The sequence below is a fragment of the Struthio camelus genome, chromosome 2 (genome assembly GCF_040807025.1).
Source record: "Struthio camelus isolate bStrCam1 chromosome 2, bStrCam1.hap1, whole genome shotgun sequence".
Lineage (NCBI taxonomy): Eukaryota > Metazoa > Chordata > Aves > Struthioniformes > Struthionidae > Struthio > Struthio camelus.
This window is the reverse complement of record NC_090943.1, coordinates 80,691,146-80,835,324: the sequence shown is the minus strand read 5'-3', so window position 1 is coordinate 80,835,324 and position 144,179 is coordinate 80,691,146. Positions and strand designations below refer to the sequence as shown.

The following is a 144,179-nucleotide window of genomic DNA, read 5'->3' as shown; positions in this document are numbered from 1 at the left end:
GCAGACCCTCTGTTTAAATTTTCAGGAGCCGAATAAGAGGGAGTTTTCTGAAAACAAAAAAATATATAGGAACCAAGTGAAATGGTTACAGATTTTGCAAGGAGATTTTCGCGCCCCGCTTTACCATGCAGGAGCAGGATTTGCACAGGCGAATTGCTCCAGCACTCCCGCAGCATGGCGCAGCGCACAAGCTCACTGAAGCCTTGAGAATTTGCTTTGAGACTCAATTTTCCCTTTTTGTAAATAGGCATGTTTCGGTGAGGGTAGGGCATCTACAGCGTTTCCACTACTGCTATATTGCACAGAGAAATCAGCTCCAAGGGTTGACGGGAAAAATCTTTCCAGATTGCTCAGTGGCTGTATATGCTTGATGGGACCAATAGAGCAGAAGTGAGTGGGGTTCATTTTGCTTGACTTTAGGGAAGCAATTTAGATGCTTCAGCATAGGCTATATCTGCATTAAAAGGTATTGCACCACCATAGGAGGTGGTCAGTAATCTAAGTGGTGCTGAGTCCCCTGTATCCATGCTGTATGAAGCCTGGGCTTTTTACATCAGATAACATTTAGCCTAGTCCCCGAAACCAAGTGTGTCCACCATGCACACATTTCAGGACTTTCTGAAGGACCAGTCTTGGTTTGAACCTTTAAATCTCCAGGACAGATTAGCATGTAACTGATGCACCTGTGACCAGGAACTTCCAGTTTATTGTTTTCTGAAGGGGATCTAGTTCTCACACATGATAACCACTCTGCGAACGAATCAAAGAAGTGTAAGAGCGGGCGATGGTGAGGAGATTTGCTTCAAAACGGCACCTCCGCTCTGAAACTAAATGCTAAGGTAAACACAGCATCTACTGCCATTTTAGACTCCATTGGGTATCTGAGGTCTCCACGGGCAGCTAGCAGGCATGACACAGGGCCTACAGCACATCTGTACCTCTCTGGTACAGCAGCTGGAGGTCGGGTGGGTTTCTCTGCTCTGTCCACAATGGCACTAGCTACCTACATCTACCTCTGAGATAGTTACGTGGGCTCAGGCGCAGGCAGCGGAGTCTAGTGAGTGCAGTCAGTGGCGACGAGGTGTGACTGCCCTCCACTGACTGCATTAAGTGGATCCCCTGACTGGCACTGTGGGCACCCAAAATTAAGGAAGAAAAATCCTATCTAGGTTTCTAGCAGTTAGCTTGAGTATCACGGCTCTGCTGGTGCTGCAGAACTAATTGGCACAAAAGATAGAGAATTACATATATCCTGGGCAAATTATTCGGAGATCGCTGTTGGTCTGAACTGTGCAGGGTTCCTCTAAGGTCTGGGAAAAAAGGTGGGACAGAGTATGCGTGTGAACTGTGAAACAACCTGGTGTGACTGTTGTGAGTAAATATCTCCTGCAGGGGCACACGGGATTGAAAAAGCAAAACAATGAGTCAATTATTTAATCTTCTAGCAACCTTATCGTGAGAAATCCATCATTCCAATGCAAATAATTGGATTCTTGGCTCAGTGGCTGAATCAAGTACGAAATCACGAAAGGTTTTTTTGTTTTAGGGCAAAGGGTGGGAAGGACAAGAATACTTGCAAAATTATATGAAACTGCATTTGGTGGACTGCAGGAAATCTTTTCTCTAGTTCTGATGAGCTGCTGGACTTTGACTGCATACATCAGCAAGCAGTGGCATTTTCTTAATGTCATTAACGACATTTTGACCGAGAGGGTCTCAGCTAACTTTATTCACTACAGAATTGTACCTGGTATGTCCTGAGGGGAATTACTCCATCACTGTATTCGTTTAGCATCCCCAACAAGGGTAATTAGGTGTCCAATGAACCACAAACTTTCGTTACCGTCTTTCCCAGTGCTCAACTTGGGAATAATTCTCTGGGATATTTGCTACATATAGACTAAACAAGTTTTCTTCTCGATGTGGAAAATAAAGTTACCATTGTCAAACGGTGAATGATAAAAGACACAATTTACCCAAAGGCACTGTTTGTGGGGGATAAACAAGAGAAACTGGTCATTGATCTGATGTAGAGGTTATTATATGACAAACTTAGTAAGGACCATGCTATTCCAGGCTTTTACAGAATTATATCAGCAAAGGGGTCAGCTAGGAAAGTAAAATCTCTTTCCAGGAGAAAGAAGATTGCACCAAATATTTGAAAATAACTGTACAGTTTCTCAAGTGATGGTGATGGATTGAGTCAAGGTTAATATAACTTAAGCCATGGCTACTGATTTATATGGGAGGGAGCTCTGGTAACGCTACTAGCCACTATAGTGCACTCTGGAGAACAATAGGTGTATACTTACTATAACAACTGTACAACTTTATCATAACGTCTAGAAAGACTGAGTGCTTTTGGTGTTAGGATTCACTTGTGGTTTTGAGTTGTGAGTAAAAAGTGGTCCCACAGAGTATCCCACATTTTAAAAAAGTGTCTAAACCACTCTACAGAGCACACTTTTGTTGCACACTGTGCGCTTAGGCCACTTTAAGAGCTTTGTAAATATGCACCCAGAATATCTGGCCTCCTACCAGAAAGGTAGTTTGGTCATGACTCCCAGTGTGAGCAGAGTAAGGCCGATGCCATGATTTGAAATATCCTACCCTAATAGTTTCTTGCCAGTGAATGCATATTGCCCTTTTTTCCCCTGAAAAGGTCAGTCGAAACCTGGACGGAGGTGAACATTTTAGGGGGATCCTGCTATACAATGTGCTATGTCTTTTGGCAGATCATACTCCTGAGGACTTGACATCTTGTTTCTTCACTGCACAGGCTGTGTTAGGGCAAGGCTGTGTTAGTGCTAACATCCCATGGGTCTCAGAATAGTGCTATTAGAGGGGTCAGCATAGCAAAGTGCACTGAGGGCCAAGGGCTCTAAAAAATTAAGCACCTTGCAGCTGAGAAGGGCTTCCGTGCATAAGATCTGTGCTTTCTCTGCTCCAAGGAGGTTAATTATTTTTCAAACAAAAATATTGCCTCTGAACAGCATGTTCCCCCAGGAGGTTAAAACACTCTCCCGTTCAATTGGGTTACTAATTCCCTTACCATTAAGAAAAATTGCATCAGCTTTCCTTAGAGAATAAGGTAGTAGAGGAGGTGATGGAACAGCTCATTAGTCAGGGGACCATGACCCGTGACTCAGCTCCCATAGGCAGAAAAGGTAGAAGAGGTGGCAAAAATTATGGAAGTGCGGCAGGGGAAACTGGAGGGCAATACTTACTTTTCTTTCCAAATCATGGTGGTGGGCCAAGCCTTCATGTACACTCTGAGAGAAGTTGTTGCAACCAGAAAGAGATTAAACAAGTGACTCACGCTCCCCCCTTCCCCCCCCACCAGAAGACTCTTTATTTCCCTGACTTCTCTAGCATGCATGTCCCTGTGATATGGGACGAGTATCTCGCCTTGAGCAGTAAAAGGAGACATCAACCTCAGCAAATGCATGTCCTTTATTCCTTCCCAGGATCGCCTCTGTTTCAGCTGGGCAAACCTCTGTAAGGCTCTATTTTGAAAAGAGACTGGGAATGGTAACACTGCGACTTGGCATACCACACTGTCTCATGTATTGGTCTGACTCGGCAGCGTTTGCAAAAGACCTCAGATGAGCAGCAACCCATTGTCCTTTTGAATTATTGCTGTCCTCTCAAGCAATCTGAGCGGAACCCAAATGTGGAAAGTAAAAAACAACCTCCAAGATAGATGAGTCTTTTCCAGCGCTGAATAACAGTTGGCTAAATTAAGGCCTTTCACTGGGAGAAGCTTTGCATATTCTGTTTAACAGAGTAACAATTTCTACCCATGCTTCACAGCTCATGTTGAAGAGTCATTCGGGGCAGAAGTCCAGGTCAGAGCTGGCAGCCTGAAGCCCCCCAGAATTTCAGAGTTCCAACCAGAGCGGACTTGTATTTAGTGCCAAGAGGCATATTTCAGCTTCTGCAAGAGCTTGAGGCAGAACACAGTCCAAAATGCGTACCAAATTGTGGCAACCACATACAGGTTTCTGGGGTTTTTTTTGACAGTGCAGTTTATGGGAGCCCAAACTCATCAAGTCAATGTTACTACTTCTGAGGATTTCTCGGGAAGTAATATTAGCCTCACAAAACCTACTCTAAGTAGACGGAGAGTTGCTACCTTTAGGAGTAACGTCTGGAAGCAGGCAGAAACATTAGCTGAACTGTGCGGCAAATTGATCAGCCCGAGAATATGATTATCTCAGCTGCAGTCTGCCATTCATCCTACACATTATGTATGGAAAAGGTAACTGCTACGTCTTTACGGATGATCTTCAAGGTCTGGGCTTTTTTCCTGGTTGTCCTGCAGTCAGCAATGTTCCTGGTGACTGACTACAACCAAGTCCTTAAATCACAGTGAAAGAAATGCTTCTCCCTCGCATGGGGCAGCATCCCACTCTTGGTGTAGGACAAAATGCAATGTCAAACAAGCACAGAAATGGAACTAATGCAAATGTTTGGCTACTTGTCTTCCTTGCGATGAGACAGGATCATGGCTGATCAACTCAGAGGAATATTAGCTTTCCAGTGAATATCCCAAACCCCAGTTATTGAAGATTAGTGTAGCGGTAATTTATAGCTATGTCTGTTGGTCTTTTTGTCCATTCATTAATTGTATTTGATAAAGATTTTGCTGGAAATACATAATCGCAAACACTGAGACTGGTCAACTACAACTGAATACATTTGGCTTGTGAGATCTTTATTACTGGATGATTACTTTATTCAACCGGATGCAATTCTTTGGAAAGAGCTGTTTCCCAGTAAAAATGCAGGGTTTTTGGATGTCTTGCAGTAGTACAGCACATTTAACATGTCAGATGGGGGAAATCTACATGACTTTCATTATCTCACCAAAATATTTCCATAATGTTAAAAAGCTATTAGATGCAAAAGCAAGAAACATTTTTCTCTCACTTTGCCATTTTAATTTATTCCATTTTAATTTGTTCCATTTTAAAGTATATATGGCGTTCAAATATTGGAATGTATTATTGTCTATTAAATCATTATGCATTACATTGTAATGTATAAATTCAGAGTTGAAAAGGCCAGAATTCTGCTGTGGGACAGAAATTCTATTTTTTGAGCAGCTTAGTGATTGGACATCACAGACTGTGAAGATTATAGCTTGGGCTTTCAATTTTTGGAATAAGTTTTCAGGGCTGGCCGGAAGTGAGACCAGGAAATTTTCACAGACAAATGTCTGAAGGGTAAGAAAAGTGGCAGTAATGCTCTTTCTCCCCACATTATTTTTGGAATCGGATCATTTTTTTAAATTCACCTGCTATTTTCTTATAATATATTGAATTCCTGCCTTTTTTATTCCGTATTACATGAAAAGGAGACTTGAAATTTCTCCTGTTGCTATTTAAGAAAATTCTGGTTGTTTTGTTTTAGTTTCAGAAGACTTGTGTGAACTTCGGTCTAGAGTTCTTTGGGTTTTTCTGCAGACTTCAACATGAGGGAAACCTAAGTGATTTATACTGTGATTTCTAGTCTCACATTTTTCTTGAGAGGGCAGAGATTTTGAATCCTAACAATGATGGAATTTCTCCACGGTGTTCCTCATGCAGGCGAGTTAAGTAAGTGCAATAAAAATCAAACTCGGACTTGCATAAACAGTTTGGGTCTTTTTTTCATTTTCAAGAAAGGGCGTGACAATTCAGTATTAACCTGGTCATCGCAGTTTCCATGACTGAAAAGAGCTTAATTTCTGCTTTAACGAAGAAGCAAAAGAAGTTTTTTGTCCAATACCTATCAAACCACCTTGAAGTACCACAGAGAAGAAAAAAGCTATCCTTATGTTGCTGTGTTTAAACTCCTTACAGTCTGATCTCTTGCCTACCCAGCAGCGGAAAGGGGTCCTTTGGGTCCCCACTATAAAGAGAGTTTGAGCACGCTCTCAGGAAATACGTACTGCGCTAGGCACTGATGCATATCAGCTGAACTTACCAGAGAGGCCAATTAGGGCCTTAGACTCCTCACATCTCAAATAAAAAGGAGGCCTAAAAGAGATTTGGGAAGTATCTATCTATAAGGTATTTGAAGGTTATTCACACAGATTGAGTGCATACTTGAGTTAAGACCCTCAGAGCACACTAGGGTCTCTAAGAATAAGCACCTGGAGGTTTGAGTAAGATATTCCTCCTATGCCCTGCCACAGGGCTTCCTGATGGCAGGAGCAGAAATGCATTAAACTATAGTGCGGTATTTTACACTTTGATCTCATTTCAAAATTCTGTCTGTATCAGAAAAGGTAATTTGCTGAGTGTTACCTTGAGACAATATTCTGGTGAGAATACGCTCATTACAGATGGAGCTGTCTGAGCCCATTAGTTGTACAGCGGGGAGAGCGCTTGAAAAATAGTCCTTAGAGCATTTAAAACCCTTTGGCTAATTAAAACGTGAGCCGAGTGACTAAGACGGAAGTGTAGCCTCATCTGTAGTGTGCCAGCAGTGCTACACTGCATCAGATGGACGGACGCGCAGTAGTCGCAGTGTCTTGACCTCTGGTAGAGAAGTGAGAGACTCCATCTTAAGGTGTTATATTTGCAGTTTTAATGAACTCAGCAGCTGGAAGGGAGGTTTACCTTATGTGTGGCTAACTTATCATGCTGGCTGCACACGCTCATCCTCAAAATAGAGGTAGCCATGTTGTCAATAGCACAGTGGATTTACTTCAATGTGGGGCTGATGCATGGTCTCAACAGCAGGAAGGAGCGCCACACCAGGAAAATGTATCTCACCCCAGAAGCAAGATTACAAAATGTGTTTTGTTTTGAATTTAATTACACATTGTTATGCTTCAAAAAAAATTTCCGAAGAGAAAAGAAGTAGTACTTTGTTCTTATCTTCCATTGAAGATTTCTGTTGCTTACAGGTATTGATGAAATAGTCCCCACTGCAAAATAAGAGCAAAGGATGTATTAAATTTCTTTGAGGAAAGTGAAGTAACTAATAGCGTAATGAGTTCCCTCATACAATATATTTATATTTAGGAATATAGACCAGGCCTTTCCACTAGCTCCTTGAGAAAATAACATCAGCATTAGGAGCCAAAAAACTCTTCAGTGCGCATAAGCAAAGTTCACAGGGCAGAAGCAAGCAAACTTTGACTGCTGATAATAAGCAACCAGGGTGTCTCCCTTTCTCCTGATCTTTGCTATATTAAAACAATTGATATGCAATTTCTGATTAAAGTGACTATTCCAGTAAGGCATAGATCAGTCAAGTCCACTAGTCATTTACTAAGCTTGAACAAACGTTCCAGTCATCTGGCAGTTAACAACATCAGTATACTTTTACTTAAAATCAGTGAATAAGCCTTAACTCATGATTCCATTGAAAATGTTACTAGATAATTTAGAAATTCATCTTAAAACCTTAGCAGTAACAGTTTATTTTTAATGTTCACATATGATATTTCTTTTCTGGTGATGGATATTTAGAATGATCAGTAAAACACATGCAGTGCTAAGAAAAAAAATGTGAGTTATTACAACCATCAGCCTCCTCAAAATGGTCACAACCAGCAGGACGATAATCAAATTGGACTCTTTTGCTGAACTGGTGCAATAGTGCCATATTGCTAATGACCAATTTCCACAGCAGTGAGTTTTCTTATTGGTGCTGTTAATTTTTCCCTTGGTTCTCTCACAGGCCTCTAGTTGTCTTTCAGATATAATATTGTCTTGCTAGAGTATGCTTAACAGTCTGCAGTGGCCATTTCAAGCATTTTTCCTATTCCGTATATTTTACAGTCAGTTTAGGAGTAGAGTATAGTGCATTGGCTTAGAGCATCTGTTTATGCCCAGCTTAGGAAATAATTGGTTTTGGGGCCCCAATATTTATCTGTTTCAAACCACAGGCTTCATTTTCATTGGGAGTTCTTTGTCTAGTCTGTCTTTTTAGTCCTTTTGGACCGGAACGCCAACGTTCACAGGGCGAACAGTGCTCTTCCACTTGGAGTTGATCTAAAACTAGAAAAATGGTCTTTCCCAACAAAGTAAGTCACACGATAGGGATCTGCTAAGACTGATGAAGAAGCCTTATGGTAGAGAGGCCTGGGAAGGTGAAAGAAGGTGCTGCTCTAATTTGAGGATCTTTTTTAAGCATTTCAAAATAACAGCAGCTGCTACAGGTGTCTGCTTGGGATGCAGAGCTCCATTTCCATGAAGACAGTCCATGCCCCAGAAACATGCTCAGGGCTGTCCCTGTCTTCATGCTTTATTTGCCCATTTTGTTGACTCTTTGATCACTGTAGAGATGTGGCGGGCCTGTACTGTTTGGCGGGCAGTCCAGGCTCAGACGTCCACTGTAGGTAGGTTCCTGCAACATGCAGGCATATTTTCTTGGGCTTTCCTAGAAAGCAAGAACAGATGCAATCCCAAAGTGGCTGTGTGAGGGTTCCTGCATCTGTTACTATGCTCCATGACTGCAAGACTGCATCAGCGGGAAATTCTCATCCTCGTAATAAATCCATTTCTGCTAGGGACCCTACAGCCCTCTTGTCTGCGGGCCTTGGCTGTGTCACGTTCCTACAAGGGCTGCCGATGGTAGATCCAGGTGAGATGCATGCAGCCATACCTGTCTCTTTTCCCCCTTGCCACAGTTCAAAGGGTCATACTGCAGACTTGAGCTTTCGCCTCTGCTGTGCTTGAAGGAAAGATGAAATATATGCCTAAATCTTGCTTGTGTCCCACGTCTGGATGCCTGGGAAGATGAAGGCTCCATTGAGGGTTTGGGCCGTGCTTAAAATGCAGTATGTTCACACTTGAAGAAGCTAAAGGGAAGAATGCTGTAGTGTGCTCAGACCCACCGGCCACATCTGTGGTAGTCACCAAAACAGGTCAAGTCCTGTTTTCTGAGGCTAAGGGTCATGGTACAGCTTGCCTCCATACAGCTCTTCTCTCCTACCTCCCAAACCAGCGTGGTCACCTCCAGGCTGCCCACTAGGAGCGGTCCCTGCCTCACGTGGACTCCTGCGTTATGCCTGGGAGTTGTGTGGCAGATTGCCAGCTGGCACCACGAGGATCTGCCCCCAGAACTACACCAACAATGTCACAGTACAGGTGGCTGCAAGATAGTGCCCAGGCGGTTCAGATGATCGCCACAGCTGGAGGGCCAGGGAGACTACGAATGCACAGAGCCAGCAGTTTGGGAGCAAACACAGCAGCCTGGAGCAGCCGTCAACAGAAGTCTGACCAGACTGAGCAAAGTGGGTTGATGAGGAGAATTAAATGGCTTGTTAAATAATTAACCTCCCGCTAAGAAAGTGGCTTTTAATAGGGGAATGAAGAATGTCTACCTTTTCCCTTTTTATGGGGTTTTCACGTTCTATATTCATGCCGCAGATTAGGACAGTGAAGGAGAACTTTTTAGTGTCTTCTACCATCCATCTGCTTTCAGGAGAAATTCTGGCATAAAGCAAATTGTTAACAATACTGTAATAGGATCATCAGTAATAACGAGTAGACATAAATAGGCCATTATTATGCTAGGCATAGGGCTATTATCATGCATTGTACACAATCACAGCTAAAAGGGGTCTTCTGTCCTAAAAGATTTAAAGTCTAAGGCTCTAGTCCAGCAATTTACAATATCTAAGTGCATCTCTCCATCAGTATGCAACACGAAGGCAGCCAGCAGCAAAAGAGCAGTTAGTTACAGGATTATGGCCTTTCTAGAGCAGAACTGAAAATTGCCTGGGAGGAGCCAGTGCTGGGTTTTGGAATTTAGCTAATACGCTTTATCGTCTCGTAGCGCCAAGGCAGCCTTTGCTTTGGAAAGAGTAATGCAGTGCAGTGCAGGACAACTCCAATAATTCACTGGGATTGCCAGGTTAATACTATTGTGGTGAATCTCTGTAAATCCCAGAAGGTCTCCTGGACATACTGTGCCTCTCCCTTCATTTGGAAACAGTTATTTACAGTCAGAAGCAGCACTGAGACTGTGGAGAAACAAACAACTCTCCTACAGGGCCTGCAGTTTCTACGCTCTGATATAACAGACAAAAGCCCCCAGATCGCTGATCTTACTGGTAGTCTAAAAATTGCCATTAGTAAATAAATACCATCATTTGGTAATGCCAACTTTACCACGGGAGAAATGTCTAAGAGAACTCATGAATATTGTTCATTCATAGTGGCTAACATCAATGAAGGCACAGCACTTTGCACTCCTTTATGCTAACAGGTAAATGGTAGTAAAAGGAGGACTTTATCGTGTGTGATCTTACATTTTATTTGTTTATTTTTAATTTTACAGCCACCATCTTCCTGGCTGCCACCACAATTTGACACCAGTTGAATGAGGGTTCACTAGGAGGGGACAAGTGGAGACTCTTCTGAGCTAGGTGGGATGTCCCCTTCAGGCCTCTGAGCTTCAGCCAAAAAATAAAGCATTTGTTCAGCAGCAGTGTTTCTGGCTCAGCCTTGTGGTCCTCTTCCTGCAGACCAGGGCATTCCAGGGTTTTGCTGCCTGTGTAAAGATTGTACAGTCAAATCCCAAATGCGCTGTGACCACTTTATCGTATACTTTGGAATACAGAGAACAAATGCACCAAGAAACTCACCTATTTTCCAAGCTGCATAGTCAGACATTCCCTTAAGTAGAAGATCAGAATAAACTCTCTGCAGTGGCATTGCTGCAGATAGCATGAGTCAAGATAGCCCTTGGGAATCCCCATGTCTCATCACTCAAACATCCATGCCGATTTCTTGTTTTCTTAGACTTCTAAAACAGTGTGCTTGGACTTCCTTTCTTCCCCTCAAAAAGCTCGACTAGAGTAACTGGTATTTCCACTGTATTAAGCATTTGATGCAGCCATCATTCCAAAACCAAAAGAAAAATTAGCACTGTGGGTTTTTCCATTAGTTTTTAATGTCCAGAACTTAAGATTGAAGAAGAAAATAAAGTGTGGAGGGAAAATAGTTCATCGGAGATAGAACTGTTCTTTATCCATCATGTATCTTGTTTTTGCTGCTTTAAAGGTGGCTGAGATACCTTGTACAACGCTGACTATATCTCTTTTAACCCTGGCTATCAGATGACTTCATCAACAATGAATAGCTGCCAGCTGACCTAAATTGGGGCAGTGCTTTGAGGAAAGCAATTCCCCAGCAAGTGTGGGTGTAGCGTGTTGCAGGATGGCAGCTCTTCCCGTCTGTCCATCTGCCAGCTGCCTCAGCCTACAGTCTGCTACCTCCCCAACTGGGAAATAACTAGCTTCAAAACAAGAGAGCAGAGTAGTCAAACATAGCTGGCAATAGCAAACTCATCAAAACAACGTTTTAGAAAATGCTATCATATGAGCTATCACATAAAGCTTAACATGAACAGAAATCTTAGCACTAACCTTTGCCCTATGTGCAGGTACAATAATCAATTATTCTAAGAAAAGTTTACCTTTTGACACTAACGTTTCAATGTACATAAAGCAATATATATAGCAGCTTAAAACCACGAGCATTTAAAAGAAAAGGAACAAAGAGTTAAGAGGATAAACGGAAGAGCAGTTAAAGAGTCTGCCCCTTCATAGTCTTTTCAATGTAAGTATATGTATAAAACCCATCTCTGCGTTTCCTCTGAAAGTCTACCTAAGTGTATACTGCAGTCTAATTTGTACAACACGGTCATGTTTGTTTCTCAGATTCTTTCTATGCATGTATGCATATGTATACAAACATACCTTTTCCTGGTGCCAGCATTTAGAAATAATTTCTGAGACGCCTGAGATGAGACCTCAGACTACTACTCACATTTTGCAGTACAGGCTTATATTTTCCCCTCTGTCCACGTTCCTCCTTACACCCAGTCCAGCCCACTGTGCACAATAACGACGTTTCCTCATCCATGCTACTAAAATATCTCCTTTTTCAGTGTGAGATAGGGTAGAGTGCTGCTCAGCGTGTGGCTGCATGGGAGAAGCAGACATTAACAGCATTGTAACACACACATATATATAATGCAATGTAAAATACATACATATATATAAAATATAATGTAGAATCGGACTCATTTGCAAAAGTGATAAGAACATTGACTAGTGCTGAAGTGAGCAAATAATTAAAAATTCAAGTATGCTTTCTTTATGGACAGTTACAGTGTTTTGTATTCACAGTCACACTGGGAGATGCAATTCGTCTGCACCTAAGGTGATGCCCATCAGACGAATCCCGGGATGGGAAGCCTGACTTCTCCTCCTGGCCCTGCCATTGAGCCACATCACTGCCTTCAGCAAGCCCTTTATGTCTTTCTGGCTCCGTTCTCTATTTGTCAAGTGAGATTAATTGAAATTAGACTTTCCTACCTCCCAGTAAGATTAGAAGAATAAAGTAAAGCATGTCTGTAAGGGACTCAGGTGGCACGCTGTTAAGAAACTGTTTTGCTGGTTTTGTGGAAATCTCTCTTCAGCAACATGCGGTTTAGGCAGTAACGTCTTTGATCTCCCTGAACCCCATCAGCCAAGATCCTTCTCCATTAGGGAAGCCAAGAGTATAATCTCATTAGCTAATCCATATTACTGCACCTTTGCATTTGTCCAGCACAGTATTTTTTGGAGGGAGAATGAAATCTTTGCAACACGTGAAAGACCACTTGCATCAATGTCTTTGCAGAGAAGCTGCAAGGTTATCTTCCTTATTGTCTACAAATCATCACCTGTGAAATAGAGAAAGGAGAACTGACGGGGGCCTGCCATAGCATGCTTTTACTGTCTGAAGGGTTTCGGTGTATTAACACTGTAAAAAAGGTGCTGAGATGATTTAAGGTGTTACTTTCTTTTTCCGCACGATTCTTCTCTGCTGCTGCTGCCAGGTTTCTCCAGGGAACTAAGAGATCTCCGGCAACGATGCTTTTTCTCCCTCTCGTAGGATTTTTCTCTTGTAGTTAAGGGATTCTCTAACCCCCTTCAAATGGGCACAGCGATGCTAGTTACCTGGATATTGCTGTCTTCTGAAGTTTAAACACATTGGTACCGAAATAATGTGCTCTGACCAGTGGCTAAAAGCAAGGAGCTACATGTGAAGTCAGAGCGCGTGAAGCCTTTTCGTCCTGTCAATATGTATTTTATGGTTGGTCACCAGAGAGGTGACACGAACCCCAAGAGGTCACCTGCCCAAACATAGGAACAGACATCCTCATGCTGTCAGTTCAGTATTTAGCTAATCTGTTTTTACAGGCTTGCATCACTGGAGTTTCCACACACTCTCTGACTGCTTATTCCAGGTCTTTTCCCTTTTTGAAGCACAGCTCCTCCAACAGAGACGCCCTTCTGGAACTCAACAGAGCAGAAGAAATTCTTGTAGAATTACTCATAGGTCTTGCTGGCTGTGCTCCTGGTTATACCTATTTCACAGCGGTCTGTCATAGGCTTGCATTCAGTTTATGATCCTCTGTAATCCCTAGAGGCTTTTCTACAACACTTCCTAGCTATTTGGTCCCAATTTGTACTCATGAAATTGATTATTCCTGCCCAAGCGAAGTGCTTTGCACTCGCCTTTACAGAATTTCATCCTGATTTTTTGCAGTCTGTTTCTCCAATTTGTCAGCTTTAAACTCAGATCCTGTCCCCTGTGTATTTGGGGAGGGAGGCAGAGTAGAGATATATAGAATATGGTGACATTAACCTTACGTCCTTAGGAGAGAGGCAAAAAAGGCAACATAAAAAGAATTCAAGGCTTATCATGTTGCACTCACTTTGTAGTACATTTGCTCTATAAGGGAAAAACAACCACTCCAAAATTTGTTCAAAATCTGAAAGCTCAGCCTCTTGCAAAATTAAAATTAGCAAAATTCAGTTTCTGCCCTTGTGCAATCTGATGCTCTCCAAAAGAAGACCTACGCAGACCTCAGAAAATGCAGTTGGGCTGGTTGCATTCGGAAGTACTCAAATCCAGCAAAGCACGCAAACATGCACTGTCAGCACACGTCTGTTCCCATTGATTTGAAGTCACTGAAACTTTAAATCAAAGCCTGCTTGAACCTACACATGTTTTTTGTGCTTTGCTGGGTCAGGACTTTAATCAATCTCTAGCTGACGTGCGAGTACTAGAATAAAAAAGTTGCTTCCACAGCTGTATTGGGCTGATGTATGTTACAAAGTTTATTATTGGCATTTAAACAGACAGCAACACCCATTTTTAATAAAGGCACTCATGGTAAATATATAGAATAAGGAGGTTGAACTTTTGACAGGCTTATTTTTAGTAGAAACATTATTTCATCTATAGGAAAATTTGTATTTTTGATAATGCCAGTATTTAGCAATAGCTATTTTGGTCTATTTGGAAGCCTCTAATAGCTTAGTTTGGTTGAGCTCCTTTTTGAGAGCTTCCTTTAACTGTATGACCATCTGTTATCCTCCTCACTTTCTTTTCTTGCTCGGTTTCACATCAAAAGGCTCTTCAGTTCATTTTAAACGAGGGCTGTTCGGGGAAAATAATATTGTAGTCTTTGGTTGCTTTTACTACTAATTAAATAGAAAACGTCCCGTGAGAAAGTGTTACTGAATTTACTAGGCTTAGTGGAAAAAGGGTGTATGGGTAGGTTTTGTCAAAATCTGCAAAAGTCTACGGGTAAGCCTCTAAAACCTACAGAACATAGTAATGGTTATAATCCTTTACTGCCATCCTAGGTAACCTCCAGTAACTGTAAATTAGACTAAAAAGATCAAGAGATCAAGAGAGACCCACTTTCCTTACTAATACTTTACTCTCTCCTATATGTGTATGTGTTTGCATACACACGTACACAGTTGACCTTTTGCACATATATAAAAAAGATATCTATATAAATTTTAAATATATTTATATAATAAAAAAATCTGCCTCATTTCCTTGAGGATTTTCTCTTTAGTTAAAAAAACCCCTCTGGGTTCCAACTCATACGGGTCATGAGTGAGGTTGGAGAAGTACAGGGGAAAAGAAGAAATACTGGAAAATTCTTAGGATCCTCTTGAAAAATGTCTCCAGACAGAAGAACCTGGAGGCCTGCTTTGTTTCTGGAAGTTGTTTTCTTTTAATTTTGAACTCTGAGTGAGAGCTAGAGAATGCTAGATTGAAGAATGGCTACTGAGGGGAAGAGTTTTAAAAGCAGTAATTCTGAAATGCCAAGCTGAAGCAATCTTGCCTCATTTCCATCATCATTTTTTTTGTAACAGAGAGTCCTGAGAAATCCTTTGGGTTTTAACTAATTGGCATTTCAAACTCAAGGAAAAAAAAAAAGATCAAGGAATATCTGACAAGCTCTATTGATTTCCATGTTGGGTGAAACAGCATTGCAATAGGATAAACTATTGACAAGAGCGGAAGCCTCGTCAATTCATTTGAGATCTTAATTTTCAAAGCCAGAAAGTGCCCTCGTTGGAGGCAGGAGCCCTGTGCAACCTGCCTGGGTTTGGCACTTCTGCCTGGCCCGCTGCGCCCTCACTCTGCCTTTGGCATGAGCTCCTTCAGCAGAAATCTGCTCCTCTCTCTACTCCGTTACCCCGAGAAGAGTCCCACGTGGCGGCAGTGGGGGCATGCCAGAGGCTGAGGGACTCCCTGCTGCAGAGATTGAGTATTGGCTGCTAGCAAAGCCCCGCCGAACATCTCCCACGTTTCCGTGGGGCTCTAGCAAGTAACGTGCTGCTTCATCCCAAGAGCCTGTAAATGTAGTGTGTTTTAGTCATCTTACAACATATGTGTTAGGGAGGAATAATTTTTCTCTGCCAGCCCTTCATCCAAGCATGCAGCAGGCAGCACTGTGAGACAGAACAGCAAGAGTCAGAAGAAAATGTACTGGACATTTTGTTTGAGGAAAGGGATCGTGCCACCATGCTGTACAACCGCAGCAAAGCGTTGTCGGGGCTTTGCTCTAGCTTTACATAGCTCCACCTGGTGCCAGGCCATAGCCATGAAAGCATTTCCAGAGCTGTTCACATTTCTTACAGGAGCCAGAGACAGAGCTTTTCTCCTTTCTTCTCCTCCGTGTGCTTAGTGCAAACTGCTTTGCTGTGAACTGTTTCTGAAATACCTTCTAGGCTTGTGGGGGTAGCCCTGCAGGTACCATCTCTGTCACACGGGGAGTTTTGCAGATTTCCAAAAAAGGAGCAATCGACATTTGGCTCTTAAGCCAAGTACTGCTTATGGGGGTAAACTGATGGTGGCCTCCTTGTTCATCGGTGCGCTGAGGCTGCTCAAACACAAGCGGCATATACTCTGTCCCTGGGCAATCCCTTTAACGTGAGCAGCAGCCAGCCCTGGGTGCAACCTGAAGCGTGCTTCTGCACCCACGGGCCGCGAGGTATAAAATAGCACTGTGTTAGTTTTTGTTATTTTGACAACTGAGGGAAAACTCTTTAAAGAAATATACAACACTTGTTAGGCCTTCCACAAGTACTGTGGATATTTTACGTGGTGATTTATTTATACAATAAACCATCAGTTGGTATTTGAAAAGGAAACCACAGAAATGTTCTGTTTTTAGCTGCCTTGTATTCTGCTTTCTAGGTGTTGAGGAGAGAGGAGGTCGGCAAGGAGCTTCCTGCCTTCCACCCTGTGGCTCCTGCCTGACCGCTTTAATCAATCAGCAGCCCCCGGGCAACCCAGGGAAGAGCTGGGAGAGCCCCGGTAGCGGGGAATGGGATCGCGAATCTTCAGCACTGGGGTTTGGGTGCGCAACCAAAAAGCGCAGCCTGGCTTGCAGGATCTCACATGATTCAGTGGTACCCAGTAGCGGTTGCTTTTTCCAAAACCAAGTAAGGAGCTTTAACAGGGGCGAGACGAATGCTTGCGTGTGCTTTAAATCAGCTTTCCTACCTGCCTCTTCTTCTGGTTTCCTATGTAGCCACCTACAGCCTAGAAAAGGCAAGACTGAGTTTAAGGATCTTTACTTCAGCGCTGCTGGTATTACTAGAGGCTTCGCAACCCACGCTGCACCGTGCTACATCATCCTGTAAGACAGACAGCTATCAGCACTCTTTACCGAGAAGGAGCCACCAGCAGGTTTGCAAACAGAGGCACGGCTTGCAGTAGAGCAGCTCCAAATGCCCCCCGAGTAGTCACGGAGCTTTCCAGAGAGACGCCTCCCAACACTCTGCACTTGATTATCCTGTTTATGATCACAGCCGTAGCCATTAATACCCTGCTTCCAGAGCCAGGAATAGACTGCAGTAATCCGGGCGCCCAGCAGCCGCACGGAGAGCTGCGCAATTTGCAGCCCTGCGTGTGCCGTCTTTAATTAGCTCATCCTCTCTGGGAACTGCTCATACAACACGCAGCAGTACGATCTCCCACTCACCCGCTAACGCGCCGCTGCTCGCGGTGCGTGCCGCAGGTGAGCGCGGCTCAAGTACTCAGCTTGGCCCTTCGGCTATGAATCTGGCTTTTTATTTGAGTTTTCAGCTTAAATAGCGCAGCTTTAAAGCAGCTCTTTTAGCATAGCTTGTGATTGTGCACGTGTGTTACATGGGCCCTGGACAGTTTTCACTTATGTGATTGGAGATGTTGTCTTAAGGTATGCTTTATTAGTGTGTCTAAATTGCACTCCTGCTTTGGCGGGTGCGAGATGTGTCTGAGGCGAGGGGAGACACTTCACTGCAGAGCGTATTTGATGGACATAAAGAGCAGCACACCTGACGTGCTGCCCGAGTGTCTGGAAAGCGGAATAAACACCCAAATAGCCTTAATCTTCGTGCTGCAGCTTTAGCACACTTGCAGGGAAGCGCATGCCGGAGTGCTGTCTGTGCGGGCTGGAAGGGAAGATGGGGCCAACACCTTCAGTGAAGTGGGTGAGGGTGGTTGCTTCTTCTTTTACTACAGCCAGGCCACTGTTTCCTCTGCAAGTCTGTGACTTGGTGTGAGAGACAAAGCGTCTGTTAGGGGACACGCAGCGGTACGGCAGCATGGTTCAAGACTGCAGAAATAATGATGGGCTGAGCAAAACGGGCTGTTTTCCTTGGCTTGGGAACATTTCTTGTTTGGATGTAATGTTGTTACATCACAGTGGAGCAGTTCCTGATTTTCAGTGCCGGTTGCGAGTATCAGTAAGGAGAATCAGAAAGAGCTGGGAACACGCAGCTGCTGACATGATGGGCAGAGCGCAGAATTGACGGGGATGGCCACAAAAACGTAGGCCCAACTGGGGAGGAAATGAGGGGAAAGACTGTGAGGGAATAGAGGAGGAGGGAAACAGCCTGCAGTGAGAAACAGATGTATGCAGGGACCCCAACATGTGGGGGGTGAGCTCAGTTCTTTAACTGCAGACCAACTCCCATGCATATGTGTGCACAGTCGAGAGAAATTGGATGGGGCACGGAATTTGATAGTGTACTTCAAGCATGCACAAATGCCCAAGGGTCATTTCTGACCACAAGCAAGTAGGAGTCGTGTTTTATGTCTCATCTGAGAGGTTGTTCTTCTAAATGTGATGCAGCTGGTGGACCCTGGGGTGCAGTTTTTGTGGAGCCTGGTGCAACTCCATCACTGATGAACTCAGCAAATAGGGTGATCTTGAATTATGGGACCTTGGGAGAGCTAAAGCCTGTTGTGTTTTCCCCACCGGCAACTATTTAGAAGGACCTCTGTTCTCTCTTGCGCTTGATTTCTCCTTCACTTCCCCCATATGCCTGGAAAATTTGAGTTGGTGTGACCATCTGAGCATACGCCAGTCTCTTCAAAGGGCATCCGTAATTCACTGTGCTAATCCTCCTGCAAGGGGAAGGAGGCTTGTAGACAGCACTTGCGAATCCCCACCCATAGTATTAAGCTTGTTATAAAACCTGGCCAGTCATTGTGTCTGCTGACTCTTGTTTCCAAAGGAATTGCTGTGGGTGAGTGAGTTTCTCCTTCCTGAGGACTTCCTTTGAAATGTCGCTTCAGCTTAAAATAATATTGCTTGGTTCACACCTCCTTATGAAACGAAACGGCAACACCTAGAGACAGCTATCATTATTCACTGCACTAATAGTGCTGAGCACAACAGGACACGTTTTCAAAGCGACCTCTAAAGCTGTACAAGTCTGCAGATGTGGCAAAACTCTATCCAGCGTGTGTCCAGATACTGACTACGACGTACCGTTGGCTCCATGCAGGCAAGGATCCCCTGGAGGCTGCGGCAGACACACCATCCCCAGATTAGGAGCCTAAGTTCCCTGCATCCCCACAGAGCAGGGCACGTGGAGGACAGGCAGAGGCAAAGCGCTTTGGTGCTAGCTGAAACGTGCAGTTGACACATGGCTTCTTTGCTGCTCTAAGGCTTTGGCAGTGTTGCAGGGGCTGAGAGTGCACTCACGGCTGCGCCGTTTCGGCTCCCTATTGCCTTGCCCAGGGTGGCAGTTCATCCGCTGGACTGTGGAAGGGCTCCAGCTGGATGTAGCACAGTAATCTGAAGCTGGCTCACCCTGCAGAGTGAGCTGCTTCGGAGGCTACAGGCAGAGTGAGGGTGTCCCTCCCTGGAAAGCACTTTCGTGCGTCCCGTTACCAAAGGGTCGCGCGGTTAGCAAGGACTCTACACACCCCAGCTGATCTTTGGCAGCTGATCAGCTGGGCAAGTTCTCCATGTTGGGAAATAAAATCCTATTACTGCGCACCCGGCACAGACATCAGTGACCCAAGGACAAAGGTCTGGCATAAAGCTGTGACAGCAGCACATACAGCAGCGTTACTCTGTTGCTGTACTCTTAGATATATTCACACAGGGAGGACAATATTCTGAACTCTTCATTTGTGTAACCCCTTTCAGTCAGGTAACAAATTTACAAATATTTAATTCATTAGCTGTTGCTCTGAGGTGGGGAGCTGCTACTGGTAGGGAAAATGAAGCAGAGAGGCAGTAAAGCATACCTTTTCAGTCTATTTCAGCATATTATGAGTGCCTCTGCTGTCCTGTGCCCCACTAGATGCCCAGGGCCTGGGATCTGTACATGTTGAGCACCCACCATTCCCAAAGAAATAACACTCTTAAGTCACTACTTGTGATGAATACAGCCAGTATCTTAGTCAAAAATCGTGATTTATGACACTGACACCGAAGACTCCACTCTAGTCATTCTCACACCTCGCCCAAAACCCATTCCACCCACCCTAATGCTGATGTTTTTAGGGCTGTGTGTAATCCCGAGGAGCTGCGGGTACTGCCAGAAGAAATGGTCCTCTTCTCGTGCCCCCAGCTGCCCGTTTATACTGGATTATGCCTAACGTCAGGCTGCCTCTTCATCTGAGTCAGCTGGCTGACCCTGTGCGAGGGCTTTACTGCTGCAACGGGCACTGCTCAGCAGTGCTGCCGTGACACGCCGCCAGGGCTCTGCCACTCAGCCCACGCTCGCTAGTGGGGAGCCATCGACACAAACCACGGCAGAGCCTGAGCTTCTGGCTAAGATAAGGGTACAGAGCCTCACTGCAAGCCCCGAGCTGGAAAGCTTCCCCAAGAAGCCTGATGCGAGGAAATAGCAAGCAGAGGAATAAATTGCTGAGCTCCTGATCTCTTTGGAAACAGAAATCAAGTGGGCATCAACTGTGCGGTTTTAAAAGAAAACTTGGCGCTCTTCTATCCTCCCTAGCCAGGAGCACAGGCAGCCCAGCGCTAGAAATGCATCCACCCCTCGAGCGCGCAGGGCATCGGCACAAGCTGAGCAGGACGCCCAGGCTGAACCCCTGCCCAGAAGCTGCCGGCTTCCACAGTTACTGAGCCTCAGCCACATTTTGGTTTAGCTTGTTCCCGTCTCAGCACTATTTGTGACAAAAAAGTGTGAAACTGGCTCTCTTTTTTCACACTATCATTAATCACAACACATATCAAATAAATGAACGTGCTGAGAGCAGACCGCTAGGCCATGGTCTGCCAGGTCATTAGCAATCCAGGAGGCAAAGGTGGGTGAGGAATCTCAGCTCTGAGCAGCCAGTAGGGATTGCCCCATCGGAAAGCTCTGAACAGAGAAAGAACAGAGGGAGTAGACAGAGCCTCAAAGATCGCATAGAGCAGCTGTGAAGGCACTAGGGCTCAAGCAGAAAAATCCATGCAAGTTCAAAAACGCACATACTAAAACTTCATCATGTAAGAGGACACTGCATTTACTTTTGACTGTTTAACAGTGGATTCCCAGCTCTACCCAGTGAGACTGGTTTCCATCAATATTCCTGCAGTGATATTTCTTGTCACTACGTTTACGCACAGACTGTTATACAGGCTCCGCACAACTCTGACACGGCGCAACACCAAGAGATCAATTTATCTTTAAAGATATTGATCAGATAAATTGGTATCGTCACACCTCTGCGAGAGATCACAGAGCGAAGCAGAAAGAGGGTGCTAAAGAATCAGTGAGGCGTTAATAGAGGTGCTAGGGATGCCACCTGTGAATCAATTTAGACGTGTCTAGTGCAGTGCAGTTCGTAGAAATACCTTGGGCCATAACTATAAACTGGACTAAGCTAGCAAACAATAAGCATTAAGATGCAGGAGCCAAGGGCCGGCAGCAGGCTCTGAGCGGTACCAGGCGGAATGAACAAACGAGCTGTATTCCCTAAGCTGAGGAACAGGGGAGCTCTTAGAGCGACCTTCAACTTCTGTGGTTACCATTAGCACCTGTATTGCCCCAGAACCAGGGCTTTGGGATGACCTGAAAGGGCAACAAAACTAGAACCCAGAAAGCAAATGATGGAAATTGTGCTCTGGTAAAGGAATTTTGAAAAATCTGCCTATGCCATGAAGAATTTTTCTGTGATTTGATTCATGTGTGCGAGAGATTCATCTCATGTCCCTGTAGATAACATAGCTGATTCAGCTGAATCCGTACTACAGATTTTGAGTGTGGAGTCTTAGCTGAAGCCTAAGATAGCAGCGAGTAATAGCAGCAATGGAAAAAAATGAAATTTAAGTGCCTGGGTGCTTTATCTTTACAAAATCTCTCTCTAGTTCAGTAGCTTTTGCTGAGTGAAGCCTGTGCTGTCAGCCTGAGCTGTCAGCCTAGTTATCGTGTGTCCTCCCCTGGAGAAAAAGAGTTTGACATGTGAATTCTAGGGGCAAGGGAGAAGAGCCAGTATCACTATATAGGCAAACCAGCAGAGCTGCTCCAAGATGAGTACACCCACTCTTATCACTAAGGTGCCATGACCTCCAGCCTCCCTAGTCAACTCCCCCATTTCTGTAGTGCAACATGTGAGCACGCTGGGCGTTAAAACAAGTCGGAGCGTTTTAAGCCCGTCTAGGGATGAGGTGCTTTTTGCACTGCGTGTGCCCTGATAGAACAACTCTCTGCTTCGGGACAGAGATAGTTGCCTGCCAGGCAAAGGTTTCCTGCCCCGTGCTCTCTGCCAGGAGGGGCTCTGAGACCTCTAGTTGCACCTTTGCAAAATATTCTGGAGTGGGGTCCTGCAGAAATCTACTACAGTTGCAGGTCAAAACCTGTCTTTGTGAGTTGCCAAGTCTGCCCGGTTTTTCTGGGGCCTTGAACCAGGCTGTTCCCATTTTGGCTTCTGGACAGTCCCAATAAGTTTCTTTTTGTCCTTTGGCTGGCTTTCCCCTGCTGTCTTGCCCTTTCTCTGTCCAGAAAGGGGCATGTCCAACATGGTGAGGCATGAGAGAACTAGTATATCTTCCCTTTAGAGAAAAATTCATTTTATTCATGAAGTAAATACGCTTCTAAATCAAAATTCAAGTGGTTGCAGAAAGCCTGCAAGGTTTTATTATCAGCAAAAGAAAATGCAAGCCATGGGTGAGGGATGGCTCCTCCCAGCCTATAGTGTGCATATGATTATGCTGGGAAGGGTCCTGCCTCACAGAATGAGCCTCCCACTCCCAAATAAGAATCCTGGTGCATAATCATCAGCAATATTTGGCTTGTAAAAGCAGTGTGATTTCAGCATGAATTCAGCCTGGCACGCGGGGTGGGCATTGAGCAGCTTTGTTGGGTCGCGATTGCTGAACTCGTATTAAGGTACCTTCCTTGGGGCACAGTTCCAAACTGTGTGTGTGGCATTAGATGCACGAACAGCTAGATTATCTAGTGGTGGAAATTTGATCTGGAGGAGGCCTAAACAAGAGATTGTACATTTACTGAATTCCCCAGGAGCGCTGCAGTTTAAGATTGTTTAGCACTCCTTCCAGCAATACCCTGCAGTTTAGGATTGTCCTGTTGCATTGCTGGGAGATTTGTAGCTGGTTCCCACTGAGACTTCCCCTCCTTCTCCAGAGATTAATATTGCCCAGAAAAAGTTTCTAGGAAAGCACCACATCACCAGCATACTCAGCACTGCAAAGGGGCTCAGGATATTCACTTCCCCTGCTTCTGGAAAACTGCAAGCTAAGAGCAGCTCTACAAGAGGAAATGCAACTGCACAGAGTTTTCTCCTTCCCCTCTCAGAAGGGAGCACAGAGAGCGAGATGTGTTAAAGTTGACAGTATGTTGTTAACCGTGCTGTTTGATGACCAAGTCACAAAATTGTTGGCCTGCAATCAGCATGGTGCTATGCTGCAGAAAAAGTCTTGCTGGTGGTCAGAGGTTATGCTGCAAACTTGGGAGAATCACCTAGGAAAGATGATGCTATTGAAAGTCTGTAGTAAGCTCACCCTTTATTTGATGGGAAACCAACCTAAGTCTGCCACTGCTTGTAAGGAAATGAATTTTTGTAAGCTGACAGCCTCTGTCTCCTGCCAGTTAGTTTACTCCTGGAAAGTTTGCAGCTGGATCAGATGGTGGTGAAGCGGCTCATCGGAGGGCCTTACCTCCTTGTGCCCAGAAGTAACAAACACAGTAACAGCCATAGCAGACTTTCACAGCTGCCTTGAGGTCATCACTGGGATGCACCATGGTTGTGGCATCTTCTCGAGGCATCCATGAATCTGAGATCTTGTCATCTAGTCCTTAGGGGAGTCCTACTCCATCCTGCTGTGGTCCTCCCCTCCCAGGGTGTTGTCGTCATTTCAGCTGTCAAAGAGGGGAGGCGCTCTTGATGGGCAGCCTCTGGCACTGCCGCCGAAGATCTGTGTCACGGCTGCGTTCTGGCTGGTGATGTGGCGGAGCTGCTTCACAGTATGTCACTGTGCTAAAAGGTCTCGGTTCATCTGTTGTTGTCCTTGGTTCTTCCGCGAACTGATGTCAGCAGCTTTATCTTGGTCCCGTGCTGTTCCAGGGCCTGCTGAGGGGCATCCCCTACTCCCGCCGCGAGCCTGACCGCCTTGAATACTTCTCTCTGGGTCTCAAACAATGAACTACAAACTGCTGCGCGTCCGGCCTCCTTCTTTTGACTAGCCAGGGTGCCGCTCCACTGCGAAAATGTGGGCGAGCGGAACTGTTAAGGGGACGCTGGGGCGATGACCAGGCCTCTGAGCACTGGCTTCCTGAGGGCCGGATTTACCCTATCCCAGGGCTGAGACTCGGGTCTCCTTTTTCTCCCCGTACAAAAGCAAAGAAGAGGGGCCCTATCCTGGTACTGTTACGTGAGCCAAGGAACGTGTGTTTTTTGGAAAAAGAAAAAAAAACAGAGGGGGAGAGGGGGAGAGGGGGAGAGGGGGAGAGGGGCAGAGGGGGAGAGGGGCAGAGGGGGAGAGCTCATTTTGAGCCACTGGGAACGCCCGTTGCGGTTTTCGCCGCTGGGCGGTGCCCGCCGCCGCCGCCGCTGCCCGGCTCTATGGCGCCATGCCGCTGCCGGCGCTCTTGCCACGCCGCCGCTCTATGGTTCAGGGGCCCTCTTTGCCCCTGCGACGGGTGCCCCTGGCGGCTGCCTGTCTCAAGGCGGCCTTCGGCGCGGCCGTGCTGCGCTCTGGCTGCCGTCGATCAGCCTCAGCTCTTCTTTTGGTTTTTCTCGTCCTCCGGGGGGGGGGGGCTCCTCACCGCTAACAGAGCGAGCGGCGCTGCGGCCTGGAGCTCGCAGGCAGCGCCCGGACGCTTACAGAACATGGCGGCCGCGCAGAGCCAGACGGAGGCCGGGCAGCCCCCGAGGCAAGATGGCCGCCGCCGCCCCACGGCGCATCGCCGCGTCCGCCGGAGCACCCGCAGTAAACATGGCGGCGGCGGCGGCCTCTCCTTCCGCTTCCGGGGGCCTCGGCGGGCGCCTCGCCCTCAGCGGCCATGGCGGCTCCGTGCGCGCTGTGGTTCGGGGAGCAGGTAAGGCGCCGCCGGGCCGGTTGGGGGGCGGCGGTGGCGGCCGCCGGGTCCCGGCCGGCCCGCGCTGACCTGTGCCCTGCGGCAGGCGGAGCAAGTGGTCTGCCCCTACGACGCCCATCACCGTGTGCCGCCGGCGGCGCTGCAGCGGCACGCGGCGTCCTGCCGGCTGCGCCAGATGGGGTACTCCAAGGAGGAGGAGGTGAGTGCCGGCGGGGCGGCCCTGGCGGGTGTTTTCGCCCGGGCAGCTTTTCGTTTGGGCTGGAGGGGCAGAGGTGGGAGCGGCTGACAGCTTGTGGCGGCTCTGTCTTGCAGGAGGAAATGTACGACTCGAGGTTTTTCTACGAGAACCGGAAGGTGCCCAGCGTCACCGTGGGTAAGTGCGCAGGGGGCTGAGGGAGGCCTGGGCCTTTGCGCGGAGACCCCCGTCCTTGTCGCCGCGGGAGAGGAGCATACGAGTGCTGGCAGCGTCCAGCTGCTCGCCGTCGTGCAGCCTAACGCCATCCGTAAACTTCCCAAGGTTTCTTAGAGGAACTGAATGTTTCCATCACTTTGACTTGTTCCGTCTTGTCATGATACCTTGGCTTGGTTTATTGTCATCGCACGTCTGTCGTTGTGTCGTTCTCCTCTCTAGGTCGCTTGGCTGTTTTCATCTTCACATCCAAGGAGGGCCTTTTTTTTCTTATGTTATTGTATAGGTTCTTCCTGTGTCCTCCTTATATCAAGTGCAGAAAGCTTATTTGTGTTAAAAAAACACGCTTAGAAGGCAGAAAAACTGGCTTTAAAGTTTGGCTGTGTAGTAATGGTGCAGAATAAAGTTGCAGTGTATATAGGCTGCTTTTTCCTAAGTCTGTAACCCAGAAATCCTTCTTTTATGTCCCCTCAATTTAAATGGGGAATAGATTAAAATAACACTTTTAGTTCATGCTCTAACTATGCACAAATAAAACTACTAATGTTCAGCAAAATACCATAAGTCTCACAATAGAGGTTGGGGAATCAAGACTAATCCCTACCAGGTACTTATACAAAAGTTCTGTGATAATTTATTTTCTCTTTCTGCAGATAAAGATCTACAGTTTCACATTGTTCAGCAAGCTAGAGCTGAAAGTGCAAAAGAAGGTGTAGGCTACAGCCAAGGTAACTGGGATATAGATACTGAGACAACTTCTTCAGCTCATCTCTGGAGAGCTGCTCTTATCGCTTCCCGCCCAGCTTCCTTGATTCCACTTGTGAATTACTGTCAGGACTTTTTTTTTTTAATATATATATATTCCTTCCCTTGTATATTTTGGAGTATAACTACCTTCTCTACTCAGGACAACCAAATGAGGGAATTTGAGTCTTTTGTATTCAAACCCATAGTTCTCATCAGGACTGGAAAATCATCACTTCAAAATTCTGGCAAATTTCTCAAGCACACATCCCTTGCTTCCCATCCTACCTACGCTACCTGCGACTATCTTTTTGCCTGTATTTCCTGATATCATTTTCTGCCCTTTGGGGCTCCGATGCTTCTCAGGCTGCCTCCAGCCTTGTTCTTCGTGGAATGGCGGGGGAGGAAAGGAACAGGAAGGACTATGTGCTTTATTTAATTTAAGGACTCTTTGTTAGACGTGAGCTATATGTGCCTGTCTGCCTCTCCTCAGATCAAAACCAAAACAACGTATGTACTGTTCTTATGAAAGACCCTACTAAGAAGAGATGTAATAAATATGCTACTACCTCTGCAAATTTGACGCTGTCCTTTGCCACTGCTGTCAACTCGTTAGTTCCTCTGTGTCTCACTTTTCAGTGGGTTCTGTGACCAGCCTCAGGTATTTTGTGTATCAGTCTCAGGACTGATTTAGGCTTCTGTTTGACAGCTGAGAGCAAGACAGAGTGGAAAAGCATGGCTAATTATAAAAACCACCATGGATTTAGAAGTGACTGCAACACCTGGCAGATACAGTATTTAATGCCTGTTGACCTTCCTGCGCAGGAGGAAAAGTGCATTTGTTCTACTTCTCTGACTTGACAGTCAAATACAGCAGTATCTGTGGTCAGGCATAGGTTTTCACGTTATCTTTGTTTCACTGGCTTAGCAAACGGAACCTTAACAGTCAGTTGCTCGGGAAGAAGTTTTGTGTAATTGGCAGCATGTTTGGGGCATGTCAGGTGCGTTTTTTTCCTGGAGGGCGGTGGTAATTTGGCAATTTGACACAAGTACATTCAAGAAAAGAGGAAACAGATCAACCTTATACCAAGTGCATTGCAAAGATACATCTCTGAGCCACTAGATGCCAGTGTTTGCTATCCAGTTTTCACTGCAATCTTGCACGTATTTGAAGAGAGTGCTAATGTGGTATTGAATGGTTTCTTGGCCTACTTTTAAGATTTATTGACTTGGAATTATTTGCTTAATTTAAAGTCTTCAGCAACAAAAAGGGACAAATGGAAATGTTTATTCATTGAAAATTTCCTTGTGACTAGCTATATCAAAAGAAGTTTTTTTTCCTTCTTTTAAAAATTTTCTAACCATACTTAGAATAAATATATAACGGGACAGGAAGGCTGGTCTTGGTCTTAAGTTGTGGGATACTTGTAAAATCACAAACATATAGCTATTAGGGCACTTTCATAGGCTTTTGTGACCCTGGAAGAACAGTGGATTCTAAAAATAAAATTGTGGTATTCGTATTTAGTTAATTATTACATTTTTTTATTTAAGTGAAAAGTTCTGGTTTGAATTCCAAGTACAGTAATGAGAGGAAACAATATTTTAGGTTTGATTTTTCTAAATTAGAGTTGCTGTGGCTCATTCCTCCCCTCACCCTTTTTCTTTGCTGAATTTAGTTTGTTTCAAGCAGGATATGAAAGATTGCCCAGTTCCCGTTAAATAAGGCTTTGCATAATTTAGAGAAGCAGTAGCTTTGCTGTTGTGAAGATAAGTGTTGGCTCTTCTTTCTACTTGAAAACGTATGCGTCTGTGTGGCATTGCCTTAAGACTTGCTATGCCTTACGGGGACAAGGTTTGATTGTGGGGAGCGGGATTATGGGGCTCAGGTCAATGGCTGCTAGGAATTTGAATGTTCTCAAGTAAAATGCTTTTCTGCAGGCAATATCCTAGAATACTGTCTATTATATTTTCATTGAAGTCACTTTGCTGCTGTTGCAATGGACTGAGAGTGGATTTATTGCTCGCTTTGGAGGATAGATGTTTTAACCAGGGAATAGGAAGACAAAGTACCAGGCTAATCATTCAGGGAAAGAAGAGTTAGCAGGCTGTGAGGTTGTTCTAGTAACTTTAAGTTTAGATAACTGAACTAACTTGGAGCCTCTTGGAAATACCTTTGTAGCCTTTTTAGCTGTGACTGTCTGTGACACTCTATTTTAAAAGCTCTGAAGAGAAAATGACAGTGTGAGAGTGACTGATTTGCACAGACAACATTCAGTTATGTAGTCTCTTAGAAGCTTTGCCTCTTGTTGACTGAACCACCAATAATTTGCAGCTAGTTACTTCACAGAAAATTTTAGGACTAAAATTCACTCACAAGTTAGAGCTGCTTAGACAGCAGCTTCATGTGTCTTGTTTTCGCTTGTAAGCCAAAAGCTCAGATTGGTGGGACAATACACAGTTTAACTGGGAACATTGCTTATTTTAGGGGTTCTTACGTTTTGATCTGATCTAATATGTTCTCTTCAAAACATATGAAAACCCATACCTACAGTGTAAACAATGGAGAGAGGTTATAGAATCTGTCTGGGGCTGGGGGGAGGGGATTGGGGTTTTTTGTTTTCTTTAAGCAATTTTTATCCTTTCAAATGAAGATGGTACTCCATACAGTTGTATAGGGAAGGGATGAAAACAACATGGGTGTTTCCTGCATCGTTTGCTTGCTGAGTTTCTCAGTGCTTTCCTATATTATCGTACTATGCCATTAAAAACAGCTCTCTGGTCGACTTTCAGGATCTTATTCATCACTGCCTGTGGAAGTTCCTCAGAATCACAAGCGTTTCACCTGTGACCTGACTCAAGCGGATCGTCTTGCTCTTTATGATTATGTTGTTGATGAAACAAAGAAACAGAGATCTAGGTCGCAAATCACAGAAAATGACAGTGATCTCTTTGTGGATTTAGCAGCAAAGATCACCCAAGGTTTGAAAAACGGCCTGCTGTTGAATTTGTCACTCAGAACTTTCACTACATGAGCTTGTTTGAAGGCCAAACTGAATTTCTTATGCTATTTTTATTGTGAAAAACATACTGTTCTTAAAAGTCACAGTGAAGACCTGTCATCAGAAAACATCAGTTTTGTATTGCTTTCCCTCTGAGAAAGCCTCAGTGCTCTCTTTTTCTGCGCATGTATTGTGTGTGTATCAGTGCAAGGGAGGCACTTTTGTCTGTGCTGTAGCTGACTTCAGGTTCCTTAATAGTAACAACTTATTGTGAAGCTTGGAACAGTATTTGCTATAAGAAATGGTGAGATTAGAGATCATTGAAGAGTAAAAGCCTAACAAGAGAGGTTGGCAGTCATCTGACGGAGCTCTTGAGCAATATACAAATGAGTACATGAGATCAGGCTTCTTATCAGTGTTGAGTCATGCCGCTTTGTATTTATACCAACAGAAACATGTACGTGTGTTGTTCTGTGGGCCCTGTTATGCCTAGGAGGTAGGAGATTAGTGTTTGCCACCTACACGTGCAAATGTCTTACAAAATTTGTTCTTCTCAGTCTTTGTACTGTAATAATACTGGCTTTGAAAAAGGTGGTCTATATTTTGAGGACATTTGACCAAATTGCAAGCCAATATATTGATTTGGATCACTGTTAGAAGACTGAGATCACATAATAACATTTGCATGGCAGGTTTTTAGTGTTGTGTAAACATCTAGCAAGATGGTTGGAGAGGAAGCTTGTGCTAAACCTCGTTTCACGATAGTTTCTGGAGAAACTATTGGAGAAACTTCTATTCAAAAGTTACACAACACTTTGTGTTTCAAACTGTTATTTCTAAAGCAGCAGAATTCTATACCTGCAGGTGCTATCTGACCATTTTGTACTTCTAATCTTTTGTTAGATGATAGTCAGAAAGGTCCAAAGTCCCATCTTGAGATTCTGGCTGAAATGCGAGACTACAAAAGGCGGCGGCAGTCATACAGGGCTAAGAATGTTCATATAACGAAGAAGTCTTACACTGAGGTGAGTATCTGAAGAGGAAGCTATGAGGCTTTTTGCACGTAAGTACTTCCTTTTTCTCAGCATCAACAATGGTATGTCTGTCCAGACAAGGAAGATAGCTCTCTTTCTCGTGTTTGTGTCCTCCCTTATTAAGAGTTGCAAGCTATAGAGAAATCCTTTCCTTAGTCAAATCCAAAAAATGTTCATTGCACCAAGTTACAAATAACAGCAACGTTTCTGTCAGTGTTGAATTCTGTGAAATGAATGCGAATCGCCAACGAGATACAGCTAACTGTTATAAAATGGTGCTATTAAAGTTATGCTGGATTTCAATTTTTGCAAATATGACTTTCCATTTAAACATCTGATGTACAGCTTTTTCAAGCAGTATAACCTTCTCCCACGTAGTTGCTAGTTCTGACCGCTACCATGTCATGCTGCTTTTTTTTTTTTTTAATGCATCTTTTTCATAATCTTCAGGTGATTCGGGATGTGATTGGTGTGCATATGGAAGAACTTAGCAATCACTGGCAGGAGGAGAATAGGTTGGATAATGCAGAAATATGTGAAGGCGGGAAGTCAAAATCTTCGGGAAGGTATGTCACAGTTGGCAAATTCCTAATGAAAGCTAAAATGCTTTCTGTGGGACTGTTGGCACGCTGACAGCCTGTAATGCCATCCTATTATCTCTTTCTAATAGCACATACAAATCTTCTGACACACGCGCAGTTTATTTTATACTAGTTCTATTAAGCTCCTGCTTGAGAAGCTCTGTCTGCATGAAAGATGGGGAAAAATGAATTGTCAACTTTTTTCATGGGTAAGGAGCTGAGTTGTAAGTGATCCACGTGAATAGATCGTTTTGGTAGAGCTAGGTAATTAATATTGCTCCCTTGTGTCCAGATGCCTATCTGTATGATAGCCGGGGATGGGAGGACACTTGAAAATAAAAGTGCACAGTTTCTTCCCCTCCCTACCAAATGGCAGGAAATGCTTCGCTAATGGAAAGTGTTTTACATATGCATGTTTTGTCTGTTGAGCAACACTACACACTCTACCATGCATTTGTCGTGCAGATAATTCCGTTTTTGTTACCTGCTAAAAATCTATTTTGTGGCACCTCTTCTTCAAGAATGCTTTGAGAGGAAGATGTTAAAACAAACTAAAAGTAGTTTTTGTAGGTGTTTGTTTTTAGCATTAAAATAAAAGTAAATGAAAATAGGAGATGAGGCTTGCCAGGTTCTCCAACTGTTGGTAGTAGCTTAAAGCAGGCAGTTACAAAGTTAAGGATTTGAAGCTAGACTGAGTGAACCTCTTCAACAGTCTGCTGTTTCATGAGCAAAAGTGATTAGACTGCTTCTCGAGGCTGTTCCAGTACTTCTGTGGTTGTAGGGAATGAACAAGCGGATGAAAACTGGTGCACATAAGAGCACGGGCTTGGGCTCTCTTTTGGGAGGCGTTTATTGTATATTTGGGGGAGAGAGACAGGTTTTATAAGAGATATTCCCTCCCTCTTAAACCATTACTAGGTCATTATATTACAAAACGGTTATTGAAAACAATAGTGACTGTAAAACTTTCTTTATTGAATAAAACTAGTAACATTCTTCTTTTTCAGAAGGGAAGACAGGCGGTCAGCTTCAGCAGACTCACGACAGTCTGGTGGAAGCTGTAAGGATACGGATCGCACAAGACATAGGAGGGAGACCAGCAGGAGTCCAAGCAAACGAAAAAGGAGTCGTGAAAGAGGTAAAGACAGAGATTCTCGGCGAAAAAGAGAAAGGTGAGCCTAAATAGCGTCAAATGGCTTCTGCTTCTGAATTGAGCAGCAGTAGCCCTCAATGCGCATAAGAATTAAGTGCAAGGCATTATAATACTCAGTCCAAGTAAAAAGCTAGGATAATCTCATATACAGTATAACAAGCTAGAGGCATGAGGCTAGTAACACTATTAAAGCAGAATTTGCTGTGATATCATAAACCGTGATCCAAATCTCAGCATTTACTCTCACATCTGAAAGATGATACTTTTAACAGCATGCTGCAGCATTAGTTCTGTGCTCTCTCAGGCTATTTTTTCTTAATCAGTGCTACCATGGGGGACAGATGGTCCAATGAAGTGATGTGTGCTTGTCACATCTAATGCAGACTTCTGTTGAGATTTGCACTGGAACTTAACAGATTGGACTGTTGGTTTCGCTAATATGTATGTATACTCCCTTGACTAGCTTTTCCAAATTGGATGCTTCAAAACAATGCTGTTCTTTCTTTAGTATTTCTGGACATACATAGTTTTAGGCAGCATTACACGATCTGGCCTGTATTTCTTTGCTTCTGTCGACAAGGGCTCTCTTGCAGCTACAGAACTATACAGATCTGCAGGACTTCTGCTTGAACAAAGACTTAAGACTGCGGTGCTGGAAGAAACTGCATTGTCCCAAACATGTATGGAAGAAATAGTACAGATAACTGCATGGATAGGAACGACTGTGTGTCTCAAAACTGGTTTCGTTATGTAGTTTAGAATGTAGTGCATCACTAACAGCCACTGTGGAATTACATGACTTTGATTAAAACAGCACGCGAAATAAACTGCTTTCAGACTGTTCCCTTTTTTCTGGTTTAAAGGGGGATATGATTACATTTAACAAGAGCTTTCCATTTTCTGAAACTGACTGTTGTCCATTCTTCAGATTCTGCCAGCGTGAGCCTAACATGACACATGATGGTTGTTTGTTGTTTCAGGGAAGAAGACAAGTATCACAGCCATAAAAGAAGAAAATAGAAGCAAGAACACGATGGCGTTGTTTGTCGGCTATTTAAAAACTACTCCCACAGAAATGCTGTTACTACTGCTAGTGTGCTGAGGACAAATAATAATAGTGGCCTCGCAGCTGTGCTTGGATACAAAATGAAAGTCTTCATCCTGACAAGACTCGAAGGTGTAGGCATCAGACAGTGTGCAACACTAATTCATCTGATCAATAAGTTACATTGGTTTCTCATCCGCTGGAGCATAGGCTGACACCAGAAACAACAGGATGAGGAATGAGAGCTGAGAGAGGCTGTATTAGTTTACTCTCTGTGGGCCAGGAAAGCAGATATATCCAAAGGCTGGGTCTGGAACAGGGCAGTGCACATGTTCAGTATGCTAACCTCTGGAGACTAGGCTCAATTACAATTAAAAAGCATGACAACAGCTCCCCTCTCACCTGACCTTTTGTCGCCCCTCTGGGAACAGTGTTCCAGAAGGACTGAGAACAGTGGCTTAGAGCATGTGCCAGAGGGGAGAATGCAGATTTCAGAGTTCTCTAGCAGCCTAAAATATCTTCAGCTGCAGTTACTGCTTTTAGTAGTTGAAAAGTGATAAAAATGACAGTGGAAAAGTTACTGCTTCCAAGCTCATGTTTAAAGAAATTTAAGACCAAAGTAATGTGGCAAAGACATTGAGACTAAGTAACTGATCATCATAAAGCTTTCCAAAGAAACTAGCTGGAAGGTGCCAGGGACCGTCAGAATACTGCTGGTTGGCTTTTCAAATACTGAGCATATACCAGTTTCCTTCATAAATAGTCTGCAGGAAGGGAACTCTTCCTAGTTAACACAAAAGTACTATAAACCTCTATGTTTCTAACAGTAAGGCCTAGAGGACAAATACAATGCCTTTCCTTTTCAGAAAACAAGACATGGAAAAAGATACTTAAGTTTTCAAAAGGTCCTAATAATAAGGAGAAATAGACGGTACAGATGCAGTCCTTCCTGTAGTTGATGTTTTTTCCATCACCTCGACCACAGGGTTCATGATGAATAATGCTTGACAAAAAGTGCTTGTTTAATAGAGCTTATTCACGTAGATAAGGTGGTCAAAAGACATGCCTATATTTGTGTAAGAGTCAAAAGTCAGAGCTATGTGGAAGCATAATGAGAAATGCACTAAATTAACAGTCCAGACTTTTCTAAACATAATTTTTTATTTTCTTACAATTACAAAGTATAGTTAGGAGTTTTCACTCATTTGTTTTACTCAGCATAGTGTATTTTATTAAGGATCTTTCTAAAGTGTATCAGTATTTGAGAGGTGGGAGAAGTGTATAACCATGTATTCAGCTAATATCCAGTAAAGGCAAATTCAGGAGTGGGAAAAAGCAAGAAGAGGGAGTGCCAGAAAAGAGGATCTTTCTTTTCCTATTGTGATTTGTAAATATTGTTCCTTTGAGTCAAAGTGACTTCCACCTATTTATTCCATTCTTCTGCCTCATCTGGTGTTCAACAGTAGGCTTTTTATAAAGATAGTGTTGAAGGCTGGGTCAGAAAGTTTCTAAGCTGTACCATGCCAGCTTGCTGGTCACTGGAAAGGAATAAATCAAATAGTGTTTTAGAACACCACATTGATACCATAAACTCTCATGTGCTGGTAAGACATTAACCTTTTTAACAACTGGGCAGCATCAAGTCCTTCCCAAATAAGCATAGGTAGTCCTTGCAGGAGAGAGAGATGATAGAGCAAGTATTCCATTCTTTACTAGCCTTAAAGTTATCCCCACATACCACTTGCAGCAGAATGCCAGAACTCATTTAATAAAAAACAGAAAAGCATTTTTCTCAAGCTCTTTCAAGTGACCTTCTAGAACAGAATATAGTCCAAAGCTGAAATAGAAACTAAAAATACTTAAAAGCATAGATTCAGTATTGCTCCTACTCTAACATAGAAGATATGCTGAATACTTTGAAGCAAGTCCTAACCCCTCCTCTTTCTTTCACTTAGGAATATGGATCTGAGTAGAGCAGGCACAGGCCCAAATGTAGACCAAATACAACTGCATTACTGGAAAGCTCTTACTTGCGAGAGGGAAAAAAAAACAAATTTTTTTTTTTCCCCCAAGACAGTAAAGTGATAACTTTTATGGAATCTTTGAAATGATTTCTCTTCCTGAGCAGCTTCAGGCCCATCTTGCTGAATAGTCTACCTCAGTAATAGAGTATCCTGCAGTGACAATTTTGGCAAAATTAATTACACAGTACATTAAGAAGTTCTATTAAATTTAAATGCAAGAATGGGTTTCTTTACCACTAAGCAACTCTGGTTACACAAATAGTCCCTTCTGTTCTGCCTGCTCAGTTCAGCTATTTGGTTATGTGTAAAGACCTAAATGGCACAGGATCTGAGATCCGAGAGACAGTAAAGAGAAGCATCTGGAAAAAGGAAGAGTTATTTTAAAGGTGTCTGTTTTAACTGAAATAACTGAATTTAACTGAAAACTGAGTTTTTCTTCCAGGCTAGTGCCATTTAATTCCTGGCAAAGCTCTTACCATTCTTGTCTCAAAACTTTGTTGCTGGAATGAAGAGTGTAACCACACTTCTGTTACGCTCTCTTAACTATAGGTAAAGAACGGGGATTTTGTTTTACAATGCAATGGGCTGGATATATTTTGAAAAACTGTATGCATCTTCCCGTAATAAATTTTCCTTTTGAAAGAAAACCTATTTTTACCTTTGTACCATGGTTAGATATTCATTTGCTATGAGGCAGCAATAGCAGTCAATACAACTAAATCCTATAACAACATATTTTCAAACCATTTTTCTACTGGCTAGATTTTGTTTTATTTAAAATACAAAATGTAGATCTTGTCCTTTAAACTCAAGGGTACCGTATTTTCCGAAAAAAGATTAATCCAACAGGATGTCTTAAAGTTTACCATGTGACAACTATAGTCTTAAAAGCCCAAGAAAGAAGAGATACACAGCATCCTAAGGACAGTAAACGCAGAGTCATGTCTGAAACTCGTTCACAAGCTTTCAGGAACTGAAATTTAATTGGTATTATGAAAGTGTGGAGATTTCAGGATTGGTCTGGTAATAGATTGGGGGATGTGGGAGCACAGTGAGATTTCCTTTCACCTGCCACAGACAACAAAATAGCCCAGAGGTCACAGAAGCATAGAGCTCCTGTTCCGAATTTATCTGCCACTGGCAAGAGTAGTAGAATTGATCATCCTTGATGGATATCTAACTTAGTTTTAAAATGTTGCAGCAGGAGGTCTGTAACCTTCTTCATGCTTTCAATGAGAAGTGGAAGTATTTCCTGAAAAGATAACTCATCTTTTATCTTTTATAACCATAACATTGGAGAGGAAGGTGGAGACAAGTGAGATTAACAAAAAGATGAAATACTTTTTCTGATATGAGGGTTATATTAATAACAAGCAACAGAGCTATTATTAAAAAATTATTAAAAATTGCCAATGTGGTATCTGTAATGACAAAAAGAAGATTTGGTTCATTTGGTCCCTCTGCATTTCTGAGTTCCCATGTTCATGGAGCTGGTAGCAATCTAAGACAAAGAAACTAATTCCAGATAGATGGTAGGAAACAGCAGTAGAAAAACGGATACAATGAGTGGGAGTTTCACTAATAGCTAGGTTCAAGACATGATCAGTCTCATTCTCCTACAGCTGTGTCTAGCAGGAATATACACAGTTTCATGAATGGATCCTTGCCTCCATCTGCTCAAAAGTTAGAAATTTTGCCACTGACTCATGCGAGCACAAGAATTCAAACAACTAATCCAAGTGTTTTGGAGATGAGCTTTTCACCTACAGCGTTTAGCATGAATTAGGCCTAGTTAGCATAGCTGTTAACCTTGTCTTGATAGATGAGAGATCTACATCATTCACAGAGTTGCATCATCTCCTGATGAACTGCACTAGATGAAGTCAAGAGGCAAGAGCTAACTCCAGAGCAGCAGAAGGAGAAACTGTACAAACTGGCAATATACTCAGCCTCCCCAAACTGCTATGAATTACATCAAGAAAGGAAGAACTGTTTAGGTCAGATGATGTGCAGCCTTTGTCTTTTATACCCACTAAAGGCAATCAAGTACCAAGACCATTCCAGGAAGGACAATATACCATGGGTAATACTACAAAACTCAAAGAGCCTTAGCATTTAGTAATCTACACATTGAAATTCCATGTCTAAAATTTTACTTACGCTTGTTCTTTAATGGCGAGGAGGAAAACTTCAGTTTTCTCCTCTGGTATCTCTCCATCTATACTGGCCAAATATGAGTAAAGGAACGAGAAGGTTTCGAATGGAATGCGAGCTGGTCCACCATCTGGGTCAGCTGTTAAAATTTCACAGGCGTATTTCATCGAACTCAGTAAGGACTGTAAGGATTCCAGTCAAGAAATGAGAGGAACGGTGTCAGAACCACAAACATGCTTTATATACCACGGCAAAATACAGACTGTAAGCTACTCAAAATGAGTGTAAATGAAATTAAGGTTTTATCATTACGTGGCTTTCTAGCCAAAATTTACCCCCAAGCGTAGGTCCAGGGATGGAAACAATAACAAAGTGCTAGCAGAGATGAGGGTTTAAAAAAAAAAAAAGAAGAAGAAGAAAGCAGAATCCTGTGATATTTAAAGACTACAAGGGGTAGTCTAAGCCCTATCTCCAACACAGCCAAATTGCACTGCCATATTCCTACCATAACAGCTCAAGCCTAGGTATATCTATTGTTAGTATAATTGGTATGACATTTAGGATATTTATGATTTTTAGGATTGCTGGTATTCACCGTCTTCCCTACCTGCAATCAAGTTTCATTTTAACAGTTCATAGAAGAAGCACTACAGCAGCAGTTTTAGGCAGGAGGGAGGGTTGGAAAAAAAAAAAAAAGATCGAGAAACAGATAGTTTAAATGGAAAAAATGCAATTATTGCATTGCCAGGCTGGCCCCATATTTAGGGCTTCCAGATACTAAAATATTGTCAAAACAATATTTAACATATATTTTTGTCTCACTACTCCTTTTTTCCCCGCATTGTAGAAGTCGTGGAAAATGTTTTTTCACAAGAACATCAGCTTCATGTAGGACTATTTTAGAATCTCTCATTCTATTGTAAAATGCTCTCTTGCAACTTTATTACTGTCATTAAAAGAAGAAAATGTAGATTTAGTAACATTATTCCCATGAAAATTTAATCAGGTACCTAATCAATTAACAATTGATGTTTTCATTTCTCCCTCCAGCTCTTCTCCATAGGCATTTACACTGATGCCATAAGCATCACTCTATCATCCTCATCATGAAAGCCCAACTAACAGAAGCAGCCAACAGACACAGACTGCTGACCTGACCTGTAATCTAGAGAGGTTTGCTGCTTGGCAGGGGCTCGGATCCAGGACGTTGTGGAGAGACTGCCGAGGCTTGTCCGTCCCTCTGACCACATTGGTACCAGTGAATACTGCCAAGGGCAACTTGGGAAGTATTAAACGTGACTACAGAGGTCTGGGGGTAGTGGTCAGGGATACGGGGGCCCCGAGTGGTTTTCTCCTCAATCTTGCCAGTGACAGGGAAGGATGGGAGGAGGAGTGGATGGATACTGCAAGTCAGCAATTTACTGTGCAGCTGATGTTGGCAACAGGCTTTCTATGATCATGCGACCCGGTCTGAAGATTGACATCTACTTGGGGGAGACAGTATACACCTCACCAAGCGGAGCAAAAGCATCTTTGCCAACAGGCTAGCCAAAAGAGCTTTAAACTAGGAACAATGGGGGAAGGAGAGTGTTACAGCAAACAATCAATCAATAAAACAGGGCTTACGGAGGGGCACCTCAAGAATTTGCATGTAGGCAAGAAAGTGCCTACAAGACAACACTATGTGGAAACCTTTCAGACCCTTTCTGGGAAATCGGCATGCTTGGGTGCCGCTCTGAAGTGCCTGTACACACATACATGCAGGCAGCATGGGGAATAAACAGGAGGAATTAGAGACGCGTATGCAGTTGCAGGGCTATAAACTCATTGTGGTTACAGAGACATGGTGGGATAGCGCGCATGACTGGAATGCTGGATGGCTACAGGTGCTTCCTAAGGACCTTCCTTAGGTCATCCTTAGGTCCTTCCTAAGGATGGGCCAGGAAGGCGAAGAGGGAGAGTCGCCCTCTACGTGAGCGAGCAGCTGGAACGCTTGCAGCTCTGCCTAGGGGTGGATAATGGTCTGACTGAGGGCTGATGGGTAAGGATTAAGGGGCAGACTAACGTGGGTGATGCTGCTGTGGGTGTTTGCTACAGGCCCCCTGATCAGGAAGAAGCGGATGAGGCCTTCTACAGACCTCATCAGGAAGTAGCCTCATTTTTGCCGGCCCTGGTTCTCATGGGGCACTTTAACCACCCCAATATCTGCTGGCAGGACAACACAGCCAGGCACAAGCAATCCAGGAGGCTCCTGGAGAGCATCGATGACAACTTCCCGAGACAGGCGAGAGAGATGCCAATGAGGAGAGGTGCTCTGCTGGACCTCATACTTACAAACAAGGAAGGGCTGGTTGCGGATGCGAAGGTTGGCTGCAGTGACCATGAGATGGAGGAGTTCAGGATCCTGCAAGGAGGGAGCAGGGCAGAAAGCAGGATCACAGTCCTGCACTTCAAGAGACTGACTTTGGCCTGTTCAAGGACCCGCTTGGAAGAATCCCATGGGATAGGGCCCTAGAGGGAAGAGAGATCTAAAAGCTGGTTGACATTCGAGGATCACCTCCTCCAAGCTCAAGACGGGCGCACCCCAGTGAGCAAGAAGTCAAGCCAAGAGGGCAGGAGACCTGCATGGAAGAACAAGGAGCTCCTGGCAAAACTCAAATAGAAGAAGGAATTATACAGAAGGTGGTAGCAGGGACAGGTAACCTGGGAGGAACACAGGTACATTGTCCGAATATGCAGGGATGAGGCTAGGAAGGCTAAACTCACCTGGAGTTTAATCTGGTGAGAGATGTGAAGGACAACAAGAAGGGCTTCTTTAAATACATCAGCAACAAAAGGAAGACTAGGGGGAGCATGGGCCTGCTGCTGGACTGGTGACAAAGGACACAGAAAAGGCTGAGGTACTGAATGCCTTCTTAGCCTCAGTTTTTACTGGTAAGACTAGCCTTCAGAAATGCCAGGCCGCAGAGACCAATGAGGAAGTCTAGAGAAAGGAAGACTTTCCCTTGGTGGAGGAGGATTGGGTTGGAGACCACTAAAGCAAACTGGATGTACACAAGTCCATGGGCCCTGATGGCATGCACCCCCGAGTGCTTAGGGAGCTGGTGGATGTTATTGCAAGGTCACTCTCAATCTCTGAAAAACTATGGCAATTGGGAGAGGTATCTGAGAAATGGAAGAAAGCAAATGTCCCTCCAGGCTTCAAAAAGGGCAAGAAGGAGGACCCAGGGAACTGCAGGTCAGTCAGCCTCACTTCAGTCCCTGGAAAGATGATGGAGCAGCCCATCCTGGACACCATTTCCAGGCACAGGAAGGACAAGAAGGTGATCAAGAGTAATCAGCATGGATTCACCAAAGGGAAATCATGCTTAACCAACCTGAGAGCCTTCTCTGATGGAATGACTGGCTGGGTAGATGAGGGGAGAGCAGTGGATGTTGTCTCCCTTGACTTCAGGAAGGCTTTTGATACTATCTCCCAAAACATCCTCACAGGCAGGCTGAGGAAGTACCAGCTGGAAATAGCCCAGCAGAGAAGACCTGGGAGTCCTGGTGGACAACACGTTGATCATGAGTCAGCAACACACCCTTGTGGTCAAGAAGGCAAATAGCATCCTGGGCTGCATTAGGAAGAGTATTGCTAATAGGTCGAGGGGGGTGATCCTTCCCCTCTACTCAGTCCTGCTGAGGCCACGCCTGGAGGGCTGGGTCCAGTTCTGGGCTCCCCAGTACAAGACAGACATGGAGCTGGTAGAGGGAGTCCAGTAAAGGGCTACTAAGATGAAGGGCCTGGAGCATCTCTCATCCAAGGAAAGGCTGAGAGAGCTGGGAATGTTCAGCCTGGAGGAGAGAAGGCTCAGGGCAGATCTGATCAATGTGTATAAGTATCTGAAGGGAGGTTGTCAAGAGGATGGGGCTAGACTCTTCTCAGTGGTGCCCAGCGACAGAATGAGAGGCAGTGGGCACAAACTGAAACACAGAAAATTCCTTACCTGAACATAAGAAAAAATTTTTTTTTTCCTGTCAGGATGATTGAGCAGTAGAACAAGTCACCCAGAGAGGCTGTGCAGTCTCCATCCTTGGAGATATTCAAAAGCTGCCTGCACATGGTCTTGGGCAGCCTGCTCTAGGTGACCTTGCTTAAGCGGGGAGGTGCATTAGATCATCTCCAAAGGTCCTTCCAACCTCAACCATTCTGTTAGTCTGTGATCCTATTTCCCACAATCCCAGCTCCTTGTGGACATGCTTGCCATTCTACTGCCATAGTAGTAAACTGAGGCCAAAGTCCCCCTTTTCCAGTATGTGCTCCCCTGACTAAAAGCTGACTGGGAGCGTAAGTAAACATGCTACTTCGCCAGCTGTTGCTTGCAGACACAAAATGCAGACATAAAATTACAGACACGAAAGCACCACTATGCTATCTAACCCCAAAGTCCATTTGCATTAATTATTCTATGGTCTACGAAACATATGATCATTTACTTTTGTTTATGGAGGCTGCTGTTGTGAACATACCCCACTGAGCACACTACACCCAAGTGCCAGAATTTTCATCCATTCCACCTCTTCACCAAAGTTGTCCAACTGTAGAATAGCTTTCAGTTGTTCCTCTGGCAAGCACAAGTGTTTCCATTTTTCCTTGAGTTCTGCAACATTCACCATGCCTTTTGGAGCAAGCTTTAAACAAAATTATAGGACCACGTTCAGAACTCTGAGAACCAGAATGAAGCTAATAACACAGTCCCTCTCCAAAATACATCAAATATTTGACAGACAACCTCTAGGACCCAACTGTCTATGCTTTTTGTCTACGAAAAACACATTAGCATTCCTTAATAGCATTATCCATTTGATAAAGGCTGTTTGTACCTGTTTGTGCAAGATTTTAAGCAGTCCTGGGGTCAAACCAGTGTCTGTTTTCTGTGTTGCTATAGGCATTTCAAGCCTCTCCTTTACAGGAAGGGGCTCGCCTTTTGACAATGCTGAGAAATACCTAAGTAAACAGAAACACCAAAACATTTCAATGCTCACAATAATTACAAGCTACACAGAAGTATAAGCTCTTACAATTCTATAAACAAATCTACGTGCTCCTGAACAGAAGCAGCAGCAGCACTCGGTAAGATTTCTCGCATGCTAGAATTCCTACCTCCCTGTGCCCAGATTCCACGTTTCTTTTAAGTGGAAGCCACAATCTTTAAATTTTACATAGGCCTTTTTATGATACTTTAATAATTCTAACGGTATTTATTTCATGCATGATAAACTCAATCTTTCTTGGCAAAGGCAGAGGTGATTTATTAATATCGGAGCATGCTTGGAAAGGCAAAGCGCAAGCTTTTTGCAGGAGACTGGCTAGCACCTTAAGGCTGTTTTAACATTCCACCCACACACTACCTGAAAAGCACAACCAGCTATTTACACTGCAACACTCACGTAAGTATTTTTGTTATTCCTGTCCACTGTAAAATAAAATTTAATAACACAGCAGAACTGGAAGTGGATGCACATCCTTTTAATTATAAGGCTGCCAAAGCCTTAAGAGATCCATCTCTGGATCTCTACCATCTCTGCCATAGATGGCCAATAATCTAAAACGTGCAAGAAAAACTTAGTATTTATTCAACCAGTGGTAGGTCCGACTTAAGCGTTTCTCCTCGCTTCCTCCCTCCTCTGCCTTGGTCACTCAATCCCACTCCCAGGCTATCCCATTCTGTGCAAATACTTACAAAGATGCACAGCAAACAGCACTGCATAACCGACCCAGCTTAAGTATATAAAAAGAATTACATTATATGTATGTACTTGTAACACCTGGGCTATTTTTCAGCCCGACCAGTTTCCTGGTCTTGTTATTCACATGGACAAACATCACAGCATGAGACAAAACCAAGCTGCTTAAGCAACACTAGTACAGCACATGAAACCACAGCCTTATTCTGCTTTATTTGGTTCCCCAGTCCAGGCCTTAATCTATCTCAGATGCTCTTATATAAGAGCATATTTCAGAAAGAGGAGCGTAAAATGAGCAGTAGTCACCTACTGATCTGCTGAGACAGTGCTAGGAAGCTGCATTTCAGCAGGCCTACGTAAGCGGAAAGCAGCTGATTCTGACTACTTGATTTAGCAAGGTCCCTGCACTATACTCAATCCAAGAAGCTCATCCACCACACACCACGTGTATCATATTCCTGAAAACACCACACAGTTTTTATAAAGTTCCCACTGTTCTCCTCCTGACTCCACAGCTGTAGCGATTCAGCTGCGTTTGTTTTTTCTTAACTGGACTAGCCAGACTCAAAGGTAGATTAGTTATCAGCCTACCAATCTCCCCTCTCCCCACCTATACATGTTTTTCATTCCCCCCACCCCTCCAAATGAGGGCATCTTGCAACTACTGCTTGGAGCTTGGCTGCACAAACTGCAGAACTAGAAAAATTGAGTGCAAGTACTTGAGGCAAAAATACACACATAAAATAAAAGAAGCAGAAGTGTCTTAAAGAAAGCCACTGCATAATCTGCTGAGAGTTTTTTAAAACGTGGACTATCATCTAAAAGTCATAACTTTTCAGGCTCTTTTCCTATTTCATTAATGTTTAAAGCGGTTGTTCCAGGAAACAAAAAAAAAAAAAACTCTGAAGCAAGCTTAAGAATCAGAAAGCTATCTCATCTCCACATTTCATTTAAATTCTGCTAAGTCTCACATGGGGAAAAAAAAAAATGTTTGCTCTTCAGGACAGAGCAGTTTAAAAAAAAGTGGCAATTCCATGTCTAAACCTCTCTGTTAAAGTAAATCAAGTACAGCATCCTTAACTTGCTAACCGGCTGCCTTCATGCACAGAAGCACCTGCGCGGTATACAAATTGGTTAAACATCCGTGTCAGCTCCGTTGCACAACAGTTGGAGGCCGCAAGGTTTTTTACGTCCCTGCACGTGGCGCTACGCCATTACGGGAACGCGGTACTCACCCAGCCGACCACTGCAAAACATCACGAGGCTGAGTCCTAATGGCAGCTTTGGTAAACTGCTTCAAAATATCTGGTAGCTCTGGGGGAATTTTGATCTGCTGAGCACAAAACATGGTCTCTGGAAGAGGCATGGTCCTTGCCGGTCTGGCCACGAGAACCTGAAAGAAGTAATAACACCACAGCAGTGGACGGATGGAGAATAACGCAAATGAAACGAGGGGGTGAGGTGGGAATAAAGTTTGTACCAAAACTCGCTAGGCTCCTTCAGCTATTGGGGCCAGCAGACGCCTCGCTAACCGCAGGAGGACAAACGGACGAGCTCTTCCAGTCTCCAAGAGCCTTGAACTCGACGGGAACACCTGGAAAAACACTGACCTGGGGCTGGGACTCCAAGCGGAGCTCCGTACCAGGAGAACCACCCTGGTTTTAACCCCAGGCTGATCCCCAAACCCTGATCGGCTGTTCTCTCTGTAGGAAGACGACAGGTTAAAGCCAACCCCCCGTGATATGTAACGTTACAGGCATACGCCCCCAATAACAAAGCCATAGCAATGTCACACCTCAACAGCTACCTTTAGACAATTTAATGGACTTTCCCCCGCAAACCTATTGCAATGTATCCGTCTGTAGAAAGAGCAGCTCAGCCAAATCAGCCAGCAAACAGGGAAGCCAGCTACGCTGACAATCAGCTACTGCAAGGCAAGGAACATCTTGCCCTTTTTGTACCGAAACTCAAGTATGCAGCTTACCGAATTTCTACTGTCATCAGAACGATCAGAAGGGAAAGAAAAAGGCGCCAGGCTGACTGAAACCCGGCACGGTGCTGTTTGCGGCCCCCGGCCGCCCGTGACGGGGATGCCCCTGCCGCCGGCGCTCAACCCCGTCGCCGCCGGCCCAGGCGCCAGGCCGCACCGCGGACCCGCGGAAGGAGCTGCCGGCCCTCAGCGTCGCCGTCTCCCGGCAACGCGGCGGGCTGGCTGGTGGCGTCACGGCGGGGCGTCCGTCCCGCTGGCGGCCCTGTCCTTCCTCCTTGCCAAGGCCTGGGCGAGATTTGCCACAGCTGCAAAAGACACGGAGCGCAAGGTGCTGCCCGAAGCGGTTACTTTCCGTAGCTGCTTCTTGCAGCTCCTCAGGATGCCGGGAGGGACGGTCCGGGCAGGTTCGAGACGGCTGCTTGGGACGCGGTGGATGCGCTGGTGCCGTGCGCGTCCCCGCTGGGCTGCGGAGCACAGAGGGACCCAGGCTCCCCTCTCCACGGGGTCATCGCCGGGAGGCTTCGAGGCCTTCTTTCCACCGCAGCTCAGGACAGCGGCAGAGACTGCCCCAGCGCCGTCCCCTGGGAAGCAGCCAGGGGATCCACTACGCTGAGGACAGGGCGGTGCCCCCCTTGGCGCCTGTGACACGGGCTGAAAGCAGCCTGAGCGCTCAGATGAACTCGGTTAACGGGTTTATTCACGTCAGGACTGCCTTCCCGGGCCCTCGCCCCACAGAAATGCAGGGGCTGCGTGCCTGAAGCAGGCCAGGCAGGTTCTGAAGAACATCACCATCTTATCTGGGGCGGGGGGGACAGACGGACCCTTCCTGACCCACACTGTCCCCCCTCTGAAGGGGGCGTCAAGGCCAAACAGTGCAAAGATCAGTAATCAAGTGGTAGTCCCAAAACAAAGTAAACCCACACACTTTAAAAAAATCTTTTCATAAAACACAGTTCATAAATGTAACACACTGCCTCGACTATAGCCAAGTTTTGGGCCTCAAAATACTATGCAGATTCCTATAACTACATGAAAACAAACTTCTGGTCATCACAGAGCTATTTGTTAAACGGGTAGGTGCTTCCCAAACTGCACCAACTGATACCAGTACCAAACGTTATCCTGCTGGCGTTTACCAGTAAGAATGGAATTTAACCAACCTCACAATGCAGCCTTGCAAAGATGTCTCGGTATAACAGGCAAACAGCGAAAGTTTCATATCCTCTATCATCCTCAGTCCACAAAGAACCCAAAGATTCATAGAGAAGTTAATGGAAGTTAATTTCTGCAAAGGGAACGTTCCGGCAATACAAATCTCATGCCCTCAATTTTTCCAGCTACTGGGTCTGGTGCAGCGAAGTCATGCATAAAGCTGCCAGACCATGTTACAGGATACACTAGCATGTAAGGTGAAATGTTGCCTATGTATATTTCATTAAAAACTGTGTATTCTTAAAGCAGGTTCTTTTGGATGCACTGGAAAAGGGGGAGGGGGGGAAGGGGACAAAAAGCTAAAACTGTCATACTAGAGTGAAAAATAAATTAGAAAGGAGGAGACCGATTAATCACATGCTGCTCCACAACACTGCTTTATCTATAAAGGTGTCATTAAATTCATCTCTGTATAATTGACATTAAAAAATAAAATAAAACAAAACAAAAACCACGTACCACATCAAGTAATAAAAAAAAATTATCAGGGATGTTCTTGTTTGTTACTCTTTGCAGAAAGAAGTGTGTGGCCACTGCTCACTCTTCCCTGTATGACCCAGGTCAAGGATCGTGTTTAACTCATGGGGGACAGAAACAATCTAGATGTGCTACATGAGTTACGATCATCCTTACTTATTATGCAGTCTCCTGGTTTATAAGCAGGACCAGGTGTACTGGATATTTTCTATTGGTTTCTGCTGTTTGTTGCCTATGCCTGTGCATAATTACTCATGTTGTTTTAGGTTTGGCATCTTGGGATATTGCTGAGTCCTTTTTAAGAACATGCCATTTCTTTTTATACTTCAGGGCAGTGCATGCTTCAAAGAGTGTTTTAAGCTAAAAAGAAGAAACTTTTAACCTATAACAACATAAGGACATCTACCTAACAATGACTACAACTCATGGACATATAAAAGGAAGGGGAAGACAAAGACAGCATAACAAAGAATAAAGAGTGGAATAACTTTAGAGTCAGCCGGTGAGCAAAATTAATACCAGGAGGTAAGTGGGGGAGGGAGACTGCTCGGTTTCGAGGGTTGGTGCTATGCCAACAGTTGCTAATTATGCACAGGTTAATGGTAGGTTGTTTAAGGAAGCTCAGGATGACTCTGCACTATCTAGGTTCCAATACATAAATTGTATTGGATAGAATTCAAGAAACACTGAGCTTTGCACTGTTCTGTTTTTGGAAGCAACAAAGTCTGTTCCCTTTAGGTAAAGCTAGAGTCACTTTCCAGGAACAAAATCACTCCTTGAAAGCCAGGTAAACTAACATACATCACCTGATCGAGGCTTAGCCCCCTTCCACCTCCAATCTGATGTCAAACAACTCCAAATAGGTGAAATTTTCTCTTGCAGGGAGGAAAAAAAAAAAAAAAAAAAAAGCTTGCATAGCTTTATCATCGGCTGCTACTCAACAGGTAAGTAAGTGAGCATTTAACAGCAAGTAAGCATTTCAGCTGAGAAATAGATCTATAAAGTTGTGCAATAATCCTGTCACTGCTCCATCCCTCAATATTATATTGAATTTAAAACATTCAATTTAATCTGGACTAATATTGGACAGTGTGTTACGCTGAAAGCATCACCTTCTGAAAGTTTCAATTGTTAAGTAAACTTTGATTTCAGCATATTATTTCACAATTTATGGTAGCTTCTAAACATAGAATTTAAAACAGAAACATTGCTTATATTCAACTTATTGTTCCAGTGAATACAATTAAGCATTGCAGTATCAGAATAAAAGAGAACTCTTAACTTACCTCATCACTACAGAAAAGATCCAGTTTCTTCACCTGTTTCAGAGAGAGAGCTTCCTTTCTCGTTTCCTGAACTACATTACGCTATCAAGATTCAGTTGCCTGTCTAATTTTTCACTTGTATCATCGTTTCTGCTAGGAGCCCCAGTCATTGCTTAGACTGTACACTGCCTACTCATAGAGTAAGCAGAACAAAAACATTGACTCTACTGGAAAGCATCTACAGTCTTGACAAACGGATGCACTGATGGTGAAGTACAAGGAAACAAAACAATATTGACCAGCACACTAGGCAGTAGAATCAACAAACCACTGTGGGTTTTTTTGTGTTTTGTTTTGTTTTTTTTTTTTTGGCAGGTAAAGAACTTTTACAGTTGCTTGAAGAATATTACGGTTACTGTGCAGATTTTTTATGAGGACCTTTGCTCAAGCCTGGGGGAAAGCAAGGAAAGCAACAATGTGCTCAACTGGAAAATGATACTAATCATTCCAACACCGGAATCGTTGCTGGAGCTGGCACCTTACTATGGAAGGAAGCGTTAGAAAATAGTTATAGGTTCTGGACGGCCCTCAGAAATGAGAACAAATATCTTAGACTTTAACCAATGGAGAAGGGGGAGTCAGAGAAAGGATGCAGAATTTTAACTCTTTTTAATCAATATAAAATATTTTGTGTAAAAACAGTCAAAGCCATGCTGCAATTTACTCGTTTAGTATGCAAAAGGAACACAGACATCTGAGGGTTCTTGGATAAAGGCTTGTAGAGCTACTAACAGCATTAGACCAACTCAGCACCACAAAGGGGATACAATTAAGCCAGCACAGATCTCCAACCCCTCTATCCCAGATCTAAGGTTAATAGAAACGGTGGTAAAAGCCACACTGTGCATTTTTCCTATCCAAAGAGCAGTACGAGACCACTGCATGCTGTATTAGTCCAGCACAGATGGAAGCCACTGGTACAGAGCTTGTTAGCTGTCTTAATAGCAGAGTTATCTTAACACACTTACTGTCAAGTTTCTATCCCAGAGAACACACAGCACAACAACGCAGACTGACTGTTAAAGTTTAAAATAGTAAGAAAGTAGCGCTATTTAATTCTTGTTCTATACAACCTTCACCTTCTTTCCCAAGACAAGCTTAAACATAAGGAGATCAGGAGATGAGATTTTTTGAAAGTTTACAGTGGACAGTTTCAGCAACAAATTTCACTTCATCCAGATCTGTAAAGCAGTGCAAAAGCAAGTACAACAGTTTGATTTAAAGTCAGTTCTCATTAATAAAGAACAAGCATGAATTAATGTAATGTGAACTGTAGTAGTTTTAATGTAGCTTACGTGACTGACCCAAATCAGTTTTGTTCTATGTTATGATTTGTAAAATAACAGTAATAAGAAAGAGCACAAAGGCTTTTTCTTAACAAATTTTAATATTAAGACCACTTTTTCTGGATAAAAACACAAAGTTACAAGAAACTGCACTACTGCAAATTCTACAGGAAGCACAGTAGTTAGTGCTGGCAATATCTGAGCGGGAAGACTGTTTTGGAGTTGTTCACTAAAGATATGTAGAGGACAGAATCTTGGCATAAATAAGAATGTTTTATCAATGAACTCAACCTTGTGAAAAAATATTTGTCCCACAATATACACTGCTATAAATATTCAAATGCAAAATATACGCACATCAAATATATCCGGTGTTAATTTTCAATGTAGCCTTTAGTCAGCAACAGCAAGTTAGAGAGAAACGTTTGGGCTATTTTTCTATGATTTCATTTTACTGGAAATTTCCTAACAATTACTCCGAAGTGTAATATTTATAGTTCAAAACTGTCAGGAAAATAGTAATTCTGTAAAACATCAGTTTCTGGCCCTCTGATAGTGATAGCCCAATCCTCCTGCCACTGACTCATGCATTTGGCATGAGCTCATTACTTAAGAGCATAAAGAGTCTAGACACCAAAATGCACTACCGCCATCACAGCCATCACATGCCAGATTCTTGCATTATTAAACTACATGCACATACAGTTAAGTGTAGAATACCGAAGGAGAATGCATTAAGTAGCACGTTAATTGTTCTTTAGTTTTTCTGATTACTGTAATGGATACTCATATTTCCCCCATATAATCGTAGAAAAGGTACTGCATTCTAAGCGTGTGGGTTGATGCTACTTAAAAGCTTTGTGTTACTGGTATGTATTTTTTTAATATAACTACCTTAAAAAAAAAAAAAAAAGAAAAAGAAAAAGAAATCTATCTACCTACAGAAATACCACAATTCATTTAGCTTGATTTGGTGGCTCTTCTTTGACTGCATCCTTGCAAAGAATTCGGCTAACTTTGCCTTTCCTATTTAATAGCATATATAGGTTTATTTTCCCCTCTCCACAGGCAATGATTGCATGGTACGTGATGAATAACTTTTTCAGGGTTACTTCCCTATAAAAATTCACAGTGACCTATTTTAAAGAAATGAGATTTTGTTGTTGCTGTTGTTGTTTAACATAATTGCGTAATATAAAATTCATACTATAATTTGCAGCTTCGGTAGCTTACAGAAAAAAAAAAAAAAAAAAGACTTCAAGCTCTTTAGTTAAGAACCAGGTCACATGTTACTTACAATCTGCTCTCTTTCTTCCAGTGCAGACACATCAGATAGCTTCATCCTGTCCCTTGAGGTCTTCAAAAATTCTACTTTTGATAGGAAATTGGCTATAATTTAAGCTGTGAATCTGTCTTAACTTTCCTTGGTACCTTTAAATGCTTCTACCACCTAGCTTTAGTCAGATTTTACTTACTGCTTTAGTGCAGGAAATCCTGATTCCCAGAGCCACAAAACCCCCCAAACAAACAAAAAACCCAAATGAGCCTCAACAAGTAGTCTAAATTCTCAGAAGAGGAAATATTTCTTGATTTAACAGTAACTGTACAGTATTACAAACTCAGACACATGAAAAACAATCAGGCAATAGAAAATGTACAACAGCTTTGGTGTTATACAAAATAATAAAAAAGACTTGACAGCAAGATACATAGTTCATTATGTTCTCACCACAGCCACTTCACTGCTTACTCTAAGACAGTTATTTCCTTCTTTTTATATTCTCTCTGTGGCTTTCTACTCAAGAAAAATCATACTATATTACTGTAATAAGAATTGTTATGAACACCATAAAGTAATCTCCAAATTTTATAAAAACATCCTGCCTCCTTGCACTATTGCTTTGTGGCACATTGTCAACAGAACAGCAGTCCAAAATAAAGTGACAACTAGATTTAATAAATTAATATACTTTTTTAAAGATGTACAATGCACATTCTTTTTAATTCAAGGTTTTAGGGCATCAGGATACTTCTATTTACACATATACAGACCTCAGACAGCATTGATAACATCAGAAAATGCAGATAAAGGAACAGAGCCTTAACTGCTCTCTGGATGCTACAACAGAAGCCAAAAACACTGCTGAGAGTATTATTGGGAGAGATGTCCAAAGACCGAAGACAAGTCTATGAAAAAGGACGTGTAAAGGCAAAGGGAAGGTCAAGATGTTTAACACGACCATTCTATTCTTGTGAAGACGGAGGTGGAGTTGTTGATGTGCCTTGTTTACCAGATTTTCGCTCATAATTCACAAGTCGTTGCCCAACGAGATACCTGTGGTTATAATAAAAACACCGAGAAATTAACAAAGTTAGTACTACATAACTTTGTAACTTGTAACATAAAAATCACTCTATTCCCTTTACTGCTGGAGTCGCTTTTTCACTTCAATAAAACTTGCTATTCTACATATGAACACTTAAAATGGTTGCCTTCGACCATCTTCACTTTTTCTTTAAATTTTTCTCAACTTTCAGGCAGCTCAGAATGAAATACAGGCATTACGAGTTTGCGCCAGCAGCCTTAACTCCAGGGTCATGCAATTCAGATATGTGTAACCTGAATAAAGAAATGAAATATGAAAAGTGTGCGTTTGCATATTTATATTTCCAGCCCTATAACTGGGGAAATGTCTTACCACATCTTGAAGACTACAACATTAGCAATGACAGTATATGCATGCATACAAAAGCACCACCTTAAGCTAAGCTAAGCTGATTTTTAACGATGATAACAACATATGCATGCATGCAGAGTAAAGCAAGAAAAGATCAATTTAACTGCTTTTTCAAGTAAACCAAAGCACTTCTGTAGAAGCGTCAGATACTGCTATGAATTCTTCATCTGAAACCTACTATTTCCTTTAGAAAAGTCTTCACCACCACTCCTTTTCCCGCTTTACCATAACCAAACAACCGTTATATACTTTGGTACACTGTGAACGTCACAAAACTCGCATAAACTTTTGAGATCTGTTACAGGAAAGCACTAAGCATACTTTTTAGACTATAAATCTCCACTGGGTAGCATGTCTATGTTTACTTGCTCACTGCAATCTGACCATTAAGTTGTAACATACAAACTTCTTTTCTACAAGGATAAACATCCTTGTAGAGTTACAATACTCTCTTAAATAATAATTTCATTTAATATCAAAGTAATTTTCACTTACAGATATTTTTACAGCTTTGTGTTTATAGTTTACATGCCATAGTTCACATCAAAAGAATTGAAATATTAATGCAAGTTGCAATTCAAGCCACGTTCTACCTTACAGATACTAACATTTAGCTCAGAACCCACTTGCAAAAATAAACAACAGCCATGTTTACTACAGCACGCCAAATACTACAGAACATGTTACAAAGGCAGGTGAGGAACAGTATTTAAACTAACTGATAGAATAAAAGGTGATAAAACATCAATTGGGGCTGCTTAGGTTTTAATTTTAGTCATAACTCTTACTTCTAGATTCTACAAATTTCCGTATTTGCACCAAACACACCTTTTAATGCATCAATACCCTTCTAACATTGAAGGCAGGCACAAGGAAGAATCAAAGCAGTCAATTTTGGGCTTGAGATTGGACTCCTTTTAGGCAGTGAAAAGAAAAGCTGTTCTAGGGTAATTCAGGATATGAATATAACACAGAACCACTTATTCCTACGAATACTAGCAACTGGGGTCTAACACCAACGTTTCCAAATAAACCCCACAATAGTGGAACTGCACAACACACTAAGTAGGAAAGGGCATAAAAAGCAGTAATAAAAAGGTCCGATGAATATATTAGGAGAAATGTGATAGAAATCTTAGTTCCTGTACTTAACCGATTAAGCGAGCAAACAATATACGTTTGCTGAAAAATCTGAAACATCTAATGTCTTGTTGTCTTCAACTTCGGAAAAAATTTTTAAGATAATTAGGCGCATTAAAAAAACAAAGAATAAATACAGAGGCATAGAAGAGAGTAGTTTAAGACTTTTAAAAATGAATTTTCCCAGAAGAAGGGGAAAAAAGTTTTTTTGAATATTTTAAACAGATAGCTGCATTCAAATCTAAAAGATTCAGTCTTATGTACTCCAGCATCCTTTGGGACAAGGTGAAGCAGGATCAACTTCGAGAAGAAAAGGCATTGTTTTAAAGGACTAGGGAATATAGGTAATAAGAACAACAAAAAACAGCCTTAATCATCATAACCAGAAAAACACTGGGAAAATTAACACTTTTATCTGGAAGTTGATCTGAAAAATACAGATCAATAATTACAGAAAACAAACAAAAAAGAAGGTCAAGAATTTGGTGAAGACAAAATATATCCATTCAATTGAACTTTTTTTCTTTTCGCAATAGACTTAAAACAGTACCAAAAAAAAAAAAAAATCAGAAAACAATTATGCAGAAAAAGTTGAAGATATGGTTTTATAAGCAGCAGATCGATACAAAAGTTTACTTTCAAATGTGTAAAATGTTATTATATTCACTTGTCCTTCAAGGCTGCAGAAGGAGAGACAAAAGTGTAACCAGAGCCATTTGTGGTAGAGATTTCAGTCAGACATAATGAAAAGTCTTCCATTTATAAAGACAGTCTGTCCCTGTGCTTATCTACCTGAAAAACAGGCAAAACAAACATTTGCCATAGACAGTTCAGATCTGCCTCCAATAGTCATTTCTCTAGAAAACTTCTGATATCCCCTTCTAGTGCTAAGTTTCTAGAACATCTGGATTCACTCAACCTGACTCTGTTACCATGATTTACAGTGGAAAAATAATTTAAAAAAACATACTATATACTCACTTGTCATTTTTAATATGCTCATAAAGGCGCTTGAACTGGCGGACTTGGAAGGAAAGGATTCCCATCAAAACCACCACCATGAGCAGAAAAGGGTAAATCCGACGCTGAACTAGGTTTTGCATCTCAGCAGTAACGCCTGCAAAACAGGATAGGACCCTCATATAAGCTAACAACGCTGAAGATAACACATGCATTTCTGCTTCTACCCCTTCTTCCACTTTCTATTATACTGAAACTTCAGTAGCAGGGCAATAAGATCATATATTTATACATCTCAGATCTAACATGACAGCTGTTTTTTTTTCCTCTCTATCTTAAGCACTAAATTTCAAAGACTTCAAAGATTTCCATTAACACAGTGAAAATTCACAGTGCATATGAGCTCTGCTTGCTTATCGACTTCTCTATACCTCATGTCAGAAAAAGTGGATACTACAGAGTCTGCATTCAAGTGAGAGGTTAGAGAATAAAACAGAACTTACTGAACATCCTGTTAATATCAAAATATCAACAGTTTGCCTTTTGTTGATAACACAGCACACTTGTCCTGCTTCTGATAAAACTGCAATTAATACCAATTTTTATTTCATTCCATAATGAGGAGACAGGAAAATCTATAAAAGCTCTATGCTTACAATTCACATTTTATTTTAAATAGAATGGAAATATTTTAATACTGAATGAAAACCTCAAACCAAAACTAGTATTTTCACCTGTTCTAAGCTTCCTTTGAAGTTTGACAAGTCAAAAAAAAAAAATCCTCAGCTCAATATACCTCTTAAAGAAAGAAAAAAGTTAAAGGCTGAGTATCTGAAGAAACTAGCCAAACATCTCTTTCCCAAACTCTAATTAGATACCTACATTTCTGCTGCAAGATATTATTCTATCCCATAATTTCTTTTTTAATTCTGCACTTTAATTTATTAGACATCCAGTCAGAAGAATGTATTGTATTTCTCATCCCCAAACTTTAAGAAAAAACAGCAATAATTAAGCATTTAAATTGGTGGCAGAATAGTGTCTCTTTCTAATAACCTAGAACTTCAAGTTTGATTTACACAAATACATTTACATTACTTTACACCATGAGACAAGAAACAAGTATTCCAAATGTTTACATACCTAATAAAGGTACAACACCAGAGGCTATGATGTAAGGTACACACAGGGAAAGTAACAGAACAGAGATTACAGGTGCCGCCAGTTTACGAATTATGAAGTGTAAATCAATGTTACGAATCCCATTTGCATATACCTACGAAGAACAAGTTAGAAGTAGAAAGGATCAATCAAGAGGCATGCTTTGTGCTCACAGGAGTCCTTACAAGGTTTTACACAACTTTCCTCATCAGAGGCAAAGGGAACTCCTAACTTGATGAAAACCACAATGGCCACAGTCTGAGGAGGAAATTCTTTCTGTACTGTTCTATGTCATTAGGGTCCAGAAAATCATGTCAGTAGCGCTGAGGAGAACATAGTCTAGAACAGTGTTGGGATTTGGCAGCAGGAGTACAAGAGGGTCCCTGAAAGATCATTAAATAGAGCTGCGGATGACAGTTTTGTTGGTGACACGGGATTACGGTGTTCTGCTAAGCTGCTGAAGACTGGTTGAAAGAGGATTCTGCGGATGCTGGTAGAGTAAACCTATTTAATTTGGTAACACTTGCAAAAAATAGGAGGATCTAAAGTATTCTCACACACCCGTGGCTAGGCAGACCAGAGCTCCTCTATGCGGGTCTGTGGCTGAAGACAAAGACTCTACAATTCTTGAGTTTCTGCAACTGCTACCAGGAGCTGAGAGGTCTCAACATGTCTAGACTAATCACGGAAAAAAGACCGACTTGAAATGGCTGGCACATATAGCCGGAGAACGGTCTCTGTCCCACAGCTTGGCTGTACCCAGCTGTAAAGACGGCTCAGAATTTGAGGTTTATTTTTGTTCTACTGTTAAATGTAGCTTAATGGATTGGGTCATACAATTGAAAAGAATTTTCAGAGACTAGTTATGTTAATACTACAACAGAAATTCCATTTTCTATGAATGTTTTTTGAAAGCATTAGAAACGCTTTATACAGATAATTCACACGGATAATTTTTCTTACCTGTTCAATAACAGTTTTCAGCCACCACTGGGGACCCATCAGAGTTATGGCAGCAATTATTTTGGCATGCAGAACTCCAAGAGCCCAGTCCTAGTTTTGTAAAAACAGTTAATATTATCAACTTTTTACATATTTTGATAACAAACTTTTTAGAGCAATTTATTAGTTTTACTCAGAAATGAATAACGTAGGAAAGTAATTTTTCTATTTACAAGGGGAACTGTTCAAAAGAAGAGGCATCTTTAGGAAATTCTTAAAAAGAGAGGGTGCTCTCAAGCTTAACTGATATTCGTAAAGTACTCAGCTGCCTGGAACCATAAACACCAGCTAATAATATTAAACCAAAGGCAAAAATAAAACAAAAACATTACACTTACAGCAACAGACTAGTATTCTGCTACAAATTAACTAACATTGGTAACATGTAAGCAGAAATAAGCTATTTCAATTCCTAAAAGAACCAACCAACCAACCAAAAAAAAAAAACAATATGAAGATGCTCACACAAGTCAGAAAACAGGATTTTTTCTTGCCTTTTTTCCCTTTTACATTTTAAACTGTTCAAAAAAAAAATCTACCTGATGTCAGCACTGCTAAACAAAGCACGACAGTGCTGTTTACAGGAGGATGTCATACAATCCAGTGAAAAGTTTACTCTAACATATAGTGCAATCATTACAGCATGGGATTTTAAAAAAAAAGACAGAACAAGACATCTGTTGTTTAATCAACTTAATTACACTGCTGGGAAAGCATATTTTCTTTTAATTAAATTATTTTAAAAGACAGTCTTTGTTAATATCCATGCTCAAAAATTTAAACAATTATTACAAAAAAGGTGTTAATGTTGTTTCAAAGTACCTTGTATGTTTGCTAAAGCATGTAACCTTTCTAGAACTCAAGATTCCCTTTTGTGACAAATGGAAATTATTCTCCACTTCAATAACTCCCTTGTTAATTTAGAACAAACCTGAGCTCTAATCTGATATTTTTAGGAACCTCTACCACACGAAAATAAACCCCTCCATTCTATTTAATTTCAAACTTCTATAGAATTAACATGGACAAATTAAAATTTTGCAGGTAACCCCCGGCATTACAAATTTTTTCCAAAAAGATGTGAAAATCACTACCTTCCACCACCGCAGTGATACGATGTCCTGACTTACTAGTAATTTACTTAAGAACTAACACCTCTAAAGAATACACACATTAAGAATACACACATTAAGAAACTAATTAGTGGACAAATTTTTCTTTGTATAAGACCGTCACATATTCGAATACTTAAAGTAAATAAAAGCTTGTTCGTATACAGCTTAGAAATTGAGCGTTTTTGAACGTTTTCTTGTTATTTGGTAATATGCTTTCTAGGTCTTTTGAGTTCCCTCAATTAAAGTGCGAGTTAAAAGCTTTCAAGATTAAGAGTAGGATGAGACAAGCATCTGTCATTCAATCTGCACTACCTTCATTTCCTCCACCAAAACAGGGGGGGAAACACTTGCACTCCCTTAAATCTTAACCTTCGAGACTCTGTTAACAAGTAAAGCCAAATATTACTACCTCAAAATCTTGTATTAATGATTTGACATCTCAGCTTAAACCAGAATGATCCTAAAGCATATCAAACTTCATTCCTCGTGTGTATCATCTGGGAAAAAACAACAATCAAACCTGCTGCTGCCAAACTGTAGACAGAAAGATTTCCGGAGAAGCTATTCATGTGCATGCATGCATACATATAGCTACACTAACTTCTGTACATAATTTGAAAATTAAGCTACTGAAAACCCCTCTGTATCTGATTAGTGAAATACAAAGATCCTCTGAGGTTATGGGAGAGTTCAGCTCTTCACACGTAGATTATTAAGCATACCCTTTGGGTTTAATAATATCCACATCCAGATCGCCTTTACTACATGGAAACATACCTACAGGAAATGCTCTGAGGCCCTGAATCAACGAGAAACCATAACTCCTGCAACTGTCTTACTCCTATATAAAGGAATGCATCAACAGCAGAACAAGAGCATTGGAAAGCCTGACATACCAACCACTGAGCAACTGACCTGCCAAGGATAGAAGAGAGGTGTCTGATCCAGAGGAACTCTCAAAGGTGCAACGATTACCAGTTCAAATAGAAGACCAAGCAAAAGTGGAACCACACCAGCTAGCAGCACAGCCACTATCAGTGTCTTCATTATCTTCAAAAAACCCCAAGACACGTAATTAACATATTTATCAGACGATTTTTTTGTTTAAACTTAAAAATGCAAATTAAAGCATGCAAATACATATAGCTGGAAAAAAAAAAAACCTACCCAGATCTTCCACTCATATATCTACCCCTAAAAATAATTTTCATTACATACCAGCTTTGCAATCCAAGTTTTCAAGACTGGGTCCTATTCCACTCCCTGCCCCCAAAAGCATGACTTACCTAATTGAACCTTACACTGAATTTTTTTTCGTATGTTGCAAAATTACAGAAAAATCTTTCCAAAACTCCTTTTTTTTTTTCCCCCCCGAGTTAAACTCAAACCTTTTAAATCTACTCATTATGGAGTATTTCTGGCTTGAACAAAAGACTCAGTTAAGGTATTATGCCTGAATCCTGCTTCATTCTAGAATTCTTTTAGTTCGAATTCATTAACCAAAAATCTGATACAAAAGTAGTATAATCTAATAACATGACAGGGACAAAGGACAAGTATTATAATTAAGCTCTGCGTTTCCTCTAGGCAAGCTTAAGATTTCTAAAGTGAAAATGGAGAATGAGATATTCAGGAAAGAATAAAATATGGAATACATGCATACACTGCTCTTCTGTCTGTAATAGTCTCATAAAAAGCTATTGCAAGCATGTCCTTCACAAGGTACCATTTATGCTATGGATACTTAAAATTACTTTATTTAGCCAAAAAAAAAAAAAAAACAACCCACTATAGAAACCCTCAGAACCAAAACCTAGATAAAAGGGTGGGATAAATTTACTGTCATGGTGAAAATTTGAACTTATGATAATAAAAAAGATTTTTTTTCTTTAAAAACATTCGTTTGAACAACACAGATCTCACACATCACAAAGATCTTTTCAAAAACACGCAAACTACTTTTCAGAGACATTAAATTTATCACCATCTGTCAGCTTTATTAGTTTATTTGGTAATGTCAAGTTACTAACCAAATAACAGTTAAGTTTCCAGGTGTATATGAAAACGTCAATAGATTTGAGACCACATAATGTATGGGATAATAAAATGCAACATATTCACTTTTAAAGGAACAGAGAAAAACATTCATGTATATAAAAATATGCACACAAGCTTATTTACACTGATTGCTTAATATTCTGCTAAATGGTTTCCAAAAGAACAGTTAGTCTATGGAATAGAAACATATGTTGTTCAAACTTCAAGATGGGCTGAAAAGGAAAATGCAATATACATTACAGGATAAAATCTGAAAAGAAAAAGTAACAACCCGTCTTCTTAGTTTTTTTTGGATACTTTATTAAAAATCTCTCTCAAAACTCACCATGAGAGACCATTCTTTGACCTTCTGAAAAATCACCCTACGACCCTGTGGCATCCAGGCAACCAGCACTGTTACCGCTCGAATACTTAGCCAACAGACGTAAAGACCACAAGCAGCCGTGTACAACTCGTGGATTTTGGCGGTCCCCGTCCAAAATGACATTAACCATCGACCAGCAAATACTGAAAACACAAACACTGTTAAATAGAGTAATGGTTTTTGATGTATTAAGGAAGGATGCCCATAAAAACATTGATAAAATTTATCGTTGGTTATTAAGGTGCAAATAACACTCAACATAAAATAGCAATTTTGGTACTATGCCCATATAAGGCATGAATGCGTGAGGCTCTAAATAAAGTTATGCAAATAATGCCAATATGCATGTAGATTATTTCATTACACTACAATAATGTGATCTAAACTACAACAAAGCAAAACACTGATCGCTACACTATTTAGAGCCTAAACATTAATCTTCAAAACCTCAAAGGCAATCACAGATTAGCACATAAGTGCGAACTTAAATCTTAAGGGCTATGCTTGAGTAATTTCACTGCCTCATATAATGCTTTAAGACTTACTGATGGGGTTTCTGAAGCTCTCCTACTCACTTGCTGTATTTAATTTTTTAAATACAGTGTTCCTATTCAATAAAATTATTGTGCAATTATTTGTCTATAATATTAAAGCTATCACAAGGTTCAGAACTCAGACCTCAATACATTATTGACTTAAGGAGCGCTTTAAAAAAAAAAAAAAGTGATAAAAATGACCTGGTCCTACAGCTGCTAGATTTTAGGATTCCTCAGCCAACTGTGTTCGAACAAGTTGACATGCATTAATTTGTTGCCATTAATTGAAAAGCAATTACAAAGTGCTTTTGCTTCAGTTAAGGTACTGGGTCATGCATATGGGGAGACTGGCACGTATATCAACACTGTATCACACCTAAAGGCTATGCTAGAAAGGCTCTAGTGACCTGCTATGATGGACCATTTCAGAAGTAGTCAATTAAAGAAGATACAATGTAGAAGATCTGGTAATAACCTATGTATTTTCCGTCTTCAAACAGCAAAGCAGGTGCAAGATTACTAATTCTCTTTCTCTCAATACTGCTACAGAGATTGCTTCAAAACTTGGGGCCCTCCCCTTAAGGAAAAAAATCTACAACAAAACAAAGCAAATGTCAATTTCTTCTCTTCTGAGCTGTAATTTTGGTACAGGTATTATCTCCAGCTTTGATAAAGGTTCTCTCTCTCATTTACAGTTTAGGCTACTTTAGGCTACATTATGAAGCTGTTTCCTTAAACATGAAACACTACTTTTCCATATTTTCTTCTTAAAATACCAAGATAATACTTTAAACCACCTATTATTGTAGAGCATGTCTGTTCTTTTAATTATAGTTCTACAGTAACAGACTTACCTGGCAATGTAAGGCAGATAAGACTAGCAATCAGTAATGTTATGCACATGAAAACAATCAGAAGAAATATCTGAAAGAGGGAGGGGGGAAAAAAAAGAGGAACAGGACGGAGTTACTTAACCAAAGCCATAAGACATACAAAAAGATGTATCATCCTAGAAAGCAGAATACAAGGCAGCTAAAGACAGAACATTTGTATGGTTTTCTGCTCAAATACCAACTGGTGTTTCATTGTATACATAAATCACCACATAAGATAGCCACAGTACATGCGGAATGTCTAAAAAATGTTGTGGATTTCTTTTAAGAGTTTTCCCTCAGTTATCATAATAATAAAAACTAACATTTGAATCCAGAAAAAACAAAGTTCTTGGTTCCTTGACATTAAAAAATAATCTCTATCGCTGCACTGACCAACACAATGGCTTTCAATTAATCCTGAAATGGTTCTAATTCTGCAAGTCATATAAGAAATATAATGATTTTATAATAAGGAAAACCTTGCTGAGAAAGTTCTTACATTTGCCCTCAGGTCTATGTGACCAGCAGCTGAGCTTAAACTTGATGGCTCCTTGGTCAGGTTTCCAGCTGTTCAAAGTATTCTCATTATTTGACAGCTTTAAGTACTCCGAGTACCACATGATATGAAGTTTAGCTTCACTACTTACCCAAACTGCATAACAAATATGCTTACTAGAGGAAAACTAACACTATATCGTAACAGACTCCCGAGAGAAACCTAAATCTGTAACAGTTTCTTGGATGAGACTTTTTGGGACAGTGCAGATCAGTCTCACCTCCAAGCTAGCATCTCCAGCACGGCCTAAAGGAAGGAAAATCTTACGGTTGGTTAGGCATCAGCCTGGGTGAAGATGGATGATTCCGCAATAGCCAGGTACTTACCAGGTGATAGCCACACACCCTTTTGCACCGAAAATACCCTCGTTAGGGGAAGGGATCCAAAATGATAGAAAGACAAAAGCCAGAGTAGCAGACAGCTAGACTGCAGGTAGAAATTTTTCTCAATTGTGAGGAGCACATGGTGTGACTTGCCTGGGACCAAAGCTGTCTAAATAGTCACGTAGGGAACGATGGGGAGAAGCCAGTGGTGACGATCCACGTGGGAACAAACACAAGAAGGAGGAGGAGATAGAACTAATGATGATTAAATACTAACTCTGAAATGCTCCCAGTGACAACTGCAGGATCAGACAGATAGGTCGCAATGTGCAGCTGTTAAAATAGTGTAAAGAAAGGTTTAGATTCACTAGAAACTGCGAAAATTTTTGGAATATATGGAGCCTGTATAAGAAACATAGGCTCCACAGAAGCCAAAACAGAAAACAGGTAGACATCCCTTACAGATGACGCTGTATCTTCAGGGAGGAGGACAGAGGGAAGTCATTAAAGGCTTGCATCTTTAGAACAAAACCTGACAAAATTCCAGAAGGAAGCGGCAAAGAGCACTCTGAATAATTAAAGGCTATTTGAAGAGAACACACAAGAATAAGCAACCGTATCTACACCACACGTATTTAGAAGCCTAAAAACCTTCTTGTTAAGATGTATGAAAGAAGCGTACGGGTGAGGAAGAGCGCTGACACAGCAGGCATGTGAGAAACTTGATGGAATGAAGATAGCCAGAGGAGCACTCATACTACAAAACAGAATTTGTAGGAGCGATGGAGCGGGCTGCACTAGCAGAAAGACATGCTACACGTTAAGAAAAGCTTAGCACCAAAGAAGGTGAATAAGCAAGTTGTATTAGCAAGAAATTCCACCCTAAGGATTGAAATTCCATGCCTAATAGGAACAGTAGCAGTAATAGGGCTACTTACTCTACTGAGTACTAATTTATGATGACAACAGTGACCTGTACCATGCTAAAGGACATCAGAAAGCTGGCAAGGGCAGAAAACTAACACTAACTGGAGAATTCAAATTACCATAATGCAATTAGGTATCATGCCAGGGACTAAAGCTGATGTAAAGTTTTTAAACACTGCTGATGCTTCTTGGACCAGCAAATCTAAGAACCTACAAAAGGAAGAACAAGTCTTGACTTGGTCCTAAAAACACACACAAGTGGCTAATCACTGCCATCAAAGAACCACTCTTGTGGTGAGTGCAACGTATGAAGACTCAAAGCTCTCGCAAGGACAGCCCTTCCCCCTCAAAAATTCACCACAGTAATATCATTTCAAAAATGGGAAGTACTTAAAAATGAGGAAATGTATTACAAGCAAGTAGAACGAAGTAGACAGAAGGAAAAATGCTCACAGGCCATGTGTTTAAATATATGAAAGTGAAGGTTTGGCACAAACACACACCACCCATCACAAGATTTATTAAATGTCACCCAAAATCTGTCACAGTAAACAGCAGAATAAAAATGGCTACCAGAAGACGACATTTTGCAAAAGGTGAAAATAAATCCACAAGAGAAAAAAACAGAAAATGGACAAATTCTGGTAAGTGAAATCCTAAACTATAATAAGATAACTCCACCCCCTCGCAAAAACTTTAGAAATAAGCTATAACGGCCGTGAAAAAAAATAACAGTAAAATTTATTTTTCTAAAGAAGTCTTTTTCAACAATGTTCGGTAAATAGAACAATAACAACTAAAAATTCTCAGAAAAAAGCTTGCCAGAGTTTGCAGGCTTTGCTGAAAATTAAGGCTTATAAAAGGATGGCTCAAGGAAGACAAGGCAATAGCAGGAAAATTAAACTGATTTTATACATCAGCATTTGTTCTAGAGAGATTTTGGGAGGAGGTTCAGGCATCAGAACCTTTGTTTACAAAAGGGATGAACTGGAATAATTGTCTAGATTGCCTGATAAAACTGAGAAATAACGAACTGCCAGGATAAAATGATATTTGCCCAGGAGTTCGAGAAGGAAAGTGCCTTGCCACCAGAGGAATGGGAGGCTGGAAAAAACAAAGCAAAACAAAAAAAACTAAACTATTTTAAATAGATTCCACAGAGGTCCACAGATCCTACAGGGCAACTAGTCTAGAAATTAACATAGAATATAATCTATAGACAGCTATGATGCAACAGCAGAGAGGTGATACTGCTCATGTAAAGGAAAAGGAAAATCTGAGCAGCTGAAGAAAGCTGCTCAGATTCCATGGAAAAGCCGACAATTATGAAAACAAGCATGACAACCCACAGTGTATTCCAATTAAGCAGGTAAGATTTTAAACAGCAGATTAAGCTTGGAAAAGAATGATGGAAAGTATACGACATAAAATTGACATAAAAAAAAATCATGAATGGCACACTGAAAAGAAATTTGAAACAATTGCTCACTGTTTATCGTAACACAAAAGTTACAGGAAGACTGAAGTAATTAAGTAGCAGGCAATAAAGGGTGGTACTTTTCAGACAAAACAGTTAATTAAGCAGAAGAATGCCTTGACGTCAGATGTTAAAGATACCGTATTATATGCCTTCAAAAAGTACACAAAAATAAACGAAAGAAAAAAAATCCATCAGGTACTATTAAATACACAGCAACTGAGGCAGAAGACCCATAATTTGTATAGGCTTTTATGAGGAATAAAAAAATATGCCCAATCTTTTTATTAGCTCTGAGATTAACAGTGTATACTCAATTAAAAAAAAAAAAAAAACAAAAGAAAAAACATATCCATGGTTTGACACGCTTATTTGTAACTCTGAAATAACATTAAAAAAAATCAGTTCTTATTCCCTGCTCAGCTCATATGGACACAGTGAGTTCCAGTGGGAAATATGTACATAATAAAAAAAATGAATATAAAATTCCTTTTTCCAGGTTGTTTTAACTTGATTAAATAAAAAATATTAAAGAAAGCAGAAAAGAGGTCACAGATCTTTACAATGTCTTCTCCGTCCCCTCACCAAATGCTTAAAATCCCAAGTAAGAAAATAATTAAAATATGGGGTGGTTCCATATGGCTCAGTCTCTGCTGATTTCTATTACGTTTAACTCCTTTAAATGTATTATTTCTTGCTGGAAGTCTGGGCTGGAAACACATTTTTAATGAAGTGAACCTATCCAAGGAGAATCAAGGTCAACATCACACACAGGATCACATCTGAAGCAACTACAATGATGAATTATTCCTTATTTAATAACGGAAACAGATGGAACTAGGGACATAACATCGCATCAGGGAGCTACTACTGCATCTCTGAGTTGGCAAAGTGGTCATCGTATTTCTTGATGACAACAATGGAAAGAAATTCAGGTACATTTGATTCTTTTTTTTTTTTTTATTTCTGCTTTTGGTAGAAGTCTCCAAAGAACAACCTAAAACATCTAGGCAAAGGAGAGCAGACCAGAAAAACAAAGTCTTTGATAGCTGAATAGGAAACTGGTTAGCTTGTATCACTAGTTCAAGGCCAGTCCTGAAAATTACTGAAAGCTCTGACTTTGCAATAGCTTAACTGAGAGGGGAATTGAGAAGGGGAGGCTATTTCAGTCCATGTCCTTATCCAGTGCTATCCACCAAAATAAAATAACCCACAAAACAGCAGATCCAGAAAGGAGGATTTAATGAGTCTCTGCATTAACAAACCTCTTCCTGGAGAGCAGCAACTCCACATTACAGATCTTATATATTGCCAGCTCACAGTAAATAACATTGCCTTTTAATTGCCTCCTTGGCAGCCAAACAGGGAATTAACTTCAATTAACCTGTCTGTCGTCCCAGCAGCTTCATACGAACTTGACTCAGTCTAGTTGAAAATATCATAAATATGACATGTTCTCTAACAATAAAGTCAAGTTTTATCCAGACTTCCAAGTATCTCTACCCAATGCCTTGTGCATACTAGATCAGTTTTCAGCTGGATCAGCTTCCTGACCCAGCTCATCACATGAATGTTGCAGCACTGGCATTCATGCTAAAAACGGGAGAACGGAGCAGCTACTGTAGAAGGATGAACGCGAACATCCCTTTCAATAGACCTGCATATTTATGCTAAGCCACAGAGTCACACCATGCTTTGCCTTCTTGCTATGACTAAGCTGGTGTAGCAGTAGCTTCTATGAGAGGGGTAAATTCATTCTGTCTCTCAGTCTTTTCATTCCTGAGCTACTTCCTCCCACTGTTTCCTCTGCAACAATATCGTGTTCATATGCTCCTGTGGTGACCCATTTTAGGGAGCTAAAACGGCAGCGGCCACTGTAGTTCTTGTGCTATACCTGAAACAGTGTGAGTTCTGCTAAATTTACGTTTGATTAATTCAGAGTTCTGGTAACAACAAAAAAATTCATCTAGGTTGAGCCCTATTATTCTAGAAACTTAAATATCTGCCAACAAGCATGTCCTTTCTTATTGTAAGGATTTAGAACTTTAAAGTATTAAAACATCTGCACCTTTTTGTGTTTAATATAGACACAACATAAGTCCACCATTTAATCTTATAATAAGGGAAAAAAGCTTAAGAGAAACTCCAGCTACACGACCAAAGTACACCTAATAGAAAACTATGCCTTGTTAGAGATCGTCCTGAATTATATGTTTCCTGGGAGGTTAATATACTTCTCTCCTCACTAATTGTTAGAAAAAGAGGACGTGAACTTCTTACAAATAACATACCACAGCATGTATGGGATCTAATTTAAAAAAAAAAAAAAAAAAAAAAAGTAACTGCAGGTCTAAAAGTTACTAGCTGAAAAACGCAATATATGAGAATAAGTTAGAAATATACTTCCTAACAATATGTAAATTGTACAGTACACAATATAAGGTGAAACACCACTTGATTTCTCACGAACTGTAGGCCATCAAATCTCTCTTACATATAAATTGCACGTTTTTCAAACCTCTTTCACTTTCATCTTAATACATTAAATATACCTACCCTGAGCGGGAATTTTAAAGGCCTACGATAAGGCTGGAAGCCCACAGGTCCTCCTTGTTGAAGTATGGCTTGATGGGCTGCATGCAGACCTTCTCCCACAACTGGAATGGCATTGTTATTGCGAGCATGTTGGTTGTTAGGCTGCTGGTTTGCATTGTTTTCATTCTCTTCCTGGTCACCAAGCAGGTAAGAATGGAGGTCCCTGTAATGGTCAACAAAATTCAGTTCAGTTGTTTAATACGAATGAGAGCCTTACAGTAATACAGATACATTAAAGATGTATTCAGAATGAATACAAGTTGCACAAAATGAATACAGGAGTACTTGCAGAATCTTGAAGTAAAATAAACCATTTTCTGATAACGTACTAAGTGTCTTTTTAAGCACAGAAGTCAGAGGAAAAATGCTAGTGTGGATGCAGATTAGAACAGTGGAAATGCAGCCAGGAATAACAATCACTGATCTGCTTAACTGCTTTATAGCAACATCTAGTATTAATGCTGTTATATACATATAAAAGGAAAATTGCATCAACATTTTAGTTTGTGTAAGCAGGCAGCTCAAACGTCAGCTTCGATTTTACTGATATTAAACTCTACTGGAAATAATCGTGTTCAAACCTGAACTGTATAAGGACAGTACTGTATTGCTAAGGACACAGTATCACAAATACAGAGTTTAGTAAGACACCATCTTTCAAGAAGATTCTAAGTCACTCAAAAACTATTCACAACTTTCTGCTAAAATGAGTCCCATGACCAGCCAATCTACTTAAGAAGCATTCTATTCCCCATTCCCTGCATATGTCTTCGGCAAATAGATGTTTATTTTCGTCTGATAAAGGAAGAAGCACACCAATAGGAATTTGTAAAAGTTAATTTTTCTCTGCTTTAGCAAAAATTTTTCTCAGCAGCAAGATGGATGCAGAAATTCTAACACCAGACAATGACAGCATTTTCATAGCACTGCTTGCTTTTTCAGAAAAGCAGAGAAGATTTTCAACTTTGCTTAACTAAAAATGCTGTAAAAGTGCTTTACAACTGCTCGTAGCAACTGTAACAGTGGAAAAAGCAAAGTCATTTTAAAAATCATCTCTGAACTACTCTTCTTCCATCATGTTTAAATACTATCAAAACAGGGACAGACTGATTACAAAGATAACTTCTTAGAATGGAAGCCTGACAGTAAAGGTAAGTCAAAAAAAATATTTTGGGTTGCAAAAGAAGAAAAAGCCTCTCTATTTTCTTGGAGTCTTAGATAAGTAACTTAGCCAAGAATAAATCTTCATCCTTATAAAATCCTACGTGACTGACCCACAACGAGCAGGACACGATGGGAGAGTGGCAATACACTTCCAAATTAAATTTAAAAAATTTTCAGAAAACCAAACTTTTTTAAAATTCTTGACTAATTTGGCAAACAACGTATGAACTCAAAAATCATTTCAAGTGAAACAACTGCCTGGCAATCTAAATTAAAGAACCCCAGTTTGTGTTCTTTTATACTTTAGGGTACAAATACACTGTTTTGTTCTTTAAAGACTGAACTTTAAAATTCCTCATTTTATTACTTTTTTCAGCTTGATGTTCTAACTCATTTCTCCAGTAATTTATTCTTTTGGCATATTATAAGCAAGAAATGTAACATGCGTATGTGAATTTTACTTAGATGACACACACAAATGCACTCTTGACACTTTTTGTTTCACTTCCGTGTGTAATAGGAACTTAAACTCTTACCCTTTTATAGGATTTTTACCAGGCAAATGCTGGAACAGCATAAGAAAAGGATTTCTTGTCAAAGACTAGTCCAGAGCTACAATTACTATTGTGAAGAAGGTTCTTCCACAGGAAATCACTATAAAAGTTTTTTTTAATCACACATCCGTAAAGCAGCTGTTAAAACTACTCTTCAACTAAATCTCTTGATTTGTTGTTTTGTTAAAAGGCTAAGCTGAATACAAGGCTTGCAGTCGATTTTGGCTTTCTGTACTTACAGCAAGTATCCAGCAGTAACAGTCCATGCTCGTACAAGACCTTTCAACCACTGTCTTGTGTGTCCTTGTTCTAGCAAAGCTGGAAGCACAACCTGAAGTAAAAGGAGCTCTAGGGAAAGTTCACTTACTGGAGCATCACTAGAAACAATGGGATGAGCACGAAGTCAAACACAAAGAACACTCCGATAGCAATCTGCTACAGTAGATTGTATCAACAGCAACACAACAAAAGCTATATTGGATGTCAACAGAAACAATTCCTAGGTTTTTGCAAACATTTTTCCTTATATGCTATTCTGAGCATTGGTTAAGCGCTCATGAGCGTTTTGGCATTCAGACGCACATGAAACTTAAGAAAATGATGAGAAATATTATATCCCACATCAGATGAAAGCAGAAGGAAGAGCAAGTCATACTATCACTGCTACTTCAATTGTTATTTAGAAGCAGAATAATAATATTGTCACTAAACAAGATTGCAGTTACAAACTCTCTTCTATCATATATTATCGAAACAGCGATCACTAGGAATCAGTATGTAAAATAAACGTTAGAATGACTTCCTTCACAAAAAGTTGAAGGGGAAGCTGTTTTGAAGGCATACAGAAATTAAACAAGCTATCCCTATGGAAACTATACAAGATGCCTTTTATTTTCTTAGCAGCTTTTTATTTGGCAAATTGTACTATGTATCCACATGCTCTGTTACTTTACTTTTCTAAAACAGACACTAAAGTGTCGGTTAATTGAAAAGGAATAAGATAACATACCAAAAATAATGTCAAATTAATGCTGGAAGAATTCAAGTACAGTTTTCCCTATTTACAGGGAGACTGAAAATACATCTTGTAGAAAAAGAAAAATGCCTACCTGTAGAGCATAACATTATATGGAAGAAAGCTAGGCAGGAGATACTTAATAATGCGTATAGGAAGCCAAAGCATGAGCAATACGATTGATCCAAAGACAATCTGCAACAAGGAAGTTTAATTAGTCTGTGAATAGCAGAACCAGCAAAACCTAGTTTTCCCACACAACTCTGACGGGTTCCGTAACACTCTCCCCAGACAGGATTGTGGCTGGATAAACACAGACTGGCTAGCTGGCAGTTTCACTAATGTCAAACAGCTCTACTTTCCTTCTGATGAGCTTTCACTGCTCAAAGCACTTCAGGAATATTAACATAGTATGTCAAACAACGTTTCTGGTTTAACCAGCCTTGACAGTTCACATGACACTTAGGCCAAAAGTAGCCCATGTGAGAAACTGTCCTTACTGCCTGCTAGGCAAACTTCAGACAAACAAGTTGAAGGAGATAACTGAAACTTTGTTGTTTCCAATATCCTACAGCAGGACGCTGGCAGATGCCACTGGCTAAACTGGCAAGACCCAAACCAAAACATACCAGAAAGCTATTCTACCCCTTCTGCACTACTCTAGCTGAATCGGACCCAGAATGTTTACTGCAATAACTAAGTGACTTAGCAACAAAGCTAAGTAACTTAAAACATCCATAATAATGAACATTTCTTGCCTGAACTCAGAAAAAGTTGATTTTTTTTGCATAAGGACTGGATATCATGCAATAATTTAGGTTGGAAAGGCTCTCTAGAGGTGATCTAGCCCAATAATCTTCTGCTCACAGAAGCCCAGCTACATTAGGTTGCTCAGAGCCTTACCCAGGCGAGTTTTGAAAGGATGGAGATTCTCTTAACTCCTCTTGGCAGTCTGTCCCAGTGTCTGACCACCTTCACGGTGATTTTTTTCCCTTAAATATGCAGTAGTGTATACAGCAGCTAAGACAGTGAGATTTTTTTTTTTTGTTCACATAAAGAAATATGATGAAGTCCTTACCACTGATAATATAAACCTCCTGAGATGTCTATAAATGGGAAGGTGAATCATTTCCTGCACAGGATTAAAGTCTGGATCATTCAAATTCCTGAGAAACCATAAGACACCAGGTCTCAACACCTGAAGTGGGAAGCAGAAAACAATTTATGAAGAAAAATTATTTTTACATTCCTTGTTTTGCATTTTGCAGGACACTGCTACAGATAAAAACGCTTTAAACATAACAGGGGTATAAGATACAACAAGGTTCAAAAAAGGGTGCAGAAAATAGAATAAGGAAAGCATTACCAAGGAGGACTAGAGAAAGCAACAACCAATTAAAAGCTTAACTTTCAAAGATTAACTAGTGTTCAACAACTGAAACGCATTTAGATTCACTGGAAAGCAGCACTATGTTAAAAGACTCTTGGTAAACTAAGGATGTTCAAGCACTACTCTAAATCATCATTTTCAACTGCAGTAAGTACCAGCATGGCCATTTATACAACATAACACTGAAACCTAATATGCATACCAAACACAGCAGTAGCAATACCCAGCTGTGAAAGATCAGCTCAACACGGAATCTTCTATAACTACGTCACATAACAATCTCATTCTTACAAACTTACCTCTCTCAGTAAGAGAATGAAGGATGCAAAATAGAAGACGTAAACCATCCCAACTAACCAGTGCAGAAACATTGTGGTACCTGGGGCAGACTGAAAGCTCAATTCTCTGTCTTTCAAAGTGGCATCAAACATTTCCTAGAATGTAAGCAGTAAATAAATATGAACAAAGTTACTCATTTTAATTACCCTAGTTCACATATGCCACTTGGCATTTAATTTAAATGTCTGCCTCATGCTAACCCACAAATACTTAAGGATAGCGTTTAATTAGGGGAAAAATGAGTATTTATTAATATTTACACTAAGAACAGCAAATAAAGATGAATTTCCTATCCAGGTGACTTACAGAAAGAAAACCAAAATCAACTTGAACATTAACATCCACTATTTATGAATCAGTTCAAACTAAGTGGTTCTGTGGTGCAAACAAATACTTATTCCTATAAGTAAAATGATAATTCTAGTAAAGCTAGAAGAAATCAAATTTTGCCACTTAAAATTAACCACTTTAAAAAAATATTATTTACTTGTTAAAATATACACAACTGTTTTCCTCAATTCCAAGCAAGCACAATATGAATTTTTCAAAATAAAAGAGATCATACGACGCTAAAATATCAAGTGCTTACCATTTTCCATAAAACAGTCACATAAAGAAACTTATTCAGTACACTGGTTCCACCACATAGAACTTAATTCTCACAGTGGTCTTGTAAATGCAGTAAAAGGATTAGGATCTTATTTTTTTTTTTAAATATCACATTTATTTCTATTAGGTTGTATAAAGGAAGACAAAATTAGCATTGAAGAGTACCTAAAAAAATAAAAAATAAAAAAAATCTTCTCTTTGGAAGCACTATGATGACAAAAACAAGCAGCGTGCTGTCCAACTCGTATCAACGATTCTCTTTTCATCAGAGCTTTTTTCCTTCAAATATAAGCACTGTTAAAAAGATATTTTTATTTCTATTCTTACCAAAGAGCATATATCCAACCACCAGCCACAGATGAGAGGAAACACACCAATTTCTACCACCACTAACAAGGAGACCTTTTGGGAAAAAAGGGAAATAACATCAAGTAACTCAGAAATCACTAACAAAATAACTGAGAGTTTTCATTTATTTGTCTGTTTGTTTTTTTAAACACAAAAACTAGGATTACCTTGACAACAATATAGCAAACGCCTAATAAACGACGCGATCGCTGGAACTTAACAAGGGCTGCCAAACCCTATATGGCTTTGTTAAGGAAATAATACTAAAAAACAGGTTGTAACACGCCCAGCAGATCATGGTTTAATTAATACGAAACACTATGTTATTTGGCTTTTAGCAGCAGCAAATTCTATGAAAGGCAGAAGTGAAAGAAAATACATATTTTTACCAGGGCTCTGTATTTTCGAAATTGACTCTGACTCTGGGTGACAAACTGATGTGCTGGATGAACCCACTAAAAGGGAAATATATTTCAAAAAATAAGTATATATTTCAAAAAAACATGCATCTTTCTTACAAAAGAAAACCTTCTTGAATTAAGCATCCAAAAAATCTCTCAAGAAATAAGCGGTTACCTTTGAAAATATATGCCAGGAATATCACTGCTAAGTTTTAAAGCTGAAGGTCTACCTTAAATTGCAGCTTTCTTTTTCAAGCAATCTGAAACAAACACCTTTTCCAAGAAAGCCTGGATGCATTTTAGAGTGGTTTTTTTCTTTTAGGAGACAGAGACACACAATCAGCTATCTTACCACATTTGTATTGGACCTCACATCGCGTGGTCTAAAGTTGATGTTAGCTTTGTGTATTACTGAACAGAAACTGCCAATAAATGTTTATTCTGTCAACCTGAAGCCAGTCTAGTCTTTTTAAAGACATGCAGCTGGAGCACAGAATTCTTGCTTGTGACCAAATCTTGTCAGTTTTCAGGACTCTGCTGTTACTATAAATATTAGTTTTTCCTGTAATAATGAGGGTTACCCACCTGAAAACAATGCTTGCTGCAAACTCTCAGTTGTTCAGAGACCACAGAAGAGAAACTAAAATAATCTGCACACTAAAGATTTAACAGAATCAAAAAGATGCAAGCAAACTTCCCGTCATACTCTAAGCCTTTTTATAGTCCTATTTCCCTTTTTGCTGCAACTACCTAGCCCACAGCAAGAGTATAAGGACAGGGAGGAAAGAACAATGGTTCCACATGCTACTACTCCTGGCTAGCTGTTCAAAATTTAGCTAGAGGCTTGCAAGAATGCCTTTAAACTTTCCTAACAGCTTACCATTTTGTGCTGTTAAACATGTCAAAGTGTTTTGAAGAATGCAGTCCCATTGACGACTTAAAAAGATCCCAAAAACAGAAAAGAGGTTTTCTTTTAATTTCACCAAAAGAATAGAGCAAAACGGTAACCTGGCTGTCTCTGCATCATTTCTGTGCCTCCCCGATATGTAGCCAGAAAGACTATTTACATGTAATATCTGGACCAGGTAACTGCTGACAAAAGGATACATGACAAACAATTAAAGTCACTGCGAGCAGCACATATCCAACTATAGTTGTAATCAGACCTTCAAAGTGAGATGCTTGAACCTGGAGGAAAGAAAAGATTTATCAGCCTAAGTGACTGCAGTTCCTTTTCGTGTAGATAAGGCAGAGTCCAAATTTCAGCTCTGCAAGAAGAATAACAAGTTTCTTTAGTTTTTACATATTTTAATACATTAGTTCTTTGGTATCTCCAGCAAGATTAGAAACCTTTACATTTACAAAAGACAACAAATAATGGCTTTCGTTAAACATGAAATGACCTCTGCATATGAAACAAAAGGTGTCCTCTTACACTACCTCCTAGTCTTCATTATCTACTATCATCAACCATGAAAAGTACTCACTACACAAATTAAAAATGCATCAGGAACAAGACATTGTTAAAACCATACACACATTTTTTTTGTCAAAGGAGGAAAGCTTACTGGAAGTTTAAACAATAGAGGAGATGGGAGAGAGAAAAAAATTTTAAGCACAGATTACAAAGGGGGTTTAAAGAGGAAAAAAAAAAAGGCAAAAGATTTTCCAGGTTACTTTTGTGATTAAGACTAAAAGTGAAAGGATCTTAAACATTTTCAATTACACAAATTGAAGCAACTTTTATATCTTGAAATTATAAAACAGTACTTACATATTCCTCAAAACCCAGGCCAACAATGGAGAAGTGACCAATGTGGTAAGGACAAAATGCTGCATAATGTAAGTGGAAAGAAGGGGAGAAAAAAAAAGCCATGAAAAATGCTCACCGGAATCTTATTTGCAGGTTGTGTATTATAACACAGTAATTATTTTACTCCTCAGCAATTTCCATGCAAATATTTGCAAGTGTTATATTTCTATCATATCACAAACAATGAAAGTCAAAGGCACTCCAAATCCAAACATTACAAATTAAAACTACTAAAAGAAGAGTCTTTTCCTTCTTAGCTCATCTTGCTGTGTGTAAATCAATTCCACTTCTCTGTCTTGCATACGAGGTTGGTTTCAGTCACACAGCGCTGCAGGAACCTGTCTGTGTACTCCTTCCTTCACAAGCAGTGAAAGGGGTGGCCATTTTACATCTTGGTTGGACAGGAATCGCTTCAGTAAGGTATCAGCTTTAGTACTCTAATTCTCAAGACTACAAAGGCTAGAAACTGAAAACCGCAAGCCCTAAAGAAGTCTACAAAGGGAAAAGACAAGAGGGAGAAAGACAACGCTCCAATGAAGGGATCAGGATGAGGAGCAATCAGGAAGTCCCAATTACCTGAATGACTGTGTCAGGAAGTGACACCATTCCCGAGAACTGACTCTCCCCAATTCTGAAGTTTCAGGAGGAATAAAGTCAAAAGCAGAGCGCTTTCTCCACTCTGGGGGAACACTGCATGAGAACACTCCTAATAGAGCTACAAAGGATTACAGAGTTCAACCTCACCTTCCTACAGTAGAGGAAGCCAAAGGGAAGTAAAGGAGCAGCAGTAACGGGCAAACGCTAATTTGCACCTCCATTCCCTTCACTATCACAATTAGCTACCATGGGGACTATTGTGGACTAACTACAATCCTCAAATGAAAAGCTTGATTTTCCACCACCTCCTCATCTCCACATGACCAGCATACAAAAGGCTGTACCTTGCACCACCCTAAGCAACGGCAAGAAAGTCTTAATCTAAGCCCCTTTCAAAGCATCGGTGGTTACTGGGGAGGGCAAAAACATTAAAGATAAGGGGAGACCTTGAGCTCCTCATGGCAAGTGAGAACAAGAGCAAGTTTGGGAGAAGAGAGTTCACTTCCAAGAACAACTCCAGGGGGACAGGGAGAACAAAGGAAGAAACAGCCTTCATTCTTCAGAACAAAGAAAACCACACATGCACAACTCCTAGAGACAGCAGACTCATCTGAAAAGTTGCATCCTTCTTATTTTAACAGTTTTATGAGATTAAAGATCAGGGTTCTTTTAAATAAATGTCTTTAAAAAGAGATTAATAGATCCCTTCTAAGAAAAAGCACAAAGGAATATATACTCCTCTGAGTACTACAACAAGCAACAAAAATATGATTTAATCAGTATTTAACTAACTTGTCCATGAAAACATCACAGGAAAATTTCTGGACTAGTAATTCAAATCCCAATTTCTTTCCCTCTGTTTTATCTTCTAGAAAGTACTTCCTGTGATGTTTCTAGACCACAGTTTGAACTCACCTGGGCTGCAATTACTAATAACCAATTGCAGGTTTGGCAAGCATCACTTAGTGAAAAAATACCAGGAACGTGCTTGGGAGATACGAATTAAATTCCCAGATCTCCTGCTTGCTTGGGAAAGTCACTCTCCTTCTCTTCTACACGTTTTAGTTTCCCCATTTGCAAAACGCACTTAGAGCTACAGAAAAAACATCTACATGACAACCTTATTAACTATTCTGGCTCATCAGAGAGTCAGACTTATGACATAATCACTGAGCAGTTAATGTTTCACTTAAGATTACCATTCCAAACAATTTCACTGTTTAAGTTGAATTCAAATCAAGGATTTAGAAATTCTGAAATTATTATCTACTTATTAAAAAAGCCTAATATTATGGCAGCTGAAAATACCTTAATTTTCCTCTGATAATTAACTGAATTTAATCTGTAAGCCAGAAGGAAATTACCAGAAGGAAATAATTCAAGTATTTTTCAACTCTAATATTAGAAAAAATGTAGTTTTTATTGAATCAAAAAGCCAGTATGAGTCTTCTAATTTTCTTTTGATTTGCTGATTTGTTTCAGCAACTAAACGCTCAAATCACTGCTCTGACATTGCAAGTATCATTTTGCCAGGCAAAGTTCCCTATCTAAAGTATGGCTTCAGTTTTTAAAGCTCTAAAACTTTGCCAAGAAAGGTCACTCAAAACATGAAAGCTACATAACCAATCTCTCCCTAAACTAGTAATTTAAAGCAAGTGAAATTTTGTCTCCTGTCACTCTTCAAGAAAGATTCATCTTCTCTGAAGTGTTTTGCAATGCTGCTTCTGCATGCAGTTGTGTCAAACCAACAACAGCGATAAGCTCGAGCACTATAGTCCAGAAGCTTCTGTCAGTAGTGAAACCGGCAAAATCAAAGGCATAGGGAATAGATGTTATTGGCCAGTGTCACTCAACAGCTCAGGTCTGCGGTACAAACAGAACCGAAGCTGAATCACGGTCTAATGCTTTAACTACTGCCACTCAGAAGGATCTTGAAAAAAAGATACGTATGTATTTTAATCTGTTACCCCCCTTTTTCCAGTCAAAGGGAGGAGAAACGCAAGTTTATCCAACATAATGCAAGCAGAAAACATTTCAGGAGTCCCGAAAATGGACTCTTGATGGCAGAAGTGATTTAACTGTTTCTAGCGAGAACTGTAAGGACAGAAACTAGCCCACTCATCCCTGAAAGTGTTGCAATTGTTCATAAATGGAATTCCAAGAGTTTTATCTTTCAGTATTATTCCAAAAGTGTTACTTCCTGTGATCTGGCTGATATCATTAAGTTTTTACTATACTTCCTGTTTTAAACCATAATCACCATTATAATGAGTATTTTTCTTTAAATTATGTATTCTGGATGCAGTACTATTTACTTGAAGAACAAAGTCAGAAGATTTATTATTCCTATTCAGTTTATTTATGGTTCTGTTTCTAAAAGTCAGAACCCCATTTATACTGAGAGAAATAAGAACAGCCTTAAAATTAACCTGCATTTTCCCTCATCAAAGAAAGGCATTTTTAAAACTAAGAGCAAATCACACTTACCAAACACGAGTATGAACAACGTATTTAGAGATACCACCCAAAAGACATGTTCCTGCAAAGAGTATGGGGGAGGGAGAGAGGGAGAAGACAAGGAAACCGTACATAAATATCAATCACTTAAGTGAATTAACTTTTATATCTAATTTCAATTGCATATGATTCCCAAAATCTGCACATCTAATGTCAGAGCTATGAAACTTGTATAATCCAGACTAAAACATGCTAGAGAGATTATGAGAGCATCTGTTTGCGCTCACGGGCACTCCGCTGGGTAAGAGCACATGAATTTGCTCTATCATTCTTATTTTGTAATAGCAAGCTTTTATTTTTAAGACCAGCAACAACAAAGTTCTACCTTTAAAAACAGTTACATGAAACGTATGTGGATATTTCTTCTAAAAATGAGAAACGTTCTTCTGAACTTTTAAAAATTAGACTTTGTAGCAAGAAACTTGTTAACAAAACTGATAGCACTCTTTTTTTTTTTTTTTATATTTCTTTTAGCTAAGCTGATGAACCCATCCAAAAGTACTCTGGAATTTTAATTCCTTTCAGTCTAATAGTAATGACAGTTACTAATGACAGACTAGGCTATTTTATTTCAAATACGAGACATTAAATTAAAACATGAAACATATTTCAAACATGAGACATTTAACCACTCCAGTAGCTAATAAACACGTTAATATTTAAGAAAACAGACCAGTTCTTTCACAAATAAAATAAAGTAAAAATTACATAGCTGCAAGAGAGCATAAATATTTTTCCCTTTAAAATAGAAGAGACTTCTATTTTTAAAATAAGAGGCCTGACAAATGATTTCTGATGAACGTAGCTGTGATGGGTTAAAGTTTCATTGCCATTAGCTTTTTGCGTTTGCTCTCCCCCTCCCCTCAAGCCAGAGCTAGAGAACTCCAACAACCACGTACAATGGGCAGCGGAGAGAAACTTTCCAATAGCTGCACCAAAGCCCACTAGATGATGTGCACGATACACAGGGGTTTGTCAGGGAGATGATCAAAATGGATTCAGTCATGGACAAAAGTTAAGAAGTCAATGGACTTTCTAGGAGAACTTTGCTAAAACATCTAAATCAAAAAGCTTTTGAAACCAATTTAAAAGATATGTGCTCCACTAAACAGACCCACTATTGGGAAGACTTTCAAGAAGATTTAACACTGGTACTAATTAAAAGCATATGTAAGAGGGGAAAATATTCTAGGGAGTACTATACTGTACTACTTGAAAATCCTAAACTTAAGACAACTTGCTTGAACATAATGCCACATTCGACAAAGAAAATCTCTTTAATTTTGAGTGATACACACATTTTAATAAGAATTTCAAATAAAGAGATCTCATTAAAAAGTTTTTCTACAGTAGGCTTCTTTTTTAAGAAAAAAAAAAAATCTTAAAATGCAGGATTTCACTTACTAAAAAAACCAGAGATCCATCGAGCCCAAGCATCTAAGAGGAGAAGAAATGTAAGTTTATTCACTCAGAGAAAGGTAAGCATCATATATAAAATAAGCCTCACAGTAACTTTTTGCAGTCCAATTTTTAATGTCCAATAGAGTCAACACACTTTTCTACTGCTTGACCAACAGACAATTTTTTAAAGATAAACGCAGGAACTAAGTTCTCGTTCTACACAGCCAACTCAGTTATTCAAAGGCAATAATACACATACTGAATACAGGTGTATTAAGATATTCTAATATAGCAAACTAAATGCTTAATCAATTTAACTTATAAGCTATTTCTCTCAAGGATTTGAAGACTCTAACCAAGAGAGATTTCACATTCTCAAGAGATTTTAGTGACTAAACTGCTATTTCCAAACACTAATAAAACAGTTCTGAATTACACAATCAGAGCAAACATTTTGCTAGCTGCAAAACATTACTTTATGTTTCACTGAGAAAAGTGGAAGGTTAAAATCTCAACTTCAATGCATAACGGCAACTAATAACTGGATAACGTTGCTATACTGTATGGTTTTAGGTTTAGAACAGGAATTGGTTTACAGCTAGGGAAGACAGTAAACAAATCCTCCATCACTAACAGCTGTCATAGAAAGCGTACACAGAACAGAAAATCTATTCCAAAAACTCTTTCTCCTCACTTCAAGAATATTCCATTATGCCAATTCAGATACTTATAACCCATGATTAATGCTATGAAATACCAGGTTCAATGCTATTTTATACCAGAGTTTTGTGCTAAAGTTCTAAGATATTAAAACTGTACCTACTTAACCAAGTAAAATAAGAAGCGAGTATTTCTGAAAATTCAGAAAGCTCGCGTATTATTTTCACCAGACAGCATAACTGAAAAGCCTATTCCACTTTTTAGACTAAACGCCCACTAAACGTCTGCTGTCTCTGCCAGCATATAGCATCAGAAACGGTTATGCGAGTTTACTGGCGTTGACTTCTATATTCATGGATAGGCATCAGAACATTTTAAATCAGGAATATTTCAACATTTCCCAGCACATAAATTGGTTCAGAAATATGAAACTTTCCTCTGGAGATACACAATTTGGGTTCAGAAACTTGAAATTATATATGCCCTTTTGCACTAAATACCTTTCCAAACAAACTAACCAGATAGCATTAGATATAAAACACAGCATGACTGTGTCCTCACAATGAAAACTGTTCCTCTGCACTACAGTCAAGGCTATGACTGCATCATAGCCTAGGAACAGAGGGACTAGGTCTGTAACTATGTAGCTTGGGCGCTAGTGACAACGATAAATCATACAAAGCTGCTGCATCTACTTCCAGGGCGCAGCATGCACCGAGTTTTGAACAAACCATATGTTCGCTGCTTCTGGTATTCCACTTTGCTGGTTAAAAAGCAGCTCTCCAGTCTCTACACAACTTGCTATGACTACAGTGTACACATATCTCAAGTTATAATAACGGAACTTGCGATCCATAAAAATAGGAACAACATTACATTGGAATCTTCTATCTTCTTTAAAAAAGACATTTGCCTTGTCTTTTGTAAGTATGCAAATAAAGCACTCAGCAAGAATTTCTGGTTCTCTTTCCTTCAGTTTGTTGGATGCTTCCACAGGTACAAAAACTAAATATTGAACTATATAAAAGTTAACACCTATGCGCTCCTGATCGGCCCTTGCGTCCTCAGTGCAAGTTGCAATTCACTTCTCAACTTGGCCAAGTTGAAGACATCAGAAAGGTCTCTACCAAAAGATGTTTTAAGCTGTTACTGCATTTCAAAAAATCAAATAAATGCTCTTTTTATAGTCCGTGAGTAATAGTAGTATTTTAATTACTTTAAGTCAGTAAAGCCTCTCACTGTCAGTTTTCACACTAGACAAGACTTTCAGAATCTATCCCAGATGGAGTTCAACATAGTAACACTAAAAGTCAAGTACAAGCCTGAGAGAAAACTCAAATAATGCAAGAAAACGATTCTTACTCGCTCCCAAGTAAGCTCTTCTGCTGCACGATCCCATTCCAAAGCATTCCAGTTCATGTCATCTGAGGAGACAATGACCATTTGTACAGCTGTCAAACTCACCCAAGACAAGACGTAAACTCTCCATGTCACGTTTTAAACCAACAAAAAGACTAAGAGCATAGCATAACTAAGTGCAGAACTCATGACTGCCAACAGCTTTTCAGCAAGCAAATGCTTCTGCGTCTGAAACAAACATATAAACTTTGCAAAACCAAAGCCAATAAGTAAGCTGAAGTGGGAACCTACTCAAATAGTTTCCTTGAATTATGACAGCTATTTTCAACAATGGTTTCATCTCTACTAACAAAAAAAATTAGAAGAACATTACTGTTTTGAGTCACCTGTTACCTTGTGCTCCATTATTTGCATCTGCTGCATCTTCTACTACAGCATCTTCTTCATCTTCGTTATCTTCTTCCTCTTCATCTACCTGTTCTTCTTGAATGTCAGGGTTCTCACCTACAACTACGTTCTCAGCAGCTGGGTTAGCAGGTTGATCAAGCATAGCATTTTCAACATCTCCATTTGCAACAGCCTGAGCCTGCAGAAACAAGATTTAGTATTCAGTTAAATTGATTACATTCTTGCTGTACTTTGACCCCTGTCCAGAAAGAACATATATTATAATGTTAAAAATGTAACTTTTTTAGATAAGCATTACATTTGGGAATAAGAACTCTCTTTAAAGAGCAAGATAAACATTCAGACTTCTTCACAGAGTCATAGAATAGTTGAGGTTTTAAAGATCTCTAGAGATCGTGTAGTCTAATCCTGCCCCCCACTCAGAGCAGGGTCAGCTAGAGCAGGTTTTCCAGGGCCATTTCCAGCCAGGTTTTAAATACATCCCACTCTGAAGACTCCAAGACCTCTCCGGGCAACCTGTTCTGGTTTTCAATTCAGCCTCAGAGTAAAAAAAGCTTTTAGTTGTGTTTAAGTGAAACTTCTATATATTATTTTGTGCCCGTTCTCTATATGTTAATTTGTACCCGCTGCCTCTCATCGCCTCACTCGCTACCACTGAGAAGAGTCTGGCTGCATCTCCTTTACATCCTCCCATCAGGTGTTTATACACATTGATAAGATCTCCCCTGAGCCTTCTCTTCTCCAGGCTGAACAATCCCAGCTCTCTCAGCCTCTCCTAGTATGTCAGGGGCTACAATCCCTTGATCATCTTTGTGGCCCTTCGCTAGACTTGCTCCACTATGTTCGTGTCTCTCTTGTACTGGGGAGCGCAGAAAGGGAAACAGCACTCCAGATGCGGTCCCTCCAGTGCTCAGTAGAGGGGAATACTCTCGATCCTGATGAAGACTGGCATTGTATTAGAGAGACAGTAACATACAGGCAACCGAAGTAACTCATTACGCTGAGGATTTGTATTTCTGTCTTTAAAAAGCTGACATTTATCAGAAAAGAAAATAAAATTGTAGTATTTTACCCCTGGGGACACATAGCTTTTATTATTTCTTCTTCTGCCCGAAACTCCTGTAAGCACTAACAGAGTGAGGGGGAGGGTGCTGAGGGGGAAGGCTTACAGCACTTAAAATTTACAGTATTTCAAAACATACTGTAACAGAGATGATTCAAACTCTGTCTTAAATCATGGATGGAACGTATTAGAAATTTTGCAGCTACTGCAAACATTGATGTAGACCATTACACAAAAGGGTGTACATTTCTATGCTTTTATAACGTAACACAGCCAATGAGTGCTAGTCTATCTGTAGGTATTCCACAGACCCTCCAATTGTTTATAGAGCACTGAACTGTTACTTCACAAATTACTGAGATACTTTATGAAAATGACAAAATAAACCGCCACGTATCTTCATTTACCACAGCTGACAATTCAGTTTTTTCTCCTCAAAAAGTGTAAAGATATAAACCTGTAATAGTCGTAAGACTCTACACAATGTGAAGGTTATTTGACACAAGTTATTCTAAAAAAAAAAAAATCCATTAACGTTTGTTTTTATAGAACTTCAAGAACATTTTGGAACAAAACAGTGATGTTACTGATTTTAGATATGGAATATGTTCAACTTCTGTTAACATACAAATAAAGATACCCTTCAATAAAAAACGATATTAATATTGGGTTCTGGTAACATTTATTCACAGGCATAGCTTTTCTAAAATTTATTTTCAACTACTGAGCAGTTAAGCTTTACCTCATTTTGTTGGCCCGCCCCATTGAGTGGCTGTTGCTGATTTTGTTCTAACCACTGCGGTGCTCCACCATGGACGATCTGTTCACGTAACCAAACAAGGCTGATAAAAGCACATAGAGTGCATGTCACAACAAAACAACCCTGCAAACAGTCAGCCAGTAAATTCTCCCTGTTAAAAAGAGTGAAATCATCAGTGACATATATTTTGCTTATTAAAATTAAACTCATTGTTAATTACAATGAACAGCCCCTCCTTGTCCAAATCAACAAATAAAACGGTATTTGTGTGAAAAGCTAAATTTATCTGTCTGCCCACATGAAGAAAGTACTTATATGTAATTTGTATTTAGTTTTTAAAAATCTGTTCAAAAAAAGATTTCTTGCAGGAAAGCTGTAAATGCATGCATATGAATGGTGTTGAGTGCCAAGATAAACACTCATTTGGAAAAGGCTTTATTCCCCTTTGGTGTGGTTTGTGAAATTACTACTGTTTAAACAGAAATATTCCTGCAAAAACAGGATCTGACTCGTTATGAAGAAAAGCTTCAAGAGTAGTTCAGGAAAAACAAACTTCAAAAATAGGAAAGGAAACATCATAGTCACTAAGTAAATGAAATTGCTATACTGAACAAGCTTGGTTCTTCTGGGAGTTGAATACAGATCTGCTTCAGTGTAAGGCCTATTTTAAAGCATTAATTTTTCTTTCCAGTACCATCCCACTTACAATGACTCAATCATCTACTTCCACACAAACTGACATTACTTTGAAAAATTAAAAATGAAGGCAAAATATTAAAATATTAAGCGACAGTGTAAAAAACAAATCTTCAAGACTTAATGAAGAGGCTGTTTGGAAATAATATATGAAGCAAAGAGGAAAATGTAAAATAAATCAAACAATGAAAAGTAAATTGGTGACACGATGACAGTTTGTTGTTTTTTTTTTAAACATATGGCATCTGAGAAGGGTATGAAGCAGAAAGTAGCAAAATGCATAATACCTAGTTCACTGAAATATTTTATCTGCTCAGCTACCCTAACCAAATGACAGTGCAGGGTTTGCCTTTGATTGGTCTACATTCCAGCCTTTGAACCCAGACATTACCTCTTCCACTCTATACTTCCAAAAACCCTGATCTAACAAGTCTTAAGTAATTTTAAAGCAGTAGCAAAACAAAGTTCAGCAACCCTCATCCTTATTCCTTCCCCCTTGTTCCCACTCCTTGTACTAATAATCCAAGACCTGTGCTGTGCGACTACGCAGTGAATTTCTTCAGAGAACTGATTAGCTAGAATAAGCTTTTAAAATAAATAAGAAATACCCTGCCATCCCCCAAGTACTTTCAGCCTGGCTCCCCATGCAGCCACACAAATGTTTGTGCCGACACAGCACAGCGAATACCACAGGGACAAGAACAAAGCCCAAGGGAAAGACAGACACAGAGGCTACTGAAACCAACTCTGTCAAGAGAGGTATGTCGAAGTAAAGCTTCACGTGCCGTTAAAATTACACACATATCAAAGCCCTTTATTTATTTCCCAAGTACAGATTCTAATTTAGTAGTCTGTAGAAGACATGAGATGAGATGAGGTGCTTTATGTTCAGTTGTAAAATTTTGGATTCTTCTCATGAAACTCAAGAATTCCAGTCTATGCTTAGTGGAGGATCACAGGAGAAATATGATTTTTACCAGCCTCCAAGTGAGCATCTCTCTCCATTAGTAAAAAATTAAAATCAAATTTAATTTCAGTCCCTCAGGTCCAAGAGGATGAAAAATTAAAAATAAGCCCGAAACACTATTGTGTTAGCATTTACTGATTCTATACAAGATACTGATTAAAAGACTAAGATGGACAATATTCAACAGTATACAGCAGATGTAGCATTAAAATTTAATTGTGAGACAGAAAGCAATCAAATAAATTCTCATCACCTAAGAGATTCAGCATGGTTAGGATTAAATTCAAAATAAAAAAATGTAACAAAGCAAACAGTGTCACATTAACATACTAATATGTATGCTAATATATATTAATATTCTACTATAAGGCATCTGCTATAATGATTTTTTCAAGATTTCAGAACAGTTTAAAGGAATTTTTTAAAATGATTAAATGTAAATTTTACCATGTGACATTTTTTGACCTCAAATATAAATCTTTCATAGGAAACTATTAACCAGAGCCCACTTCATAAACTTAGTTCTCTCCAAGCATCCTGAATAACCGAACTTCAAAGTGAAATGATTTGCACTGTAAATAGATGACCATGCTTCCTGCTGAGCAGAGGAAACAGGCAGCAGCTAGTGTAAGATAATGGAAAACAAAAAGCATAGCTGGAAGAAAGAGACCCTAACTTTCAAAGCAATCATCTTCGTAGTTATCTGACTGGAGAAGTAATCTGTATCAAGCTAGCCAGGTACTTACGTTGACAGCATATCTAACGGCAGTGTCAGTAGCGAGCTCACAGAGCCAGTAAACAAGCACTTGTAGATGCGACCTGCATAAAGAAACAGAAACATGGTAAAAATCCTTTTTTGAGTATAGCCTCATTTGGAAAGGATCACAGGTACTCCCCTTTTTGCCTGGTTTCTTAAATAAACTTACCACCAGGAAAAAAATCTGAACTTTCAGTGAACCAAGAGATAGGCAAAGGAAGGTCTCACAATATCATACGTCATGGAAACAGGCAACTAAAGACAGTGTAATTTTAAGTTACTCATAAAGACCTCTCAATACTGTGAGTGTTGCTGTGGAAGGCCAATACTTTAATCCAAAGCAAGCATAAGCCCAAGCTAACTTTAAATTACTTGTGCTGCACCACAAATTAAAACAAATACAACAGGTGAAACAACAAAACTAGATTTTACAACAGGTGAAACAACAAAACTAGATTTTACAACAGGTGAAACAAAACTAGATTTATTTTAGCTGAGTGTACTTGACAAAGTATACATTAAACGTGTAACAACGGCCATGCTAGGTCAGACCCAACATTCAAGTAGCCCAGTATCCCATCTCCAGCACCAGCCACCAATGGATGCCTTAGGAGGGGTATAGAAACAGGTTAAAGATACTTGCAGCAATACTTCCTCAGTATATCATCACCTGCTCCAGCAGAACACCTTAGCGCTCCTGTGCCACAATATCATTGCACCAATTAATCCTTGTGGATTTTTCTCCCATTAATTTGTTCAATCGTATTTTCAACATCTATAAACTTTTGGTACCATGCCATCCTGTAACAAGGGCATCACCATTTCGTGTTGTGTACCATTATTTTATGGATTAATATCTGATGCTCATTAATGCTAGCTTTACTACCATTCCTCAGTCACCATCTTTTTTAAAGTAGGCTATTAGAGCATACAGCCTACTTTATAAAATTACATTCAGATCCATAGGAAATGACACAGATGCCCAAAACAGGATGCAAGAAGAATTAAGGCACCTAAAACTAGAAATGCAATTCTGAAGATTCTCACCTTATCCTGTAGGCAGGCACTGGTCCCCAAGTATATACTAGCATGCTATTGTTTGTACAACCTAGATCAAACAGCTCAGTTCTCACCTCATGGTTAAACTTGTATAGAACTCACAGAAAGCCTGTGTTTCTACATCTCTCAAGAATCAATCCACTAAAAGTGCCCAAACACAGAAGCGTATTTTCTGTGGAATTTATCTTCTGATAACAATGGCCCCTTTCATAAACAAATAAATAACATCTAGCTAGTGTTTATGCTCACCTTTTATCTAAAAGGTAAGGGAGCACTTTGAGGAAGTTCAACACTCACCTCCCCAATACAATCCAGAACAGAAAACAATATTAAATTCAAAAGTCCAAAGTCAGAGCACAAAAGAGATGATGGCTGTAGCTGATCAAATAAGGATGTGCATCTTCATTGCAGTCAGTACTGCTTACACATTTTGCGTTTAACGGTCACTGAATAAAATGCGGTAAGATGATACTGATCCTCTCTTGCTCAGTGAGTTTCAATAGCTCGCCTCTGTCTATCATCCAGCTACACGGCGGGAGAACTTCAAAAGCGCAAGATGTAGTTGTGAACTCTGTTAGCCAGAAGAGGTCAAAGAACACTAGCCTGAAAAACTCCTGGTTACACTGCGCTGTAGGAAACTAGCATAACAAAACTTGTTTTGAGATTTTATGGAAAAGAAAGGAGATTTTATTATACACAACCTCTAAGCAAACTGATCTCTAAATAAGTTAATTTCTTCCACAGATTTCACTCACTCACATACTCACAAGCACCAAGACATGTGTGCCCAAGTGGTCTGGACAGGATCACTTGCGTGCAACACTTAGGGTAAAGGACATCAGCTATCATATCCTCATCATATCGCTCGGGTTCTTGTTGACTAGTGATGATGCGCTGATTTTAGACTTCCTTTTATAACCTTCATGAGTGGATGCTGTCTGGGATCTTTTGCCTTATTATTTTATTTCATCCCTCTTAAGTTGGGACTTTCACAGTTGTCTTCCATATCTGCATATTTTATGGCTCCAGTCCTTTTCTTCATCTTATGACACTTTATCTTTAGGTCAGTTTGTTTCCCCTCTTCATCTGAATCAAACTACATATAGATGCTCTATGGCTATCAGCACATACCATTCCTTTTAACCCTTTTCTGCTGTTTCTTCTAGTGCTCACATACACATTCCCATTCATATACCATTCATACCAATTTTAGTATTTCTATTACAGCGTTTACAATTCTAATCACTACATAGCTATATGAAATGTATATGACCATCTTCTTCAGCTACTGTGTTTTTAGAAAACATGCAAATGAATCACTCCAGAAAAAAGACATTCATATGCCGTATTGTATGTGCCTACTGGTCTCATATTGATACTGACTTCTTAAATTTGAGACAAAAGAGCTACTTCAGAAAACCCACCTCCCACTCTGGCATTTCCCATTGCCTTAGTGGAAACATTCACTTTTCTTGGTGCATACACCTCATTCATACCTCATGTACTGTTCAGGTACCTTGGGCATTTCACTCTAGGAAGCAGGTAACTAAATACATTCACCACACGGAAAATAAGCACTTTGGTTTAAAAGGTCATAGAGTATCATTTGACTAGCCTTTTTTCATCCACCAATCTCAATATGCTTTGTGCTAATGGAACAGCAACACCACATCAGTCTGCTAGGATTAGGTTGAAAATACGCATACCGAGAAATTTATTTTATTCAATCATGTAAGGTGGGTATGCAGTAAAGAAGTATAATTACCAAAAAAAATGTAGACTTTATTTCACATCATATATTTGCTCACGGATGGGATAACTGCATGACTAGCACATTAATCTGGAAGACAAGGGCTTGATTCTTTGCTCTACTTTCTTGTGAAGCCACTCATACACAATTATTATAAGCAGATGACAGAAATACTGGAAGGTAGAAAGAGATTACAGTATTTAAGACAGACTCATATAAGACTACATTCCTGAAACAGATCCTGGTGACGGATAGAGGATTTGAAAAGGAAGTAAATGGATTTTTCAAGGTTTGTTGGACTGAACAGTTCTGTCACATTGGATAGCTTTCTGTGCAAATAAAACGTTACCCTCCACTGCACACTTTAGTTCTTAAAGTAATCCATAAAGAGGGTTACATGTACGATTGCAACATAAACAGAAATGAAGACTAAGTAAGCAAAAAATCTCCACCAGTCGTAAAATTAGTCATAATTCATAACTAAAAATGACATTTCTAAAAAGTTTTATGTAACTAATTTGTATGCGGTGACTTCTAGTAGTATTTCAGTATCATTGGAGAGTGGTCTTTGTAAGAAAAGTGCAAGATATTCACGTTTTGAAGGACAAAGGTAAAAGACTAAGACTCATCTAAACACCCAAGGAAAAGAAATCCATTCTCAGAAATAAAGTCCTCCAAAATAAAAATCTGTAAGGTGTGGGGGGGGGGGGATGAGCAGAATAGGGTAGGAGGAGGAATAAAACAAACATGCAAGAGAAAGAGAGGAAGAAAGAGTCAATGGCAAGCAGAGAGGAAAGGGTCAGATTAGAAGAATGAAAGAATGACAGAGTATTCTGAAAACTTCTGGCTGCCTGTAATTCATTTCAATAAATACAACATTTAGATAGAACATTTTCTTACTCTGCTGTAACATTCAGAACAACTGACGGTCCCCAAATGCAGAAGAAACGTCCCCAATTCAAAAGTTTGCAACACAGATAAACAAAGACAGGATAACAACCAGGTTAAAATTAGTCAAATAATTTAAAATAATGGTTAGTTTTAATCCTAAGCAGTTTGTAAATCTTGTTTACTCCAAGTTCAGAAAAGCTCCCTTTTTTATGACATAGGAAGGACAGGCTGCTGAAACAGGATCCTTCTTTAATAGCTTGTTTCATTATTGTGCTAGGCTCAAACTAACCCAGCACCAGCAAAAAACTGAAAGCACAGAACATATTGAGAAACCGTGTACGGAGATGCATTTACTGCTTTCCTGCTCTTTTGTCCAAGGGATGTATTTCTGTTTTTAAAGATGCAATTCCAGTCATTTTCTTGACAGAACACTGTAGCTGTTTTTGCTTCTCTTTTCATCTTCTCTATATTTTTAGCTTTTGGAATCAATAGCTCTCTTTTGCTTTGTATTTGAAAAGTGAAATTCCATCTGGATACTACAGTAGTTTTTATGCATACTCTCCTTACATATTCTGTTTATAGAATGAAAAAAAAAAAAAAACCCTCCAGGTCTAATAGTTAAAGGTGACTTATGCCTTTATCTTCTTTATCTTTCTCACCTGTTCATTTCCTTTCTGCTTATTTCAGGTGCAGTGCCAACTTAACCTGAATAGGCCCTGAAACTACGACATAAGTGCATAATATTAGACCACAACATTATACAGAAGCTCTGATTTTGTTGTAGTTTGTTTCATTTTCAAGCTTTTTCACTAGCACAAAGTTTGTGCTTGGACTTTCAACATAGCAGAGGCAAAATTTTATTTTGTTGGGTTTTTTTAAGAATACAATTTATACTAAAACTTAAATAGTCTAGCAGGAGGCAAACTGTCTCCTTCCTATATACTATACTTCCTTCAAAGGCAAATGTTTTGCCTGTCCTTTTTACTGTCCTTTCAAAGTATGCAGACGTAAAAGAGTTATTCCTGAAAAGCAGACTGAAACGATGCAAAACAAAAAACAAAAACAACAACAAAACACCAGTTGATTAACTAAGAGATTTACAACAATCCTCCTAGGTCACATAAAGCTCCAAACATATTTTGCAACATCTTTCCCTGAACATCTAAGAAAAAGTGGAACACTTGAATTATATTAAAGTATCATAATTTCATTATACAAAGATCTTCCTTATTCTAAGTCCCACTGTATATTTTAAATAGTCAACGCTCAAAAAAGGTAGCATTTTAATACCCCTGAACAACTGGAAGAAAGCAGCAGAAGGACAAATTTTGACTACGTAAGAACACTGGTGACTCTTGAAGTAAACTCTGCTACAGCCACATTCCTTTGCATCTTAAATATTGTCTTAGGCATATTATAGACAAATGATGAGCTATGAGCTCATCAAATGATGAGCTATGAGCTGTTGAGCTATGTCTTTCTTATACCTGTAAAGAATGTCAAGTAATATTATAAAGCTTTGGTTTCCTAAATATTCTTACAGTTGAACCCAAAATGTCAAAGATAAACTTAAAACTTTCCTTTACTACTTACAGGCCTTTGTTTAGATTTACGTGCAGTTTTACTGTTCAACTTATGGACCACAATAAAGGATTTTAGCTTTTTATACTAAAAAAGTAGATTTGCATTTTCATTTCCTAGGTAGTTAGGAAATAACAGAACTACAACTCTTCTAGCCTAAAATGAATAAGTAATATTAAATAAAAAATCCATAAAGATTTTGAAGCACATAATTGAAAGCTGTCGTTTCATAACAACAAGAAATTTGAAAGCCCTTTTATACGCTTTGTTCTCTCTCTCGACATCTTCCTGCATTGTAGCACTGGCTTGCAAGTCAAATGGCTTAAGAAAGTAACAATAGCTAGAATTGTCTGAAAAACATATCAATAAGCAAAATAATGTAATTTTTTTTAAATAAACCAACAACAGCTGTGCAAAACACTGTTGTATAAAGTATAATATTTTCCTGTGTATAAGAGTTTTATAACACTGAAAGTTAATACTTACATGCAGTAAGAGGTACTACTCCCAACCATGCAAAGGCCACAAGTGTATAGTGAAACCAGTATCGTATTGCTGTGCCAATACTCGTAACCAGTCCAGCAAAGATGTCTTGGATTGGAAGCCGTGAAGGCATATCTGGAGAATAAACTGTGTAGAAAAGGCACTTGTGAAATAGTGCTTATATATGCTCCTTCAGAAAGCATTTATGTAGAAGTCCTGCCAACTGCAAAACATTTCTATTTGACCAAAGCTTACTATAAGAATAAATACATTCTATAGTTTCCCAGCAGATCACCCAAACAGATAGCAAAAACATAATTCACATCACACATTCCTTATTATTCCTATAACACTCGGTGCACAATGTAACAACTCCGCACTAGTTTAGAATTAAGTTTTTTTTTTTTTTTTTAATAGCTTTATTATACCAACTGTAAAGCCTGGTTATCTCAAAATAAGCTGAAGTCTGGAAGAGAATGCAGATTCTAAATCCAAAAGTCCTCTCATTCAGAACGACCTACAAGATATCCTTGCTACATAAAACTAGATTGAGGAAAGCGCACAAGCGACAGGAGATTGACTTTGCATACCGTTGGTGTATTTGTGGTAGATAACTTAAGATGTCACTTGCTATCCAGCAGCACAAAATTCAGCACACTAAAATAATTAAATAGACAGGAGGACTGAAAGGTACTAATTAAGTATCTACAGAGGTTAAAATTTACACAGAAATACTTTTATTTTGAAAGGACATCTACTTCATACCAAACAAGTTTTTTACTAAGTTCATGCCTATTACAGAACATAAAGAAAATCTCTCAACACATACATACATCTTCAGAAAAGTACGTTCTCTTAACTTTTTCATACAACACATACATATTATAGAAAATCTTCCCTACTCGGAAGCCAAGAAAAACAGTGATAAAGTTCTTCTGCATTCACTTCTCCCACCTGAGTAGGGAAAAAAGCTAGATAATAGTTGATTAGGCTTTGAGGTTGGTTTCCCTTTTTGTCACATTACCAAGCCTCACTGAAACCTCTACACGTAGCCTATCCTTCCCCAAAAGCTACTAAAATACGGAACCATATTATTCTGATTCCAGACACTGATCACAAAAAGTTTTCATTAAACAATTAGAAGACATCTAACATTTTCATTATATTTAATTAGCTACTGCACATTAATATGGACGCCAAGAAGTAGTTATGTACAGCATCAATATCAGATTTGAATGAAGAAGATTAAACTATGGCTTGATTCCTGCATATTTAATGGTTATGTTGAAAAAAGCTGAACTTGAAGATACTTGACCACCTTTAACACATTTAATTAACTGATTTTTTTTTTTTTAAACAAAATTTGGGATCTCTTTTGTAGTTAAAAACAAGAGCTACTGGAGAAAAATTTTCCTCCCTCCTAATGGACAATCCTTTGACTTAAAGTTGGAGAAACACTGCCTAATGCAATCCACTTGCATCCACCTCAAGAACATCCCTGCTACCTTTACCTACATTCCTAATCATCCTTTTACTATCAGAGAGAGAAAGCCTCCACAGGAAAAGATCTCTTCTTTTCTCTCCAGGGATATTTCCCATCCTCCAGCCTTTCTTTAAGTTCCCATATTCTAAAGAGAACTCAAGTTAGGAAGATAGAAAAGCAGCATCAGTATGCAGAAATAGCCAAAGAACGTGGAGTGTTGTTATAGTTCAACAATGTGTGGCTTACATTTGACACAATTAAGTAACAACAAAACAGTAACAGAAAAAAAAAACAGAAACTGGTTTTAAATTTTAAAGGTTCTGAGATGTCTGGTAAGGAACTGGAATTAGCTAGAGAACTTACTCCCTTCACCCCACGCCCCAAAAAAACCTAACTTCAGGGAAGTATACTTGTGAGAACATAGGGCAGCAATTCAGAAGCAGAGCACAAAAATGTTTAGACAGTGTTTACCAAATAACAATCTTCTTATTACAGAGTTAGTTTTAGGACACAATTTGGTAATACCACAGAAAATATTAATTCAAGACTTAATCATGATCTCAGTTCATATTAAATTAACATTTTGGAGAATTATCAGAGGAGACAAGTAGAAGTTTGTGAAGTGTTTTAAAAGAATACCTACCTGTATTTGTAACATATTTATTATGTCACTCTGACAAATCTGAACTCAGCAGATACCTTAAGACTTTTTTTTTTTTCCATTTTCAAAAAACATACTTTGCTCAACATTTTGGAACTCCAAAAAAGACTACGAGGAAAAGATTAACTGTGCATTAATGACGTATTTGTTATGGGAGAGTTGGGAGAATCTGAAGTTAAAAAAAAGTGTCTTTCAGAAATTACTGAATGCTCACACAGCTGTGATAATCATAGGGAATTATAAAATGGATGCTCACCCTAACTTAGTAAAGCTGAAGTGCCCAAGTCATTCGTAAATGTTAATGCCTCTTCAATATTGAATTTTCTACAGGCTTTAGGATTACAACTGAGCATTCAAATAAATGAATGATGTAGCCTACTACTCAGAGAAGTTAAGCTACATCCCCCAAATCTTAACAGTTTTGTGATTCTTCATGATTCCAGGAGCTTTCAGTACGCGTGTTTGGGAGAGGTGTGTTGCGGGCGGGGGGGGAGGAACTGCTGTATTTCTCTACTTTGACACACCTCAGAACACAGAGAGAGTCTACCACTGTTTCTACCTAATTTTCACTTCCCTACCCCTTTGAGACATACAGGCAGAAAGCTACTATGAATAGTCCAGCATCATATGCCATCTGATCTCTCCCAATCATATCTATCTAATGAAACTGGAGAAGAGGCAAACTTTCATTACATCTTTCTACTACCAGCCCCTCCACCACATTCAAGATTGTATCAATTTTATAAATCGTGGTTTTGGCAGAGCTACATTTTAGTTGGATTTGGGGTCTATTCTATATCCCAATTCATAGAGCACGCAGGAAAAAAACACAGCAGCTGTTAAGTGGAAAGTTGCCATACGAGATCCCAATAATTCAAAAGGAATTAAGAACCATGATAATAAGATAAAGCTCTTCTATGTCCTACAACATTAGGCTAGATAAAAAAAATGCCAAAATCCCTAGCACGACAAGAACTCCTGGTTTGCAAATACCCTTAGGTACAGTACTGAAGGTTGCTGACAGCGGTTTTCATAGCTAATGTCCCCACTTGTGTCTGTCATCTACCATTATTTTGTCTCTCCACATTCACTTTTACCCCTCTCCCCCGTTACCAGGGTGAGCCTTGAGACTTTGACCCTTCCTGTACACATTCTCCTTACCCCCCCCTTCTTGCACTTCTCACCCCTTAATTTCCGTCCCAATAATAACTTTCTTAAAACAGTGTGAGAAGTCTACTTACTGCATTATTCCCTTCATTTCCTCCAAAGAGGAACCTCTCTAGTAGAGTCCAACTGAAGCAATAGTTTTTTTGCTACAACATCAAAATCAAACAGACATTGGCTGAGCACAGATGAGTTTCAACAGCTTTAGTTCAGCCTTTTGGGCTGTCCAGGCCATGTGAAAACCACCAGAAAGCTTTTTAGATACTTAGTTCACACCTGTACCCTTTCACTACTATTGTACTTATGAATACTAGATTTTTCTTTCTCCTCCCGTAAGCCCAAAATTTTCAGGGACACTAGCGTTAATTTTGCTTTTCCAAAACAGACAGCTCATGCCAAAAATGTTATAATCGAGAGCTGCTGTTACTCTGACGCAAACAAGAAGATTGGAAAAACATTAGATGATTTTTAGAAATCTTCCATTCTCCTAGAAAAATTAAGGAAGAAAGCAGACAAAAATGATTAGTAGTCCTTAGGGGAACAGTTTGTCAACAAATTTCAGCTGACAACGCCTCAGTGCACCAAAACAGGAAAGAGTTTTAAAAAAAAATTGTTCCCAATGCTCTAGCTTATCATAGTGATACCTTCAAGTTTATTACAGGAAGCAATCATCATCCCCACTGCCTCCTCAGAGGCTATTTAGTGCAAACATCACACAGCCATGTTTTGACAAACAGAGACAATCAACTGAACTTGAATACAGTAATTCCTGCCAAACTTACCAAGAAACAAAACAAACACACGCTTTCATTTTAACCTTTATAATCTTTTCCAAATACTACAATTTAATCCAAATGAAAAAGATGCACACACAATTTCCCTTGCAAGGAAGTATGAGAGAGAAGAGCCATGACATGGGCAGTAAAGAAATGCACTCTCATCACAGCAATATCTGACCAATAAAAGGACATATAGGTGCTCCACAAAAACCTATTATGAGAAACCACTATGAACAACTAACCATACAATCATTACAAACATTAGCAAAACTGGATAATTTCTGACTTCACTTGTGTTGCTTAGCTTTTTACTAGGATAAGATATCTAGCTTGGATTAAGCTGTGCTTGCTCAAATACAAATAGCTTTGCTTCGAATGGAAAAAAAGTGAGGAACCACCATCAGAAGCAGTTACACTCCCTCTATTCACAAATGACAGCTGCAAAATAGAAAAAAAAAAACACTACAGAGACAAAAAACAGGCTTCTTCATCATGAAGTTCTGTTCCTAGTGTTTATTGTCCTACATTTGCAGTACAACCCCTGTACAAATCTACCTTCACACAGAATCATCAACAACTTGCAACTGATCTCAAAGCAACTGTCTAAGGAACTACTTGTCCCTTAAGGGCTTGCTCCTACAAAATGAGGACAGACTGCGCAACTTCAGGTATGTTGCGAATTTGGTCATCTCCTCCTTTTAGGACTAGTTCTGCTACAAGGTAATAAGTGCATGCCTTTCGAAGCATGCAAAGATCTGCAGAAAAGTTAGATATATGATCATTATGAACAAATACGTATTTATATTTACATGTTTTCTTTGTATTGTATTTCTTTGTATATGTATAAACACATATAAACCAAATATGTGGTTTTCATACTGCTGGCCAGGGGCATTTTGGAATTGCTTATCTTCCGCGCAGAAGGAAGCGGAGCAATAGTTGAATGTTTTTGCCCGTTAATATTGCAGGTACAGATTTGAGGTCTCCCACAAGGCCCTGCCTACAATGCACCATCTTACTTTTCACTGAGGGAAGCAAAGCTGCAGAAAGATGCTAGAAAAGCAACACCCTTTTGATGTATGCTGTATCAAAACCAAATTCTGTGTATTATGAAGGCTAAATTTGTAAGTTGTTTCATTTTTCCCCAGAGCCGTCATGACACAGCTATTGTATTTCATTTCCCATTCTTTCATCATCCAAGTTAGCCTATTTATCTGTTCAGAACCTAAGTAAATATGCATATGCCCAAAGTGGAAGAAAGCAAAACATCTTGCTTCGCTTACATAAAACCGTCATTTAGCCTGCTCCACAGAATCTCCACAGTTATAGTCCTTTTATGCATACATTTCCCATCTACCATTACACCCACAAGCCATTCATAACCCATCTCAATCATCCTTGTGCACTGATCATGAAACAGTCATATTTAGAAAAGGTACGTTTTACAGTCGTGAGACATACATGGACTTTGCTCCAGACTATTAGGAAACAAAAAAAAAAAAAAAAGAAAAAAGAAAATGTCACCCCTTCTCACACAAGCCATAGCTCTAATAAAATGTATGAAATTGCACCCACATCTATCTCAATTGCATGTTTAGTCTGCTCCCTGAAGCTGGCAGCGGACATACAGGATTATTGTGACAGCATGTAGTATTTTGTGTTTCAGAAGTTTACATTTTTCCAAACTAAACATCCTAGAAAGGTTCAAGATATAGGCTACTGGGTTAAAGTCTGTCAGAATGAATGGGTCTTTACCCACTGGCCAACTACATCCTTCAGAGAAATCTTGATTACTTTGACTCACGAGCTCAAGAAAATGGATTGCTCATTTTAGTATAATTATGTGGCTTTTTACAGTACATTTTGAACAAAATTAGTTTAAAGTTCCAAAGTCTGGAACATTTACTAATTACTACTACAAACAACATGCAGTTACTAAGTGAGGTTTTTGCAAAAGCAACTTTAGAATATGAACAGATACTTAAGATATTTAAAAGTTGCTCCACAGTGCTATTCATTTTTCTTTGCCTTAATGTCTATGAACAGTGTTTCAGAAGGTGCAAGTGCACATAAACCTTGAATTTGTAACGCTGCATGCATAAAGCAAAAGCTTATTTCAGAAAACAACGATTTACAAACTGAAGAGCATCTTCCCTGCATGGCTTCCTCACATTTTACAAGCTTAGCATTCAGTAACCTTGTGATGTCACATTCACCATTTATCAGCACTGCAGCTACTTAGGAAGTAGAGGGAGCAACTCATCTCAGACTCAAGCCAAAGATTAGATGAGTCCACTTCTACATTTGTATTTTTTTAAATATTTATGTCATATTAGTTCTACAGAAAAGAGAAGTTTTTAAAACTGCCTACTCACGGGAAAAAAAAAATGCCTCACTTCTTCACGGGTCAGTGTTTAGTGTGTTATTGAAGAAGCGCATCATAGCACATCAGAGGGAACTGTGCGTGCATGGCAGGGGGAGGGGTAATATAGACCAGCTGCCATTTAAAGACTCAGAAAAGAAAAGGTACAAATTAAAAAATGAACAAATGCCCTTATAATTAAAAAAGAAGACCAAAGCTACTGAGTCTGTCTTTATTAACAGCTGCATTAATTCACAATTTTAAGAACTGCTAAATAAAAACAGATTTTAAAATATATAAAATTTTGCTTCAGAGCGAGTATTTGAAAATTAAGCCACTGCTTTACACAGCTAAACATTTTAGAAAATCATGCTAATATTCAGAAGAAAAATCAGTTTCTTTGTATCCCCGACAAGATGCAAGTTGAACTTTCTACTTCTTCCTTCCTTTCCTTCCAAAGAGCAACTAACCTAGTCATTTAGGTGCTAAAGAGGTCACAAGATATTACAGAAGTTAAAGATACTAAAGGATTAAAGAAAAATGTGCACTAGGAACATTTTATGAAAATCTCATATACTTAGTATACAAAAAATTATACTAACAAAGGAGCATTTTTTGACAGAATCATCGTGATGACCTTACAGGCAAAACAAGCTGAACTAAAAAGAAAAGTTGCTAGTATTACTGTGGCCTGTCATTTGAACCACAGATACTGATTACATGCATGCATTTATTCCACCACATCACATGATAAACTAACTTCACTGAAAGTGCTTTCAACCTGGCATGGTTACAGGCCAGCTCTAACTTCATTTTGGATGACTAGCAGACACATTAAGCCCATCTCCAATTCCATCTCTGCTTTGCCATCCTCTCCAACACCTGCGACTCCTTCCCAGCTTTCCTTCTGCTCCCACAAACAGCTCCAGTCTCCAGACTGCAGCTCCAGATCATCTTCCAAAGAGGGAAAAGAAAAACTGAGGAAATCGTACCCGCTTAAGTATTGGATGAGAGGGAAACAGTGAGACAAGACAGGCTGGGTAGAGACTACTGGAGGAATCTGTGCTAACTACCCGACACAAGCTACCACTGCATGCAGCCTTGTAGGAAAGAAACACTGCAATGTGGAAAGTCAATGAAATACCATCAAATGTGGGTGCTAAGTGCGGGGAGTGGCCAGCGCCGGACAGAGGAGAATACACAAGCGTTTGCTACAGGCCGCATGTGGAAGAAGTACTCCACAGCATGGGGAAGAAAGAGGTTCACTTATCAATTTCAAGTCTCAGATGATAAACAGCAACTTGTTAAGCCCTCAGTAATTCAATTATGTTTTCTCACATGCCCATAAACCTGCACCTATGTTACAAGCTGTGCTGGTGACAGCCAGGTCAGTCAAGGATTAAATTTCTGCAGGAACACCTCTGCTGATACCAGAAAATTCTTCATTGTCCTTATCAATATTAACTAATATGAAGTGCAATTTATTTAAAATTTCTCATTATTTTTGCTCTAAATCAAAAAAAAAGTTTGTCCTTTTTCGCACACAACTATGAAGCGTTCTCTCTTCTTAGTAACCAGGAAATCTGGCTTACCAGTTACAATTAAGTAAATGTAATTTTCTTGTCTTGCACACTACATTCTGCAGAGGGCCTAGCAGCAGAATACAATTTTGAAGGTAGCCGATTAGATTTTTACGGAGCAGCAGAACTAGGATCACCTTCACTTGGCAAAGCTTCTAAATCAAAGTAATGTAACACCTTTTTGAAAAAGCTTAACAAATAAAACTTGAAAGCCGATTATACCTCTCAACTGCATTTCCTATATAGGACGCTGTATAGTAAAAAAAAATATAATGCTTGAAAGCATTGTTGGGAGCAATATTAAATGTACTATTCTTCTCACAGTGGCAAGATAGTGTTAATACTGCACATTTCACTGCTGATCATTTTAACAAAGGTCTAATGCACTTAATTGTTGTACAGAAATGAAATATTCCGGAGTTCAGGACATGGAAGGTGTACTGTGGGATTTCTGGGATGAAGAATATATACGAACTAAAGCATCTGGCTCTTCAGGCTCAGTTGTCTCTACCAATACACAACTAGGAAGAAAAAAAAAAAAAAAAAAAAAGGCCGGGGTGGGGGGGAAACGACAGCTTCGATTTTTATTGTACCAACCACTTGAAACACTCCATTTTATCATCTTTCTCAAGAATGCTTTTACAGTTAACAACAACTAAATACACATATATATCTGCAACATAAAGAACTCAGTTCAATAATTTAAAAAAATACATTGATATAAATAAAATTAATACAACATATAGCACAAGAACCACTTTACCTGTTCAATTGTCAGTAAGGTGGCAATACTAAACAATCAGGTTACGCTGCCACCAGGCCAAAGGACCTCACTTTTTTCTACTAACGGTGGTCAAAATGTTATTAAGAAACCTGTTGGGAACTATATAAAGATACAGGCATTCTTGATCATAAATTGCCTAACTTACTTAGTTCAATCTTAGGTAATGCAATACTGGGTAGCTACTGTACCTTGACTGAAATGTAAGTGGAACAATCAGCTATTATTTTCTGCATTATCTGTCTAAACTGTTTAAATAGAAACTGACAGAAGTCATCTGGTGTTGTTGCAGATGGTTCAGAGCTAACTGAAAACTGGTTTTCAAATGTGAATTTCACTGCGATTCACCTTAACGTTCAAACTTATAAACACTCAAGTTTATCACTGAGGCTGAAAATACTCCATATACTGTAATGCTGACAATAAAAGAATGGAACTGAGCCAACAAGAATATGTACGGAATAATATTTCTTTCATGGCTTGGATAAGATTATGGAAGCACAGTATTATCTATTACTCAAACAACTCACACAGTCTGCAATAATATGCATAACATCTGTAATTCAAGCAATAATACAGAAATTAAAACATGAGTTTGAATCTAGCATGCTGAATGAAAAAGTAATCACTTCACAAATACTAAGAAAATGAAAGGAAAGAAATGCTGAAAAAACAAGAGTAGTACAACATACTTACTTGGTGTGAAAGCAAATCTGTGCTTACATAATTCACAGTATTCTTTTCTGCTGTGTTTAAGCCACTGAACTAAGCTGCAATAAAAAGTAATCATATTAATATATGCTACTACATCTCTCCCTCATCCCCCTCCATTAAGAAAAACATAACATCTCACCGCTTTCCAGCATAAAGCAGGAGAGTGGTACTAGTAAATAGGATTTAAAATAGCATGTTTATTAAAGTCATTTAGTCCATATATTAAGTTTCAAAAAAGTGAAAGAGGTAAGCTGACTCTTCAAATACATCACTTAACATAATTGATAAAGCATGTTCTTTAGGCACATTATTGATAAGGCTAATCCCTCATATCCTTGTACGGACACTGACTTTGAAACCAATCATTAAAAATATTCTAAGTTATGATACACACACTAAGACCCCTAAGATATGAAACGGCTGCATTTGTGAAAGAATGACCACTAAAATACCATCAAAAGGAAAGCATGTTACAGACCAGAATTACAAGCTTCACTTTAGCATCTCCCTGATCACGCATACACATCAAGGATATCCTAATATTTTTTTCCTATGAGGTTAGTTATTCACAGTCATTCACAGCTGTAAATGGGCAGAAAAAAACAGTAGACTGATTTTTTTCTGCTTACTGTTTCCACAAAGCTGACATACGAGCAGGACTGTAGTTCGGCTAAGTACATACAATAATAATTCTTTGCTCTTCCTATTCAATTACTAAATTATTTGTGAAATGCAATGACCTGTCACGCAAGAAACATCAAAATCTCTAACACGCTACTTCTGAAAACTGGCTTCATCCACTACTTCACCTGAAGACTGAGGAAATATGATTTTTAGAAACAAGTTAACGTGTTTTATTAGAACTTACCATTCTTGATGGATAAATTTAATACTGCCAGTACATACACATGGATGATAGAGGGGTTTCTCAGGAGTTCCTTCAGATCGACAGACCCGGCATATATCTGCTGAGCAGAACATAAAGCTTATTACACTTACAAGACAAATTAGACAATTATACTCCATAAATTTTGCCATATAGCAAAATGAAGTCACAATAAGTTACGCTGAAAGAGGCTGAATGACCTATTCTGTGTGATAGAAGACACGAAGACTCAGAGACCCCCAGAAAAAGCAACAGGAATGGTACATTTCTGTTCATGTTACAAAACACAAAGCCTAATTTAAACATATTTTAAGGTGTTTAGGATATATACACACTAAAACTATAAGCAGAAGTACTGTTCAGATTAAAAAAAACCACACACACACAACACCACTAAAACCCCCCATCTAGATTGTTAAGGATAATCTCCCTGAAGGTAGCTATAATCTTTCAAATGGAGTAATTGTATTCCATGTGAGCGTTGCACAAGCTAAACAGAAACTTAGCAGAAGAGATTTACCAATGGCTAACAATGACTTATACATGCCATTTGCTGCCCCTGAACCTAACAAGCATTCTCCTCGGTGCTCCTGAGGAAAGGGTTTTTTTAAAAAAAAAAAAACAAAAAACAAAAAATAATCATCAGGAAAACATATTTTGGGGATGTTGCTACTTAAGCTGAGTACGGCCACCCATTTAGCAGTTTACAATCAAGTCAGAAAAGGAGATATTTTCTATTTCTTGTTTCATAGGAGTCCAGCCCCTTCTTTATTCGTCGTTTTTGCCATTTTATCACAACTTAAGATAAGTTATTTTGTAGATATCTAAGATAACTTTTAAGATAAGTTATTTTGTAGGCAAAGTGAATGTAAACTTCTCCCTGTAAAGAAAAGAAGTCTATTCTAACATCACCTGGTTATCCAAACCATTGAAACGCAACCAAATGTAGACAACAACATTTTATTTGCTTATTTGTAAAAGCATGCTATCTTCTCTTTACCCCTTCTTTTATACTCTGGCACTTTTACTTACATTAAAAAATGTAGTTATGGAAGAACACTGCAGATACACAATTTCAAGTTAAAACCAGACCTCTTTGTGCTAGGTTGAAACCTCCAGAAGTTAATATTTTTCTACACAGTAGTTCCAAAATGCACCAAATGTTACAATAGGAACGTTTTTCTACAAAGAAGTTACAGTACAACCACATGCATGGTTCACAGGATAGCAGACAGTTTCTATACCTAAAGCGTAAGAATTCAAGTGGTACCAAAGACAATTTGGTACCTATAAAACTGAGTTTTAAACTAACTCATGTGGGCAGAAAGCCTAAAATTAATTCAAGAAACATACAGTCAATACACATCAGTAGTGCTACACACAAACATAAGAAATACTTTTGTCATAATCATATTGAGTGATGAGGTATCACTGCAAACATCAAAAGCCCCTTGCTTCTCTGCAGATAAGAAAGACCAGAACCATCACTTTAGGTAGCAAAGGATTCTTTTAATATTTCCAGATGACGGTACAGAATAGATCTCTTCAACTTACAGCCTGGATCTAACAGTTAGCTGATGCATCCTCACCTTCATCGGGCATTCTTTTGATTATTAGCTGCGCTGGTTCACTAGCATAAGTTGACAATTTTGTTTGCTGGAACGGCCTCGCAAAGAGTCAGACAAGCGCTAGAGCCAGCACAAGAGACAGGATGGGGTAGATGGAAAAAAACAGAAAGGAGTAGTTACACCAGCTTAAGTGGATGTGAAACTGTTGCTGTAAGAATATTCTTTGGCACCAAAGCAAGCAATTTAAAAGTGTAATATTCTCTGTAGGACCCTCATTGCTCTCTGAACCCACTCATTAATGGTCCACTGGATTTCAGAGCTGACTGTTCATTCATTCTCAAGACTGTTCGGAAAACCAGAATTTGCTCTACTGGTAGCAAATTAATTCTTCATTTAGAAGAGAACGTCCTTCTTCTGGCTGCTAAGATAATTTAAAGCTTAAGTCTAATTTAGGTATCAGGATTTCCAGATATTCCCTCTTGTTTTATGACTCCAAATACACGTATGAGAAATAACAACCCAGACTGCTAAGCAACAAATAGCTTCAAACTGACAAACCACCTTGATGCTTAACATCTAAAATTATGTACCTTATAATGTGTATGCTGCCATTCATACAGGAATTCCACTGTGTAACAGATACTATGTTCAACTTGTGCGCACACTTTGCATCCTGCTCTTCACATACGCATCTTGGAAATAATGATCTTGCATAATGCATTTCTTTTTTAATCCCCCAAAGGTGATGCCTCTGCCTATTACCTCTAATTTCAGTCTCTTCTTCACTATATTATCTAAAGGGAAGGCTGCGTTATTTAGCAACAAATTGATTTAGCTAGAAAGCAAGAGGGGTACCCCTTACCAGCAAATGTTGCTATCTGAAATGCTGCAGTACTTCTACTTAGTAGATTTCATATGCGTTACATTCACATAAGGCTGTCCTCTCGGTAATGACGAAGTACTCTTAAAACTTTATCTCAGGTTGTACCCCTTGAACAACTGTACATCCTCTCTCAGGAAGCAGTAAAAAAAAACCAAACCAAACCAAAACAACAAGTCGGTAAGTATGTCCTAAGAACACACTCCATTCATACCTGTAAGACATAAGAGATACTGTACTACACAGGCAGGTGATTCCTATAAGGCTCTGATGATAAGCTCTGTTTCTACCAAGGGTAGAGGCAAACTACTTACTCAGATGCTATAGAGAAGCAAGTCTCATATCCTGTCTCAGGCCAAAAAGCTGCCACTTACTTCTGCCCGTTATTATCCTAACCAACCTCTTTCGAACTCTCACCATCCAGTTAGTTTCCTAACTCCACAATACAACGCAGGCAACTGTCAATCCCGTCAGAAGCACAGCGACCATAACATCATCAATAGGCTATCGTAGTTAGAAAAAGTCCATTTGACATTCTACAGCAGAAGTTCAAGCTCTGCTAAACAATAAAGAGCAAAAATTTCCTCTTTCCTAGGTCACTTACACAGTCTTTTCAGTTGCAACATTTTAAAGCTTTCTAACCTTGGGAAGTCTCTTCAGTGTTCTGGCCAGTGCTGTAAAATCCTAATATTGTGACTGAATTTTGTGACTGTAGGAGAAGTTATAACGCTAGAGTGACATTTCTATAACGTGACTCTATAGACCAGTTACTTTCAATAACACTACTCAGAGCTTTTGAGGGTAACACTGATAAGGCTATAGTACGAGACTAGATACATACACAAATACACAGGGAAGTCTAAATTCCAAGTGTAGAGCATGATACTAAAGTTTAATTAAGGGATACAATGCCCTGAGATGTCATTAACAACCTTCTCCTTTCTCTTCATGGTGTCTGTTCAGGAGATCAGGTCCTATAAAAGCACATATAATCAAAGGCTACCACTTTTTAACATCCTGCAACAAATATTCAATTTTGCTTTTCAGATTAAATCCACCAAGATGAAGTAAGTACCAACTATTGGCGTGGTGAGATCACAACTGGTGATTTCTGAGCATCCACTTCATAGTTTGCTATCATCCAACTTTTCTGGGTGACTAGATGCCAAATTAGTCACTTTGCTGATGTGATCTGCGTGTGTAATTGTTGGTCCACGGAAGCAAGGCAATTAAGAGTTGTAGCAGGCAGTTCCAAAACTCATTAGATTTTAAAACCACTAATGTTTTGCTAAACCATGTTTCCAAGAACCAAGTTGTCTGCAGTACAAGCCAATGGAAAGTTGTACAAAGATGCCTTATTTCATCCACTGCTTTGTATTTTTCCTGCTTTACTTTTTTTTTTTTAAATCTTCTCAAGCCAGAACAAAACAAGTGTGACCAGATAAAAAGGTTTTATTTGCAACGATGCACCAGTAACAAAAGCCAAGAGACTTGAAGTTTTCCTTCTAATCTTGCTATTGCAATACGTGCTTGAACTTATTGCTTAATATGACAAACAAAGCTCAAATACTGCAAGAAAAATTAGCACAGCACGCATTTTATTTACTTTTGTGCTACCATATTAACTGAAATCCATGATTATGAGAGTTCCGCATTATCAGGTTACACTATATAGCTCAACATTATCTGAATTGAACTGGGTACAAGTAAATACAGAAGAAACTCATCCACTTTTGATTTCAAGTGGAGAAATACCCTTGAAAATGGAAACTACACACTAGAAATACATCACCATGGTCTCTACGACAAGTTCTTTGTTTTAACATGAGGTAAAGCACTATACATTAATCTGCTGCAGGAGAAAGAGCTAGAGAAAACTGCCAGATACCGCATCATTTTACTACATCAACTTTTCAAACAGATTTTCCAGTATACGTAACAAAGCTAACCTCACCAAAAAAAAAAAAAAAAGCGTCAGCGGCTAGGGTTATTATTACTATTGAGCAACGCGCACATCTGAGAGCTCCCCAAGTTACAGGGGAGGATATGACAGTGCCTGTCGACCAAGAGAGACCCGGACGAGGCGAGAATTTTGGGCGGCTCCAGGGACCCCCTCTCCTCACGGCCTCTCACGCCGCCCCGGTAGGCTCGCTGGAAGCACCCCGGCTCTTGCTGCCCAGCCCCCGGCCGCTCCCCCACCACCCTGCGCGGCTCCAGCGGGGGGCGAGGCGGCAAGGGGCAGAGGGAGCGCACCGCTGACGGCCCTGCCCGCGCAGGCGACCCCATGGCGGACATCCTCCCCCCCCCCCCCCCCCGCGGCGCGCGCGCGGCTTCCAACGGCCGCGGTTATGTAAGGGGCGGCCGCGCGCCCCGCGGCCGCGCACGCGCCGCGCCTCCCCCGCAGACGCGCACGCACACCCCGGCGCCGGAGGGGCCCGGGCACCTGCAGCCCGGGCTTGGGAGAAACCCCGGCGGCAGGTGCTGGGCCCAGCGGCCGCCTGCCGCCTCAGGAGCGACCCGCAGCGCAGCGGGGGGGGGAGCCGCGGAGGGCCAGGAAGGAGGGAGCGAGCGCCATACCTTCCTCGGCGGTCTCCATCTTGTCTGGCTGACGCAGCGCCGGGCGAGCGGGTGGTGTGAGCGCGCGGGGGCGGGGCCGCGGCGGCGAGCGGCGCGAGGAGCACCATCGAGACGGCACGGCCGCGCGGGGAGGGCTAGAGCGCCGCTCTCGCTGCGGGCGCCGCCTGCCGGGGCGGGGCGGGGCGGGGCGGGGCTGGGCGGGGCGGCCGAGCCGTCATGGCGGCGTCGCGGGCCTGGCCTTGCCCGACCGCCTGGAGCAGGGGAGCGAGCCGCAGGGGCTCGCTTACTTCCTGGCTCGGCGACTAGACGCTGTTGTGCTCTCACGGGGAAGCCTGCAAGTCGGGCAAAAATACAGCTAAAACCGGCTCTGAGTTCCCCGTGGCACCAAAGCCGTTGCATTGGTACTGAAAGCTGCCCGAACTGTTTGGGCAGGCAACGTCTCTGCCTTTGTTTGAAAGCTCAGAAGTGGGTAGACACCCCCCCCTTTTCTTTTTTTTGGCCCAGTGCACCTCAATAAACCCCGCGTGCGCTGGGAGCACACCCCGTTTGTCAGGACAAGGCTGCTGCCTGCCCTCTCTCCCGCCTCCTACCTCTCCCGATCCAGAACTTCTGCCAGAACTGACGCGCTCTGGACCCAAACCGCAGGGATCTGTTCAGCTTCATCGTTTGTGTTTTCAGTCCTGCCTAGTATAAGTAGCTGAAGTGGCGTGAGTTAAGACTTTGTACGCTGCCAGGTGCACAGAAAGTTATCAGGCGCTCTTTGATGCGTTGGTAAGAGTCTCATGAAGAAATAAAACATAAATTCATTGTACGAAGAGCAAACTGAAATTCTATATCGGTGAAAAGCATGTGTGCGTTATTTTACGGTTTTCTACTGTGGCAGCTATTTTAACCCCTTTAGTTGATCAATGAGTATTAGCAACTTTAAGCTCCCTTTACTGTATCATCCTTAGCAATCATTATTAGATCCTTTCCATTAAGCCTGATGTTGTTGTCCAGCCATAATGTCAGCAGTAAAGTGGATAGCAGTTCAAGCCTGGACTCAAAGCGTGTAGCTGTTATCTTCCCAAAATACTTTTTTTATAAATCTTTTCCTCAACTTTAACCTCATTCTTACCTTCAAGATTGCATTTTTCAAGCACCAGAGCTGGTGATGGGATATAAGATACTGACTTGTGTAAGCAAAAGATTTTAAGGAGAATGAGAAGGCTTGGCGTGGCTCTCCAGTAGCTTTATAATTACAGTAAAATCAAGTGCTGCAGTAAAGAGCATGTAGGCTGTATTATCATATTTGGCTCTTCTGTGTCATCCCTCACCAAAAGGCAAGGTGTAGAAACTCCCACTTAAGACTTTTTGAAAAATCATAGTTTATTTTAAAAGTAAGCTCATTTTCACCTTGACAAATTTTCCTGGCATATTAAAGGAGGAAGCGCCAGTGTAGTACTGCAGATCTGAGCAATGCCAGCATACCAAATTTGTCTGAGCAGGGAACAATCAATGAAAACAACGGATGAAGAAGCAAGAAATAGAGCAGTTCAGTTTCTAAGTGCACTTGTAACTCCCCCCTCTGTCTCCCAAACATGCAACCACTGCTGTGATAGTGTTGAAATTAATAGGATTTAAATGTCTAATAAAAAATCTCTAAATTATGATTGAAATTCAAAAGACCATGGCACTATTAATGCATATAATTCTCCAATTTCAATCTTTCGTTGTAGGCATTTTTAGATCAGATGAAAACTTTTGAAGTGAATAGCTGTTTTCTGCCAGTGAATAATTTCATTCCTACAGCTGTCTATTGACCTACTTAAATTACCTAAAAAGCATGGCATTTATATCATCTACTCAGCATTTAGAGACAATTAATCCCCAAATTTCGTTCTTACACAGCATTTCAGTGTGAGCAACACAATGGCTTACTGGTAAACATGCTTTGAATAGGGAATTATCGTTTAAACAGAAAATAAAAAGAACTGAGTATTTGATTGTATCTCTCCATGTCAGCCTTCAAAGTGTTTTTGATAAAAGCATATCCTTGTTTATGTGGCAATATTTTAGGTGTTCTTCACCTGAAAAATACCCATGGATTGAGTCATTTTTAATTTCTGTTACAGAGGAGGATGGTAGGAGAGTGTTATTTGCTTCTGACTGTCCGTCAAGGCCAAGAATTAGTAACAGCAGGCACTGAACATACTAAAAAAATATTTCTGTTCCAAACAAATTATAATCTGAATAGCAGAAGAAATGGGGAAATTTTACAGGTGGAAACCCGAGACAATGACAGATGAAGAACAACCATGTAACCCCAAATCACACAAGGTTACAGCAAAACCAGATGCAAATTTTGAATTGGTGGGAGGACTGGGAAAAAGAGAGGGTTCTTTTGAACATGCTTCTATTTTGGTGAAACATTTAGGCTTTATAACATTTAAATACTTGAAAAATATATTATCTTTTTACAAATGTTTTCTTAAGAAAATACAAAACAAGTACTGAAAAACTGAAAACATCCAGAACTTGTAATATGACATTTCCTTTTTTTTTTAGTTTTAAAATGATGTAAATATGATTTCCTTTCTTCCATTTTTGAGTTATTTTAAAAATTTGGACATTTAAACATAATTTTAAAATGTGACATTTAAAAAGTCACACAGCAAAAGCTACTTTTTTCAACTATTCTTTAGCGGAATATTTTGAAACAGATTTATTCTTTTAACTAATTTTTAAAAAATTTTGAAATCACCTCCACCAATTCTGGTTTAAATCACAGCTACACTCACTAAAGGCTCTCACTCGGAGCTGGCAACATCTTACCTTGCAATGCTGTCCTAGTTCTTTTCCTCAGCTGTCTACCTGACTGTCACCGCAAAAATGGCTCAGTTGGTTATGAGTTGCAAGTTACAGCAATATGGAAAACATAATGGATTATATTAAGGAAAATTAAAGTGAACACCAGTTTATCTTAATAATATCAGGCAGTATTGGGAGTGAATGTGTGTCTGGTTCCTAAGCAACTGATTCACCACTGCTAGAGAAATTTAGAAGCAGTCTCCATGGCAGGAGAGGAGCTGCTAAGTCAAAGCAGAGCAAGCGCTTTGGTGTATAATACAAAGTATGGTGTCCAAACAAAAGCAACATGCGGCAATCAGAAAGTATGAAGTTCTGTGAACTACAAAAACACATGAGGAATGCCATTGCTGCCATGGATCTTCCTAGTGCACTGCACACAGTCTTTTAAATGAGGCAGTTTCTGATGTCTGGGTGTTTTGCTACGTTATGTCATAAAGATCCACCTAACCAACAGTTGGCATTGTGCCACAAGATTCTTGACGTGGACGGAGAGAGAAGCGGTCTCTACTGCATACACAAGCATGTTTACAGCTAGCAACCATGAGATGTTGGAGTTCAGGATCCTGCAAGGAGGCAGCAGGGCAAAAAGCAGAATCGCAGCACTGGACTTCAGGAGAGCAGACTGGCCTGTTCACGGACCTGCTTGCAAGAATCCCTTGGGATATGGCCCTGGAGGGAAGAGGCGTTCAAGAGAGCTGGCTGATATTCAAGGATCACCTCCTCCAAGCTCAAGAACGGTCCGTCTCAACAAGCAGGAAAAACTGACAGGACCAAATGTACTCTCAGCAAGTTCACAAGATGATGCAAAACTGTGAGGAGTGGCTGATACACCAGATGGTTGTGCTGCCATTCAGAAGGACCTCGACAGGCTGGAGAAAAGGGCAGAGAGGAGATTCATGAAGTTCAGCAAAGGGAAATGCAGAGTCCTGCACCTGAGGAGGAATAACTCCATCCACTAGTACAGGCTGGTGGGACAGACCAGCTGGAAAGCAGCTCTGCAGAGAAGGACCTAGGGGTTCCGATGGACAAGTTAAGCATGGGCCAGCCATGCACCTTTATGGCAAAGGTGGCCAACTGTATCCTGAGCTGCATTAGGAATAGCATTGCCAGCAGGTCGAGGGAGGTGATCCTTCCCCTCTACTCAATCCTGATGAGGCCATACCTGGAGGGCTGGATCCAATTCTGGCCTCCCCAGTACAAGAGAGACATAGAGCTCCTGGAGCGAGTCCAGCAAAGGGCCACTAAGATGACTAAGGGACTGGCGCAGCTCATATGAGGAAAGGCTGAGGGTGCTGGGACTGTTCAGCCTGGAGGAGAGCAGGCTCAGGCGGGATCTTGTAAATGTTTATAAATATCTGATAGGAGGGCGTAAAGAAGATGGGGGCCAGACTCTTTTCAGTGGTGCCTATTGACAGGGCAAGAGGCAGCAGGCACAACTGAAATACAGGAAATTCCATCTGACCAGAAGAAAACACTTCACTCTGAGAGCAGTAGAGCACTGGAACAAGTTACCCAGAGAGATTTTGGAGTCTCCTTCCTTGGAGATACTCAAAACGCAACTGGACATGGTCCTGGGCGACCTGCTCTAGCTCACCCAGCCTGAGCAGGGGAGTTGGACCGGGTGATCACCAGAGGTCCTTTCCAACCTCAGCTGTTCTGTGATTCTGTGATATACTAGGTGGGTGGCCCAGACTGTTGAATTAATGCTAGGTAGTAGCTCTGAAGTCTCTGTATTGACTGATCCATGTCCTTTCAGCTGGTGTTTACTTCTTACTTAACCTAGGCTATGATTATTGGCTATGCAAGGAATTAAACTTCCTGAATGTGCAAATGTGTCTTTTTATTCATGTTGCATACCTGCTGAATTCCATACATAGCAGAGTAGTATTGCACTGAGATATAGGTATGGACCTATTGGCTCAGCACCATCAGGCACAGGTACAGTGGAGGTTCTGGATCTGCTTACTGTAGGCAATATTTCTGAGGAGATGCTTGGCAATGTACTGAGTAGGTTCAATGCATTAGAAGTACAATCAAGATGGCTCAGAAGCAGCTATACCTCCTACAATTTTCAGGTGAGGTTTTGCAAGAGTGTAAAAAACCTAGCCTAAAATGACGTTGCGGAAGAAATGAGATCTTTTGAATAGATCCAACTGAGAAGAAAGCACAGGCTATTCGTTTGTGTGTAGATTTCAAGGAGTTAGCTAATACTAGATGATTGACAGATATCCATTTCCATGTGTTGAAGAAGTGTTTGCACAGCTTCTTGATTCTTCTCAAAACCTGCAGAATGCACATCACCAAGTTGCATTGCGTAAGGGCAGCAGAGCTCTTATAGCATGTATTAGTAACAGTGGATTTTGCACTGAAGACATATTCCTTGTCAACTTGACTGAGATCCCATTGCCATGCTTAGAATGGAGCCTATCATTCTCATGAATCTATCTGGAGTTCAGACTTCTGCGGCTCTGTTATGGTACTGGGAAACAGCCCTGGATTCCAAAAAAGGAGCTGTATTTGTCTTCAGGAAAATGCCATTATTAATAACTGTAGTATCATTTAAGGCATATGTTTCTACACTTAAAGCACTTCCATCAACTTCAGGTGACCATTTTACATTCTTAGATATTTGTGTCATTAGATTAAATTTTTTTTCATATTTATTATTGTTTTCCTTGTTAAGAGGGTGCATGGGGTGAAATGAGAGTTGCAAGAGTCAAGTGACTGCTGGTGAGTTCTTCTGAGGACATGCTGGGTGTAGTTTCTTTAAAAATACGTCATGGTATCATTACAGATGGCAGCAGTTAGGGATTATCCTCAGTATTTAGCAAGAGCAATCTTATTTGGCTACAAAGCTTTTTATTGAGCTTCTTGAGTAGGTTTTATTGGAGGTTATATCTATCAACCAAATTAAATTGAACTTCTCTGGGCAGAGTTCAGTTCTACCCCATTTCAAACTGTGAGTGTTGCCAAAAATAGAATGTGTCTATTATGGAGAATGATCTTCATTTTGTCACTATAGATACTTTTTGTTAAGGCACCTGTAATGCTGCCCCTGCTTCTCCTGCACTAACTAACTTGGAGGGACATATGGAAGGATTTAGATTTCTAATGATTTGCCATTACTTTTTCTCAGACGTTTGCAGCAACAGGGAACAGGATCAGAGTTGTCTTGGCCAGGGAAAAGCTAGCAATAGTCTAAAGGTCAGAGTTATTACAGGTTGGTCGGTGTCAATGACCTCTGTTTTCTGAGCTCATCTAGTTTCTGTAATAACTTTCACTCCTCTATAGCTTGCACACTGAGAATGTGGTCGTAAATCCTAACTTCTGTTTGTTCCCATATGGTAAGAGAGTCACACTGAAATTTGGGTCTAAATATTTGTGGTTGATGTTTCAAGGTGTAATGTAAAACTGTTTTTTTATCTTACTTATTGAGATCAGAATGTCTTTCCTCTTTTGAAAACTGACAGCTGCAATAACGTTAGCAACCACCTTCATGACAGCTCCAGAAAATACGGTTTGCTAATTTGGGGTTTTTAGAAAGATGAGAGGATGAAGCTTCTTTGTGTTCTGGAAGCTGCTTCTGATTTGCTGCCTGAGACCCAGACAAATGAGAAATTCAGAGGAGACAGTTAGTTAAGAATGCACTCTGCAATAAAATGTGTTTTAAGGGGTAGGTGAATGCAGTGGTTTTTAATCGGTTTAATAGTTCTGGAACGAGAAGGAAATTGAGAGTATGAAGGTAGGTAGAAAGCATTCCAGTTAGCAAGTAGTAGTTGCAACTTGCCAATAGCAAATTGATTCTGCTTGCAGTGTTATTTTGCTGCATTCCTGACAGGATAGTCGGTGGCTTATTTACCAATAGATATCTTCTTGTTCAGTTTTGATTTCATATGTCTTCATTACTGAATAGATTAATTTATACATGTCAAAACAGTCAAAGGAAAGCCTTGACAAAGTCTTCAAATTCTTCATCCAGCTCAAGTGAAACGCATCTAGATAGGCAGTAATATCAGTGGGCTCCTCTGCTTTCTCCATTTGGTAACCATCTTATGGAGTTACTTAAAACTTTTGCCAGAACTCATCCACTCTTAAGCACAGCCCATCCCAGCAGTGTCAGATAAAAATTTTACTCTGTCTTGTTATTGTGAAGATTTAGGGCCATGATAAGGCTCTCTTTTCACCTCTGATACCTTTATCAAATTGTCATTACCTAGCTTGAAATTTTCCTTACTGAATACCTAGCTCAGACTGAAAATCCTTGAGTAACAATTGCCAAATCTTTTAAGCTGCTTTGAAAATGAGGCTGAGGAAAAAAGATGTTTCGCCATTGTAAAATAATTCTACCTTTTTCCTGTGGAGTGCTCTTGTGCTCCCAAGCCTTGCACTAGGACTTGCAGTGGGCAGAGAGAAGGTATTTGTGCCTCTTCACATGGCTTTGACCAGCCAAGGGAAAAGAATCAGCCTAATTGGACATCTGGACATCTTTGTAAAACCACAGTTGGCTCCTGTGTGCTAGAACAGCAGTATCCTCTCAAATCCTGGCATGCTTCAAGCCTCGAACCCTAGCTGAGGATCCCACTCCTCATTGCAGGTACAGGCAACAGAAGTTGTTGATTTCAGAGAAAAATATGAATAAAACTTCTTCATCTTCTGGGGGCGTGGAGGCATGAGCTATTATGGATAATGCAAAGTCCAGGCATCCAAAATGAAAGTAGAGAGATTGTCTCTCTAGTCTCATACTGAAACACTGTTCCTTCTCAGACAATATTCCCAGATGGAAATGGCAAAGGGATAAAGAGATCGACAGGAAAGTTTCTATACCCGTTCAATCTGTTTTTTACTACCTGTCTATATCATAAAATCTGTGCTTGAGCCTGCGTGATTTTCCAAGGTTAGGAAAGGTTACTTATTAATTCTTTGCTGTTCTGTTTAGCCCTCCTCCTTCAGTTTCCTGCCCGTATCTTGTTTACTGTGACATGTTGCCTGCCTTACTGGGGGTCTGGCGAACACGGTGAAGAAGTCCCTTGATATTTTGGACTTCTAAAGAAGAGAACAAAATGCTGGTCTAGGTGAATTGATTTTCAGCTGTGGGTGACTGGATGATGGAAAATCAAACATGTTTACTATCCAAAACCCACATTTTTCTGGCACTTTTGTATCCACATTTCTTTGTGGAACAATTAAACGTTTTGTTCTACGTAACTTTGAATGTTGTGGTGATGTCATTTGGGCCTCTACCAGGACCTCTGCCTACTGGTCAAGGTGCTAAAGAAGGACTCATGAAGACCCTGATACACACATAAATGACAGTGAATGGCGTTTCTTTCTCATGGACTTGTCCCGAGAGGATCTGAAGAGGATCTGAGCAGCCCAGCTCACTGTCCCTGTTCAGCTCCCAAGAAAAAGCCTGTTTGGAACCTATCCTTTTCAGAGGAGAGCATCTGGAAACGTCCCTCATGTAGAAGAGTCCCTAGTTTAGAAGTAAGAGTCTTCTCAGAGCCTGTGTTTTCTCATTTATCATCAGCTGAGCTCTGAGCGTGCAAATCGGTATCTGAAACCTGTACCAAATTTTAAAATCAGGACTCTTAGATTCATTGTGACAAGTCTGGTTTTCCTTCTCTTCCATTTTTTCATGGATCCTCATATTTGGTTCCCTTCCTCCTTTCTCCTCATCTCTCACGGATCATCTTCCAAAAGGGAAAGCAGGGGTCTTCACATGATCCATAACCTCTTGAGGGAATGCATTGTCTCTGTGTTTTCCTTACATAACTGGTCCCCCGACCCAGTTCCTGACCCTGCTTGTATGGCAGAGTACGGGAGAACTTATACAAGAAAGGGCAGGAGTTCTCTGGGCAGCCTGAACCTCACAGTCACTTCAAGGAAGGTGGAGGCTCATGAACAGCTGTCTCCTCCTCCCTCAAACTCACTCCTAGTGGCGGTAAGCTGAAGCTGGGCAGGTAGAATTTCTCCTTCTGTACTGGGGTCCAACTGTGCAGGAACGTGGAAAGGACAGCCAAGAGGTATACAAGTTCAAAGAATGGTGAAAGCGTTATGATGAACAGCATGACCAAGAAAAATGTGGAGAGTGGGGAGGTGTGTGTACAGGCAACTGGGAGAAGAGAGGCTAGGAGGGAGACTGGCAGAAGTCAAAAACGGGCAAGGGGGGAGGTCCTTGATGACTGGAAAAAGGCAAATGTCACATCCATCTTCATGGTCAAGAAGGGGAATCCAGGGAACTACAGACCAATCAATCTAATCTGAGTCCCCAGGAAGATTATGGAACAAATTGGCCTAGAAGCCATGTACATGAAGGACAGAAAAGTATTTGTGCCGCCATTGATTTATTAAGAGCAAATCAAGTTTGAACAACGTGATTGCCTTCTATGATAACATAAGTGGACAGTTCGCTTTGAGGATGAGAACAGAGCAGTATATGTGTTTATCTTGACATTAGGAAGGACTTCAACATGGTCTCCCATAATATCTGTGTAGTCAAATTGTAGATAGATGTACTGGAATGGTGTATGACAGGGTGGCTGGAAAAAAGGCTGGACTGCTGAGCTGTAGGAGTTGTGACAGTGGTACAGAGTTCAGCTGGCAGCCAGTTACTGGTGATATCCATCAGAAATTGATTCAGAGGCCAATACTATTCAGTGTCTTAATTAATAACTTTGTCAATAAGAGGGAATACACCCTCAGAAAGTTGGCGAGTGATACTACATTTGGTGGAAAGGTGGTGTGCTGGAGGGTTTGGCTGCTATTCAGAGGGATAAAGACCCTCTGGAGAAATGGGCTGACAGGAATCTCATGAAGTTCAACAAAAGCAAATGCAAAGGCCTGCATCTGGGATGGACTAACGTGCATCATTTCACACATGCTGACCGAGGAACTGCCCATGGGCTTAGCACTCTGCTCCATTCCCTTACCCCCTTTTATTGTGGTGGCATTGTCCCTCCTGCCACAGCCCGAGCCAGCCTCTGAGTGGCTGCAGCCCAATGCAAAGCCAGTGCAACAAAATTGGCTCTGAAGCCAGAGGATGTTTTGGGCACACACCCTTCTCTTGTTGGCCTGTGCAGTTAAAGTGCTTCACGGTAACTGAAACTTGGAGAGCAGGGCATGGGCAGATCAAGGGAGGCATGTGTGTGCTTCATGTGTGCCACAAGAGGGCACTTTGTTCCAGCCCCAGGAGGTGGTTAGAGACTTTGGAGAGAATCTGACTGAGGAGGAAAGGGAGCATTTCTGGGACCAGGCAGGCAACATGGTGCTCCCTCCCCTCTACTCAGCCCTGGTGAGGCCACACTTGGAGTGCTGGGTTCAGTTCTGGGCTCCTCAGTACAAGAGAGACATAGAGCTCCTGGAGCGAGTCCAGCGAAGGGCCACTAAGATGACTAAGGGACTGGAGCATCTCTCGGACAAAGACAATCTGAGGGTGCTGGGACTGTTCAGCCTGGAGAAGAGCAGGCTCAGGCGGGATCTTGTAAATGTTTATAAATATCTGATAGGAGGGCGTAAAGAACATGGGGCCAAACTCTTTTCAGTGGTGCCTAGTGACAGGACAAGAGGCAATGGGCACAAACTGAAACACGGGATGCTACCTGGTAAAATATCCTCATGGTGGTATCAAGCAATCCAAAGTCAGGAAGAAGGAGAAAGACTTTCATTCGCTGTGGGGATCAAGGCAGGGGGCACTTGCACATAGGGGTGTATGAGGGCTGCAGCCCTGACACACGCTGTTCTCATTCAAGGAGCCTGTTGTGAATTTAGCCCTGAAGGATCATATCTAGTCTGGCAGCACATCGGCATGGTCCTACTTAGCAGCAAGCTTGCCTGAATTGATGTGTTCTCACTAGCAGCATTTATCTTGCAATTACAGGAGGAAAAACAAGTAGGCCAAGAGAGAGGATTCAGTGCTATCTAGTTTGTCCCTTTGGAAAACCTTTTGGAACACTTATAAAATGCAGAGCAAAAAAAATATTTAAGTGTAATTGCACTTTAGCAAGATTTTCATCTGCCACTTTAGCAAGATTTTCATCTGCATTGTTCACTTTCTTCGAAGATGTCTTATCTAAAGAATATAAAGAATTCCTAACAGTCTTAGAAGTCTGCAAGTTCTCTGGGAGGTGCCCAGGAGTAAGCAATGTGCCTGCCAGTACTTCAACTGCCTGAAAGATGAACATAAACACATTAAATATCATTGTGAACTGCAGCCAGGTGAAACGTGCAGAATCTAGTTTGCATTTTGGGAAACTAGTTGTTTGCCAACCTTCACAAAACTTTTTTATCTCATCAAAGTAAAAAAGTTACAACAGGCCTTGTTACACACGTATATTATAAAATTATCATGTGTGGTAATGAATAGCCTTAATTGCAAACGCAAAGGCAAAGGCATTGTGAATTTAATTTCTGGCTTTCCATTTGCATCATTCACAAGCTGACTGAGGAATGTGCCGTGTCATTGCTGTTCTTCTGACTCATGCCATGCTTACTGTTTGCTCTCAGCTCACGTGAATATGTAGTTGTCCCGAGGAATTCATTTAGCTCTCAGAGTTTTAAGCTTGAAAATATTGGCATTTATGTCTTTTCTTAGAGGAAATAACTTACCATGATCGTTGCCTAATATGTAGAAATGGCTGAGGAACAGAAATGAGCTGGCTATGATTTTTTAATAATAAGTATATTTAACCGGAAAAGTCAACGTAATCAAAACTCAATTTTGGTGCCACTTCTGAGTAAATTTCAGGAGACGTGATCAGCAGCAGGACTGATTTCTGCTTAAAACTAGGGAGGGAGTGTTGGAATAGCTAATAGTATATACCGGTATCTGACTGGAATGAGGGGAACCAGACTTCTGGTTCCCATTTGAACAAAAAAGTAAATGGCTACATAGAGGCAAGATCTCCCAGAGCAGCGAGAGGAACAAGTAGCCAAGAGAATAGCACTTTTCCCCCCGGCCCTAGGAGTGGCAGTCCCTGCATGATTGTGGGTAGTGGAACAGGAGCTTAAACATGGATCTCCGAGCTGGCACGTTTATGTTCAATCTGCAAGGCCATACTGGGGCACGTGTCTTGGGTAGAAAGGCTTGAGTCCTTTGGTCAGCACCAGCTTATCCAAGACTTCCTCCCATGTGGTTAGTCCTCTCTCCATTATAGCCAAGATTTATTTCTAGTGTAGACATTCAGGGAAATTGTATCCCATGAACGTCAGTCTATCACACTCTCATGGGAGTACCTGTTGTTAGAGACAAATTGTAAATTCCTTTTGGGAAGAAGGTGGCTACTTTCCCTTTTTTTCCTCCTCCTCTTTATCCAGTTAACTAGACGGAAGATCATCCACACCCTGGAGAACTTGTTCACTAATTGTGCCTGGGCTTATGGCGATGTTTGCACAAGCAGGAAAGGAAACCTGCTGGGGGCTGGCTTGGGAGAAGCAAGCAGTGATTTCATTTGAAAAAATGAATCTCAGCTCCCCAAATAAACCAAATAAACCTAGAAGCAAGGAGAGAGCTCTGGGGAAGCTAGCGTGTTGTGATGCATGCTGTTGGTCTCTTTGAAGACAGGCAGGTGACTGGGGATTTCGTTCCAGCTTGTTGGCAAAGGGTTTTGGGTTTTGTTTTGTTTTTCCTTCAGAACCAGGAGAACAGGCTGTAATGAACAGGCAAGCTTGGCTTGAGGACTGAGCTGCAATAACGACAAGGATCTGGAAGGGGCCTGCCTTATTGTAGCTGCTGTGTCAAGCACAGACAAGCCACCATCTGTATACTTTCCTGTGGGAAAAAGGGAAAATCGAAGGACCTGAAAGACGAACCTTGCAAATGATTCAATATGGTGGCCCTAAGCTTTTTGCCTCGTAGCCCGTAACTTGTTAGCTTTCTGAGGTCTCTCCGTGGGTCTGTCAGGCACCTGAGGTCCATTTGTTTCAGAAGCATTCTCAAGATTGGAGGTGATGATATCAGCCCTCTAAGATCAAATCTGTTAAAGCCTTAATGTTTCCTGCTTAGGCTCATGGTTTTCTTCATGCCAAAACCTCCTATTTGAAACTTGTTATTCCACAAACAGGCTGTGTAACAGTGAGTCTAGGAGTTTGCTCTTCTTTGGTGCAGCTGCTTTCCAATACAAATAAGCTTTAGAGAAGGTTTAACTGTCCGACGAGGCAGTGGGGAATAACTTCTTCTACACAGTGATGTTTGACAGCACGTGCAGAAGATACCCTCTGTGAACTAGACAGGCTGGACAGTGACTGCAGTCTTGCTGGACTCTGTGGTTGGAGCGTTTCCTTCCATATGTGATATACGTAGCCTATATGTGTGTGTGTGTGGGGGGGGAGTGGTGGGGAAGCAGGAAAACCACAGTGGGCTGGCCCCTGCGCTGCCTGCGTCCTTCTTCCTGAGATCTTCTGTTACGTGTTTTCTTTAGTTTATGCTAACGGGCTCTTAGCAATTGGTTTTGTTAAACTGGTACAGACTGTAGAATAAGTACCCTCACTCTCACCATAGGCTCAAGAGTTTGTAGGAGTATGCCGCGATGTAATTTTTTCAGGCTAGGCCAAAACTCATAATTTCTCTTTAGAGAAAGGGTAAGAACTTGTGCGCGCTGGAGGTGTGTTTAATAAAGTGTCTTGATTGCTCTAAGTGGATTTTATGTATGGTAATGTAATTAGAAACTCTCATATTCACTTCTTTAAACTCGTTGCTTTGATGTCGGACTTGGGCACCTGTATTGCTTTGTGGGGTACAGTTCAAAGCTGCCTGTATTCAGTCCAAGATTACTAATGTGTAGACGTGTTTGCAAAACAGGACTTTTCAAGATGAGCAAACATAGAAAGAAGGGTTTTTTTCCTGTCAATCTTTTTAAAACTTTGGACTTTGAAACACTGATTTAATATAGGCGTCTTTGTCAGAATTGTTCAATAGACAATAATAGCAGCCAAAAGTTCCCCTTTTTCCAGCTCTGAAGAAAAAGCCCGAATGTTCATCCAGAAGATGTGTAGCCTATGTGGGATCGTATATAGGTGGAAATTTTTGGAACCTCTTGGCTTTAAGAAGCATTTCTTGGAAAATCTATCTCAGTCAAATCACACTGTTCAAGTGCATACTGGGACTTTACAGAGGAGAAGCCAGATTTCTACTCGTGAATGTTGCCTCTTCTGAGAAGTGTGGCACTAACACAAAGGGCAGCTTCTTGTCCAAGGCAGTTTATTTCTACTGAACACTAAAAGCATGTTTATATCTCAGAGTAAACAGGCACTCAATTACAAGCAACAAAGTGACCCCCTTCCAGCTGATTAATTCCAGAAGGTTCCTGAAATATAAAATGGGCATTAGATGCATATTGTTTAAGGAGGCAACACATTCGCCCTCCCCACCCCCCCCACCCCCCCGAAAAAAAGAAAAAAGAAAAGAGGGCCTGTGCCCTGGAACAAAACAGAGCAAGCATATGTGCTTTTCAATCAAAGTTTTATGGAGGAGAGATTCTTTCAATGACTAAATAAGTGGAATGAATTCATCCTTGAAGGTAATAATTTGCAAGATGGATAACAGAAAGGAAAGGAACTTTTTTCTACCTTCTTTTAGTTTTAGAGAAAAAGACAACATATTTGGTAAGACATAAATTAGATGTTTCTTATGTCATGCAAAAAATAGATTTTCAGGTTTACAGATAAGGAACTAAGCCCTTAATCTATGTAATTATCCATGCAATCTTGATTCTACTGGCTTGCTCCTAACTCTATTTGTGTTCAGTGCAACAATGATGCTGCCTCTGATCTTGACTAATGCCTATTAATGTCATGGAGCTATTGCTCCGAAACTGTACTATTTTCCCCAGATTTTGCTGTTAATATTAATAAAGGTTAATATTTGGAATCAGGTGCCTTGTATTGAAATTCCAGTAGAAGCCTTTTTTAATAAAGTGATGAGCTGCTGAATAACTTAGAGAAACACCTGGACAGTGTAGGTAATTTTAATACGCCTCTTTGCACGTCACCCACACAATTTAAAAAGTGTTCCTTTTATTGCTTTAGTGTAATTAAAGTTACACTCGACCCTTTTTCTTTGAGGTTCACAAAACACTTCCTCTTAGATTCCCACAAGGTTTTTCAGCAAAAATAGGAAATTTGAGACTAAACATTCATCATTTATTTTAGATAAAAATTAATCCAAACCAAGCATGAGAAACCCAGAAGCTGTTGGGTCACCCTGCTTTACATGCCAACAAGCAAATTAGGAACATACATATTTAAAACATTCTTTGCAGATCATCCTTCTGTCCCTGTAGTCTGGGCCATACTTTTGATTTTAAGGAGAAAAGAAGTTGTATAGTCTGAGGACTGATTCTTGTCTACCCAGAAGGAAAGTGGGACACTCAAACGGGCACTCAGAGGGTCAATCTAGAAGCAAGCTGAAGCTAGCGGCTTCAAATAACATACAAAAATAGAATTAAAAGGACAGAAAAATGGGAGAGCAGAGATGGAGTGGGAAGCCAGGAAAGAGGGTGAATGCAAGAGAGGGCTGGCCGAAGGTGAGAGGTGATAACAGAGTCAGTCTTAGAACCAAATAAAAACACAGAGGAGGAGGAGGAGTGTGGAGAAACATGTAAAAATTGATAATAAAGAACAAGAAATCTCCCAGGCCTAAGTCCTGGCGCTAGATGAGGAATTGTAGGTGCTCTATTTGGTGCAGAGAGCGTGCAGTGCTCATCAGCTCCTCACCAGATGAAGCAGATAAGATCACTCCCACAGATGAGAGGTTTCCGAACCTTCTTCTTGAACACAGGAAAAGCATGGGAAGGAGCAGGGATTTGTTTCACTACCAACAAAGTCAGAGAATTCCTGGAGATTTGTGTAATGTTCTGGGCAAGGGCAGCCATGAACTCTGGAGTACCATGCTAGCTAAATGGTAAAGAACAAACTCCTAAGAGTGAGAACAGTTTTCCACTGATGGCAGTGAAAGTATCTGTACCTTCCTCCCTCCTACCAGGATTTGCCGTAACAAGAGTTGGTTCAATTTCCAAGGATCTTTATTCAAACACTGACTAAAGCCTCAAGCCAGAAACCTGGAAAATGAAATCGGAGTGTTAAATAGTATTTCTTCACTCACAAGTGATGACTCAATAGATGAGTTTAGCTACGCAGCATTTTACTGGACGGAAAGAAAAGAATAGCATGGAAACAAGAAACACAAACACATCTCCAAATGACAGGAGTGCTAATTAGGCCTTCTCAGTCTAGTGAAGTTGTGTGAGAGGGACTAGCTACGCTCCGCTCCTGTAGCCACCCTGCTTTTGTGTATGCTAGCCAAATATCAAGTCCCATGGGACACCTTTTAATCTCAGTTGCAGTGCTAGGCACAGTGCCTGCACCGGGCACAGAGCGCTTACCAGCACTGCAGTTGTCCCAGTCCTCTATCCAACCATACCTCTCTCCTAACCTTTCCTACTAGCCTCTCCACTAGCCTCCTGCTGGCTGTGGCTATGAGGTACCCTCAACAGCAGAAGCCCTTTTACAAGGCTACTGTTGCCCGCAAAACCAAGGCAAACTCTTGTTATGGGTGAGAGGGAGCCTTGCTATCCCTTTTCCCTTGACTGTAGCATCTGTTGGCTGAGGCTGCAGGCACAGCATCACTCATCAGGTCACCTTGAACAGGTTTTTCACAACATAAATACAGTGTTTGTTATGGTTTCAACTCTCTGACAAGTCTGTTGCTACCATCAGCACTCCTAATACAGTACCAGGTGAAAGTAAATGGGACGTGCTTAAGCTTGTCGCTTGGTCTCTGCCATTGGACTCTTCCCCTTTTGCGCTAGATGCCAGGAGTGCACTCCTGTCTTTCCGGGTTTCTGTCTATCAGTAGTTGCCTGGGAGAGAATACCCTTCTATTCTGCCTCAGGCCAGCAGGCTTGCATGCCCTATGATCTAATTTCTTACATTAACATACAGCTAAAAATGCAGCCAACACCCAGGAGAGCTTACTATACCACACCCACTTCTGTAAAAACAGGAGGAGCAATCGTATTGGTGCTAACCTTCAGGAAAAAAAAACAGGCAAGCAGCTGTTTTCCAGGTAAAGGAGCAATGTAACCACAGTATGTTTGAACAAGTGAGTCTCTTGTGCTCATTCCAAACCTCAGCTGTCCTTTTTTTTTTTTTTTTTTCAAAACCCTAAAATTAGAGAAGTTCACCACGGGCTTAAAAAAATAAATATATGAGTTGCCTGAGACTGTAGGAAGTGTACTTGTGCAATGAAGTCCACGCTCTAGAGTCCATTGCAGAGATGATTCTGTCTTACGGGGAAGGCAATAGTCTCTCAAGTATGAGACACCTACATGATTTAGGATTTGCAGGTCAAACATGATCAGTGTGCAGGTAAAGGCATGCATTACATCAGAGCTACTCCTTTGCTCTCCGTTCACCCTAATCACCTCCAAAGAGATGCTAGGCACGAAAACAGGTTTACATTCACAATTCGGTATGTCAGATCAGATTCCTGGCTCCGCTGGCCCATTCCATTCCAGCGTGAATTGCAGCTTGCATGGACCCAAATCCTGCAGGCCACGGTAGGAAAACAGTACTTCAGTCTTGGGAATCTGACTATAGGATGCCCATTCAGGTGGGATTAGACTGCACTCAAGCCAGATGGCATTAAGATCAAAGTATAAAATGGATGTTTTCAGTGACGTCTTCTCTCTCCCTCCCTTGCAACACAAACAATATTTTTGAAGATTTCTTAAATTCCTACATGCAAAGCTATTCACAGATATGACAGGACATAAAAAAATACCTTCTGTATCTGGTCGTGACAAACCTTAATTCTCAGCAGCGTGTAGCTCCCGCAGCAACATAGAGGTGGGACTCGTCTTGCCTGATTGATCATGTGCAGTTCAGCAATCGACATCTGCACTAGGTGGGTAGGCTGCCATTAAAATTAGTGATGATCTGACCAGTACAGTTGGCGTCATCTAGGGGCCTGTCTGTTTCCTACTACAGAAGACACCTATCAAGTGTGAATCATACCCTAAATCCCAACGACAACTGTGGGCGTGTAGACATGTAGCTGACATACAGGCGTCCACATTGTGCATGTCTAAAGTTCGGGTGAACTGAATCCAAACATCACCTGTCTTACATGGTTCTCAATTGCAAAGTGGTCACTACCACACAAAGTACTGCTCAAGATCTACAGAGCCATTCTGGGACTTTTTTGTTGTATACAGTTCGGATAAAAAATTTATTTATTGACCACTGCTTTGTGATAACATTGCCATTTTCTTTGAGCTCTTTTGTCTCTTTATTTCCTTATGCGCACGCAGGCATACTCACAAGCACATACACACACCCACACACACACATGAAAAGAAAATTAAACCCGTAGTAGACATCAATCCAAAGGCTAAGCTAATGGTCCTTGCATATAAGGCCATTACTGAAATGGGAATGGAAAATTTCAACGAGTCACCATCAGTAATAACCAGCTCAGAGTCAGATGTTTCTAACTTGTTGAAAGCAAGTCCTGGAACACTTTTAGACTTGTTGGGAATACTTGTGGGTGTGGTTGTAATAGGTTTGATCTGTGTGCGGGGAAGCCTTTTGTGAATTTTTAAAGTTTGACAGGAAAGATTCATCTTAATTCAGCACAAATTCCATTAAAAATAATTATTATGGCAATAAAAGTGCATGAACATACTGTAAGAAAATGCATCTCTGAACTTAACAGTGCATCAGGAAATACACGACTGATGCTAGATATCTCAGCTATAAATGCTGAGGTCCAAAGGTTCTCCAGTATCTTAAACAGCTACCTCAGACATATCATTCGCTTTGTATTGCACAGGTCTGGAAGGGAAGTTTTACCAGAGAACTGAGGCATGTTGATAAGAAGACTCAGAAGTCCTCCTTTCAATTTGTCTGTACAAGCGCACATTTTCAAAGACATGAAAACATAAGTGCAGTTAAGCAAATGCCAGCATGCATCTTGCTTTCTAAATTCTTTAAATAATAAATAGTAAAAGGTGGAGTGAAAGGCACTTGATTTGGAGTCTACTGAACCCTGCCTCTCTGCATGATCTGTCTCCACCCCTTCCTGTCTGGATAACTGGAGTACTCCTCCTCAACTCCCAATCCCAAATATCGCAGAAGAGTTGTAGCAGCATTTGGGAACTGGATGGGTAGCAGCAGCAGGAGGAGCAACACTGTCAGCAGAACTGGTTTTCTTCTTTTTGTGTTTAGAGAAATCTAGCTGGTATCTCACTGAACAGAAGCAGCGAGCTGGGCTAAAACAGAATCTGGTACTCCAGGTATGTGATGGCAAACTGGTCCACAAAGACTGAGTTGGCAGCAGAGAAAGGCTAACTGCTAACTATATTGAATGGGAGAAATCTGAAACTGCTAAGCAATTAGAAATGACTCTTTGAAAATGCACTAAACATTGCAGGAAAAAATCACTCTGTGAAAGAAAGACCTTTATTTTGGTTTTAGTAAACAGCTGCACGAAGACAAGAATTAAGGAGTGGCTAAGGTGTAGAAGGGTGTCAACTTTGGGAAAGACTGAATTTCATTCTGAATATCTGCTGTGAGCTGTGGCACAGTAGCAGTTCTGAGGACACGCCATGATTCCCAGCATATTTCCCACTGTGCACACAGGTCCATGGCTCTGTTTAATACTGAAATAGTTATTTCTCATCCTAGGTATTATCCTTTATTTAATAGACGCCTTAATGATGGCATCTATTGACTTCATCCAGCGTCGCCTGAAGGAAATAATGCTCAGCCTTGGGAACAAGCAGCTATTTCTGCCCTGTTGTTTCTCCTCTTCCCCTGTCTGATCCTCTTTGAGACTGATTCTGTTCTGCTTTATTTCTTTTTGACAGCAACTCCTATATTTCAAAGCACATTTTTTCATTCTAAATGTGGTCATACATTGGCACAAATAAGCAAGGGAGGTTGTATGGTCACTTGAAGCTTTTAAGTCAAGATTGTCTGACTTTGGGAGAGACATCTTACTTCAGCAACAGTTTGGGCACTTTCTGTTGGAATTACTGGGCAGCATTTTGTGTCCAGCAGTTGCAAGATCAGATTAGAGGATCATAGTCTTTTTTTTTTTTTTAACTCTTTTTCCTCCTTATAGTAATGAATTCCCATTCTTTTTCTTTTTTGAAAGAAATTCAATCTTGAAGCACGTAAAGTCCAGCGGTAGTTTATTTCAATGCTAAAATGTTATCACTGGACTCAGGGAAGAAGGCAGAGATGTCACATCTCGGCATCACTAGCCCAAGGTGCTAGCAAAAAGCAAAGCACTTTGAGGTTCCTTGCTCAGGCTTACTTTCTGAGAAGTGGAAATTATCCTTATCTTTTTCCTAGTTGTATTTGATTGTGTTTTAAAGGATTCTTACCTTTCAGGTAAGAATTTGTTTCTTTTTATCGAAAATGAAGATTCAGCAAGATTTAACTATGTTATTTGCTACCTCCTAAAAATGAGTAGTTTGGATCTGTCCTACAGCCCAGTGGAGCCCACCTTTGCCTTGTGATAATACTAAAGCTTTTCTGTTACTTGCAGAAGAGCTGGATGATATTGAGAAACCCAAGGAAGCAAGGGACAGCGGAAGCACTGGTAAAAAGCAGAAGCTATAAGAAAGTCTTCTCTTCACAAGCAGGGTGACAGCAGACTTGTGGATATCATTGTTTTTTCCCTGTTAGCAGTAGTTTCCTCTGTTCCTAGCTTTATGCCAGGCCCCATGTCTCCTCCGTGCTAGAGCTCAGAAGTAGGGTATAAAGGTGACAAGGTTCTGCCTGCTTGGAATTGTGCCACAGGGAAAGCAGGAAAAGGAAAAGGGTAATGGATAAGATTGGTGGGAAGAAGGAATGAGGTGAGAAGGGAGAGGTAGGAAATATCCTGCATTATTGCTTCACCGTGCCGTGCTTCGTTCTGTGGAACAAAGCGGGCCCGAACAGAGTTTCTAACTAAACAGGATCCCATCAAAGACTTGCCGGTTGCTTAGGTGTGGCTGACTATTTACTAAAATTCTTCACAGCCTGGTGCCTGGAGAAGAGCCAGCTGGCTAAGAATCAATCTAGATAGGCCAAAAAAATGATTTCTGGGAAGCAACCAAGATATATACAGTAGGCTGTTTCACAACTGTTGCAAAGCTTAATGCCTCCTAAACATTATTTCCTTGAAGGGGACGCCACGGGTTGAGCCCTTCTGAATGAAAGACCTTAGTGAGGTAAAATTCTGGCTGCCATCTAAGCAGCCAGAGGAGTTGGCTCTTTTGGGGAATGCCTGAGCATTCTCCAAGCAGTCTCTTAACATTTCAACAAGCTGATTAATCTGAGGTTAAGAGAAATGAGGTAGAAAGTACTTTTGCATAAACAGAACGCTCTTATGAGGGACCTAAGCTAGGAAACACTGTCCCAGGCACGTTACAACTTCCACTTTCATAAGATGGCAAAACAATGGAGGTTTCCTAGCATCAACCCTGACATTCAGGTGTTGAATTCAGGGGAGAACAATTAACAAATGTAGGCAGCTCTCATTTATCTGCAGGATTATTCACATCATGAGATCACCCATCTCATGGATACTTCTGAAGCAGGTTAATTCCAGAATCAGTAGAGCTGCACTCATCCTGTTCCTGTATCTCTACCCCGCACTCCTACAGCCAGGAGTTACGGGAGTAATCAGGCATATTTGCTCAAGCTCAGTGCTAGCCCTGCCAGACCTGATGACAGCAGCCCTGGGGTTGGCAGAGGATGAGGAAGAACAATGTCTCTGCACTATACTTTGGGAAGGCTGATTATCTGGGGAAGAAGGTAATTTAAATGCATAGAAAAAGCCTGATGCTGTCATTAAGCCTCAGTTAATTATGCAAGATGGGAAGCATTGTGTAGGCACAAGAAAGCTGTGCACAGTCTCTGCAAGACTGGCTCTGCTCTCAAATCTGTGTGCACCACAGTTCCCAATGTGTCCATATTAGCTAGGTTTTCCCATTACTTGGTGAGACCTAGTCCTCTGCTGCTGTGGTTAATGGAGAGCTGATGAGGATATGAATTTTTTACATAATTTTTCACCTTTCCGAGAGAGCTAAACAGTTTTCTGAAACTCATGTTACTACTCAAGCAGAAGTAACAGGCTAATATAGAAATGATGAAGCTGAGAGAGTCATAATGTAGATATGGTTGTAGGTACATGTCCCCAAGAACTGTTTCAAAGCCAGCACATGAGTAGGAAATGCTACGGTTAACACTGTTCTTGTAGACTTAATTGGATTCCTTGTACAGATGCATTTAGAACTACTTTTAATTACAGGATCACATTCGATTTTTTCCACAGAGTCCATTCCATGTTCCAGGCACAGAAAGTGGGAATGGCTTTTGACTTTAATCTCTCTGGCACTCTGGCACAATGTCTTGTTGTTCCTAACTACTATTTTTGGAGAAGGAACAAAACCAAATACTCTCCCAAAAACTCACATATTTTGAATGGGACTTGTACATTTGCTTATTTTCTTGTAGTCCATTTTGAGGGCGTATTGGAAGGGTCTGGAATCTAATTTACAAAGCAGTATTGCAGCTGTTCACCAACTGCATCTGGTACGTGGGGTCCCAGAGCAGCTCTGATGATCCGTAGCTGCTGCTGAACGCACACATAGCTAGCTAGCAGGGACCAGCACCGAAAGAAGCGCTGCACGCGATAGCAGCTGCATGCTGTGGTCCTCACCCATCACATAACTCAGTGCAACCAGCATGTGACTCTACGTGAAGACACACATGACTGCCACGACTGGTCATTCTTTCCATATGTCTGGGGAGAAAGTAACATTTGAAGCAGCTGCTTCACACCAGTGTTGACAGAGTTACATGAGAGCAAAACAAATGTGATACGAGAGTCAGCACCTATACGTGTATGTTGTTTGTGATTTTTTAACTTTGCTTTTTATAACTCTCTTCAGCTCAATAACATATATAAGACTAAGAACCACTCTACTTTGGAACATTGCTTTTGAGTTTTTCTACTTTCTCCTTTCAGACATAGATGTGAAGGTTATTTACAGAAGTTACAAAACTACATTCTGCTGATCACATTTGCCCATTTACCTTAATTTTGTATTAACAGAATATCTTTTTTTTTTTTAAACTCAGGTTTCAAAATGGCTGATGCTTTCTTCTATGATAGTGGAGAAAGATCTCAATATAGGTGCCTCGGGGAGGAAATACAGATTGAGCACATCAAGGCATATATTTGTAAACCATCTTTCTTCACGGACAAAGCTGTGATTGTGATTCACGATATATTTGGATGGCTGTTCCCAGACACTAGATACATAGTTGACTTGGTTGCCCTTCAGGGATACATGTAAGCAACGATCTTTACTATTTTCCTCTTAGAAAATGGGTCAGCAGGCCCAAAGTAAAGCATAGCGTATGATGTTTTCCATTTGCATGGAAACGGCAGCCATAGCATTTCAGTCTGAGTGAATAAAAACACAAAGGGATGAGATGTTCCCATGAGGCCACTATACCAAAGCTACTAAAATTGACCAGTCACCAATGGCTACCTGAGCAAAAAGCTACAGTGTCAGTCATGAGGTGCCAGCATTTGTGCTTACCTGGCACGGTGGGTGATTAAAAGATAGACGACGAAAATATCTGTATGTATCTCTAAGTTGTGTAAGCTTTTCGAAACCAAACCTTCTGGAGTGCAACCAATACTAACAGTTGCTTTAGTTTTTACCAGTCAAGAGTTGAATATGTGTTTATACAGAATCAAGAGAGCTTTTCAATCCCATTGCTTTTGTATTAAGCATGCCTATGGATATAATGAGAAATCATTTGTGTTTTGGGATTTTTTTTCCATATCTTTTTAGCTCTACTGATTACCAGAATAGAATTATTAGAATATGATTCCCATGCAGATGAGTATTTTGGAATAAAAAAGAGATTAAGAGCCATTTAGACATGCGCAGTTTCTCCCCATCTGGACCTAACTAGGTTCAATGTCTCATGCAGAGCCATCTGCCCAGACTTCCTCAAGGGGAAAGAGCCTTGGAAAACTACTGATCATTGGGCTGACTTTGCTGACTGGATGAAAGATCATGATCCTATGAAAGTAGACAGGTAAGATGTGTATTTGTGCTTGAATTTTAAAGAGCATGCAGCAAACAAAGGGAATTTGTGTGCCTCTGAAATGTTACAAGCAGCACCTCGCAGCTGGGCAAGCTGGCTGCATGCACCTGGTTGCTGACTCTGGGTGGTCCTTTTGTGGCTCTAGGCACTATCGTGGGATTTGGAAAGGATCATTTGCTCCATCTGTCACTCTGCTTATTGTTCCTGCCTCAGTCTTGTTTTCTTGGGCCCTTTTCTAACTATGTTGTACTGACGGCACAGTCCCGTAGCCAGTATGTCACAGGCAATGAACTACCTAGCACTGTCACCCAGAGGTGCTGACACTGCTCCAGTTCCTCGGGAAAATGAGGAAAACTCTTCCATGAGTGCTTGTGCAATCTGCCAGTTGTCACTCCCCTATCCTGCTTTCTCCCTTGTAGATAATATTCTCCTAATAGATCAAAATTTGCAAGATGGCCTAAAAACTGAAATACATCTGATAAATGCTACTGATTTTATCAACGCATGTAATAGAGGGACCACTATCTGTAGATGCTAGCAGTGTCGGTAACAAACCTTACCTGAATTATGGGAGGCATTATTTTTTCTGGCAAATTACTGAGGCGTCTATCACCGCTCAAGTCTAGAGCTTCAAAAGATAATGGTAGACAGAGTGACACCCCATTACTCAGCTATCATTTTGTAAGCCACAAAGTATTCTCGTGACTCTTTCAAGAGGTCCCAGCACCCATAGCCTAACTCTGACACCTCTCAGCGCAGCTTTTGACCATATAGCTGCAGTCAGTACCTGTGAGACTGAATGTTTGGAAAAAAACAAATGGATAACAGTTACCTGCAAAAATTCCCATCCAAAATGTGCAGATGTGAAGGCACTGTCTCAACCAGTCAAGACTTCAAGGACATGCCTGTGCTGTCTTCCAAGGGCTGATGTGTAGCTGCCCCAAGATCAGATCTGTGGCTGTTTCAGAGCACAAGGAATCCTGTTAATGCACACATGACTTAGTCCCTTTCCAAACAGACCAGTTCTGAAAGCCTACCAGTTTACAGAGCAGTCCACAGCTGCAAGCCTCGAAGACAGGCAGATCGTGGATGATGCTTTTGTCAATCTAACCAAGCCCGTGATAACCCTACTAACATACCTCAGTTTTGAAAATATAATTACGAGTATATACAGTCTACATTTAAATTTCAGTGACAGACTGCTCTGTAGATAACGAAGAAGATAAAATTATGGAGACTTATGAGTCTTATTGAGACAAAAAATTCATTAAAAGTTTGTCTTGCTCTAGTGTACATTAAAAACGCTTTTCATATTTTCTGCAATACCTGTTTTTTTAGACATTATAGTTACCGACAATTTAATTCTGAGTAATTATTAATTTAATATCCTGTTCTCATATGTGGGCTTGGTAAGATACTTTTAATATTAACTCATACAACAGGAATGACATATTCCGGTGTTTCCTTACCTAAATAGGTAGATTCAGTAGAGAGAGCACAGTGAAGCTCATCTGTCCCTACAATCCATAATGTAAGGTGTTGTTCTGCTTGCAGATATGCCTTGTCTTTAGTTGTCCTGTCCTAGGCAATGTGATTCAATTAAAAATTTGCTTCTTTTGAAAATAGAGGAGCAGGTGACAATTCAGGTAAGTATTTAAGTACCTGCCCCTGTATATGGCTACTTCTTTAAACTAGGACCAGCTATGTTAACTCCCATTTAAAAATAGAAACCACCGATCTGAGGCTGAAATTAGATTTTTTCTTTTTAAATGATCTGGGGTGTAGATGCAGAAAATTTCATGTATCAATTTTAATTTACTTTTCAGATTGTCAAATGTTGATTCTGCTATAGATTCCTTAGTTCACTTTTGTTTATATGTCTTAGGGAAGCTGATGTTGTCTTGAAGTATCTAAAGGAACAATGCGGTGCAAAGAAGATTGGTATCGTTGGGTTTTCCTGGGGTGGAATGGCAGTACATCACTTGATGCTGAAAAATCCTCAATTAAACGCGGGGGTGTCCCTCTATGGTAGTGTAGAACACATGAACACTTACATGGACTTACATGACTATATGTAGTTTTTAGTCTAGTTATTGCTTTGTAATGTTTTCTGTAAATGCTCAACTCAAAGGTGAGTTGCAGATTTTAATTATCACAATTTATTTCCATATTGCATTATATTGCTGTCAAAATTTAAGACTGGTGTAAACCAGAAAAAAGTTATTTCCTTTTTCACTGGAATTTTCTAATCAATTTTTTAGTGCTTGGAGAGTGGGAAAAATATTTTCCAAATGCTTTTTTTCTCCATCGGAATAGAAACTGTCCTTATCTAAAAAATGTACTTAAGAAGTAAACCTAAGTAGAAACTTTGTGTGTGATTTTGCCATTCATCTTGCAAGAATGTTATCTCCCTAACAGACTGTTTCTCAAATATATTATAGGAATAATTAGGGACTCCGAAGAAAGATACAATTTACTAAATCCCACGTTTTTCATTTTTGGTGAGAAAGACCACACTATTTCTTATGATCAGGTAAGTTGTTGTATTGGGTATGAGTCTTCTTTTCCCATAGTTCTTCTATCCTACACAGCAGAAATCCTAGCTTGCTAGAAAACATTTTTTGATATGAAAGATCAGACAGTTTGAGCTGCGAGATGCAACTGGTATGAGTCAAACAGATCAGACACTTGGATACTACTGCTGTGGATGAGAGAACAGGTAGTTAAAACACTGAATATGAATCTGAACTTTGAAGAGAAAAAAATAATTTCAGCTTAGCGACTGAACTTTCTGAATGATGCAGACCCAAAGATTTACTGGTTTTGGGTACAACAAGGCCAAATGAACTGTGTTGGAAAAGTGGTCATGAATTTCAAAATGAGACGACTGCAACTTGTGGACTCTGTTTTGACTCCTGACTGCCATCTATATTTCTACATAGCCTCTATCATAAGCTTATTAGAGAGGCTGGATAAATACGGGCATGGGAAATTGGAGTCCTCTTCAAAGTTTAAATTCCTTCTCCGATGAGAATGGTAAAATGCCACCTCTAGAATAGATTATTGCGTAGTAATGGGGAATTGGCAGTACACTCTGGGAATGAAGAAGCCAACCAATATTTACTTTTAACTGTGTTATTCAGTATGTGGACTTACACCTCGAATATGCTGCTCCTTTGAACAGCAAAATAAATCCTTCATTCACTGTCCACTTGTTCTGGTGAAAGCATCTTTTCTTTTTCCAGGCTCACACATTTCATAAATAAATCTTTTCCATCATGCAGTTACACACTGAAGCCATATCTTTTTCTCCTCAGGTTCTCTCTCTCAAACTTCAACGTTATCTGTGTAGTTTTTGTAAGGAAATTCTGAAGCTTATTAAAAAAAAAATCCTCAATACGCTGTTTTCTGCACTAAGTACTAAAGGGATCTATGAAAGCAGTAGCATGAACATGAAACAAATCACAATACTGTCTCTAACCTGCACAGTCGGTGGAATTAAGCCTGTACAGTGCTTACAGTGACCACAAAATCAGTGATCATTTTCCTATTTTTTTAACTTTCAGTGCTTGATATTGGAACTGTAGCACTTGTAGTAGAACTATCTTTGCTGTACCTGTTGAGGGTTCTTAGACTCATCTGTACTTTTAAAAACGAATCCAGTGTTTTATATGCCAAAGTGGGGTTTTCTTATCTATCAAGCGATAGTCCACTTCAAGCGTGACAGTGAGGATAAGGCAAAGATGTAGCGATATGGCAAACGGCAAGCTTGGCAAACTTTAAAAAACATGACACAGTGGAAAAATGCTTTCTTTTACAGATCACCTTACTGGAGGAAAAGTTGAAACAGTACTGTAAAGTTGCATATAAAATTAAAGTTTATCCTGGACAAGTTCATGGGTTTGCACAGTTGAAGCCAGAAGATATGAAACCTCAGGATAAACCTTATATTGAAGAAGCTAGACAGGATATGATTGATTGGATCAAAATGTATATTTGACAGAAGCATAAAGTAACACTAGGTTTCAAGATCAGTGTTTACTTAAAATTTAATTAAATTTTTGAGAAGAAAACAGCCAAGGGGAAACTATCCGGTTTTGAAAATTTTCACAAACAAAAATAGGAACATTTTAATTTATAGTTCTTAATTATGTTTACAAGATTTTCACAAGAATATGAAAACAAAATTGGACTGAAGGACCATTAGGCATTAAAGTTATTCAGATTCATCTTGCCTTGTATTTGCTTCATTATTCTGCTTTCCGACATTAAGAGCAATGGCATTGCTTATCCATTCTTCTGTCCTAGTGAGCACAACTTTTCATCCTGATTTTACCTGAATCATTTCAGGTTTTATTTCAGAATGATGAGTGGTGGTCCCAGGTGATAACATGAGAATAACCTGGTTTTGCATGAAAACCATATTTTTACTGCATTTTGTTTGCATGAAAACCATATTCTATGAAGAATTTGCTGCATTTCATTTGCATGAAAACCATATTCTATAAAGAATTTGTTTCAGACATCCTGCTGTACTAAGCAGAATTTCCCATGCGTGAAACCAACAGCTGGCTGTGTGAACTAGTAAGGGGTGCTGTCGTTAGGAGGTACCCTCCAGGGGCTGCCTAATCAACGTTAAGAAGAGTACTTCCAATATTCTTTCATCGCCACCAAGGAAAAACAGAGCCAGTCCCTCCTGACTGCGGAAGTAACCCAGACAGGAGCACGGTGGAAACAGCGGGTTTACTGTCCTGCCCTAAACTTTGGTGAGCAGGCATGGGGCTGACCAAGAGGCACCCACAAATCAGCCCTGATTTTATCATTTGCCGTACGTTATATTCCTTTTTCCCCACTCTCAGGTTCTTACCCTTTACCACCCTCCCTTCCCTCTGGACAAACAACCCATTCCTCTGTACTTTTACCACCCTGGCTCCAGTTTTGCTAACTGGCAGTTTCTTGCACTGCTACCGTGTTAGCGCAGGCGTAAATCAAGGTTAGCCGCCTGCACGGACGTTACTTTCCCTTTGGCCTCCGGGACGCTCGGCAGTTTCTCACAGCACTCTCTTGTTGGGGGTAACTGTATCGTCGGGGTAGGCCGGTTGCCTGCACACCTCAACGGGTTAAGATGGACGTGTCAAACAATATTGGTGTGAGCAGAAGAGTCATGAAGCTGGAGACCCTTGGGGCAGCCAGCCGGTACGCGTGTGCCTCGGCAGCACGCAGCCAGGCAGCGCCCCGGTCTTTGGGGCAGTCGTATCGCGGGAGGTATTGCCACAGAGGGGGGAGTTGATGGAGGAGGTGCGAGAGCTGGAGGAGTGCCTGGCTGCCACCCTCGCCCGCCGCCGGGAGCGGGTGGCCGAGCTGCCCTTTCCTCTAAGGGGAGCAGCGAAAGGGCCAGAGGCCGCGGATGTGGCTTGTAACTAGATGTGAAGAAGAAATAATTAACAGTGAGAGGGATTAAGCCCTGGAGCAGCTTGCCCAGAGAAGTGGTGGGATCTCTGTCCTTGGAGATGCTCAGGCTGGGGCTGGCTGAGGCCCTGACCAGGGCGGTCTGCCTTTGCAGTAGGACGTAGGACTAGATGGCTTGCAGAGACTCCTTCAAGCCCATACCTCCTGTGATTCGAAACCCCCCCATGCCAGCCGCAGTGCTTCCTGCATCATAGCCCCCATCTGTGTCAGCCTATGTCCCCAGCTACCCAAGGCAAGCCACCAGCTGTACCTCGCGTAGCCTGGCGGCCTCCTGCAGCCCAGCTCCGACAGCCCAAGTTCCGACAGCTTCCTCACGTGGCCAGGGGAAGAGGTCTGGCCTCTTGGCACGCTTGCTGTCTTTCAGTTCCTTGATAACCTTAGAGTAATTCCCCAAATATTGCTCGTTTGTGAAGACGGCGTAATGACGCGGGTTTCATAGGAAACGAGAAGGGTAGCGTGATGAAATGTTTCGTTACTAAGAAAACGTAATGTTCAGGGTGTTGGAAAAGCGGTGTCTCTGCTGTCGCTTGTTCCAAACTGAGAAATGTCAGCTCGGTTACTGACGTTAAAAACCTCTTTGAAAGGGACTGGAAGCATGGATTTTAAACATGCAGGGTTTCTCCTGTTTGTTTTGTTTTCTCCAAATACTGCACAGTTTCTTAAAAATAAGCATTCTGCGGGAAGCCTCATTAGCTGAAATGAATGAGCCACATTTTGTAACTCTAGGATACGGCACGTGGCACAGAAACGCAGGTTACGTAAGCAACTTGTGCAGAAGAAATGTGAAAACCTGTCTGTATTCTTCCCCAAATGTACTAAGCCTGGGTTAGCACAGGGTGTCTCCAAGCATGCTGGGGAACCAAACTCTCCTGCTGTTCAAAGCATGCCATAGGTGTCACGGCTTCTGAGGCCCCTGATAAATTGCTCCCCAGCTTGGTTGGTTGACTTTGGCGATGAGGGATACCCTGGTTTCATACCCATTCATCCCCATCTGCCTTCATCCCTCCTAGGGTACAAGTAAAGAGTTTGCGGGCAACGTGTAAACTTTTCTCCAGATCTTTAAAAAGCCTTATTTAGGCAGGATCCCTCACACCTGCAGAAAAGGGAGAAAGGTTTGCCCCCGAGAAAGGAAGAGGCATCTTCTACCCATAACTCCCAGCTGCTCAGCCCAGGCAAAGCGTCTCTAGTTTAGGCAAAATCTGATGCTGCCTATTACAATAGCTAGCTTTTTCAGCACCGTATTGCAAGCGCTGCAGTTAACAGCTGTCATAGCCACAGTCACTCCTGGAAACGTCCACAAGATGGGGCCACTCTCCTGAATTGTCACGAAGAAGACTTCGAGGTATTTCGGCTCTAACCAAAATAATCAATATTTTGAAGGGCAGCAGTTAAATACTGCAGTAATGGTAGACCACCGTCTGAAGAAATCTGGCTTGCTAGTAAGTGGGAAGCTGTAGCAACCCAAGCTGCTGAATATTGTCTTTGTGTGCACCGAGGCAATGTGCACCAAGGCAGTGTAGACTGCTGGATTACGATAAAATGTAGAACGTCAACTCCTCCTTAGGACTCTCTGGGTATTAGAGGTAACCCATGCCCTGACAGTGATATAACAATATCACTCCCTTTATTTTATTTTGCACTACTAAATGTTTCTTACCTGAAAGATTAATTTATCTCCAGTACATTGCAAAACCAGATTACCTTTTGATATCATTAACACTTGATAAACAAATAGATTGCAAGAAGCGTCATTTGAACCGTACCCAAGGGTACTGTGCTTATGCTTGATCATCATGAGTAAGATCTTTTTTCTCATATGAACAAATATGAATAGAGGTATACTGAGCTTTTTAAGGGAATTTTACCCTTGACAAACACCATTAGTTCCAAAATGCTGAATTAATCTCCCTGTAATCCTCTCTTATTTACATTGGAATGGATGAATAATACAACATCACATTAAAGTGAGTCAGCAAACTATAATGCAATTGCGAGAAGATGTACCCTAGGTGACTCAGATACATGTCACTAAAGAAGCAGCAGTCAACGAATAGCAACTAGTAAATCTGGATCTCTACCATCCCAACATCATCAGCACTCAATAAAGGTAGGAGAAACCTCTACCATAGCATTAGACTGTTGTGGAGACCATTTTTTTTCCAGTTTTGTGTCTAGCACTCTATCTCTTGAGGGTCAGAGCTTGTTGGATGAGAGGACAGGGAGTTGCCACCTTGGTGACATGCCATAGAGGAAGCAGGAAAAGGGCAGGTGAGAGGTTTCTGAGCAATGGGAAAAATAAATAAATGTAATGAAGGAAAAGGCACAGAGGCATGCCAAATTAGAGCTGCCTCGAGTCTTCTTACCTACTTCTGTATTGATATGATAGCCCCAGGCTCACCAACGTGGGTGTGAGAACAGCACAGATGCCGTTGTACTGTGGCCTCAATATTAGAAGATCACAAACTAGAGTCTACCTCAACCTACAGAATTTTTTTACTATTTGGTTTTAATTTTAGAGGGTCTTATGTGGTGGTCTAGATCTCGAAACTGGGAAGGAGGAACCAAGGCAATGGAAATGCCAGGTCAGTCATGCGGGCAGTAAATATGTCATGTGTGCTCTTGATAACAACGTGACAAAGTGTCTAAAACTGTGACACTGTAAACTATTGTATATGGAATATTTTTTTAAAAAGCAAGGCCTAAAGTACTGCAAAGTCATGACAAAACTTGCAGTTCATAAAGCATTGAGAGAAAAGTCCAAAGAGATGGCAATGCAGCTGACTTCTTAGATGGAGATCAACCCTGAGTAGCAGATATGTTAAAAAGACTTTGTATGACTCAGCTGCAGACAAGTTTGAATATTTCATTTGCATTTTCATAAGCTGAAATTGCTGATCTAAACTGCAAATAGAGTCAGTTTCCTAAGCAGACAACCTTCTCCTCATTAACTTTATTGACTTTATTAACTTTATTATTATTATTATTAACTTTATTGACTCATTATCTTTATTATGTGATTGTTACTATGGCTTTAATTACACATGGGTGACAACTGGAACTCAGCTAATAAGCAACTTTTAAAATACTAGGTTCCTACAATTTATAGTTAAATGTGTTTTTCTTACCCATACCAGATAAACTCTACATAGGGGGAAATAAAAGTATCAAAACAGCATTTTGTTCCTAATATGCTCAACATCTTTAATAATCCTTTCAATGAACTAATCTTACTTACTTCTGAAAATCTAGATCCATGTAATGTTTAGTTAGCACTTTATAAGAGGCATTCACTCTGTCCTAAGCAATGTTATGGTATGAATTTTGGCATGTTTATAAAGTTTGTGATAGCCGCAGAGGTAAAAGATGATTTACACCTTTTTTATACATAATTCTTAAAAAACATTCCTCAAGTCACTACAATTTAAGAAAAGCTTATTGATGCAGCATATTGCATTTGTTTATTATAGCTTGAAAATCCCCACTATTTTTGCCTAAACACAGCTCAGTGAATTTTAAAATGTAAATAGGTTTATTATAAAAGAAACAGGGCTTTTACTTCAATAGAAATGGATTTTTGTCAGCTTACCGCTCAGATGACCTGCTCATGAAGGAAAACAGCCAGCAAGCATGATAGTAGGAGAGTTGTTTAAATTTGGTCAGTTATATAAAATGCTTTTGAAATATCAAGCCATTGCTTTGCATGAGATGGGGGATAGGTACTTTTGCCCCACGGTAATGTCGGCAGAGTCAGCCTAACTAACTGGCAGATTAAGCTGCACTGTATTTTTGGAGGCCTTTGCTCAGAGATTTGTGAAGGTCAAGGCACTAGTTCTGTTCAGAAAAAGCCACCGTTAGGAGACTGACTTAAGAGACAAATTCTTGGTGCTGGGAATCTCTCGATGTATCACCCAAAGTGCATTTTCCTGTGAAAAGAGCACAAGTGGTAGAAAGAGGCAGGACCGGGAGGAACTTGTTTTGCTGCTCACTTTTTGTTTTTTGTTTTTGATGCCACTTACCATGTTACAGCATTTGTAGCAGAGGAACTGAAGAGGCGAAGAGGTATCGGTAAAGGTCTTAGCTGACGTCTGTTTGAATTGATGAGAAAATCTAGGAGGGGACAAATGGTTAAGATACTCTTCTAACAAAAATAGGTAAGCATTGAAGAGTGTATTGGATTTTTTTTGCCGGCACACTGCGTCACACTTTAGCAATAAGACCAATCAGACCAAGGAATATCGTTCCAGTGCACGCACTTACACTGACTAGCTCATGTTAGTGAGCATGCAGCACCGTTTTAATCGGTGAAGAGTGGCACCGGAGCCAGATTAAACATCTTCTCAAACTTCAGTTAAAAAAAAAAAAAAAAAAGGCTCTATGTTTAACCGGTGGCTTCGTGGAGGGCCAGGAGTGGAGGGCTCAAGAAATGAATTGGCTTTTAAAAGATCCTGCAGTGGCCTAACTCCAGTTGAAAGGCACAAGCACTTAAAAGGAGCTTGAGGATTCCTCTGAGAAAATCTCTTAGGCGGTAGCCTCTGCTGAAACCTCTCCTCACCTGCGACGAAATGAAATAGCTTCTAGCTGGTACTACAAAACGCGTACCTCTGGCGAAGTTATGTCTGTGGGATGTACGAAGATGTGTTGCATACACAAGGCTGGTGCGTATCTCTGTATTCCTCTGGCCACCGTTCTCGGGTCAGATTACATAGGGCGTGTAACTGTCGGAGGAAATCCCCTGCTGATTTATCTTTGAGCTGGTTTATCGGAACTTTAAAAGGCGCCAGCTCCTGACGAGCTCCCCGGGAAGGGGCTGTACGCAGCCGGGGGCACAGGGGGACCGACAAACGGCCTGTAAGCAGCAGCAGCAGCAGCCTTAGATTCCCCACAGAGGAAAAGAAAGGGGGCATGCGCGATGAAAACTGGGAGGTAAAAGGCAGTTAGAAAAGCAGCATGTTGACAGCGGGGTCTCCCAGAAGGAACAGGAGATCAGGTGCCAGCCTGCGAGGAGGAGGTGTGAGACCGTGCCGGAGGGATGGCGGTGAAACACTGTGGGGGAGAATCGCCCTGCAACGTAATCATGGTGCGTTGGGTTGCTCCAAGCACAAAGCTAGGAACTGTGGGTTGAAAGCTGCAACAGCTCAAAGGCCAAGACTTGTAGGTAGAGGTAGTGTCTCTAATGTTATCAGCTGTCCCAGCTGATGGGATAAGACAAGCTTTCATGGACAGAAGCCCTCCTGGCCTCATTGCAGTCCTAGGATATTCTGATTGACCTGAGAGTTGTGAGTGTTTACAGAAACTGAAAAGGGCTCCTGTCAAGAGCCTGTTAACAAAACACCTAAAGCTTTCACTTCCAACCTTGCGGTATAAACTGCTTATTACTAGGCGCGTGGAGGGGACTATGCAGATTGCACGAGGACTCTGACCCGTAGTAATAGCTATTGCCACGAATAACCTGTATTGCTGTTTGTCCTTTTTGCTTTCCTGCAGATTCCTGGATGGCTAAAGAGTCAGGGCCCTGCCCATGTGCTATCAGAGACAGGTTTGGCTATGAAGGCTGTGGGCAGGAAGTGCAAGTGGAGCACATCAAGGCGTATGTTTGCAAACCATCTGGCAAATCAGACAAAGCTGTGATTGTGAGTCATGATATATTTGGATGGCAACTCCCAAACACCAGATACATAGCTGATATGCTCACAGCTAATGGATACATGTAAGAAGTCTTTTCTTCTCAAAAAAGACTCCACTCTTGGGTTTTTGAGGCCTATGTAATGAACTTTTATTCCAATACACAACGGGAAATTTTTACAGCTACAGTTTGAGTGATAAATTTCCGTACAACAAAAACACAAAGGAACATTGCTGTGAAGTGTCGCAGAGTACAGCACGCTCCCTTCACATTTTGCTGCTTATAGAAGAAATGACTGCACACATCGAATGCTTACAACATTGAAAGTGTGATGCAGTAAAAAAGTGGTTCTGCTACTTTTCTCGGCAATGTGGGAGGGCTTTAAAAAGTAGCATGTTCTGAAACAGAATTAAAGCAATAATTTTTGAAGTAGGCATTCTCTTTTAAGAAGTCTTAAAAAAATAAATCCTCTTTCAAGCTAAATTATATGATGGGATTTTTAAAAAATTGTCATCGTCAAAAATACGGTGAATCATACATAGACATGAGGTGTTAAGTTTAATCCCCTTCTTCTCTGCAAATCTTTCACCCTCAGCTTTGGTGATCTGCAGGAGTTAAATTCTGAAGTGCAGCAGTGTCTTGCAAAAGCTGGATGTGCTGCAAGCCAGCCCGTTTGCAGTGTACATTACAAACATGCATATACGGTTGGGACTGGACCACTGACGCCTCTGGCCCCAAAACAAGCCTCTACCTCATTCTGTAGTGGTCTAGCCTTGAGGTATGTTGCCCTTAGTGGTTCTTGTTTGTGGAGCTGAAGGGAGCTCTAGGTGCCTCTGTTAGATAAAGATGAGATACTTCCGTGAGGATTAGGGATTTTTGGTCCAATAGAACAACACATGTGGTCTACAGTTTCCTCCTTGCTACCTTCTTTCCTGAAAACTTAATCTCCCCTGCTCTGCCCCATGACTGGAATTATGTCTATCTTGTAACCAAATGCAATCGTTTCACAGCACAAGACTGGTTATATACCTTTCATGTGGTGGAGCACGCTGGCAAATTGCTTGTATGAGGGTCTTCCAGCCAGATTTTTGGATCCTTCATTATTTCAGTGAGAGTCTACTCAGTTAAAATGTACCCAGCCTCTGATGAATTGGTTTTGCTCCACATTACCTGAATGATTTTCTGTAATTCTTCTGTGTGACTCATGCCATGCCATACTTCTGTTTGTAACCCCTTCTTTCCCTCCACCCATCCTGATAATACTGCAGCAGTCAAGGGAAGAAGGCTGGAGTTTCTATTGCTGTAGGCAGGAGGAAACCTGAGACTTGTCAGGCAGCAGTTTCTCAATGAAGAGAGGCAGTGTATTTTCCTTCATTGCATCATGATGCTGCTGAACTGATGCACCAACACTTAGCTAGATTTTTTTTTCCTAGTAGAGCATGGGATGAGCTGCTATGGGAGCTGGATTTCAGAGGCCACCTTAAGAGTGATGAGTTGTACTGTCTTACCAGACTAGTTTGAGTGATGAAGAATCTGTTCTTCTACAGGCTCAGGAAAGTTCACTTTCAAAGCAATATGTAGCCTTTTTGCCAAGTACTTACTCAAAAGCTGTGCAGTTTTGCCCAGACCTTTCCAAACACAAGTATGCTGTGTTTATCTCAACCTTAGGATGCCACTACTTTTTTAACAGCAATGATCCAACACAGTACAAAAAAATGCTTTCAACAGACTTTTGTCTGCTTTGGGCCAAACTGATCCAGTCATTTCACCATGATTCTTGAGATACATGCCATGGCTTCAGTGTGGGCTAGGCTTAGGACAACACACAGCAGCATCTGGGGGCGACCTCGTGATGGAAGCCTTCAAGGCCCCCTGCTTGTTTACTTCTGCATGAGGCGACTGTCTTACCCACTAGTGGCTACAGCATAATAGCTGCTGCTGGTTATGCAACACATTTCAGCTGAGGTCGTGCTGAGCCAGGCTTTGGCCAGCCCCGTGATAGAGGAACTCG

At 40.7% G+C, this 144,179-nt stretch overlaps 4 protein-coding genes and 1 pseudogene across 22 annotated transcripts; 3 read left to right on the top strand and 2 right to left on the bottom strand.

The window, feature by feature from the left end:
• The first annotated feature begins 24,962 nt into the window (after positions 1-24,962).
• On the top strand, positions 24,963-35,139 carry SNRNP48 (small nuclear ribonucleoprotein U11/U12 subunit 48). Of its 4 annotated transcripts, none has more exons than XM_068931418.1 (9): positions 24,963-25,102; positions 25,188-25,301; positions 25,415-25,475; positions 26,165-26,239; positions 29,049-29,237; positions 30,161-30,282; positions 30,742-30,857; positions 31,883-32,044; positions 33,006-35,139. In XM_068931418.1, exons 1-9 carry the CDS (start codon positions 25,067-25,069, stop codon positions 33,043-33,045), a joined length of 915 nt encoding a protein of 304 aa, XP_068787519.1. In that variant the 5' UTR covers positions 24,963-25,066; the 3' UTR covers positions 33,046-35,139. The 4 variants fall into 4 exon arrangements, with proteins under 4 accessions (XP_068787519.1, XP_068787518.1, XP_068787520.1 ...); XM_068931417.1 differs by lacking the exon at positions 33,006-35,139 and adding an exon at positions 32,619-32,868 and having other exon boundaries at positions 31,880-32,044; XM_068931416.1 differs by having other exon boundaries at positions 24,964-25,102; positions 31,880-32,044.
• Positions 34,471-45,436, bottom strand: ROPN1L (rhophilin associated tail protein 1 like). Of its 2 annotated transcripts, none has more exons than XM_009665173.2 (7): positions 44,963-45,436; positions 44,459-44,572; positions 44,214-44,371; positions 42,115-42,238; positions 41,761-41,922; positions 37,255-37,430; positions 34,471-34,608 (listed from the first exon to the last, which is right to left on the bottom strand). In XM_009665173.2, exons 3-7 carry the CDS (start codon positions 44,342-44,344, stop codon positions 34,542-34,544), a joined length of 660 nt encoding a protein of 219 aa, XP_009663468.1. In that variant the 5' UTR covers positions 44,345-44,371; positions 44,459-44,572; positions 44,963-45,436; the 3' UTR covers positions 34,471-34,541. The 2 variants fall into 2 exon arrangements, with proteins under 2 accessions (XP_009663468.1, XP_009663467.1); XM_009665172.2 differs by having other exon boundaries at positions 44,459-44,583; positions 44,963-45,172.
• Positions 45,437-50,503: 5,067 nt separating this feature from the next.
• On the bottom strand, positions 50,504-107,280 carry MARCHF6 (membrane associated ring-CH-type finger 6). 8 transcript variants are annotated; one of them, XM_068931408.1, is made up of 26 exons: positions 107,113-107,280; positions 102,070-102,166; positions 101,184-101,257; positions 91,681-91,824; positions 85,903-85,975; positions 83,476-83,644; positions 81,656-81,848; positions 81,266-81,327; positions 79,247-79,279; positions 77,813-77,864; positions 74,690-74,748; positions 74,023-74,103; positions 72,682-72,750; positions 72,494-72,568; positions 71,518-71,652; positions 70,907-71,026; positions 69,923-70,023; positions 69,053-69,190; positions 67,057-67,258; positions 61,197-61,266; positions 59,768-59,964; positions 58,300-58,434; positions 56,231-56,320; positions 55,250-55,382; positions 54,128-54,263; positions 50,504-51,603 (listed from the first exon to the last, which is right to left on the bottom strand). In XM_068931408.1, the coding sequence occupies exons 1-26, from the start codon at positions 107,129-107,131 to the stop codon at positions 51,513-51,515; spliced, it is 2,748 nt and encodes a 915-aa protein (XP_068787509.1). In that variant the 5' UTR covers positions 107,132-107,280; the 3' UTR covers positions 50,504-51,512. The 8 variants fall into 8 exon arrangements, with proteins under 8 accessions (XP_068787509.1, XP_068787512.1, XP_068787511.1 ...); XM_068931411.1 differs by having other exon boundaries at positions 59,768-59,949; XM_068931410.1 differs by having other exon boundaries at positions 59,768-59,949; positions 102,070-102,169; positions 107,113-107,169.
• On the top strand, positions 103,864-135,279 carry LOC104137828 (carboxymethylenebutenolidase homolog). 8 transcript variants are annotated; one of them, XM_009665167.2, is made up of 8 exons: positions 113,254-113,306; positions 114,325-114,556; positions 127,511-127,564; positions 130,093-130,306; positions 130,960-131,067; positions 132,962-133,104; positions 133,518-133,609; positions 134,897-135,279. In XM_009665167.2, the coding sequence occupies exons 4-8, from the start codon at positions 130,101-130,103 to the stop codon at positions 135,074-135,076; spliced, it is 729 nt and encodes a 242-aa protein (XP_009663462.1). In that variant the 5' UTR covers positions 113,254-113,306; positions 114,325-114,556; positions 127,511-127,564; positions 130,093-130,100; the 3' UTR covers positions 135,077-135,279. The 8 variants fall into 8 exon arrangements, with proteins under 8 accessions (XP_068787514.1, XP_068787515.1, XP_068787516.1 ...); XM_068931413.1 differs by lacking the exons at positions 113,254-113,306; positions 114,325-114,556 and adding an exon at positions 103,864-106,677; XM_009665166.1 differs by lacking the exon at positions 114,325-114,556 and having other exon boundaries at positions 113,249-113,306.
• Positions 135,280-138,569: 3,290 nt separating this feature from the next.
• The window catches only part of LOC104137827 (carboxymethylenebutenolidase homolog), an 11,069-nt pseudogene continuing 5,459 nt past the window's right edge, over positions 138,570-144,179 (top strand).

What these genes read in the sequence shown, in the direction of transcription:
- ROPN1L (XM_009665173.2), bottom strand. Translation starts at nt 44,344, where the DNA reads ATGCCTCTTCCAGAGACCATGTTTTGTGCTCAGCAGATCAAAATTCCC. An exon ending in TTAAAATCTTGCACAAACAG is followed by an intron (nt 41,923 to 42,114) that starts GTACAAACAGCC and finishes TTTTGTTTAAAG; the next exon opens with CTTGCTCCAAAAGGCATGGT. An exon ending in GGTGTAGTGTGCTCAGTGGG is followed by an intron (nt 37,431 to 41,760) that starts GTATGTTCACAA and finishes GAATCCTTACAG; the next exon opens with TCCTTACTGAGTTCGATGAA.
- LOC104137828 (XM_068931414.1), top strand. Translation starts at nt 130,101, where the DNA reads ATGGCTGATGCTTTCTTCTATGATAGTGGAGAAAGATCTCAATATAGG. An exon ending in GATCCTATGAAAGTAGACAG is followed by an intron (nt 131,068 to 132,961) that starts GTAAGATGTGTA and finishes TATATGTCTTAG; the next exon opens with GGAAGCTGATGTTGTCTTGA. An exon ending in ACACTATTTCTTATGATCAG is followed by an intron (nt 133,610 to 134,896) that starts GTAAGTTGTTGT and finishes TTTCTTTTACAG; the next exon opens with ATCACCTTACTGGAGGAAAA.
- MARCHF6 (XM_068931407.1), bottom strand. An exon ending in GTTACTGCTGGATACTTGCT is followed by an intron (nt 67,259 to 69,052) that starts GTAAGTACAGAA and finishes TGACCATTACAG; the next exon opens with GGACCTCCATTCTTACCTGC. An exon ending in GAGCATATTAAAAATGACAA is followed by an intron (nt 51,604 to 54,127) that starts GTGAGTATATAG and finishes TTATAACCACAG; the next exon opens with GTATCTCGTTGGGCAACGAC.
- SNRNP48 (XM_068931416.1), top strand. Translation starts at nt 25,067, where the DNA reads ATGGCGGCTCCGTGCGCGCTGTGGTTCGGGGAGCAG. An exon ending in AGCAGCAAAGATCACCCAAG is followed by an intron (nt 29,238 to 30,160) that starts GTTTGAAAAACG and finishes ATCTTTTGTTAG; the next exon opens with ATGATAGTCAGAAAGGTCCA. An exon ending in TCTCGGCGAAAAAGAGAAAG is followed by an intron (nt 32,045 to 33,005) that starts GTGAGCCTAAAT and finishes TTGTTGTTTCAG; the next exon opens with GGAAGAAGACAAGTATCACA.